Source organism: Platalea leucorodia (genome assembly GCF_965183815.1).
Source record: "Platalea leucorodia genome assembly, chromosome: 4".
NCBI classification, from domain to species: domain Eukaryota; kingdom Metazoa; phylum Chordata; class Aves; order Pelecaniformes; family Threskiornithidae; genus Platalea; species Platalea leucorodia.
The window spans coordinates 62638587-62782765 of record NC_138826.1 but is presented as its reverse complement, the minus strand read 5'-3'; the positions used below and the strand labels follow the sequence as shown (position 1 = coordinate 62782765).

The window sequence follows — 144179 nt, the reverse complement described above, 5'->3', positions numbered from 1 at the left end:
CTGTTGTAAAGGAGTGGGTTGGACTGTGTGACTCTGGGTGACAGCTCCAAAATGGATCATGTGTAGCCTCCATGCAGGTGTGAAATGAATTATTTAAGTGCTATTATTAAAGTGGTTGCAGGCTAAGTATGGATTAAAGGCAATACTTGGATTCAGCAAACACACATGACATTTAGATACTCAGTCAGAGCCACTAAACAGAACATTGTTAAAGCACTCAAAAATTATGAAAGATAAGGATTAAGGTGCAACTTGAATTCAGCTTCCTATTGCATTAGTTTGTAGCTTTGCCTAAAATAATCTGTTTGGAGCACTTGGAGAACCAACAACTCTCTAACACAAAGTCCTGTACTAGGTCAGACAATCACAGCTGCATGGTCTAGTTCAGGGTTGGGTTTTTTTGCTTTTTATGTTTTTTATCTCCTTTTATTTTGCAACAAACTCTTACTTGTAAAGAGGGCTTTAGCCTGAGGAAAGGCCTTCCCTTGAACAGCGTTTTGAATGACACCATTTATTTCTCTAGTGAAGATTTCAGGCAAGTGGAGCACTTTTCTCTTCAAAGACACAGACCCTCTGGCAGCATCCCAGCTCTGCAGGAGCTCTTTCTGGTCACAGGTTCCACACTTTTCATGGCTCTGTGGGTGACAGTGTGTGCCATATCCCAAGTGAATCAGTGATTATAAGGGAAAGCAAGAGGGTGCTTCTCTGCACGCTTTGCATTTGACGTTTGGAAGGTCCGTGGCTGTGGAGCTGATGTACTGGCTGCTGGAGAGCTCTAGTCATTTCATTGTGACTTATAGACCAGGAAAGTGAATCTCATTAAAGACCTGACCTGCAGATGTATACAAATCTTGTCTCTCATTATAAATGACATCTGTAAAATGCAGCTTTGCTTCCTAGCAGGAGGAGGAACACTCCATCTCAATACTAATTCAGCAGCCCCATCCTGTTCTGTGATGCACAGTGATCAATTGCTTGTTGTTCTTCTGCTGTGAATGTAACACATCTCCTTTGAGCAGGGAAAACACTTTAGTCTAATGTGTGGATTTAATTTTCCCATCATTCTTTCTGCTCTGTAGAATATGTGTCTAAGCTATGGCAAAGAAATTTACATTTTTCCAGGAGGCTTTGGCTGGGAGAAACGACTGCGAAGTGGACAGCTGTAAAGAGCTCATAGCATTAATTGCTTCATGTCCTGTTCAAGCGATTCTTTCTGATGTTCTGTGACACATAAGAATTATTTCCATGATACGATGTCAGGGGCTGGGTACAACATGAAACCCCCTTTTTCTCCTGATTCAGAATCTACCTCTGGTGGTGCTGGAAGATTTTAGGCACTGACTGGTATTAGTGGGCATTAGATCAACCTGTGACGGCCTGTTTTCCTGCAGAATAGCTGGTTCCTCCCTAACGTGGATCTGGTAAATTATGAGTCACATTTGCCTGTTACTCTGTCTAGAGAAAGATTTGGTGTTTTTTAGAGAATTCTAGACAAGAATTTATCTTCCATGTGAGTAAAAAACTCAGTGATTTGGTTAGATAGGACCATTTAAAGGAAAGAGAAAAATAGGGGTCAGTTAAAAAGCACAGAAAAGCACAGCTCTACAGGTTGTCTTTTATGAAGACCAGCAGGAGCTAGCTTCTAAACTTAAGTTTCAGTATTACTCAGTAGAGAGTTTGCACAGGTTTTCAGAGGGCAGCTTGACTTTCTGAAAGCTGTCAAAATTATCTTGCATAGCGGAGTGGCGCCTTTTACGAGAAAAAAAGTGTCCTCAGCCTTAGAAGTGAAGCGTGCAGGTGGGGTTTCCTTTGTGGTCACATATCTCGTTCTCTTGATCTAAAAATAACAAGTGACAGCAGTTTTTGTTGTAGTTGCCAACTTATTCTCAAGTTCAGGCAATTTGCTTGTGCTTCAGAAGTGATGGGACACCTTGAACTGGATCACCTGGCATCTGTCTTGCAAACACATTCTCCCTCAGGGCTGGAAACCTGGGCAGAAACTGAAAGCAAGGGTTAATTAGGAAAGAAAGGATAATTATCTGGATTTTTCTTTTTTTTTCTGCTGCAACCTTCACTGACCTATAGCTACTGTTAGTTCATTTCCCATTCTGCACTGATACCTCTCTGCATTTCAAACGGCTTTGCCCATTGTCTCCCTGCTTAAATAAAACCCTGGGGATTCTTCAGCCTTTAAAGAAAATTGCAAAAGCCTTTGCATATTGTGCAGTTACCTCTCCCTTTGTTTTCCTAAAAAATGCATTCAGCACCTCCCTGGCAGGACACCACAATTAGCAAAGTCAATACCACAACATCTCTCTGTGGGAGTAATGTTGTGTATGTAACATCCTGGTCCAAGGTGATATGTTTATAGGCAAAACCACATTAAAATGAGTTGTATGTGCTATTACCTTCAGGGGATGGAAACAGTGAGTAGGTTGTTCGTTCCTGTCCCTACTGCAGAATCTGTTACAGGCATTAAAACAATTGTGATTTAGGTCGAGAGGTTTTAGAATAGGCAACCTCACTGCCTCTCCAACAGCCTACCCATTGCTGCTGCTCCCCAGAGTCCTTTCACGCAAGACACACTCCACCATTAGCATTACCTGGAAACTGATATCCCTCTTCCAGCTTGGCTTTAAGCAGTGGAGCTCTAACAATGACATCCTAATTTTCCACTCATTTTTCAGCACTTACATCTTCACTAATGAATGCTTTTCCTGGCGTATACACAGTGTGTAGATAGTGAACCTCTTCTAAAAAGAAGTGTGTGTGTGTGTATATATGTGTGTGTGTGCGTAACTTCAAAAACACACGTCATTCTGGGAAATATCCTAGGGCAATGATATGACATTGATATAATGGTGGTTTTGAAGGTTAAATGTTCTAATTAAAGCCTGTCTCCCATTCTGAATCAGCTGACATGCACTAGAAGTCAGAAACATGTCTGTATTTTTCAGCTTTCATACTGGAAAAAAAAATTAAGAACACTATTTTTGAAAGCTCTGATCCTGTTTATATATCTACATATACTGCCAGAGTAGATGATAATGGTCTTCTGATAAGAGGTAGGTGAAACCAAACAACAAGTACAATAGAGACCAGCAACACCCAGAATCTGGTGAAAGAACAGTCTGCACCAAGCAGTCCTCTGTCTCTAAGCTCTCCACCTCTAAGCTGTTGGTCTCTAACCTCTAAGCCACAACTCTGCAGGGAGATCAGAACAAGCTTGGGAATTCCTACGTTCATAGCATTGCTGCAGAATAAAACCATGGATTAAATGAAAACACCTTACCTTACATTTCTCTTTGAAATTGTTAAATTAAATATCATAACAAGGCTATCTCTTAGCAGGATTGTACTCTGCCGCTTCTCAGCTCATGTAGAAGCATTAGCCCTGTCTGTTTCTGACCTGGTTGGAAATTTGTATGTCCCAGATCTTATTTTTTTTTCCCTTTCTTAATGCACTCAGTTGATTTTAGAAAACATTTTACCCATCCCTTCAAACCATATCTTTGGAAAAGATTAGCAGTACTGATGACATTGCAGCTTTTGTTCCTGATGAACCAACTAAAGCGAGTTTGGGTTGTGCACGCTTAACGCTGAACAGCATGGTTCTTTTCTTTGTTTGCACAAGAGAATAGAAGCAGCTTGAGTGAGCTTGTAGCTGGATCAGGCTGCATATTTGGCCCAGTCATCCCTCCTCCTTGTGCCTCAGTTTCCTCATCTGTAAAGTGGGAATAATGATACTAACCTCCTCTTCAGAGCGCCTTAAAGAAAAGAATTACAGAGAGCTACTGAGCTCACCAGGGCCTGTACAAGAAGTCTGGGCACCTAGTTCAGAGGTCTGCTCTGGGAGCATCACAAAGTTACTTTTTGGTACCCCAAACTTTTTTCTGGGCCTAGATCTGCTTGTCCTTGGAAGATCTTAGTACCTCATCCACTTCAGTTGCTGTTGATCTGCTTGTTCATTCTTTTTCTTTCCTTCCCCGCTAAGAACTTGTGAAGATGAAAGTTCATTTATCCCTAAATACGTTTTCTCCTCTGATTTGCTATTAACAGCTCCAGAGGATCCTCAGCCTCAGCAACATCCCACTGCCCCGGCTATTGGACTTGCTGCTGCTGCTGCTGCTGCTAAAGGGACCCAGAACATTCAAACCAACATAGTCACTGACTTAATAACAGTAGCTCCTGGGGGCCCTCGTGGAGGCAGAGGGCCCTCGACTGTTGCTAGACATGGTTCACAAGCAGAATGAGAACGTGGGTGTCCCTGCGCCTAAATGTTTACAGCCTAACCAGGCAAATCAAATCACATGATGAAAGAAGTATGCCAGCGGCCATCTCCAGATAGCAGACAGAGACACAGCAAAATAAAGTGATTTGCCAAGGACAGAGCTGGGAGTTACATCGTTGTACTTCCCAGGGGACAGCTGGGTATGTACAGACGGAAGACGATGTACGCTCTTTCTGGATGAACAGACACTTTGGATTTTGAAGTGTTTTTATTCCTCCTCCCACCCCTCCCTTTTGGTCTCTCTAACCTCCTTCATTCTTTCTTTCTCTTTATTTTTTTTAAGGCCTGCTCTTTGTATCTCTATATTTGATTATGTTCTCCAGGGATAACTGCTTCTTCCTTGCTAAACACCTGCTGCTTTTTTGTGACTAAGTGGAGGACAGAAATGCAGCAAGGCAGAAAGGGAGGGAAGCCAGGCCGCAGAGAGCTACAGCCGAGTGCCCGAGGAGGGCTCTGGCGAGCACACAGCTCACAGCCTCCTGGCTTTGCTCTGCTGCTTTCACACCACTGCATTTGGCGTTCTCTGTCTCTCTCTCAGGTCAAGCCACCAGGTGAAATCTGTCACCAGCCGACCCTCGGTTGCCTCAGTGAAGTTCCTGCAGGCTGCTGGTGCCAATTCCTCTTTTCTCCAGTAATAATGGATTGCTACTGTGCTACCGTCTGCCTTAGCTGTAATTTTGGTCTTGCCGGAATAACTTGACACTGCTAGGAGCTGAAAACAAAACTACTTGTTCACATCTTTATGTCTCCTCTCTGTGTCTGCTGCTGTTTACAATTCCACCTGCTCTCCCCCCTCTTGCAGTAATCTGATCATTTCATCAGCTCTCCTGCCCCGTGTCCCAGAGGCTGCGTGTTTACAGGGAGAGAAGGAGCCCTGAGTAAAGAGATACAGAGTGGGGGTCTGGACAATGGTATTGAGTAATTTATCAACAGCAGTATCCCTGCTGGAAACAAGTCATCAGCAATAAGAAAGGTGCATGATCTTCCCCTCTGAACTCCAGAGCAGCAGTAGGGCCCAGCGCTGAACGCTAATGGCTTCGTGTAGGGCTCGTTGTCCTCTGTGTTTGTTCTGAAGTACAAGAAGAAATCTGCTTCCACAGGAAAGCATTTTCAGCAAGGTCCATAGAGGTGTTTGTACAGCCCCACAAAGGGTCTATGTGACTCCTTCAGCATTTTGGAGCTGTTGAGGGTTCCCACCAAAAGGCCTCCAGCCTAAAAACGCCTCCGTGCACAAGAAGGCAGCTGGTGTAATCTTGTTGCATTGTGCAGTATTAGTGCTTGCTTTTGCTGTGGCCAGACGCTCTTTGCTGTTGCAGCACTGAGACCACAGCACTCATGTTTGTGAACCACATCTTTGAGCCTGCATTTGAATCACAGATGTCCAGGTTTTTATTTTGGTCACACAAGAAACAGAATTTTGTTAAAACTTTTTTCCTGCAGAGGGTTTGGGGTGAAAAGCCTGCTCCTGTCCTTTTGCTACAAGTGCATTTCTGCAAAATACTGCTGCTGATAAACTGCCATGACTGTTCTCCTACCCCATGCAATTCGTCTCCTATAAATCCTATACAGATGTGTCAGAGTCCCCCACTCCAATGCAGCATAAGATGTGTATAGCACAGATGTCCAAAGACCTTTCCTATAAGATCTGAATCCTATGCTTTAATGGAGACATTGGCTTTCCATTCCGTCCTACTTGATATTAAAATTTTTTCCACTGATTCCCCAAATCTCTAATCAACTGGACTTGAGCTATCTCATAGACTTGTGCTGCTTCGATAACCAAAACCAGCCTTGTTGACTAGAAGACAGAACAACATTTTTTTTTCTACATTTTTCAGAGAGAGACGTGTGTGGGACTGCAAGTCTTCAAAGCCTGTGGTCTGTAGTCCAAGAGCTAAAAACAGTCACAAACTTCTCCACCATCTGGGTGAAAAATTACAGCTCATCTTGCTACTGTTTCTTCTTCAGTACTAAGAAAAATAGTCACTTTTAATAGGGTTTATCTATTTAAATTTTTCTCTGCCTGTAACAGGGAAGAAGCTAAAAAACCACAGTGGGATCACAGATTTAGACTAGCTACCAGATTTACAGTCCTGAGAAATGTTCACATAACTGAGTGATGTATCACTCAAATATGTAAATAAGTTTTCCACAGGGAGCTCTCAGACTTTGCCTCAGAGGAAGAGTTTTGCTTAAATAAGCACAGAACAGCTTTGTTGTTGCAACTTTATGGAGCTTGTCCCTTTAGGCTGCTAGCACCAAAAGCTGTGCAAGTCCTGGCCAGGCTCACTGATGAGCTAGCAAATGTGTTCAGCTGCAGACGCTACCTTTCTAGCCCTGCCAGTGCTCCTCTCCCAGCTCTGTTAGAGGCTGCTGCCCTTTACTAATAATAGAGCACTTGTATTTTTTCAGGGAAGGGACATAGGACATCTGCGTTGTGCACAGTGAGGGTGATTCTTAAAGGCATTTTTTTGTGGGACTAAATTATAATAATTTAGCGTTCGGCTTGCTTTGAAGTTAGTGCAGTCATGCTATGACAGTTGTGGTTCCTTTTCTTACCAAAAATACAATGCGAGTTTTCTCTTAAAATGGCAATTCCTGCTTCTCTGCAGCAGGCCCCTTCCTGACAGAGAACAGTGGCATTGTTTTGCCATTATTTTTGATAACTCTTCCACCTATCCTTATTTCTTTAAAACGGGGATTTGGAGATGATCTGTGCCAGCATCAAGAACTAGATTCAAGGCTAGAATTCAAAATTCTAGATAAATTGTTTTCAGAATAAATTATTTTTGGAATATTTTAGAAGCAGATTCAGCTCAAGAGATCCAGAGAAAATAGGAAAAACTAGTCTTGTATGGAACAAAAAGGAGGAGGAGGTGGAGGCATAAGAACAAGATAGAAGCAGGAGAGAGGGAACAGAAACTGGATGATATCAGGGTATAAAAGCTTATAAATTTCTTTATTTTAATGTACAAAAAATACCAAGTCCTCAAATATGACACTTTCCTGGCAATGACCACATTGTTAAGAAGTTTGCCTTTTGGAGCAAAAGGAGTGGATGTGCTCAGTGGCATTATTCCAGCCTTATGCTTGAGATATCATTTTTTCTATGCCTGTTTCAAGCAAGTGCTGTTACAAACCACACATAAGCATGCACACAAAACGACTAAGAAAATAGAGCTAGGCATTATCTCAGACAATGAAAACAGAGCAAGTTTTGCATGCAGATGGCCTTCTTTGAAATCTGGCTTTCTTTCAACACATGTCAGCATGGCTATATATCTTTCTGAGTTACTGTGACAAGAGCTGAGAATGGATGGATGGCTGTTTTACTGCAGTTTTTGATAGCAATTTTCAGAGATTAGGACTGTTTTGGAAAGGCAAGTTTTCAAGTCTACTTTCAGAAGGTGCTTGAGATTAGCAAGTAACTTTAGCTACTCTGATATCTCCTTCAAAGATGATAGAGGTTGAAGGAAAATCAGTCATAAAGGAGAACTGAATTTGGTTTCTTATCACATTGTGTTTGTTTAGTGAAGGCTTTTTCAGAGGTTTGTCAGAGCCAACTTCATAGCATGCATTTCAATGATGAGAAAGGGCTGTGATCGAGGGAATAAACATACTCCTGAGTGCAATACCTCTGCACTGGCATAGCTTGTGGCCTCTTGCATTGGTTGGAAAGAAATGGGATCAGCAGGCAATAAAACAGGCAAACTGTCTTTGATTGTGCTTATACTAATTATTTGCTTTTTAACTTTTTTTTTTCTTCTAATTTTTTGTTCCCCTTGTTGGCTTGCTAGTGTCCTAGGCTTACCTTCTCATCTCAGTCATCAGTCTCCCTGCCCCAGTGGGAAGTCACTTTATTCAGCCATGTAGTAAATGCTGTGTGGCTGCTTTTACAGAATAATTATAATGACTGCTGTTAGTATTAATCACTGTATTCTTGAATTAGTTTTGTAAGGCACTGTCTGGAGAAAGAAGAATCATATTCATGTGACAAACTGCCATAACTCTAGCGGCATCCAAAGAGAGGGGCTGCTTAGCTTAGCACTGACTGGGGTCTCTTATTTCATTTAGGAATCCATTTCTCTCCCTTCTGACATTCACGTCTGCTTTTTACTAAGTAAAATTATGCTTTCTTTTAAACTTGGGTCACATCCACTGAATCTGGTGGTAAATGAAGGTGTGAAACCATAAAAGATGTGTTCCTTAAACACTGCTAAGAAGGGAAAAGTTAGTGTGTTACTTTTAGCAGTTATTATCTTTCTCTTGTGCTCTTTACTAGTGGTACGGGAACTTCCCCAGGCCTCACTCTTTTGATAATTTCATTGTGTTGTAACTCCTCGTGGTAGATAACTACAGAACAGTATTTCCAGGAAAGCGAGATCAGTAGGGAGAGGTGGCATCTTTTACTAGCCTTGCTGAAATATTTGGAAAAATCAGATGTGCTGTCAGGTTCTGAGACCCTGCAGGTTACTCTGTGCTTGAAAATGTTTTATATCTACTCTGGTGAATGATGTTAGGTCTGCTCCAAGCCTGACTTTCTCTGGCCATCAAAGCTACAACACCACTGCTATTAAAAAACATACAGAGGATCATTCTTTCCCTCCAGGCTTCCATAGGCCAGAAAAATGATTGTTGTATGTCCCTTAAGATGCTGGCAAGGAAGAAACAATATGTTTTCTGTATCAATGGGTGACACTTTCTCTCCAGCTGTTGTCTGGTGTTGTCCTTTGATTACTCCAATCCCTCCTGCTTCACAGCAGCTGTGATATCTCAGTGCCAAAGTGGGGCACTGAATCCTCCCACTCACTTCTGGATACGGCCTCCACGCAACCCACCATCAGGCCAACAGCTTCTGCTCTGTTTAGACCAACAATTCAGACACACATTTCAGAGCTGTCAACTTCTGGTATCAGTTTTTATAGACAAATAAAATAGCTTTCCATCTCCCAGCATCCATATGCTGAACTGTCAGATTACACAAGATGCCCTTTTTCAAAGTTCTAATTTGCAAAGTCTCATTAAATTAAGAATTAACTGCAAATTGAGAATTAAATCACTTATCTGTCTTAAGCAATGCTATGCTGCTACACAAACTGTTTTCTAGGACTTTGATGAGTCATTTTAAGGCTGGGTTTACCCTAGGCAGTGCCTGGTTGTGAATCTGTGAATCCTTGACCCAGAATTCACTTTTCAGTTCATGGAACTAAATGCTTAAATGGACTTTCAGAGGAATCTTTGTGCTTAACTTCTGCACCTTTGATCATATACCTTACATACTGAAGAGAAACAGAAGACAGGAGAAAACAGAGGCTGGAGAAAGGCCCAAGGTCAAACAGAAAGTGGGAGCCAGGGCAGAGCTGCCCCATCTCAGCTCCAGCTCTGTGCATCAGGTGCTGGTAGTGAGCTGCCCCTCTCCCTCATATTTTCTAACCAGGATTTACCATGGCTTCGCAAACTGGCTGCCTATGCTTCTGCAGGGTGAGGATATTTGAAAAGGAGAATACAGGATTGTGTGTTTCTCTCACTATAAGCTAGAAGAATAGAGTCTGTGCTTGGATTTGTATTTATTCGTGACAATTTTTCCAGGATGATGTAATATATTAAATGCAAATATTTATACTAATGCACTTTCATAATTCCCCTTAGACCAGGAAGATGAAGAATGTTTAACAAAACTGTTAGCTGGCTATAGCTGTTATTTTTCTCTAAGGTTTAGCACAGTGAACTGTAATGTTTACTTAAATACCATCAGCTTCCCATCTAAGACAGGCTGACATCCTGACTTCACTGACCTCCTGTTCGCACAAAAATCAATCACTGTATATAGGTCTTGCTATATTTGCACTTAACCTAGATACAGCTATGCTGCTGGAAGAGAAGAGTGACACAGCTTAAAATGTTTTTGGCCAGTGCTATGCCAAGCTACATCAGCAAGCATATACATATAGCTTCTTGATGTTTTGATCAGTATGGTTATAGCTATTCCAGACCAAAGAAATGGTACAAAAATCACACACAAGCACAAAGTTACCAAAGCTAATATTTGTAATGATGTGGGCCAAATTTGATTGACTTTAAAATGTGTTAATTAACAGCAGATGAGCTAGCACATCTGCTAAATGCTTCATTTTTCTTTAGAAAGTAAGCAATCAAAAATCTCAGTGTTGGATATGTTCGCATTTCTTAGGCTTTGTTAGCTGCCCTGTGTGTGGACCCTGTGAGTTTTACAGTCCGTCACAGTAACAGTAATGCAGGATGGCTTATTCTTAGAAACACGAGCTTGTGTGAGCAGAGACTCTTATTTATTGGGCTTTCTTCAGTTTAAACATGCAAGTTTGTGCCATTTTTGGCTGCATTTGTGTCCTGAAGAAAAAGAAGGTAACATCTGCAAGTGACACATTCTTTTGCTGACCTTGTCTTCATTCCAGGTTGAGGAGCTTTTTGACTGATTGGGCACCATATTTCCACATTTGGATTTGACACATCAAGTTAGGGCAGAGACATAGCCCAGATCAAGACTGTCTCCAGCTAGAGTCATCTGTTTTGAGACTGTAAGATTTCAAAAGTTAAAATGGATTCATCTCTGAGTACTCCTTGAATGCCATTTTGTGGTAGCTTTATAAAAGTATGACTCAGAGCATGTAACTAATCCCTAAAGCATTTCATTCTTTGACAAGTTTTGCAACAAATGGGACTTCACAATAATGGTGAAATCATTTCATTTCCAAAATGGCAGAACGAGTTCAGCTGTAACGTTTCTGCTGGGGCTATAGCAACATGTTTATTTCTGTGTTCAGGAGGAAAAAAAAAAAAAAACAACAATAAAGATGGATGCATTCCACTTTAAAGCAAGGAAAGAATTGTGAGGTCCAAGAATATCTGTGCATATATATAAAGTTTATTATAGGCTTCTGTAGTTAAATTTCTTCATGATTTGTTAAACAGGGAGAAGAGCTGGAAGATCTATTACCTTAATGATTACTTAACAGAAGACTACTGAAGTTCTGGGACAGCATTCACAGAATTAGCTACACTGCTTGAAGGTAGCTATCCATATTGCTTTTAAAGTCTGATTCACTGAATATAAGAATGTCAGTGAAGCATCAGAATAAAGATTAATTTAGGTAATTTGCTGTCCAGGGCCAGTAGCAGATGCTTAGAAATGAGCACCAGCTTATGGTTTCATAATAGAGCTTGAGCCAAAGTAACAGCTCGCTACTGCCAAGAGGAAAAGTTCGTGCTCTTTCTTTCAGCTTCTGTGCCCCCAGCTCCTGGATTCATAAACCCCAGCTTGCCTGTGCGTTTCTTGTGCTTGTCCAGACACACAGTAAGCCAATTCACTGAAATGGCAGAAAACTCACTTAAAAAATAATAAAAAGAAGTGCTTTTGTCTTTGGTGAGTTGAGCTGGCTTGCCTTATGATCAGTCAGGTCGCAGAGCCAGACAGAGGGGTCATGCACTTGGGATCAGTGGATGTGGGAGGAAAGAGCAGGGAAGGCTGGATAGGAGGAGAAATGAAGGAAAGAATTAAGAAAGGGGGGTAGTAGGGAGTGAGGCCTCCCAGTTGTGTCAGCAGTGAGACATTTATTTGGCTAAACCATCTATTTTTGACTGTTTGACACCTACTGGAAAATCCAGCTGATCTTCCCAGAGAAGCATTTATAGTGGGTGGAAGAGCTCTTTCCTGAATGGAAATAACTAATTTACAATCTATCAACAAGTCTGTAAAGGGTTGTGGGGTTTTGGGTTTTTTTCCACATGTACATTACTTTACACTCATTGTCCTTGAGTTTCATTGGCCATTTTATTGCTCGGTCATTCAAGATCATGCAATGTAGGCTGCACTAGATCTTAGTATCCAGAAATTGTTGTATCATCTGAAAACTTTGTCATGTTGCTTTTTAGCCTTTTTCGTGTTATTTATTTATATGTTGAAGAATACAGATCCCAGCACTGAACCTAGGAGGATCATGATAACAGCTGCCTTTCCACTAGGAAAACTGACTGTATATAGTTCAGTGCTCTCTTTCCTACTTTTTTAGCAGTTATCAGTCCTTGAGGGAATCTTTCAATCCGAACTGAGAGCGGTGAAGGGCTTTTGATAAGGAAGACCGTTGCCACAGTTTTTGGAAGGTGACAAACTGACCACTTGAGCATTGATTCTGTCCATATGATGGATGACTTCCCTGAACAAAAGTCATGTTGATGTATATATATCATATTTACTATTCATTCTCTTCTTTGTTTCTACCACTGCCTCTTATGGAGGTATAGGAATTTTTTCTGTGATTTTCACCAGAGGCAGGGAGCCCTTGTTAAAGATTGGTGCCATACTGCCACCTTTCATTCCTCTAGCACTTCATCCATGCAAAGCTATAGATCACCTGTTGTGGCACTTCCACAGCTGAGGCGCTTTGGATAAATACCATCTGTTCTGGGTAGTTTTTCACCATTCGGTTTCTGAATTTATTCCAAGTCATCCAGTATTGATTCGTTAAGTTGAGGCAGTTCTTTCTGGTGAAGAATGTCTCCATTGTAGGAAATTCATGGACATTTTTAGGCCATTAGATACTTCTGAAAAGCTCTGAGGTTCTTTTGTAGCTTAGCAATATGTCCAATCACAAACATTAAATAAATAGTCACTGTAGTAGGCAAAAAAAAACCCCCTGTGAATGCTGGTAGGCAGCAGATAATTATGTGTGTCTGTGTGTGGGGGGGTGAATGTCTGAACATCCCAGCTGGAGGAAGATCTTGGAAATGGGGGAGATCAACAGAGGCAAATGCCAGGGGATGCCCAGAAACCTTGGCTGGTAACACGGGAGACTGACAACTGCAAGTGTCTGCACAGCAGGAACCAGCCTGTCTTGCAGCCTGACCTTCCCAGGCCAGGAGGGATTTCCCATCTGGGGGCGGAAGTGAAGACCTAAGGAAGATAGCGCTGGTGGGACAGCAAGCGAGCATGTGAAATAATCAGGGAGGGTAAAAGATGTAGTCTTGTATGTTCTTAAATAGAAGCCAGTATCCAGATCCACTATGGGTTATTGTTTGCTCCATCTCACCCATGACAGGCATGAGTCAGGCCCACTATATCTTTTCTTTTTTTTTCATTTATTCTATAACAGTAAGTTGAGGCTTCTTTTTGTCCTTTATGTTTTGAGTCTTGAAATGCACTTTGATCATGTTTTCAACTGTTGCTTCTCAACCAGTAATATAAGACATCTACTATCATTTCGGGGAAAGGTTGTATGTTCCCCTATTTACCTGATTCCCATAAGTGGAGAATAAATGAAAAGCTTCATTGCTATTCATCTTGCCATAAAAGTTGAAGAACTATCAATACTGGACAAAGAATACAGCTATATATGCAGTCAGATCTGGCACTATTATTATTTAAGCTGAAAGTGATTTCCTGGGGTAAGAGTACATTTAATTGATCTTCATTTTAAATTAATTATGTTTTATTCTGTGCAGTTAACTCTCAACTTGTAAGCCAAACTTATGTTTATTCTACTGCAAAACTAATCTTTATAGAAACAGTACTGCTTTTTCCTGACCTGAAATACCTAACACAGTATAGATAGAAGTTTAATATAGTGACCTGTTTTTTTATTAAGATTTCACTTTGTGGAATGGTTGTAAGAGATAGTTCATGATCTTTTTCAAGTGCTGCCCATTAGATTACCTACTTAATTTTTTTTTTTTTTTAAAAAGTGCCTCTGAAATTTGGACCCCAAATGCTTCTTTAGATACAGAACGAGGCTACATGACATAGAAAAGTGATGAACATTTACCAGCTTCTGTTGCCTTTCAGCCTTTTTTCTGTAACTCAAAGCCCTTTTCTTGTACTTTAATGGACAGGCAATCTCTTGTTTAACCCAGTCCTGAAAGCAGGACAGAAACTATTTCATTACTACCTCTAACCTAAGTCAGTGCTGTCAGTGCTCAGTTATCCAGCTATTCAGCATGCCAATGAAGGCAGGTCACATTCCCTAGACAGCCGACTCCAGGGCAAGGGGTTTGGTACCCCAGAAGCCTTCACTTTGAGGTGCTGCTCCTGAGGCTGATAGGTGCCTGACTTTCTGCTTAGATTAATGGTGAGTACCCAGAGTCATAGGCAGCCTCAGAGCATTAGTTATTTTGTTCTGATAAAGCTAAACTGGAATTCCACTTTGATTTGTTAGTTAATTACCAGTGTTTTGCTTTTTTTTCCTGGAACATTTTTGGGGTTTGGTTCCTACTGACCTACAGAAACTGCCTTCTCACTCATTTATCTCTTAGTTTTCTTCCAGTCAGGAATATAATGAATAACAGCCAACATCATTGTAACGGTATTACAGATATTTCCAAACTCGATGCTAAGCCATATATTAAGATTTCGCTGTGGAAATCAGAATTTGATAAGAATAGCATTCTTCAGTTTTATGGATTGAGATTTAAAAAGAATCAGTATCTGGGAGTTAAATCTAGGCAAGTTCAGGCTAGTGATAACATACTAATTTTAATAGTGAGAATGATTGGTCATTGAAACAAATTATTTGCTGATTGGAGTGGATACCCTGCAAACTAAAAATATTCAAACCAAGGTTGCAGAGATTTTTGGAAGGATGTACTTGCTTCAACCTCAACAAAAACTGTTACAGGAGAGCGTAATGGTGGGGATCAGATTATATTACCCCAGTTTTCTCTTTTGGTCTTAAAACTCTAATAATTTTATTTCTTGGATTTGAAATCTTTTCCTTCTGAATTATCTACCAGTTTACATTTTTATCATCTTTCTTCACATCTTCACTAGCATAGTAAAAGTATAAGCAAATAAAAGTTTTGGGCTTTTATTTCTGGAGGGCAGAAAAAATCCACAACTTTCAAGTCACAGTCAGCCTCCCCTCTTCTTTCACCTCCTATTAAGCACCGATAAGGACAGATATATATTCCTCTCCCTAAGCATGTGCTGAACTCAGATATTCCATGTCTCATCCCTATCTCTGGAGATGATAACTGTTGTATGCCTAAGTGCACAGTGGAAAGGACTGGATTTTTATTGTATTGGGTATTTTTTCTGTCTAGCAGGATTGGTAGAAAGGGTAGCGAAGCAAACAAAAGTAGTATGAACCTGAAGGTGGAAATAACGTCATCCAGCAGACTGAACATCTTTGCTATAAGAGTTTTCTTCCTCTTCAAGTCTCTTTCAATTATGGGCAGGGATGCTGAAGTCCAAGCAACAGCTCTAGGACTTTTAACATACTCAGTTTTACCTCTGTGTCATTACTTTGAACCTATGGCTAGTTCAGTGATTCACCTAAGGAAATGCTAGTTTCAGTTCAGTTCCTAGTAAAAAGCACATACCCACCTCACACTGCCAGCTATCACAACTGGTTAGCACCCTTACCTTTGATCTCTCCAAAAATACCCAACTCTTTCTGTTCCATGGAAAGCTTTGTTTCATACTGAAAAGTATGGACCCTTATATCTCTATAAGGGTTTCCTTGAATGTACAGGATACTGCTTCCGTACTTGTTCTGTGAGTGGTTTTGGTACCATTAAATGCTTCCTTTCCCACTAATTTTATGTTTACAGTGGTCAGCTCTTTGCCTTCCAGGGGTAAAGGCAGCTCCTGGAAGACAGCACGCAGCAGGGCAAACACACCTTGACATACTAGCTTGGTCCTATCTCAAGCAAAGAGGGCATAAGTTCCTACCAGGATTCTCTGAAGAATTGTGGTTTTCACTGGTCAGTGTTATTTGATTGACTCTAATTAAGGTTATATCCCTAACCTGTTATTGTTTCAACAAGTTTTCCTGGTCAAGATGCAAGATATAATCAATAGGTTCAGTGTTAAGAATGTGCTTCCTCCCTTACCATTTTGGCCCAGGAGACTAATCAAAAGATGTGTCACACTATACTTCCAGTGGCAATGAGTGTTTTTTCACATACCGAATAAAAAATGAGGAAGTGTGCATGTACGCATGTTTTCATGCAGGTGGTTTCTGACAGCCTGGGTCTCTAACCAGCTGTTTTCTCTGTTCCCGTCTCGTGGCTTTTGCAGCAAATGTGTTATTCTGAAGATTAAGATTTTGATCAGGGAAAAAGGGAAGTCCCTAAATCATTGTTTTCCTGCAGTTATAAAGTCAGATATTATAGGCTTGTTATAGGCACAGGTTCATGAGTTACAGAAGATGTATGGTATAAAAGCAGATATAAAACAAGATTATAACTTTAAGGCATTCATTCACTTGAGTGGATCTGATGAAGTACAGTAATGTCAGGGCTTGCACTAAACATGCCTTCACTGTGTGGTTAGCCCCAACACCACCTTAATTTTCTCCTCAGTTCTACTATCTACATAGAAGAATCTTGTACCAATGAGCCAGTACATGCTCCCCAACAAGGCAGTGGGGCAGGGGGTGGCTACCCTCTGGGCTCCAGGTGGAAGCTATATAGAAAACAGTTAGGAAGCAACAAGCACACAATTCTCCAATGCCCTTCCTACAAGTCCCCCAGAAAGACAGATATAGCTTTTCACCCAATGAATAAGCGCTATATCTGTGTGGGGGGTTACAGGAGCTGCTTTCAGAAGCACAAAGGCCAGCAAAGGGTTTTGTAAAGAGTATGTTTCTTGCCTGTATTCTACTACTGAGGGTGCTGGGCATCTGTGCTAACACTGGTTGTAGATTTCTGCTTGAGATACCAGCCCCTTTCTAAAGCTTCTCTACTCTTCTCTAGAAGCATACAACTTAATCCTTTTATTTAGACAATAGTTGAGATATTTTGCAAAGGGAACCTTAAAAATAAAAAAAAGAACTAAATGTATCAGTAAATAAATGAAATTAATAACTCAGAGTGGCAGCCACCCTCTTCTGCTATTCTGTCAGGTAAATTCCTTCCCAAACAAGAAAAAAGGACCATTCAGGAAGCCAGCAGAGCCTCCTGGTATCTCCATGCCCTGCTGAAGTAAAGTTAAAATTTTCCAGAAGTGATAAAAAGGAAATGAAACTATGTTTTCTGAGAATGAGTGGGATTTCTTAACAAAACTGTTTAATTGCACTGAGAAAGATGGTGATAAAGCTTCTGGCAAAATTTATTGCTAAAAAATATTGCTACAAGTATAACAAAATGTGGGAATAATTTGTCTGGTTGTTGTGGTGTGCCCATTACCAGTGGCTTTTAATAATACATTAGAGTTAGCTAGACATCTGTCAGTGTTGCAGTAGTACAGTAAATGCTGCCTTGGGGTAGATGAATAAACCATTTTTTTAGAACTGAGGTCCCTTACAGCCCTAATTTTCTATGATTGCACACCATCCTAAGGAAAAAAGCTGCTGTGCTTGTCACCCATGCTATGAACTGTCAAGGTGCTTGGTGCTGTTCTGTATGTCTGAAGCCTTGTTATGTGCCCACGTAACAAGTGGGAAAGCAGAAAGGTGAATACTGGTTCTGCCTAGCTAGTTGTAGTGGCTGACACTACTTTTACACTGATAAAACCAGTGTAAATCTGCCCTCAGCAACAGGCTGAACCTGGGCTGTGGTGTGGAGTAGAAACTCTTGACAACTCCTCAACAGGCAAGGGAGCTGGGAAGGCAAGCATTTTGTGGGACACCTGTAGCAGCAATTTTGCAATATGTTTGTTCTGTGGAAGAGAACCACAAATTTGAGGGAATACATCTGCAGGTGTTGCATCCTGCTGCACTACTTATTTATCTGGCTGGCAACACAGAAGTGTTCAGAGATTTAATTTATGTTTTGAATTCACTTTGAGGGAGTTGCAAGAAGGTCCAAGAAAACCTGTTCATTTCCTATTTAAAAACTCCATAGTCTGTGGAGTGTAAAACTATTTGAAAGAAAAAAGAAATCCTTTAAATAGTTAAAATGGTAAGTCAGGCTTTCATAGGATGTTATTTTTTTCTCCTATTTTAAATTTGACTGATTTTGTATTCCCTATACATGTTGGATTGGTGTACTAAAAGCTTCTTAAGCATGTGAAATGCTTTACCTACATAATTTCTGAGATGAAGAATGGATAGATGCTGTTAGCAGCTGATAAAGAACATCTTTTTTAAGGTTCATTTGTATTGTTTGTATCATCCCAGCAAATTGCTTGGCATTTGCTTTAAAATTTGTACTGGAAGACAAACTAAGTACAAGTACAGTAGTAATGAAGAATTAGGTTTTACTGTTACGTAAGACCTTACATGACAAGGAATCTGCAGCTGGATGGGCTCAAACTAGAAATTTCTTCATGTAATTCTTTCCAATGGAACTTTTTACTGAAAGAAGTGGAATCAAATGAAAATTCATTTTAAAAGTGGTGGGGTTTTTTTGGTCTTTAAAATAAAATTGTAGGGTCCAAGATGATTTACCACATAAATAACCTGAATTAGCAAAGATTATATTAATTCCTTATATTTACATAGGGCTGGTCATCTGGAAGAACTGCATCCTGTGCTGATTTATGTCCTATTCACTTTGCATATGTACCAAACTTCTAATCTAAGTGGCAGACCAAATGTTTTTTGCCACTGCAGAAAAGCATTAGGAAGCTAAAGAACTGCCAGGAAAGTAATAATAGATACATGAAATCTATCAATGGAAATGTTTTCTTTTGTAGTCACTTAGGGTCTCCTTGTGTCCACTGCTTGAGGAGAGGTTAATCTCCCTTTACTCTGCTTGAGGAGAGCCTAATCTCCCTTTACCCTTGCTGTTTAACACTTGGACAGCTAACCCAGTCAGTCTGGGGCTCTAGGTAGTGCATAGAGGACCAGGGATGCATTTGGGAAGTGATGCACCTCAGCAGTCCGAGCTGCTGTCACAGAATGAAGCATGGTCCACGAGAGCCACTTTTCCCTCCCCACTGGTGGTCGTTTGTGACTAACTGAGACCAGGCCACCTAGGTTTTGGAGAGCTAAGGGGTAGTCAAAATGACCCCTATCCTGACTGGTTCAGGGGTAAATAAGACTTGTCTATTTCTACACTCTTACTCACAACACTATGTATACTGGAAAGGCTTTATCAAAGTAGGGTAAATCAGAGTATGTGGTGTTTAGATTGGTCAAAGTATCTCCTGGAAGCTCATTCCAGGAGAAAACATCAAAAGTTTACTAAAGATGCAGGTATAACTTCCAGTCCCAATGGGCCTATCTTCAAGAGCAGGAAGACTTTAGAGACAAAACTTTCCTCTGTATTTGTCTCGGGTTTAGTCCAAATGTCTCTTATCAGACTCAGTCAGAAAAAGGATAGTGAGGTACATTGCCTGATGTGCTTCCATTTCCTGCTGATGTAGGTGAACCGTGTAACAACCACAACCTTCTATACTGGCTCCTTTTCTGCCTTACAGAAACAGACACTGAAACCAATCATTTGCTAGAATAGAAAAATGAGGAAATGATTGAGCTTTGACGTCTCTGTCTGCTCTGCTTCCCTCTTGCTTTGCCATTCTACTAACTGCACATGGAGCTCTGTGTAGGAGAGTCCATACCACCCACAAAAGAAAGCAGGGAAGTATACTGCTAGCATTGCTGAGATAACATCTCTAGGAGCATGAGGACCAACAGAGGAGCGCAGTCAGCAACAAAACGATGACAGAGAGGACAGTTGTTCTCTCTTTAAATCTTATTTTACTAGGTGCTTTAGCAAATATTGAACTTTAAACATGAAATATCCCGTTGAAACCAATGTAGAATCCTGAAATGGGACCTTTGTCAACAGAACTATTTATGTTAAAAAGCTTTCCAGAGAGTGCAAGTGAGTTACTGCATGCAGTAAAACAGATGAGCTGGTAGCCTCTGGCTCCCAGAGGGGAATAACTTACAGTCACTGCATGAGTCATGGAGACAGGCAGATACAAATACTCTTGTTAACTCAAAGGAAAAAAAGTTCTGCTCTCAGAGATCAGCATTCCCATCAGGCCACCACCCTGCCACATCTTGTACACATTCCTAGCTCAAAGCAGATAAATAGGTCATTTGGGAACAATGGACTCCAAAGAATTACAAAACTGCAGTAAAGGGCATGCACTACCACACTACTCATTTTTCTCATTACTTTCAAAGATAGTGTTCAAAAGTTCGGGTTTAGATTTAAATATACTATGTCTAATTCAAAGTAGAAATTCTAAGTTAATGTAATTGCAACCTAGTGAAGGGTTGCACAGACTTTCACAGGCAGCTGAGTGTAGAGAGCCATTCAGGATAAAAATTGCTTGCTCTTTTTCTCTTGTTCTCTGAAAAGAAGTCTTTTTGACTGCTCAGAGTGAAGACTAAGTTTCCTGCCAGGGTTCAGAGCAGAGCAAAGGAACAGGAAAAGACTGATATTCTTCTGTGAATTTGTCTCATTGTTTCCGTAATCTGCATATACCTTGACCTCCTGAGCTTCCAAAGGCAGAGACTTCTACAATGCAGTATGAGGTTCTTCCTTTTTTGTGTTGCCAAAAAAAAAAAAAATCTCATTTTAAAGCCTGTGGAGATGTGTTTACTTGTGGTAGTGTTCATGCAGGTCTCCTGTTACATAGCTGTTGTTTAACAATGGATGGATTCAGCTATTTGGACGTGGCAAATGATAAATAGTGAATCATTCCAGCTGGATACCTGAGTTATGTGTCCATGAAGACTTGAAATATAACGTACTTTATATCAGTTCCTCTTCTCTGTGTGCAACAGTACAGTCACAGCCAGGGAAACAGGAGAAAGAAATCAGAAAAACAAAAGGAGTTATTTTTCCAGCGTTTTAGTTCCCAGAATCTTTTGTCAGGACCTGATTTCAAAACTTCTCAGAGGTTGTTCTGTGATTCCCGTTTGGGTCATGTCACTTGTCCCTAGAGCTGGTCAAACAGGCTTTGACTGTCAGCAGAAGTAGCCAAATGCTCCTACCTCTGCTCTGTTTGCAGGTTACAAGGAGCACAGGGAAATGCTCCAGGCTAAAATCAGAAATAAGACACCAATAACAATAGTCCCAGCACATACCTTCCAGGTGACTTTTATGGGAACCAATAGTTCATGAATGTGAATAGCAGTCAGCATCTTTCCCTTCACCACTGCCTCTTCTGCCCTAGAGGACACAACTACTTTTTTCTCTCCTAATGAGAGGGAATCACATCAGCAGCTCTTCTAAGATGAGAGATACGGTGGGTACATTGAAGTACCCACCTGGTGTCACCAGAGCTACAGGCTTGTTTGGAAGAAGAGTCTAGCTCAGGTCACTGAAATATCTGTTTCTTACTTGCATTTTGTACATGGTATTCACATGCACATACATCAAATGGCTTGTGAGATATTGCGGCATTACTTCTAAGCCAGGTTAAAAGGTTCATAAGAAATATTTTAGAGTTTATTCTCTGAGGTTTGGTCTGTCTATTTTGCAATTGCTGTAAGTAAAAATGTACAAAATAATTAACAGGTTACAACAGTAGCTTGAACTAAGAGGTTGTCTTGCTCTTTTCAAGTTTCTGGTTTTCTTTGATTGTTCCCATTTGTGGAACCTACAGACAGAAAATGAGATCTCTTTTTAAAAAAAAACAAAACAGAATACTGCCTCTTTTTTTAAGGTCCTCTTCTTCTGGGACAATGAGCTGACTCTGCAATCAGTCAGTACCTCACAAAACTAAGGTACAGAAACATAACAGAAACAGTCTTTTGTGATATGCAATTTACTATGTAATCCCTTGAGTACCGTGCAGAATATCTCAGGCAGCCTGGCTTGCATTCCCACTCTTCCTGTATATCATATTTGCCTTAGAAATTTTGTTCTGAGATTTACTGTTATACCACTGATGATGAGAAATGCAACGTGAGCTTGACTTTTACAGAGTTAACATTGCTCATATTTTTTCCCCCTCTCTATAAACCTTATTTCTTTAAGGAATCTGCTTGACTTTTCACACTCCTCAAAAAATGTGTGGCACTTTCCTGAATGAAATAACCAGTGCTTCTGTCCCTGGTAATGGCAAAATAAAGTTAAATAAAACAAAGCCTGGACTTCTGGCCATCCTCAATGAAAGTTTTCTCTGTACCATTTTCATGTGCTATTCATGGAAGGTAGTCGAGAAGTGGTAGTCAAAAACCACAGCCTCCTTAAGAATACTTGACTGTCATTAAATTCCAGGGAAAAGTTTCTCCTTGACTTTCAGTGGACAAATAAGCTTCCAATCTCATCAATGTTCATTTGTCTTTGCTGAACTGGCTGTAAGGAGAGGTGGATTTTCAACACTTACCTCAGCCTGAGCCAAGCAGAGGTTACTCTCTTTTTGAAATACCTTCTGACAGACATGAATTCTAATCAGGTACAGATGATTTTTCATTCACTGAAGACTTGAACCAAAAAGCAAGAGGTGACAAAGCTCAATCTTGCTAATCTCCTTTCCTCACTTTGCTAAACTTAATCAGCAATTGCTGACACTGATCTTTCTTTCCCTGACATCAGGAAAAGTATGGTCTTACTGAATTCATCCCTTCCAGCCTGATGAGGAGGCCTACACTTCCAGTAATGTGTAGGATGCAGATAAGGACATGCATTCCCTCTCTAATGATCCAACACAGGTGACCCCATTGACACCATTTGTGAGGTGGACAAAACCCAGCAATAGAAATGCTGAAGTAGAAACAAAGTGATCAGACCCTTCCCTGCACCTCTGGGAAAGGGGAAGAAAACTTTGCAGATGAATACAGAATGAAATTACGTTCTGGCCATTATGGGACTTTATTTTCTCAGGCACTTTTTCAAGCCTAAATGGAATGTGTGCATTTTTACAAATTAACTAATACAGAATTCGGCCCGGTCACGTGTGATGTGGTGTGATGATTCCAGAAGAACAGTGTACACTAACGTGTCACATGTTAGCAATATAAAACCCTGCTGACCTGTAACCAGGAACTGCTGGTGAAGGAAGAAAACTCTTGTGACACATGGCTTGCAAAATGTTATAATGTAAGCTTATAATAGGAACTAGTCTGACTTTCTGAAAAAATTAATTAGAACAGCATATAAAACCTGGTATTCTGAGGTCCTCTTTTATTCATAAGAGATTCACTCTCACATAAATATAAAGGTATCTCATTACCCTTCTCTTGGATGCCTGGCAGCTACCTAAAAGACCAAAAGACCTCATAATTAGGGAATGAACAAGGGGAGAGAGGGGGCTGAAACATGCTTTGAAATACATTTTCATTCAAGAGAAAGCTAAATGCCCCTCAAAGATGGAATTGAAGACACCAGGATAAGATCTCACTCTTTAAGGTGGTAACCTGGAGAAACAGTAATTTTGCATGGGAGTTGTATGTGAGTCCAGCACAGCTGCTCTCCCCCTGCTCCTCTTCCCCAAAAGATATAAAAGCAAGCCAAATCAGGAGATTAACCTGTATTCTGAGTATGAGTGTTAGCAGGTTTGTTTTTCTCCTTTAAATGTGTCTTCAGCTTTGTAAATGAGAACATTGAGATTCTGACTTCATAGTGACAACAAATCTAAATAAAGACATGTTGCAGGGAAAAAAAATATGAGCTTAGCAAGCCAAGACAGTTTTTTTTTATTCCAGCGATTGGAAAGCATTGCCCATTACACTCCAACTTGTTTTGGTAGCTGTTGTTGCCAGGATCCAGGAAAAGTCCTCCTGACAAGTACTAATTGTAACCCTTCCACCCAGGAGCAACAGGGACAAGGCTACCAATAACTGCATGAATAACCCTTAGAGATGCATCATGTTTCTGTCAGGTCCAGACAGCTTTTGCGAGATTTCATTTAAGTTAACAGCATAGATACTTATGTCTGAGCTCTTTATCTAACCTCCCGCTGAGGTTGAGAGAGAGAGAAAAAGACAGTGACTAATTCACTTAAACTCAAGGGGACATTTAAGCAGATCAAGACTATTGGCCTACTAAAAATCATAGAATCATAGAATCGTTTAGGTTGGAAAAGACCCTTAAGATCATCGAGTCCAATGTAAACCTAACACTGCCAATTCCACCACTAAACCATGTCCCTAAGCGGCATGCCTACAGTCTTCTAAATAGCTCCAGGGATGGTGACTCAACCACTTCCCTGGGCAGCCTGTTCCAATGCTTGATAACCCTTTCAGTGAAGAAATTTTTCCTAAAATCCAATCTAAACCTCCCCTGGTGCAACCTGAGGCCATTTTCTGTTGTCCTATCACTTGTTACTTGGCAGAAGAGACGGACTTCGCTACAACCTCCTTTCATCCTTTCAGGTAGTTGTAGAGAGTGATAAAGTCTCCCCTCAGCCTCCTTTTCTCCAGGCTAAACAACCCCAGTTCCCTCAGCCCCTCCTCATAAGACTTGTACTCTAGACCCTTCACCAGCTTCGTTGCCCTTCTTTGGACGCACTCCAGCACCTCAATGTCTTTCTTCTAGTGCGGGGTCCAAAACTGAACACAGTATTCGAGGTGCTGCCTCACCAGTGCCAAGTACAGGGGGAGAATCACTTTCCCTAGTCCTGCTGGCCACACTATTTCTGTCCATTTCTGTCCAGCAAATATGAAAAGAGTCCAGGTTGACTATAGGGCAGGCATCTAGACCTATGCAAAATTAATCCCACCCTTCATTTCAGCAGGTGTTGCATAAATTAATAGATCACAGACAGGAATAACCAGATCATGTCCCCCATATGCCCCCACATATGCTTGTGTGGCAGAACAGTGAAAATATTATTCCGTAGTTCCAGTATCTCTCCATATTTATGCTAGAAAGCCCCCATCTGCTGATGCAGCCATAAAACAGCTTACTGCTGCTGCAGAGGAGGAAGTCAACAGTTGCTAGATGTTTGCTGGCTGCTGTGTTCTTTCTTTTGGCAGCAAACCAAATGGAGCACAGACACCCAACAGGACTTTTTGGCTTGGGGTCAAACTATGAAATGGTCCTATAAACTGGGCTGTAGCCAAGTCGTCTTCTCATGTCAGGTATCCAGGGAAGAAACCACTCAGGCCTGCAATTTGTTTCGTCTTGCCTATTCTCACCCTCTTGGACTAAGAAAGACAGGCATTTTTCTTTCGTCACTCTCCTTAGCCACCTTTCCTGCCCTGCTAATGTTTTTTTTCCCCATGTAAATATATATATATATATGTCCTTTCTCAAACATAGCAATCTGAGTAATATTAGCATAGAAATGATACCAAGAAGTATATGAAAAAGCCATTTCCTTTACCCTCTTCCTGCAATTATGGTTTAACTGCTTCAATAAACAACAAAATCATTCCTTGCACACATCATTACCATTGAAAAGATTAAAATAGTCTAGCTATCAGAAAGAAAGAAAAAAAACAACCCACACACAGAGGAGCAACTTCTGCATGCCCCCATCCATCCCAAATTCCAGCATGTGGGCCCTCCTTGCTAAGAAATTCAGGATGCTGCTTCCCTCCCTTTGCCCAAGCAGCCCTGGAAGTGCTGAAGGAAAGAAAGGCAAAAAGGTAATTAAAAAAACAAACAAAAAAACAACGTAGGAAAGCTCTCTGTCAATAACCTGCTTGGAGCCCAGGAAAATCAAGCAGTCTCTAATCTGATTTCCATAACAAGGGAAGAGGCTAGGAAGGGCCAATACCTTAGTGCCTGAACCATTTTTTAGTTCAGCTGTCCCTGTGTTATTGTACATGAGAATGTGTTATGATTTGCACTGGGGAGTGCTAGTTTATTATCCCAAAGAATGTGTCAGACAGTTCATTACACAGACAATAGGTTCATTTAGCTGGTGCCTGCTTTTCGTGAGGCAAGTTTTAAGAGCAGTCTATTGCTTTGATGAAAATACATTTAGACTGTTTTCTCTAAACACAGGTTTATTTGATAGGTTCTATGTCCTAATTATAACATTTCGCTGCACATAAAATTGAACTCAAGGAAGAGCTATTATCCCTGGATTGTTCAGTGCTTGGTACAGTGGGGTCAGTTTCCTGATTGAGGCCTCACCGCTCTATTATGATGCAAATTATGTTGGAATAAAAACAGGAAAAGTATTTCTCATTGATTATGAAGTTTAAGCTATTTTATAAGCAATATATGATAGTTTGCATTGTGTCTTATGTAGCTGTACAGATCACAATTGCAATAGTACCTATCTTATGCATAATGTTATACGAGGCACGCTATTTTTCTTGAGGCTGCTGTGTCTTTTTGTGTACATCTACATTGCATTATAAACACTCATTTGCTAAAATAACCCTAGGTATGTCATCTAGAGCTATGTCCTTGGCAATCTCATGTTACTGCTGAAAGCTCTGAGTCTGTTCTGGCAATCTTTGATTTCTCTCTGTGAGTTCCTCAACTTGCAGAGAGGTTGCTAGCTAGCTGGCAAATTAGCTCCAGCAGCCCTAACCAGAAAACCCAGGCTGCACACAAAGGATGCTTCAGGCCTGCACATCTGACCTTTGCTGGTCCAAGTCAGAGCTGCACAGGCCCCAGTTGTTGGGAACTCTCTACTGTGTCTCACATTCCATCAGCTGCTTTTTCTCTTCTTTTTTTTAAAGTCAGCAAGATAATGCAAAGAGAAGGAAATTTTCCCCTGACCTCATTTGGATATCAAGGCCAGTCCTCATATCCTCAGGGAACAGACAAGTATGTGAGCTGAACATGCTGCTCGACACAATTTGTCTTCATAAAAACACTTGACTTGTCAAAAGTAAACACTTGCAAAAAACTGTTTGTGCCCACTATAATTCCATCACTTGACTGGCCCTATTAAGTACATTATTAAAAAGTTGTCTCCCATTATTGTGTCTTTCTTATGCTGTTGTCCCAGTGTAGTTGCAAAACCTGCAGCGTTAGGAAACCCAACTATTAATATTTGGTCTAGGCTAGGCTAGGCTGGAAGAGGAGTCACAAGGCTGCTTGAATTATTTTGTGGCTTCTTTTGACTTGGAGGTTTGAGGGCTTCTTTTTTTAGCATGTTGGTAACTTGACACCTTTTTCTGTATTTAGAATGGTTTTGGGTAATGAAGATGAGCCACAAAGCTCAAGTTGCAAGCTCAGTTTCTCTGCTTAACCATTTTGATCAGATTTGTTTACTCTCTTATGATTGCAGAGTCTCTTATTATGGGGGAGGCTGTGTACGTCAGAAAGGATGTGATTTAAATTTTATATACCCGGGGTAAATAGGGATTACTTTAGAGACAATAACTGCACAATGCCATGTTTCCATCACTCTGCAGGTTTAGTTATGTCAGACTGGTATGAGAAACAGACACAAAAACTGGATCATTCAGAATTTAAGGTGATTGTTCATCACCAAAGTGATGATAAACACTACTGATTATGATGAAAGAGGTTCAATATTTGTGCTTCCAGAGGAAGTAAAAATATATTCCAAGAAGCTATTTCTGGGGGTATAATATACTTTCCCTGAATAATGCTTTGAATAATGCTTCTATACAGGTGTTTGAGTTAAAGTTGTTTAAATGTCTTACCTTATATTTCTATATGAAAATCTGTTAACTTTTTAAATACAGCTTGCATTCTGAATTTCCTGTGTCTGAGGAGAACTACAACAATAGTACAATGATGTGTTTCTCAGCTTTTAGGTACCAGCCCACACATTCAGTTCTAAAAGAAATATTCTTCCTCTACTTTTTTAAATATAAAATGTTCATATTTGAGCACTTCAAAAAGCCTGGCAAGATGCATTTTACATCTTAAATATGACAGACACTTGTCAGTATTTCTAAGGATTTGCTGATACTTATGTTAATTACTAAATCTTCTTTTAAACTCCCTTCTAAGAGCAGAAGCCCCTGGGTTGGGCAAAGTCAATGGTACACGGCAGCCAGTGAAGGTGAGTTCACAGCAGTATCCCGTCACGTGGGAGTGCAAGGCAGCCAGTGGTGGAGCTGGTATGCAATGTTTAGTTGCTTTATTGTCTGAATAGGGTATGTGGTGGGGTGTGATAACACAGTCATTTCAGGAGTAGCTGCAGCGGTATAAGAAGTGACCCCATCTGTGCTCCTTAGCCTCTCAACATGAAGTTCACTCGTCCTTAACAAAGAAGGTCTGCAAATGTCTCTAATCCAATTCACTGCAAAGTCACCTGGGTTATGACTTGCCCTTGCTAGTAATCTACCTGCTATTACTCTGAAATGGAATAGGAGTTCTTGCATGATCCTTCACAGCACCTCATAATCTCCAGCTTGGTAATGTCTTAAACCATTCTGTCTAGACCCAGAAAAACTCCATTAGGTGAGACTACACTATATAAAGGAGGTCAAAAGAGTCCATATGCCAGAGAACTCCGTGCTTTAAAAACTTCACTGTTTCTACCGTAGCTCTGACAGTTCTACCTTATGCAACCAAATACCAGCTACATGAACATTTGTGATAACGTTGCAAAAGCTGCCAGAGCTCTGAGATGAGCTTTTGTACCAGTAACAATGAATAACTCTGACAATGAACAACACTTTCTTTCTGTTAGGGGAAAAAGAACAATTCAGCATAGGCAACTTTGGAAAGAACAAGCCTCCACTCCTAGCTTGGAGCAATTAAAGGTGCTTATGAACTCTCTCTGTCCTGGCCTAGGAGATGCATGCATCAAAGAAGTTAATGCTCCTCTCCCACTTTTTTCTTAGTGCCTCCCTGGTTCTGTTCCATCTAGAAGACAGAGGGGAGACATGAGTACAAGTGTACTCACATGGTCTCAAAGGTCACCATATAACAGAGTAGTGCCCTGTAGAGGGATGATGAAGTTCTGTTACGGAGAAATCTCAATTTATCAACATATCAGCAACCGATTCACTTCTAAATACTTCGTTGTAGTCTTACCTTCAGCCTCTGGAAGAGCTGAAGACAGGGTAGGATGCACCTGAAGATGATAAGTCATCAGCATGCCTAACACCTGGAGTGGGTGCCTATCACCTGTAAATATTTCTGTTTAATTCTATGGACTTTGAGTAAAAGCTTTTAAGCTGCTCCCAAGATCTAATCTTTTCTCAGTTCCCAGCAGCAATACTTACCTTTAGTTAAAACCACTGCTGTGCTCTGCGATGAAGACTGAGAGACACCAGTAACCACAATAAAAAATATTGCTTTCCTTAGAAGATCAGATTACTTAGACTTGGCATTCTCAAGTGTTAATGTAACACTGCTACAAAGCAAAGCTGGTATATACCCAGTTACTGGCAGAAGAAATGTGTCTTCTTTCTCTTTCTGGCCCCTAAATGGACAAAAGCAACAGGGATGGGAATAAGCATCCTCCTGACATGAGACACAAAAAAATCTCAACTATACCCAAGGTCTTCTTAAGCAATAGGTGCTAGTACCCATACATGGCTTTAAAGTCAACTGCTGCTGCTGTGACAATCGGTGATTGACCCTGGGTCACATGGTGCTGGCTTGCAGTTGGCTCAGGACAGTGACTGGAACTACTGTGTCTTAACGAAGATGGCTGTGGTTCTCAGAGTCACTTGGTCTCTCTCCTGTCTGCTTCTGTGTAACACTCCATACCCATCTTTCTCAACAGCTTTCTCCAAACCCCTGTGTCCCCAGCAACCTGCACCTCCATGAGTGTAAAAGTTCTCACATCCTGCTTTTTGTCCCGAGATCCCTCCCCTTGAAGGTCCAGCAACACTGAATCTGGGTCTCACCACCTGTTTCCTCCTCCCATTGGCCCCACATAAGCATTTTGCTTCTGGGAAGTTGGGTACTTTCAGGGTGGAGACAAGAGTGAGTAAAGGCAAAGGCAAGTTGGAAGTCTCCTAGAGCTTCTCACCTTCCTGCTCTCCAATGCCCAGGATGCATCTTGAGCTGCTCTTCCTTTACATCTCATGTGCGCGCTTGCTGACTTTACCATATTGATCCAGTCATCCAGCCCCTGAATCAAGCACTTCCAATCTCTTTAAAGGTAAACTCTCTCAGGAGGCTGAGTCTCCCTCTAGATTTCCTTCCACCAATGTCTGTAAGATAGGTTTTTCCTGCCTTTATGCTGTCCCACTCCTCTGACGTGCATCTTGTTGGACACTGGGCCCTGCTACGAACTTGAGGTGACAAGGAAAAATGATGAAAGAAGCATTAAAATAATAGAGTTTTGAACTCCTCCTTAAAACTGTTTGACATGCAAAGGCCTTCTATTGTATAACTATCTCACAAGATAAATTCTGCAGAAATCCATTCAAGCTGCATCCCTGCAAAACAACCCAGAGCAGTACAGCACAGGCTACAGCAGGGAGTATCGCTGCACGCACACGGCTGTCTATGGATTTCTCTGCAGCTGCTCACTCCAGCAGACTCTGGTTTTGTTTACCTCAGGGCAGGATGACTGGACAGATTTCTGGACTGAAATGTGTTACTAAGATATGAATTAGCTTATGTAGCATATCCTGACTTCTCTTCTTCAAGGAGCAGGCATTGTACGTAAGAGCGAGATATCACTCTGGTGTGAAAATACACTCATGGTCTTCACCCTTTGTAAAAGAGGGAGTTTCCTTACCCAGGCTTGGAAATGGCAAGTGCAATAAGGCAGTACTCTCTCACCCTCCCTAAAAGTAAGAAAGAGTGAGCTGTGATTGTGTATCCTTCCTTTCTAATTTAAGCCCATTTTGTGAAATTACCATAATGACTTGGGTATGCTGGGCTGTGTCTGCTAATTGTTTTCAATTCTACTGCTTTTAAGTAACTGTACATTGATCTGTGGCTCAGCTGTGTATACCTGTATTGGGAAGCTCACTAGATCTGCAGCACAATTCATACCTACATCAGCCTATTCACAATTTTCTCTGTGTTTCTCATCACTGCTAGTTTCATCTTTAGTTAATATTGGTGCAGTAGTGACTGCTGCAGTTCAAAGTCCTATGTACCTTTTCTCTTCTGTCAGTCAATCTGTCACTCATTTTTTAGGCAGGACAATAGCAGAGGTTAGAATAAAATTATTTTTAATGCTCACTGACAGAGCCAGATTGGATCCTATCTCCTTTTGGAAGTGGAAGCATAAAGGTTATACAGTGAAACAATCTAGAAACAGACAGAAAAAGTTTTCCTTTGCCTTTGTAGCCCTAGTTGTGTGACTTCTCTCTTTCCAGCAGATTCATGACCTAAGTAGATACCCACAAAATCTCAGCTCTGTGGCGTGGGAACCTCTTCTGCTACACTCTCTGAGACCTCACTGAAGTTATTCATTCTCTTTTGTGGAGTTGTAGGGAGACATCACTCTCAGAGAGTCAGAAATCCTTATCATTGTGAAGAACAACACCTCAAATAACTCATATTTGATTTTCCCACTGTTAGTTTGCTGCAGGTACTGAGCCCAGCTTCTGCCTATGCTTGTGCTTCATTGGCAGTTCACTAGTTTGTCTCCATCAGTACAGAGCTGTGTTTTACAGTCAGGCCAGGCTGAAGAGCTCTGAGTAATCATTTCACAGCACTCTTAAATAACGTCAAATCATGTCAAATGATGAAAATAATTTCAAATCATGTCAGACTCTTTTAGTGCTTGCTTTCTGCAAGTAGTCTACCTAGCAAATTTTCCTGTAGGAATATTTCTAGTCTCAACGCATTTTATGCATTCTTAATTTTCAGCAGGGACAAAAAGATATATTTTTCCTATTAAATACTTAATGTGGTAACTGATGTAAAATAAAATCTTTGTAAAGATGGATCTGTCTGCAGATGCCATTTGAGTTAGTAGACACATGTTAATACTTGGTAGGGGAAGGTGTAGTTTAAACCAGCCTATTAATTTCTGCGGTAAGTATACCTTGACTTGTCTTCATCTCAACTTTTATCTCATGTTACTTCTCACAGTCCAGATAAGAAGGTTGTTTGGGTTTTGTTTTCTTCTCTTTCCTCCTGAAAATAAGACCTTATATTCTCCTTCTAGAGTTGTCTGAGGCCATGCAGCAGGTCAACAGCAAAGTTAGAGGTTATTCTTCTTGATTTCTTCTGGAGTATCCACCAGATTTGCTCAAAGCGTACCAAAACAGGAGCTCCCCCTTTAAAGAGATCTTAATGTAATCTGCTGGCATTCAGCAAAGTGTCCTGTTAGCCTACACACTGTGAAGATGGTGAATGTTGAATTCTCCAAATGCAGGGGTTTTTTACCTAAATTAACATTAATGAATAAATAAGTATACTGACCAAGCATCCAGGAGCAGCTAGCAGGATGCGGTGTACTTTTGTTATCTGCTGTGACGATAAGTAAGGGGTGTAATTCAGTTGCCTACACATATGTATCTACAGCCATTTGAGGCTCTATAGGATGCCTCCCTTGGCCTCCAGTGACCTCTCTGTAAGGGCATAGGTTTGTTTGTGCTCCCATGCCATATCTGCCACCCTTGGAAGGATGTCTCCAGTACCCTAGAGCATTGAGAGAATATGTGTAGTCCCAGTGGCCAGATTTGCAATAAGCTTTCTGCGAAGCAGATCAAGAACTGCCAAAAAATTCCATGCTTTCCAAAATCATACAGCAAGTTGTATATGCTAGAGAGTGAGCAAGTCATTGGTTGGCAGTAGATGGCCTCCCTGATTCCTGAAACCACAGTGACTGCTGTTTTATGCAGTGCTCCCAGTCACCATGCTTCCTTCCTTCTCTCTCCCCCTTTTATTTGCTTGCCTGGCACTCTTTCCTGAAGGCTGCTGACTCCAAAACAGCAAACCTCTTATGCGCAGGAGCAGCATGCTTACTTCAGGGAAACAGTGTTCATGCTGGAAGTAATGACTCCACTTGATGATTTTGCCAGATTGAGGGCATAATACTCCACACCTTTGAAATTGTCGTTGTCCTTGTATAATCCATGTAGTTTCTGATTAAATCAAGGGTCTGTTGCAAATATAATAAAGAATCAAATCTCTGATTTTGCACAAGGAAAGGTGAACAAATATATAATAAGTAGTGAGGAGTCAGGAATTTGCCTTGGGACTAATTGCTTGGTTTTAAGTACATCCTTGAAAATTCTGGCTTTCAGTTCCAGGTTATACATCTCCAAGAAGTGTAACTGCTGCCTGTCAACACCACAGAGCCAGGAGAAATCCTGTTTTCCCTAATTAATCTTTGACCATATTGGCAGAGGAAAGCAAGTGGTACAAACTCTCATCAAGGAAACAACAGGAAAAACACAGCCCTGGAGGTCAAACCTTGACTGTTCAAGAAGGGTGTCAGAGGCAAACTGCAGTAGCTAGTCTCTTTGCTCTAGTGTGTGCTCTGCAAGAGAGCACAGAGCTTGACATCAATTCCATTTCAAAACAAAAAAAAATTATTATTTCCCTGGAATTTAAAAGAAATTTCCTTTTCCATAGGAAACATCATAATGTATTTCATTTTGATATGTAACTTTGTTTGCTCAAAATTTTAAAATTACCATGGAACAGAAATATGGAGTTTTTTACCATTGTTATTCATGAAACATAAAGGTGTTCATTGCTGTTTTATTATTAGACACAGAACTGACCTAAGTTTCAGGAATGAGAAAGTTGAAGGCATGACATTGATATATTTTGATACCCTACCTTACAGCAGCAGAGAGAGATAAATTACTGCATTATTTTTTTAATATTTCTAATATAAAAAAGCACAAAGAACAACAATTTCAAAGCCCAGAGCAACCTTACCTCCTTCAGCACATGAGATATTCTCCTTTTCATAAGATTTCCACCATGGTTTCTGTAATATTGCCAAATTTTCCCCACTGGGACAGTAAAAGACTGGATTAGCATTTGGGCTGTGGTCTAGATTACTACATTAGGGATGTTACAATGCAAAGAATTTGCTACCTTTTTTTTTTTTTTTTTTTTCTCTTTGGTTGGCTTGGTTCTAGAAAGATAACTTGAAAAAAACCATATGGGAGATATTCCCAAATGTAAAACTTAATTTAACTCACTATAATCCTAGTTAGAGCAGCCCTCAAACTGAGCATCCGATGGGAACAATAAGAAGCTGTATGGCAATGCATATTCCTCAGCCTACAGAGGGAAAGAGAAGTCAGAAATGTGTACTCTTCAAAGGTAAAATCCACAGAGAAAAGTAGTAGCATTTACATTATTCCAGTGCCCTTTAGTTGAGATCCAAATTTATCTTACTAAATTACCATCTTTAGGCAATCTGTTCTCTCTGCAAGTCTGAAAGTGCTGATTTGTATCCCCAGTACAACATTGTTTAGCCATTAATGTTCACGACAATGTAAAAAAGTGATGACATGGTTATTATTTGACACAATTTTAGTCGTCTTCCCCTCAAAGTTGGAGTCACACTGGAAAAATCAGGATGGCATTTGAGTGTGGTCTGTTTTACTCATCTTCCAAATGCAAAATAATAAACTTCGTATAATGTCAACTTTATGCAACTCAACTCAGCACAACTGGCTTTTGCAAAAATTTCATGAAGGCACATGTCCCTTCCAGATAAACATAGCATTAATAATAATTAACAACTATTAGTGATGTAACATAGTACTCTAAATGTGGAACCACATTTCAGTGCTCCAATGACATTTGATTTGCTTCTGAGGTGCTGCTGTGACAGTGTGGATCTGGAGCTCTTCTCTTGGGACAGGAGGTCTTGTGCTGCCAAGTGGCCCCCCATCCACTACATCCATTCATCTTTTGCTACAGCATTGCCCAAATGTGTCTACAAATAATTTGTCTGAGTGAACGGTGCCTGCACTTGAAAACTCAGATAAAATGAGGCTATCCAGTGGTGTCTTCCCAGTTGTAAAATGAAGTCATTAATTTATTCACCACATTAGATGATGTTTTGCATTCTCTGAATTCAGGTTTCCTAATCCTTTCTGCCTTGGAAGTTAGAATTTACTTTAGTACTCCGGATACCCTACCAAGTTGAAAATGCCAATACATCATTCATGCTCCATGAGCTTCACTTGAGACTGCCTTATTTCCTCAGCTTGGCAGAGTCTAGTTGCTTCATTAAGTGGTCAACACTAGATCTCAGCACGGACCTAACTCTCCACTCTGCAAACTGGCCTGAGGTTAAGGAGCCAATCAGTCTTCTTTGTGTTTAAGCATTTTGTCTCTAAAATTCTATGACAAAGATATTTCCTTCTTATATTAAGTTATTAAAAGCAACAAGGTGGTCTGGAGGTTGGCTTTCCCCAGATGCAGGGAAATTACCAGGTCCAATGTCACAGATACAATTGGTGGCTGCAAGAATTGAAGCCCCTGCTACCCACTATGTTGGATGAAACCCTACAACTCTATGTTTGGCATCCCTGAGGGCAGACAGTTGCTCCTTTCACCCTGCTCCTCCTCTTGACCTCACTGGCTCACTTACCCCATTGTTTCCTCTTCACACTCAAGCTGGCATCAGTGATTCATCAGGAGAGCCCCTAGCCCAGCTCTGCTTCCCTGGCCCTGGTGGGAACCAGCCTGGTGAGCTGATGCAGCCTTTCAGGCAGAGTTGAGGGCCTGCCACTCGCAGTCACCTTGGATGGCCAAGGGTTCACTGGAAAGGTAGGCTGGTAACCAGGGAAAAGGTGCTATGGAAAAATGTTTCTTCACAGCAGCAACTGCTGCCTACTGCAAAGGCCAGTCTTGCTGCTGGCCCTCCTGTAGTATCATCTGTGTCCCACACAGTCTTTCTTTCCTTGGGCTTGGGCAGGTACAGAAGGAAATCAAAAAGGAGACCGCAGTGCAGCAGCATGGGGAAACAACAAGGACTAGTAGTGTGTGCAGAGCTGGAGTCCAGGGGTGACAGGAGCACGGGGCTTTCAGTGTGCCTGACAGGTCCCCCATGCAAGAAAATGAAATCTCTCCCTATCTTTCCCCACCCTGAAAACAATAACCTTGCTCAGGAGGAAGCTTGCTGCTCATGCTTGAGAGACAGGAGACATGATATTACAATCACATTCATTCTTTTATCTCTCCGTGACTTGAATACATTTAAATCCCAAGTGATTAGAATGAAGACGAACAGGAAGGAAAGGTTATTTAAGGCGACTTAAAAAAAACCCCAACAACCTCTCGAATTCAGATACTTTGAAGGAAAGTTGAAAATTATGTCTTATCCTCTCCCCAGCCACTGTTCTCCAGAGCTTGCTGGGAAAAAATATGATCCACATCACCTTGCCACAGATGCAAAGCAGGAGGTCGCAAACTATTTCAATGATGCTTGCATTAAAAGTTTTATCCCACTATTTATTTTCATTTCATTACTCAGAGAAAAAATGGGTGGCCTAGCTTCACATACTCTTTTCTCTGGTTTCCATAACATGTCACTCTTTATTGATATGCTTCTCTGTCCTGGGTCTAGAAAGAGGGTGGGATAGAAACAGTAGGTGAAGGATAAAAGTATTCCTGAAATTACAAGTATAAAAGTCAAAAGCATCTTCTGAATGTCCTTTTTTAAAAACTAATAGCCAAAAGAAGTTTTTCTCTCATCCCCACCTCTCTCCATCTTGCCAATGAAGACTGGAAAAATGTAGCCTGAGGTCTATGAAGAAGACCAAAACAGAGGACCTGTTTTGAATACCTAGCTCGGAATAAGAGTCTCTTGGGATATGTCCACATTGTTTCATCAGAGGATCCTTGTCCTCTGCTTTTCCATATTGCATTCAAGCTTGTTCACTCCCTGGTTGACTAAGTCAATTTGTTTCCTTCAGAAGAAAGGTAGGGTGCAACTGGCAGGATCATTTGCTTCAGGTCCTTTCCTGTTAGAAAGATTAGACATGATCCAGAATAAGTTTGGTTTCCTTCTCCAGCACTCTCCCTGTAGATATGCGTGGTCTCACATATGCCCTTGCCATACATCAGGATACACAACACACCTTTAGCATGCTGTGAAGAGAACCCGTTATTGGCTCTGTCACCATCCTTTTATCACTTTGGACACAGGACTGAAAGCTGACATGCGTACAAGGCCAACAGGGGCACCAAACAGAGGGACAATGTAGACCAAGGCTTAGACAGCATGCACATAGCCAGTGAGCTCTAGAGGCTGTGAGCTGCTAGTCTTCAACAGCTTGGGCATAAGCCAGTCCAGTGTTGCTTTAGGGGCTGTGGTTGTCCTTGCCAATGGAGTGGGTGAGGCAGGGCCCAGTTTGGTGAGACTCCCTTGTCTGTGAAGCTGGGTCAGCTCTCCCAAAGAAAAAAGTCATGGTTGGTCGGTGAGTGAATGCATAAGCCAAAAACCTTGCAACAGAAGAAAAGCTAGAACAAAGACAGACATGGAATTATTTGGTCAGTTATAGTCACCCAAAGACTTAGGACAAAAACACCAACAGGAAAATCTAGAAAACCCCAAGAAAACACAAACAGCGAATCACAAGATGACAATTTAGCAAGACCAAGGATTAGACTGTTCTATGGAGCAATCAATAGAGGTCAACACTTCCCTGTCCCATTGACTTCTGGCTGGCTGGCAGACTTGTGGGGGTGAGGGAGGGATGTTGTATCTGTCTTAGGCTGCCCAACAATTATCATTCACCTTAAAAAATTATTCAGAGGGTTGTATGGTGGTGGCTTATGCCTATATAAGTGCCAGAGACTATTAAAACCTGGACTACTGACATTATCTTATGTGGCATTGTGCACAATCTGTTGGTGGCTTTGATACTCTTCCATATTTGACCCTCAGTAGTGGAGGGCTTTAACAGCAGGACTCTAATATTCCTTCCCTTGATTTTGCTCAGAAGGTCTTTTTCTATCCCATTCACACACTGATACCCTTTGCCTATAGATAGATAGACTAGACTGTGAATCACGATTTCCATTCCAGACGAATTGCTGATATTTTATCTTTTTTTTTGAAATAATATCTTGGAAAGTTGACATGTTTTTGTTTTAACATTTTTGAGTGAAATTAATAGTGTTGATGTTCCCAAATTAGAATGTTTGGTTTGCTGAACTCAGCTGAAACTTTATTTGAAGTCAATTCAAAATAAACATACCTCTGCCAATGGTGCTGCAGGTCCCTGGCTTGCCACTTGCTTTGAGATGAAGCTGCAGTGACCTAGGGGAAATACAGGGTGGGATAAAGGAACTTGGCCTGTAATGGAGCATGAGAAAAAAGTCATGTGAATTCTGACATAATAGGATTTGAAGTGTTCAAGTAGAACATATTTCTGAACAGGTGATTATGCCCTATAGTCATTCTGTTCAGGAGACAGGATCCACTGGCATCACAGAGGCAAAGGAATGGAACGTTCCCACCCAGAGAAGAGTAGCGCTGAATCTCTAACAGCGAAACTTGTTGCAGCAGGTCAGCGTGTGTTTTGTTCCAAAAGGCACCCATAGCAAACTAAGGAAGAAGAGAGAAGTTCATCGTGTGCAAGAAAAAAGAAAAGAAATACAATGCTACAAATAGCACTGAGGGTGAGCCTACTTTTCAGTGTCTGTCATCAGTTCTGAGGGAAAAAGAGACTTGCAGACAGTAGGAGAGTTACTGCTGTAACTGCTGGCTGCTTCTCCCAGGTCCTTCTCCTCCAGCTACTGAACATATTGATTCAATGTACTTATGCACTGGGTAGGGTGCTGAAACATTAACTCCCGCTTTCTCTCTCTCTCTCCTTCCATCTTATTTGGTTACTATAATCCTCTGTAGCAATTGCATAGACTTATTAGTATGTTTGTGATGCTGTAAGCACATGATGATAGAAAATATTTCAGCTAAGTTAATAAGGTAGGCTAGTAGCTTACTTTATGATTATTTCTATTAAATTGCTATCAGTGAGGTCTGTCTTTATTTTCCCTGTACCACAGAATGAAAATGTAGTGCCATATGGCACATATTAAAAACAGAGATATATGCCCAGCATATGAGGAGTGTGTACAGTAGAAGCACACCTTGCATTATGTTTAATTACATAACATAGAGACAGAGCTATGCAGGGAAAAAAGGTTGAGGCATGCTGGTTGGCCACCTTCATTACATAAAAGAACTAAAAAAGCAACCAAACCAACCTTCCACCTAGACATCTTAAGACTTCTTTTTAAGACTTAAGATAGTCTTTAAGACCTAAGATAGTTCTTTCTCACTTGATGTAATTGACTTTTTTTGTCAGGGAACGTTAAGTCTTTCTTGAGACTAGAGGAGGGGAAAAATGGTATAAACTGTTTATGTAAGTAGAGGGGTTGGGGCATTTAACAGCTCTCTCTTGAATACTGACACTATTGCAGGGTTCTGTATTTGCTGTAACAGGGCTACTCAATGTGCATGTCTTAGGTTAACAATTTGTCCCAAACAACGTCAAAGACTCACTATCCCTATGAAACATGTAGACTATTTTTCTCCTATTCCAAAGGGAAAAATAGTTTCTGAAAGTTCCCATAGGCTTTTTCATGTCACTAGCATAATGCTTATTTTTGAAATTTTGAAATTTTTAAAACTAAGCCAAGCCAGGCATTTCACACGGTGAAGGTCCTTCCTTGGCCACAGTCTCTAGGACACCTAAGTTGTCTAGCATCCAGTCCATGGTTTATCTATGACCATATACCACAAGTTTTGTTAATGGGGTGGCTCAAAGTGTATTAAGACAGAAAGAAACAACTCTGATGTATGCTTCATAACAGAAACTAAAAGGCATTGAAAATCTATTTTTGTTTAAAGTAGCACACACCTCAAAAAAAATTCCAATCCTGTCAACCAAACTGTGCAGAGGTCATTGGTAAAAGTATTGGATGACAGCCGCTTCCTGTGCAGATTGTAGTTTGTCAGTAAGCCTGGAGTATGTCAAGTATATTGCCACAGATGGGAAATAAGGGATAACTGGTGGCATGTTTTGCACCAAAAAAACCCAAACCAAAACAAAAAAACCCCAGAAACTTAACCCCAAATTTTCTAAACATATTTTGATGAGAAACACCCTTGTCTCTGTACTTCTCCCTATGCTCAGCATGGAGCTTAAAGTATTTGACGCATTGAACACCAGAAATGGTTTGTCCTTTACCTACAAGATGAAGTGGTCATCAGGCTAAAGGACACAGTTCCCAAAATGTGTTCTTCAGGCATCACACAGTAAAGTTCAAGCCTGTGGGAAGCCTACCTTGTGATGGCATGGACACAGGTCTTCTGAGGGCTGGGAAAGGAAGCGATGGGAGGAGAACAGGAAGTTAAGAGAGAAGGCAAGATTCTCTAAGACAACTAGCCAGGGTAAATCAACTAATTATGAGCAAAATAGAGCAATGGACTTCTACAGAGTAAGTTAATTTGCTATATTACTGTCACACGCAGAAAGTATTCCTCCTGCGTGTTTTAGCGTGCACTGCATGGTTACCATTAGAAAAGTGTGCCATCTTGTGGGAAAATGCGGAAAATATCAAACCATGCCTTCACACACATTTTGCATACATTATGCAAAATCAAGGCAGGTGCCGCCATGAACAAATGTTTGGGGGAATATTCAGGAGGTCACTATCCAAAGAGAAGTCCCTAGCCTGAACAGTGAAGGACCAAAACCTTCAATAGACAGGTTCAGCTTTCTGATCTAAAAACTTGCATGGGCTTCGTAGTTCTTAGATTGAGAAGATAAACTCAACCAGGAGATTATTACTGAAAAATGCCAGACTGGCAGACTTCTCCCAGTCAACTGTGGACTTCCACAGCAGGCTAACTCTAACCCAAAATAAATCAGCATAGCCCAGCTGACTCATACCATCCTAATCTGTGAGCTTTTTAAGAAAAGAATGTGCAGGTAGATCAAAAGAGACAGAAATTAAAATGAAGGGAAAAGAAGAAAATCAGAACTACTTACAGAACAAAACTTGTATCACCAGGGCCTCAGTCTCTGTGATTCTTGGCAAAGAGCAAGCCTGCAAGACTTAATATCCAAGAGAATGCAGTTCTATTAGCAGTACAAGATAAAAACTAGACAATAGCAACAAATGTCTTGGTCAGAGATCAAATGCTATACAGCTAATCCTTGGATTATTTATACAGTTTAGAAAAGTGATGCTTTTCAAACAGACATTTGGATCTGAGTATTACCAGGCTACTGTTGCTCAGGAGTCCTGCTGTGAGAGGCATCATGAGTCAGGGAAGATGAAAGAAGAACAACGTGCATGTGTGGGGTCAGGGCACAGAGGTAGAGAAGAAAGGCGGAGGAAATTGTCCTCTACCAAAAAAAGAATAGGTAGTAGAAATCTGTGAGAGAAAAGGTCTGTGCTGCACCCTTTCCCTCCCCAGTGGCTGGAGTGAGTGCTTTCTCCTCTGGTGGAGCCTGCCTATGGTCCTGCTGTTGTGGAGGGAGCTCAAAGCCACCTCTTAACCCCTCTGTTCACAGTTGGTTCAATAATTGTGGCACACAGCTTCTAAAGTATGAGGTTAACGAGCTCTGTACAGCCCAAGCTGCTCAAGATTCACAGCTGGGCTTATCCTTTGACAGGAAGAAGTGTCAGATGTGTCCATTAGCTGTTCTGTTTTCCCATAGTCATTTAAATAATGCAAAATATGGAAGAAAATTCCACTGACTTGTATACAAAAGAAAAAAAAACCAAACAAAAACACAGGTTAGGACAAGATGCATTGCCATAAGATCATATTTGGGACACACATGCTTTAAATTTAAAAATGACTAAGAGATGCTAGACAGTGGAAGGAAAAAGGATATTAAAAAAAAAAAAAAAAAGACTGTTGGAAGTCTTAATAAGCAACAAAAAGGAAGTCTGAAAACTATTCTTTTTTGCTGATGGAAAGCTTCCTTTGTTATTAACAGTCCCTTCAGATATAACAGTGCCCAATGTACAGGGTGTCCTGGTTTCAGCTGGGATAGAGTTAATTTTCTTCTTAGTAGCTGGTATAGTGCTGTGTTTTGGGTTTAGGATGACAGCAATGTCGATAACACACTGATGTTTTGGTTCTTGCTAAGTAGTGCTAAGTTGTTGCTAAGTTGTTGCTAAGTAGTTGCGAAGTAGTGCTTACGGGGTCAAGGGCTTTTCAGCTTCCCCTGCTCTGCCAGGTGCACAAGAAGCTGGGAGGGGGCACAGCCAGGGCAGCTGACCCAGACTGGCCACAGGGCTATTCCATACCATATGACGTCATGCTCAGTATATAAGCTGGGGGAAGAAGAAGGAAGAGGGGGGGATATTTGGTGGCATTTGTCTTCCCAAGTAACCGTTAGGTGTGATGGAGCCCTGCTTTCCTGGAGATGGCTGAACACCTGCCTGCGGATGGGAAGCAGTGAATGAATTCCTTGCTTTGCTTTGCTTGCATGCGTGGCTTTTGCTTTACCTGTTTAACTGTTCTGTTTTATTTTACTTCAATTATGAAACTGTTCTTATCTCAACCCGTGAGTTTTCTCTTTTACCCTTCCGATTCTCTCCCCCATCCCACCGGTGCGGGGGGAGCGAGCAAGCGGCTGTGTGGTGCTTAGTTGCCAGCTGGGGTTAAACCACGACACAGGGAGATAATTTTTAAACCGGTTTGTTACTTTTACATTGAGAATGTTAGTTACAAAATAAGGATAAAGTCAAGTATCAAAACAAACAGCAAGTTCATGTGATATGTCCAGAGTGTTGGCAGAACCTATTTTGAGTGTGAGTAGGTCTGTGGAGTAGGGCAAGACTCACACCACTGAACTTTAAGCTCAGATGCCGAAGTGTGGAGTTTGGTTGCATTCTGTTCCCTGGAAGTCAATAGAGAGGGGCTTCAGAGAGAGAAGTTAAGGACTTCTGTTCAACGTCTGAAGTTTGGCAGGTTGAATCAGGACTCTGCTGTGGCCGTGTTCACATTAGAGATGTTTGGTTCAGGACACCAGACTATATCTATACCAAAGTAAAACTGCATGTAGTATAGTTAGAGTGTCTCCAGCAACATATTCTTCAACCTATTGATCTGCCCTAATTGTGCCAAACTGTTGCTTGTATAAACATTAGCGTGTTTTTGCTGATGCAGCACTCAACAAAGTCAGCCTGGACAGAGTGCTGAGTAGACACAGTTATACTGTCCCTAGGCTAACTCATGCAGAGATAGCTCAGAAGATATTTTTTTGCAGAGCATCTCCTTTGCCTGGGATTGCTAGGAAGAGCAGGGAATGCCAAACATCAGTCACACTGTCCCCTAAACCTAGCCAAAGCAGTTGTCCCACACCCTGCCTTGTGGCATGCAGGCTTAGCCACTGACTGACATGCAGGAAAAGCAGGGCCAGTGTTGGCAACAAGGCGACCCTCAGCTGCAGCCTTAATACTCAAGGCAACCGTGAATGCTGTTGCTTACTGGTGCAGGAGAATGTCAGCCTCTAGCGGCAACAAGTCCAATACAGCAGAGTGTAGCAGGGCTTTGGTAAAGCAGATGGAAGGGAAAATGAGCCACAAAGGTGGGGTGTGGCCTTGATATTGAGAAGAGAGAGAGAGAAGTAGCAAGGAGTCAACATCAGCACTATGTTCCTGGAGGCTTTTTTGCATATAAAGATGGATTATGTAAACATATGCTGATCACATCATCCATTGGTGAGCTTTACTTGGGAAGGCTCAGGCTTTTAGTTTTATTAATTGGGGCTTCCTATGATGACAGCATCAAGTCCAGTGAAGGAAAGGGGACTGTATTTGAATAAAGGTCTAATCAGGCCAGTAGCAACTTCATATTCCCACTGCTGAATGGCCTCTTTGTCAATTCAGCATGGATGTTTGATTGTATCCTGGTTTCTTGGTTTCTTTTTTAGGCACAGCTGAACGATGTAGTAACAAAAATTGCAATAACATTCTTGCATATTTACTCTAAATTTCTCCCACTTAGTTTTGACCTTTCTAAAAATATAACTTACATGTGAGTTTTGACTAAGGAATGTTTTTAATTGCTGTAGTCCCTGACTAGAACAGGACATGATGATCATTCCCGGAACTTAGGGAGACCGTAACAAGTTCTGGCAGTGCTGGGGAGCAGACAGAAAGCTCTTTGGAGGAAAAAGGATATTTACAGGATGGGAACCCATCCTTCCTTCCATTAGCATAAGCTGTCATGGACCAGTAGGTGATGTGCACAGGCTACACCACATACCTCTTGTTCTTCTTTGTTTCCTGTGGCAATAGACATTCTACTGGCCCCTTTTCCAGTCCAAGCTATTCAACTTGAGACAGCTCCAAACCACAAAATTGGATCCAATTTTAATTTCCCAACTCCACTGATACTTGCCTCCTCTGACTTTCAGCTGCATGTATTGCTTAATTTCCTCAGAAGCCTTGGAAACTCCCAGCCATATGACTTTTAACAGACTCACTTTTAAGGCAGATCATTTCTCCTCCCTGCTCCATCTCTCTAGGAAATGTCCCCTCTACTCTTTCTAGTGAAAAGTTCTGCCTGCATACCAGGTTGCTTAAAAAAAAACCCCAAACAACTGCAGCTGTTTTACATGGGATGTACTGTACTGTCCTCCTTGCACACCCATGCAATGAGGTGGAGGAGGGAGCATAGGAGGCCTTGCTCACAGTGCAGGGGAGCCAATTAAGGTCTCAGAGAGTGGGTAAAGGTGTATTACTAATTGCCTTAGGCCAGTATGAAGGAAAGAAGTTATTGTATGGTTTAAAACCAGTCCCTGGAGGTTTTAGATCAGAACTCCAAAACCCTGGCTGGCAATTTTTCATCATTTTTATTATTTTCCAGAAAGAAAAAGTAGGTGACCTTATTTCAGCTCCTAAAAGTTTTTGCAAGCCACAGCACATTGTATAAGAAAGCTTTTCCCTGCTCTGCACTGGTGACGGCATCTGTTTTCTGAACCTGGATCTAGTTGGTGCTAGGCTGTATTATGGATGAATTGCACAGGCAGTTTTCTGTCTCTGTCCTTTAAACCACATCATTTTTAAGAAGTAGCCCACAGTATTTTTTTTGGCTGGAGTTTGCCAGACTGTCTTGAGATTTTAGTCTTGCCAGATATTGCTGTCATGATCAGTGAAATTTTTCACTGCACTTACTTATTTCCCTCTGTAAAAAAAAAACAAGTTCAGGGCCCGTGCATTTCTAAAGACTGAATGTTATGTAGGATTTGTGCTGAAAAATCTATGCTGGATTTATCATATGGACACTTTTATGATGCCACATACCCACATTTAAACCTTTGTGCTATTTAGTGCTGTTCTATGCCATTCCCCAGACCTCCTCAGACACCATAGATTATAGTATTTCCTTTGTGTTCTCCTATCAAGAGATACACTCCCTGCCAAATTTCTTGCTTGCTGATTAGGCCTTTTTCCTCTGAATCCATGTTTCTTTCACATGCTGGTTCTTTGAGCCATATCCACCTATAGATGAGCAGAGGAAAGAAAAAAGACTGCACAGCAGTGCTGCAACTGTTCCCCTAGAAGGGCCTACGATGATTAAAGCTAGTGGGAGAGCGCTCTTCCCCTTTGCCGCATCACTCCAGTGAATGTGGATGCTCTCAAGTTCCCCCTTTCCATTTCCATAGCCTTTGTTAGAGGCTGAGGTTTGGCCAGGAGCTGGCATCTAAGGTATGGGTGAGCCCTGAGCCTTTTTGAGGGATCCAGCAAAGATAGATGCTGCAAGAGCAACTAAGAAGCAGCTACTAGAGGCATTGCTCTGAAACACACGATGTGAAGCTGTAAGAAACAGGGACACAAACTGGGAAACTCTGTGGCCAGACAATTAGCAAGGTCACTGATGGACAACTGTCCTTTAAAACCAGGCCAATCCCATTATAGTTCCTCATTCGTTACTCTTCCCATGCTTCCTGAGTGTTCAAGTCAGCCTGACTTATAAAAATGAATACATTCAACTGTGCCTTTGGTACCACATACTCAGGAAAGAGAGAAGAAATGTTGTAAAAACCCTCTTGGTAACTCATGACAAGAGTCAGAACCTCAACAGCCAGTCCAGATCAGGAGCTGGGGTAAGGGATGAATCTGAGAGAGAGCTGCAAATAAGCTGCATATTTAAACTGAATTGAGCTCAGTGGGAATCTGGCCCAAGGAAGAGCTTATAGATTTGGCCCAAGCAATTTAAATAATGCAAGACTGCTTGGTCAGTTTCTCAACTTTTAGCTAGACAGTCTCTTTAGATTTAACCCAACTTCATCAAAAAGCGTTTCTGTACTGAGAAGCCTAGTATTGGGAAATGGCATAGTGAAAAAACACTTTGGAGATGTCCTCTTATCAAAATGATCAGTGATTGTGATTCCGATTAGCAAATCTCTAACAGTCACTAGAAGCAGTGTCCATCCTTGGATATATTTGCAACTTGTTTAGACAAGACCCTGAGCCACCTGCTCTTGTAGCTGGCTCTGCTTTGAGCGCGTTGAACTAGGTGATCTCCAAGGAACCTTAATTTTTCTGTAATTCTATGAATCTAGTGTTACAAGAAGGCTCTAGCACACTATTAGTCATTCTTTGAATGTTATTCATGAATTTAAAAGGTGATGACTACACCATTTCAGAACCTGTTCCAGGCTTGAGTACTTATATGACTTCAGGAATTTCTGGTGAATTACTGAGTAAGACGATGCAGGGTATATGCAGAACCTGCTCAAACTTCAGTGAGAGGAAAGAATAGGTCAAGAGTATAGCATAGTAAATACCAGCTTCACCTAACCATTTTTAATTTAGCTAGCATGGCCACATGTACAGCCTGTGGTTTAGAGAATATGGTCACATTTAAAGGCCTTTCTGAGGCTTGCCTGGCTTCAGCTCTTCTATGTACTTTTTTAGTAGTAAGAAACAGATGATAATAATAATAATAATAATTTCCCTGTTGCTTATTGACTTGACTCACTCTCCCTTTCACCAAAAATGAGACAAGCAGTGATAAAAATTATTTTGGTCATGCAGAGATGACATTATATCTTCTCGCCCTAAGACACTCCTAAGCAAGTGTCCTGATCTTATAAATGTTCCTTAATGTTTACACATGTGTAATTCCCCAATTTTAGTTGCAAAGCCAATGTGCTGGATGTTTGCTCTGTGGGATCAAAGACTTGAGACAGTCATGAGTTGTGTGACAAGTGAGAAAGAGTGTCAAAACTTTTTATATGACTTCAGGCTGACCTGACTAAGTTATTTAGTTATCTAAACATGCAGAGGAAGACCAAAGATAATTTTTGAAAGCCTCTCTACTGGGTGGGAACTAGAAGCCAAGTTTTTAAAGGTCCAAGTCTGCAAAAGGATGTTGACATGTAAAGTGAAATTTAGGTACCTAAGTCCAAAACATATGTCCTGATCATCCGCTACCTGTTTGAAGAAGCTCCAACAGAGTTTCCTGACAAGTAGGTGTTAAGGTATATACTGCACAGTAGATTAAGTCAGTTCTTTTTGTTGAAGAAATGCTTTTTCTTGGAGTAACTGAGCTATCCCAGGACTAGGGAAAGACAGCATATGTGATTCCCCCACTGAGTTAAAGGGTGCAAAGTGAATCCACTGAGGAACAAACAGATTTCCTGCCTAAAAGAGTGAATGCTGAACCCTTTTGGTTACTTTATAAAGGAATAACTATCTCATCAAATTTGTCTTGGGACCAGTGCGAAAGTACAAGCACTCAGCTAGAAGAGACGAGGCTCCAGTTCCTAATTCCAGGATTATTTCTGCTTCTTTTAACATGTTAAAATCATGATACCCACCCCTTAGCTTTTGGCTAGGTGAGGCAGGGCAAGGCTCTTCTGCCTGTGTGAGAGAAAGGGCACATACAGTCGATCTTCCTGTATCACTGGACTGCTGTGGTGCCTGGGGCAGGCAGGATGGGCCTTTGCACCCAGGCCTGGAATAAGTGCTCAGACGCAACAGACCCAAGTCTTCTCAGAAGCATTGCTCTTTGGTATTCATGCAATAAATCAGTTGTCCTCACTTTGAGGGTTCATTTATGACAATGTTGACAAGCATATTTTTATTGGGTTTATAGTTAATTATTTATTGGTTTTCTATTTATTTCCTGAGGGGGTGAAGTTGTTTATTTTCTCACAGCTTAGTGTCACTGAGAAAATTTGCTGTTGTTGCAAATCTTATTAAAAGTCTTTTCATATCTTTCTGCCTTTGTTTATAACAATACTAACCGTAGCAGTTACTAAACCAATACCTACTTAATGTTAAGGGCTGCTTTTTATTGTTGCTTTTTAAGCTACAGCTAGGTTAGCAATCCACATTTAATAACCAGTCTCTACTGTCCTCACTTCAGTAGGCAGAGAGAATGAGAAACACCTGCCTTGGAGAACTCAGGTTCTTCACGTTATTTATAGACTTACACAGACTTGGTAATAACCAGTCGTAGCAGTGAGGGGAAGCTGGGGGGGTTTTAACAATTGCTGGTGAGATGCTATAAAGAAAGGAGCAAGAACTTATTATCAGTAAGCATTCGCAAGGCAGGCTGCTGAGAAATGTGTGTGGGTTGGGAATTTTTTGTTTGTTTGTTTCTAAGAGGAAGCAGATGTAAAGTTCAAATATTAATTTCCAGCCTAATCTGTACCTGGCAGAGAGGTTTCAGGCTCCTGGCCTGGCTCATTGCCCTACTTGATGAAGCCCTGCTGTTGCTCCTGTTCCCAGGAGAAGCAGGGAGAGCCACCTTATGTGCTCCCCTGGCAGGGCGGTGCTGCTGTCCTGCACGGCCAACAGCACAGTAACTGGCAGCGAGTGTGGCAGCTTCAGAACGAGGAACTCTTGGGACAGGGGTCCTTGGCACATTAAACCCTATTAATGCTACTTCTTCAGGAGCAGAGCGAGCTAAACTCTCCTGTCCTGCCACAGTTTAGACCAGTAATTGTGTACTGCAGGTGGGAGGGATGCTTTTGTAATCATGTGAAAACCCAATAGTAAGAAGGGAAAATGTGACAAAGAATAATCCTCTGCTAAGGAGCTTGCAGTTTAAATACAAGCACATTGCTTCAGGATTTAAATAGATTAGTGCAATGTAACATGGACACTGGGCTGGCTAACTCTAGCCTTCCCAGCTCACCCTTCCTAGCCATCACCTCCGTTAAATGACTGTGTGTGGAGGGGAGGCATCACAATTTTCTCTTGCTCTCTGACAGGTCTGTCCGTTACGGTCCTCGTATTGTCAGCTGCAGTTATCTCTGCAGGGCCAACACAGGCTAAGCAATGCATTTCTCTTCCCTCCAACAGCACTGAGATTTTGAGTAGACAAACAGCTTCCCCAAACCAAAATGTTTAGAATGAATTCCTTAAAACTAGTCCATCTACATGCTTAGCTGATAGCCGAGGACTTGCAATTTCCTGCTGTTCGGAGGTAGCCTTTAGGCTACCTCTGGATCACAACAGACCACTGCAAATCCTGTGCCCTCCTCACCCTGCTGTCAATGAGACTCCTCCGCTTCGCGGCCTTTTTAATAACTGATCTCAGTACTGGCAGAGCAGATACCTCACTGTGGTTTGGTACCTGAAAATAGACTATGTCCTGGTTTCAGCTGGGATAGAGTTAATTTTCTTCTTGGTAGCTGGTATGGGGCTGTGTTTTGGGTTTAGGATGAGAACAATGTCGAGGATACACTGACGTTTTGTTCTTGCTAAGTAGTTGCTAAGTGGCGCTCACAGTGGTAAAGGACTTTTCAACTGCCCATGCTCTGCCGGGTGCACAAGAAGCTGGGAGGGGGCACAGCCAGGACAGCTGGCCCAGACTGGCCAAGGGGCTATTCCATACCATGTGACGTCATGCTCAGTATATATATAAACTGGGGGAGCTAGCCGGGGGAGGGGGGGCAACGATCGCTGCTTGGGAGACGGGCTGGCCATCGGTCGGAGGGTGGTGAGCAATTGTAGAGTGTATCGTTTGCTTTGTATTACTATTGTACTATTATTACTTGTTATTATTATTATTGTTATTATTATTATTACTACTGTTCTATTTTTATTTTTACTTTAGTTATTAAACTGTTCTTATCTCAACCCACGAGTTTTCTCCCTTTTACCCTTCTGATTCTCTCCCCCATCCCACTGGTGGGGAGTGAGCGAGCGGCTGCGTGGTGCTTAGTTGCTGGCTGGGGTTAAACCACGACAGACTATTATCCTGCAATTACCCACGTACACTCCCTCCACCAAGTTGCTGAGAGAGAACTTTTCTATAGCATAGCATTTTTCCAACTCATGCCTTTCTCATCCTCCATTAAGCCAGAATGGCATATTCACACAAAAGCCTCTCAGTCTTTTATAACTTTATAACCAAAACTGATGCACAGTATTAAAAATTGTCACACTTGGGTTACTCCATAGTGATTCCATGTCTATTATGGTAAGAGTAGACATATTTGCTTTTATAAATACATCACATCAGTAATGACTACAGGTATTATCCTGTTTAGGGGGTGGCTCTGCTTAGGTAAGAGCTTCAGTCACTCATACTATCCAAGAAGCTATTCTTATCTGAATCATCAAGTACCGTTTTTATGTGAAGCGTAGACGTATTCCTTTCAGGATGTGAAAATGAGAGTATTTATGTGTTCGGTTTCATTTACAACTCTATGGAAAAAATCTAATCTTGCAAGAGTCACTCTGTTCTCCATCTCCTCCCTCAATGTACGTGTACATACTATTATTTTGTATCTTTTTATATGAAGCAGTTATGGGTTATGTTTTCTGGATTGATTGGCTCAGCCAAAATAAATAATCTTGTTAAGTTCTTGTTCAAATGTCTTTCCAGGATTTTTTTCCAGATACTGGGCTTTCGGAGTTTGTTTGCTCTGTGACAGGTGGAGTCAGTGCTCTGTAGTTAACTCCCCATGAAATTAGTTAGTTTGAGTTGGAGTGACCACCCAGGAAAATACAGCAAGTTTTATTAACAGTGCTTCAATTAAAAGAGTGACTAGGTTCGCTATTTTATGAGTAACTTAATTACCAGCATGTGTATCAGCAGCACTTGAATGTCAGTCCACATCCTCAAGCAGGTGAGCAAGTGTCACAGATGAGTGGTTAGGTTACTTAAAGAATTACCGTCAAAGATATTTGCAAAAAGTGATTTTTAATAGAAATTTATAAAAGTGTGATTTAACAAGGTTCAATGGCAAGATTCACTCTATTACTTATTGAAAGGATGGAATAGATATGAAGGAAACAAAATCAAGGTAGAAGTGAATTAGAAAATGATTTATACATAGATTCAAAATACAAGGGGTTAAAGGAGGCCCTCCCGTTGCATCATGAGGTTCAGAATGGACCCCCTTGCTTTCTAAACTCCTTCTCAGAGAGGAGCCTAGGTGCAGCTGGATCAGACTTCACCTTAGACTTTATCAACGGTTTATGTCTAAGGACTATATATGTCTAGCAGTTTAAGGTTTATTCACAGTTAAAGAGAGAATCACAGGAATTTAGCAGCAATTAATCATTGGTTAATTCAGTATTTACAAAGTGATTAAATAGGATTTACTACAATATTTGAATCGAATTCACACACACGCATACAATATGCATATAAAGGTACCTGTTAAAAATTCCCCTTGAGCTAAGTGAAGTACTCACTTCAAACGATTGATTGTCTCAATGGGTGAAGGTTGAGCCTTAAGGAGTGAGGGGAGTCCCATGGAGTTTAGACCAAGTCCTGTCACCAGGCCTCTAAACTTTGCAAACTTAAGAGTTCGCAACTCTGAGAGGCGTCCCGCTCAGAGGGAGATACTGGTGCAGCCTGCTGTGGTCCAGGAGAGCTCAAAGCATCTCACTTGGTACTGCTGTTTATAGGGTTGTGAGAAGATTGACTTTAGGCATCAGTAAATTTCCATTCTGGCCACAATCCGGGTCGGTAATTGCTGGCGTTCTGAAAAATTCCAGCAATGCTGGTACTATCCTTCTGTACTGATCCACCTGAGTTACGATCTAACAATGATATGTTCCAAGGCTGTCCGGTGATGACTGATTATTCCAGGTGCAGTCAAGGCACTCTTATTCCCCACCTTGGCCAGGCAACTGGAGTTCCTGGTACAGTCCTTGCTGCTCCCCACCTTACCCATGCAAGAGTTCCTGGTATGGTCAAGCGACACTTAACTGCCAGACTCATTGCACAAAGGCCAAGTCTTGATGGGAATTCCTGAGATAGTAAGGCAGTCCAGGAGAGGGGGGAAAAAATGCACCACCACAGCAAGTCCTAGGAAAAAGCCCCTCTGAGCTCAGGTCCCCACCTGAGGTTCAGTGCAAATTAGTATTGCAGCAAAGACAAGCTCTCTATAAGATACCAGTGCAATGAAACTCGCCCAGCCCATTAATTTCAGTGTATTTTTCTGTGTCATACAACAAGGCACTGATTATGACCTAATAAATGATTACTAAATGACTAAGTACATTTGTCTATAGCCATGCATGCATATATAGCAATATAGCAATTTATGTAACAATTAATACAATGAATTACTTCTATATGTATAAAATAAATTACTAAGTACCAAAAGGTAACAACAGAGATTAGGCTTCAGTTCTTCCATGCACAGAATGGACATATTATATCTAGTTTCATGTACAAGGCTTGTGTTGGACTTCCCAGTGTAAAAGTCAAAAGGTAATTGCAGAGTAGCACTGTGTGTGTTTGCATAATTACTTGAAATCAAGGACCCATAAAGAACACGTTTGTTTCCGGCTTTGTACTGCCCTCATTTTCAGTGCTGTTTGAAGAGGACAGGCATAACATGTAAACATTTTGATAGCCACTTCAACATCACAAGAAAGGGTGCCCGAAATTATCGTTGTAACGGGGCTTCCAGATGCTTGACATCACGTAGCAGATATTATATCTTCTTTCATTTCGTTGCTTCATTTACTGAAACAAGAGTTTTATGAGAATTAAATTCTCATTATTGTCATCATTGACCTTTCCTCCTGAAAACATTTACTACAACATTCATCATCACTATTCCTTCAGTGGCACCTATGTATAAGGAAAAATAAATCTTTTATTTATACTCTTTATATACCAATGTTTTTTTCCTGTTATATTTTGACTTAATAAAAGGCTAAAATGATCAGTAAACCATGCCTGTGAAATGTACCATCTGGGAGCAGAAACAGACCTGGAATGCAGATGAGTCTTAAAAGAGGGAAAAAAAAGGAAGTATTTTACAAAGCAAACCAACCAAGCAAAAAAAGATGTTTTTTCATTCTACTACATCAAATATGAAAACAGCAGGCCTGGGGCAGTTTTCAGCTGCTTTCCATTACATGACAGAAAGGAGGGAGAACTAGAGAAGACAGTAAACTAGTGAAAGAAAAATAGCCACCTCCCTGTCACAGGAACGTCATTTTCAGATTATTTGCCATACTGCATCTCTGTTTTGTTCTAAATTTGTTGTGGAGTTTGTGTCAGCAAAATTTTCCCACTAAGATACTTCTTTAAGACAGCATTGTCTAGGGACTTGAATCACTTCAAAAATCAGTAAGATGTTTTCAACAAATGGTTTACAGTCTAAAATAAGAGTGATTCTGAGGATAAAATTACACTTAAGGTTTAAGCTGATCTAATGACTTTCTACCAGTGAGATGGGAAGCTCTCCTTTCCCTTCCCCTGCCTCCTGAGCTGCAGCCCCCAATCTCAGCTGCATGCTCGCAACCCTATGCCACACCAGGGGGGATTGCATGCCTGCTGGCGATGCAGAGGGCCAGAGATCTCATTTGGCTCAGCAAAGGGTCCAGTAGGCACCAGAAGTGGCAGAAGAAGGGGAGCAAGGTCACTCACTTGGAAGCAATGGTAGTGGGAGTTGGTCCTCCCCCCATTTCAACCTGGAGTGAACTGTTGGACTGACACAGCTATTCATACGGTGTAACTTATGCTCAGGGTTATGATGCAGGAAATACTTAACCCTGCTGTGATCCAAGGTTCATATGAAAACAAGCAAGCCCTCTGATTTAAAAAGAAATACATCACTTTAATCCCAGGCTATGAACGGTGGCAGTGATGGGAACATTCTCTCTTTGTTTCTGCATTTATGATGTTTCTTTTACATCACTATAAAAGAAATGTTAGGCTATCAACATGACAGTATGTGGCAAGCAACAAAAATAATCTTGGAACACAGTAGGACCACAGGGAAAAAATGGCCTCACATGAAACTGGCTATTACATCCTGGGTTTCTGTCCAATTCTGCGGCATCTGAGACACCCCTTAAGAGGGTCCACACTTAATGCTTTATGATAACCTAGTCCTATTACAGTTTGAGTGCTCTGAAAATGCTCTTCACCCCTGTGTGTTCAGCAATTACTGCTATCACGAAAAGGCAACCATCCATGACATGAAACACTAAGGGCATTTTGTGCCATAAAAAAAAGCATCTGTTGAGTGGCTGGAAGGGTTAGTGAAGGTTTACTGTCATGGAATAGTTCTACACAGTGCAGTCAGCCTAGGAATGATTGTAATTAAAAGCAACTGATTTACCCTACGGAAAAATTATTAAAAACTTCTGTGCTTACCATCGGCCTTATGAATGCTGCCAGGTACTGTCATGAGGAGAGTGCCTTTAAATAGCTCATGAGATTTCCTGTGTTTGTGGCTATTTCCCATGTTTCAGAAGGATCCTTCTCAGAAACATAATGTGAATCATTAGCTATTCAAGGTGTATCTTGATAAAAGGGGCATTTCCCATGCAGGAAGTATGTATCTAGGGAGTGTAGTCATTTGTTCTTCTTTGTGTGCATCAATTCCTCTATAATACAAAAGTGTGTACAATAAAAAGATTTACCCACTAAATCAACAGCTAAAAAGTCAGAAAAAATAAATGTGTAACCTGACAGTTTAGGTGCTCTAAGTTGGGTCTCTCCACACCCCTTGCCTAAAAAAATGAGGTCATAGAATCATAGAAAAATTCAGGCTGGAAGGGACATGGGAGATCATCTAGTCCAATCTCTTGCTCAAAACAGGAATACCTTCAAAGTTAACTCCAAAGCCTTGTCTAGTTAAATTTAAATATCACCACAGATGGAGATTGCCCAGCTTTTCTGGGCACCTCTTCCAGTACTGTGCAATCCTTGAAATCTTTTTCCTTGTTTTCTACCAGAATTTCCCTTGCTGCAATTTGTGTCCATGGCTGCTTTGTGGCCTCCCACTGAGCATCTCTAAGAGGTTGGCTCCATCTTCCCCATAGATGGAGGAAGAAGACTGATTTAGGTTTCTCTAGATCCCCATTTAGGTTTCTCTTCTGCAAGCTGAACAAGTCCAGTTTCCTCAGCCTTTCCTCATATCTCATGTCCTTCAGCCTCTTGACCCTCCTTTGGATTCTCTCCAGTTTACTGCTTTCTCTTGTACTGGCATGCCCTCAAACTGGAAACAGATTAGATGTGGCCCCACTGGTACTGAGAAGGAAATAACCACTTCCCTCTACTTGCTATCTTCTGCTAATGCAGACCAATAAATATTTCAGTGTGTATCTCATGTTTTTCTTTCAAACCATTTAAATTGGAGATTTCCTATTTGTGTTGAAGGCTGGTATTTCAGACTTCTTTATACTGCCATGAAGACAGCAGAAATGGTGTGAATGGGTTTTGTTTTATTTTCACATTAAGGGAAGCTGGATTCTCAGGAGAACATTAGACCCTGGCAGCTTGTGGATTAGGGGAAGGCATTAAATATCTCAGATATAACTATTGGAACTGGCACCAAGAAACATCTGCTGCTGTAGACCTTGTAAAAGGGAAAAGCAAAAAGCACCTCAGAAGGAAAGTGAAGTTATATATGTGGTTTGAAAGGTGTCATTCAGCAACTGCGGATGCCATTTGATCCAAAACAATATTCTCCCATACCGTGCTAGCCGCTCAAGCTGTTCCATGCAGGAGTGAGCATGAATTGTTAAAATGTCTCTTCGCCCATTCTTTGGCCCATAAGTGATGTTTCCTTTACTGGGAACTGCATCAAAATGCCAGTACTCACCAGGAAGAATGAACTAACAAATGGAAAGTGTAACGTGAGGCTTGGTCTTCAGCCCCGCATAACAAAAGCTCTTCTCATCAATACAATGTCCCTCTTTCCTAGCTCAGAAGTAAACCATCTCATTTTTTGCACAGGCAGTTTTACCACTTCTTACAAAGTTTTTTGGAGCCTCAAAGGCAGTAATAATGTAGTTTCACAATGACTCTTATGATGTAGATCAATCCTGGAGCATCTATTCAGCTGAGGCACAAAAGGATTAATCCTTGTCCTCCTCTTACCTACCAGTATGCCACCTTTTCCATGCTCTAGCATGCTCTTCCACAGCGGTCGTAGCTCTACCCCGTGGCTGTATTCATCCTGTCTTGCTGAAGAGTCAGAGGGTAATGATGTATTAAAGGCAGGGCCACATGTCTGAAGTCATAGAATCATAGAATCATAGAATGGCTTGGGCTGGAAGGGACCTTAAAGATCATCTAACTCCAACCCCCCTGCCATGGGCAGGGACACCACCCACTAGACCAGGTAGCTCAGGGCCCCGTCCAACCTGGCCTTGAACACTACCAGGGACGGGGCGTCCTCAACCTTTCTGGGCAATCTGTTCCAGTGTCTCACCACCCTCTGAGTAAAGAACTTTTTCCTAATATCTAATGTAAATCTCCCCTCTTTCAGTTTGAAACTGTTACTCCTTGTCCTATCGCTATCTGCCCTTGTAAAGAGTCTCTCCTCCTCTTTTATATAAGTCCCCTTTAAATATTGGAAGGCCACTATAAGGTCTCCCTGGAGCATTCTCTTCTCCAGGCTGAACAACCCCAGCTCTCTCAGCCTGTCTTCATAGCAGAGGTGTTCTAGCCCTCCTCTGGATCCATTCTAAAAAGTCCAGAGGGTTCCAGAGCTGGATGCAGTACTCTAGGTGGGGTCTGACAAGGGCAGAGTAGAGGGGCAGAATCACCTTCCTCGACCTGCTGGCCACGCTTCTTCTGATGCAGCCCAAGATATGGTTGGCTTTCTGGGATGCTAGCGCACATTGCTGGCTCATATCCAGCTTTTTGTCCAGTAGGACCCCCAAGTCCTTCTCTGTGTGGCTGCTCTCAATGAGTTCTTCTCCCAGTCTGTACTCATGTCTGGGATTGCCTTGACCCAGGTGCAGGACCTTACACTTGGACTTGTTGAACCTCATTTGGTTCATATAGGCCCACTTCTCAAGCTTGTCCAGGTCCCCCTGGATGGCATCCTGTCCTTCAGGTGTGTCAGCTGCACCACTCAGCTTCGTGTCATCTGCAAACTTGCTGAGAGGGCACCCTATCTCACTGTCTATATCATTGATAAAGATATTGAAAAGCACCGGTCCCAAGACAGAGCCCTGAGGGACGCCACTCATCACCAGTCTCCACCTGGGCATAGAGCCATTGACTGCAACTCTCTGGAGAAGTCCATCCAGCCAATTTTTTTATCCATCGAATAGTCCACCCTTCAAATCCATATCTCTCTAATTTAGAAGTAAGGATGTCATGTAGGACTGTGTCAAAGGCTTTACAGAAGTCTAGGTAGATGACATTGATTGGTCTTCCCTTATTGACTGTTGCAGTCACTAAGTCATGTCTATGGTCCCAGTCCAGAACCTTGATCACCACAAAATAACTATTCCTCTAACTTGATAGGTAATTTCAGTACAGGTTATCTGTGTTAAATGTACACCTTCTTCACTGAGGACAGATTTCTACTAAGTTTCCTTGGCAAACTTTTTGGCTTTCAGTTAAACTTTTTACTTTTTACTTATTGCAAAACACAAACTAAATTAGCACAGAAGTCTTAGTATACCAGAAATGCGTGCTAAATTATCTCTCCGCTTAAATGTTCTTAGTAATTACAATGCAATAAGTAAAAAGAAAATGCAGGCTTTTTGTTTGTATACTACCCAATTATAAGGGCAGTTAATCAACTTGAGAGATTAAACATAAGGCGTTTACAAATTAAACAGTGTATGTAGAAGGGAGAAAAGCACCAAGTGCAATGCTTGCTGTCATTTCTGTACTGAACCATTTCTAATCTTAACTTGCCTGTATTTGGGTCAGCAATCAAAGCAAACATTAAAATGCTTGACAGTTAAATTATCGAATAAACCAACACGAACTCAGCCTTTTCCTCACCTACAGGAGCTTGTGAGTAAGACAAACCCCATAACAGTTGCTTCCTGGAACAGCCCTGGGAGTCTTCATTTAGATGTCCGTTTTCTAGGAAACCTTAGCAACCTTGGGTTAAAGATAATGGGCAAAACTGAGAATGCTCTTTTTAAAAAAGTATGTGATTGTTTATCATTTTATTCTTTCCTGCATGGCTTCAGATTAAAGCACTTCAGTCTTGATAATGAGACACAGTTTTAAGAGGTGAATTAATCTCAGCTGCACCATCTGAAAGTACAGTAGTGGTTAAGGTGGTTAAGTAGTGGTTAAGGCCTGGCTTGCTTTGCATAGCCATAACAACAGTACAAAGCTGGTATAAGATATTATTCGCATGCAGTGGCACAGCCAAAAGCACAGAGTATGAATTCCTCTGAACTCAGCAGGTTTTGTGGTATTGAGGTCATCCTTTCACTGCACTACTATGAAGGGTACCTTACCTGTGCCCATTTGCTCATATGACTGTGCTCTGCGTCTTGGTGTCACCTGTTTGTCATGTATGAGATTAGATATGGCCAGAGATATTCTGGTAGATGATATGTTCCTGTAATCTTTAGCACTGCTTCATTTTGGCAAGAACTTCTGGTTACCTGGAGGATGTACAGGGTAGCAGCAATAATGAGGACAATTAATTTTGGAACAAATTTAGAAGAGACTTGGCAAATTCACCATAAATTTGCATAATTTTACCAAGATAGGACAGCTTCCCAAAGGTGTAAGTCAACCACATCTTTGCTCCATGAAGCAAACACGGAAATGATTGGATCCAAATTTGTGACTCGTGCTTTGCTACAGCTCAGTTTTTGTGACTTGCACAGTTCCTTTTGATGTTTTGATAGAATGATTAAATCCCAAGCATGAAAATGGCCCTTGTAACACTTTTACTTCTGGTCCCCATCCAAAGATGTCTTCTCCTTCCACTCAGTAGTTTGTCAGCATCTGTGGAGACGTACAGGGAGCAGTGGGGAATACAGCAGTAATGTTGTGTGGCTGTGTCGGCAGTGCTTGCACACTGGCTTTTCATACAGCAGGCTGTACCTAGAACATCCAATTGGATTGCACAACAGTGTGGAGGGCATCCTAGAATACGTAGCGTTGCAGCAATGGATATGTTTGTTCCAACTGCAAAGTGCCATGAGTCAGCTGGAAATGCAATACTAGTCAATTAAGAATGGAAACATTTGAGTATTATTTAAAGTTCCATATTCTTTGTAATTAGTTGCTTTTTAGCTGTTTTTTAGATGATGTTTAATATTTCCTTTTATTTCAGAACACATTAAAGCTTCAAAAGGCTTAACAAATCTCATCTGTAGCCAAATCCACACTTTTTTTTTTCAGTTTTCATCCAGCCACAAGGAATGTAGGGTAATTTCTTGTCTCCTTTAAGTGTTTATACAAGAAATCTGCGCATTTAGCAGAACAGACTTTTTGTGGTCCAAATGCCCAGAATATAGATCATGTTTCATGACAGCAAAAGAATTTCAGATTAAGTCATTTCACATTTTAATTATGGTATTCGTTAGAAATACTTTTTAAAAAGTTTTTTCATGTTTTCAGAAAGCATGTTTATGGTGGTATCCAAAATAATAATTCAAATAGCTTTTCTTCTTTTTTTTTTTTTTCCCCAGGGCTTCAAACTGATGCCTTAAAGCTTACTTGCACTTTGAAATAGGAGAAACACAACTTGTTCCTCCTATTTCAAGAAAAAGCTAGAAAAAATCTTGGTACAAAAACTGAAAAAAACTTTAAGGAAGTCGTAAAGTCTGGCACTATCAGAAGGTGGGGAATGCAGCATTCAAATGAAACGTGAACCTCAGCTCTATCTGTGCTTAAATTTGAAGTCCAACCTCTTTCTTCAATTTCATCAGGCTTTGAAAATTTCAGAAAAAAAGGACAAAATGTTCATGACTTTTTTCTCTATTTTTGGGTAATTGGAGATCAGATCTCTTTCTGGCAGAGCAGAGACTGTTGACCAGACCCAGCTGTGCTGTGCTTCATGGCCCTCAGCCCTGCCCTGGGTTGGTGGAGACAGGAGCAGCCACAGCCTCACAGCCACTGGGCAGCCTCCAGGGCCAGCTGTGAGGTCTGCCCACCTGTGGGCAAGGTCCAGTCCCATGCCCCATATCATTCCTTCGATACAGGCAGCACAAGCCCTAGGAGGGAGGGGAAGAGGTTGCAAAGGATGTGGGTTCCTGTGTGAGGTTTCCTCCTCCTCTAGTGTCATGAGATTCAGGTCTCTACTGACCAAGGTCAGAACTAAAATCTTAGAAGCAGCTACTGAAAGTGGTACTCAGGTAGCAGCACCAGCATTTCACCCTTTTTTGGTAGAAGCCATCTATCCCAGTGAGGCATTTGGGAAATATATTCCTAGTGCAGTGCCTGCTCACTTGAGTTACACTACTTTCTTTCTGCCACACAATTTGAGATTTGCTTTTACAAATTTTTCACAGTGTACATTAATTTCTTATTTCTTAACCTTTTCCAGTGCCTCTCCAAATATTGATCTGTACTCAGCAAATATTTTCTTTCTTCTGATTATATGTAGCCCTCACATACTTACAGATACTGTTAGAAGGGCTTTTACCCTGTAGGCAGAATTTTAGTCTTGCAATCAGTCATACATTGAAATTTTTATTTCAGAAAACAAGAGTTCTTTGCCTGCAATTGTGGGACAAGGCATTTTAAATACAAAGATAGCTCCAGGCCCAGGCTAATGGTTATAAGGTTCTAAAGAATACAACATTAATTTTGTCAAGACAATTTGAACCGAATGCAATTCATATCAAACGGAAACATACCTTCCTACTTATCACAGACGCCGAACATCAATGGTGTCATTTTCTCACCACAAACTACTAATTAAAAAAAAATAAAAATCAATGTAATGCTCCCTTGTTAAGAACAAACAGTTCATTTAAATAGGATTCGTAGCTTTCATGCCAAGTTTGAGAACCTGAAAATTTAATTTCTGTGTGGGAGGAAGAAGTGTGCTTTTTTTCCTTGCCTAAATACAACTTTCCTTGTTATAAAAAAAAGGGCCTCCGAACCACAGTGGAACTTCTTCCTATGGTGTCCCAGATGACCTACCATGGTGACAGCAGGAACATGTGCTGTGTGTTTCCTTTCCAGGTGTTACTGTGGCTGCAGAGCACCTGTGCACAGCTAGCTTCTTCAGAGAGCTTCTGTTTCTCCAGTACAGACTGTTTCTGCCACTGAAGGGTTACACTTCTGCTTCCGCCATTGTATACCCCGGTTGCACCAGCTGAGACGGGCCATGGTGTACCAGCACACGGCAAATGCTTGTTGGGTTTTTTTGACTCCTGGGTGTGCAGTTCTGTATTAGCCCCCTATGGGTGTCAGCCCCCTTAGCAGTACCTGTGGTCCTAACTCCATGTCTCTCACAGGGAGATGGTCTAGAGTGCTTTCCCAGCCGATTGCAGGAAAACTTTTCTGCCCTTTGTGGGGACTGGAGTGGAAAGTGAACTGTTGGGAAAAGGCTTGAGGGACTGCAGATGTCCTTCTGCACTCATATAGGTTGGTCTGTCCCCTCAGCGGAAGGAGAGGGGATGCCAGCCCAAGCCCCAGCAGATCCCAGGGTATGACCACCAGGCATAGAAATCCACTAACCCAGGTCAGAGACTGTTCCATATAGGAGCCTGCTTTAACTGTGAAGAGAAGATTCAGGCTAAGACACAGCCACAAGCTAAATAAAACACATTTTTCCTTTCCCTGTCACAGTGGTGAAAACTAATTTTAAAAGTATGTGCTCATTATGAGCTTGACAAAGAGCCTGTTGGGCGTCTTCCTAATTACTTCAATAGTCTTGGGTGGGATCTTGGACATTTTGGTTACCTTTTTCTGCCAATGGGGTCAGATGCTTCCTCTGTGGTGATGTGTGTGCACGTGGGAGAGAGAGACAGCGTTGGGAAGGCATTGGCACGTACGTCTTCTCTGCTTCTCCTGGAATTCAGTAATGCCTCAGCAGACTATTTAGCAAGCCACAGGGAAACACAGAGAGTAGGCACTTGTGGATATTATAATTAGGAGTAGCTAATGAGAGCATTTGGACAAAGAGGGAGGCAGAGTAAACAACCATGGGTAAACTGCTCAAAGCCACAAACTTGGCATACAGCGCTTGGCTCCCAGCTCTCCTCTGCTCCTGCCATTCCCCCTACCCCAGGGCTGATACCAGGAGGAAGCAAGACACAGGGTCACTATAAGAGGAGACTGTGGCACAATGAGGTAGAGAGAGGTAAGAATGACAGACAGAGCAACTGTAGCAGCTGGAGAGAATGTAAATCCTCCCTGCTTTGTGGCTGCTAGTGGGTCAACACACTGGGGGAAGCAGTCTCTGCTTGACCATCTGAATGTCCTACCACTTTTCTGGCAGTCAAACACCAAACATGAAGTTCCTCCCCATTCAGCTATCCATAAAGACCTAACAGCTTTGTTGCAAATATTATTCTGTGATTAAAATGGGACTCCTGAAATATGTACGGGCCCTCGCCTGAGAGGGTGTGTCAGGACCAAGCCCTAGTTTACTAGGAGAAAATAAGAATAACGTCAGAGCTATTATCTCCCTGGGACACATGCTTGAACCCATTTATCTGTTAAGTTTCTTTCTGCTTTCCAACTAAAGACAGCAGGACATGCACATCCCCAGAGAGAGGGGGTGGAGGGAATAAAAGAGGTTATTGTCACAGAGGCAGTAACCTGCAAAATCTGCAAAGCTGCCTTCATCTTTTTCCTTTGTTGTCCAATGTTTCAGAAACTTAGCTCAGCTGTTGGTGTTTTCCATTAGGCTTACTGTCAAAATAAAAATAAAAAAGGAAGATAGTGGCTGAAAGAGAGAGAGGGAGAAGACAAGGGATCAACCATCTTTATTTTATAATTTCAAAAAGGATTATGTTAAATTCCTTTTATTTCTGTTTCCCCAGTTTGCTAACATTTACATTTAATCTCACTTTGATACTTACCAGCATCTGCTTCAGCATAATCTGTCTCCTTCCCCCATTTCCCATTTTGACTAAAACATGGCATAACCATTAGATAGAGCTCTTAAAGGTACAGGGTCACATTTTGCTTTTCGCTCAGTTATGCTGGAAACGGCCAGCATTATGTGGGGAGACAGAGGGACCTTTTAGAAGGGAAATGTACATAATTTTGGAACACTCCACTCATCTGGTCCCATTGTTTAGTTCAATGATCAAGAAGTTATACAGGTCACAAAAGGAGGTTACCTAATAATGACCTTAATAGTGATATAGACTCTACATTCAGAGACTACTGGGGCATAGAAGTGGTCCTGAGAGGACTGTGTCTGGACACGTTTTCCTACTCTTTTTTTCAAATGCTCTTTGGTTCCTAAATAACCTGCTAGCACACACTATGCACAACACTGTTATCACTGCAGTTGTGCCTACTTGTTTTCAGATAAAATTTGACACATATGCTTTCCGTATCCAACCAGCCCTGCACCCCTTTGTTAGCACAAGGCATGAGATTAGTCCTGGAGGGGAACCAGCTCCAGGCCAGTGAGGCCAAGTAGTTCCCAGCTGCACCAGCCTGACCTGCAAAATGTCAAGGAAGACAGACCAGTTAGGGGCCCAGACTTGTAATGAGGCTACAGGAGTGAATGAAGCCATGCTGGCCAGAGCAGAGGAGCCTGTCCTTGTACCCCAACATGGAGCACAGGCTTCCCCTGGTGTCTAGGAGGGATGAGGCTGTTCATGGACTAATAAACCCCTTGGTAAATCAGCTCCTGTAATAATCAGTGGAAACATCAGGCTAGGAATGCCCAGTATCCTGAGGCTATAAAGCTCCTGAATCATGTTGTGACTAAATCCTCAGAAAATTGTTCTAAGATGGATTTTTCTGTATTTTTTTCTCATCTCCAGCCATGCTCTGCAGCTTGGCTCAAACCTTTGCTTCCATGCTACTACTGCACATGCATTTGTCAGAATGTTACCTCTTCCACATTTCTTCTCCTCTGCTCTCTTCTCTATTTTACTGTCTGCCCTGCAGCACTGCACCGGTGGGGTTATTCCTTGTCTCCCATTACACCTCTGCATGCTCTTCTGACCACCTTATTTCTGCATGAGAGCACTGTAAAAGCTTGCCAGTCTCTGCTGTATCATCAGTTAATCCCACCATGCCAATAGTGTTGCATAGCTGTCCTACTGTGGGCTCCTACAAGTGGGGACCTGGTACAAACAGTGGGGTGGGTCTGGTGTGGTTTTGCCCAGCTCCCATCATACCTTCCTCAACAGACTGTTGATGGCACCTAGCCTCTGCAGCCTATAGACCAGATGCATTTGTCTTTCCTGCACTCTGGATAGTGATACCAATGCACCCTCTTGATGCTGAGCTCTTCCACATTATTAGAGACATAAATTCTGCTTGATGAAACCTAATATCTGAAGCCTGGTTTAAAGACAGGATGTCACAATTGTGTGAACACAGATGTATTGAAGAGAGACAGACAGATAGGCATCTTGTTTTGCATTAGGCATTTGCATGTTTCTCCAAAGAGGATATTCATAAAACCTGTATCTGTAGATAAAAACCTACCACTGCTTTCTGTGGAGCCTGACAATGATTTGGCTCCAAGAGAAGCCAAACTGGAAACATTTCTTCAATAGTTTGCATAATCCTTTTGAGCTTTGTGAGCTCAACTAAAAGAAGTACTAAATCCAAGCCATTCTTGGTTTGGATTTGAGTACCCAAACCTCACTTAATGAGGTTTATTAAGCCTAGTTCTGCTTATTGTATCTCCTGTTACAGGGGCACAATTAATGCTGAGTGGAAACCAGGCTTCCTGCCCTGCAAAAGTTTTCCCATTGTCAAAAATGTTATGTATGTGTTAAGACAAATCCAACACCTTTCAGAGAGAGAGGTTCGACTTCACTCTTCTTTTGTTAAAGTGGTTTCACTTTGTGTAAGTAATTACTTGTTGAGAAGAAGAGTGAGTAAGGCATTAACTAGGGTTATAATGTTCTCATGGGATGTGGAGGAGGCAAGTTGGGATCCCTGCCTCAGTTAATATTGGTTTGCTTGAAGGAAATGGAGTGCCTGCAATAGAGGAGCCTGAAGGACTCTCTTCTCATGTAGTCAATAGACAGATAAGGCTCTTGTATCAGATGTGGGAGTTACAAGGACTTGAATCCGAGTTTTCCATTCCTTGTAGCAATACACTGCAAGATTTCATTCATCCACTGAGGACCCAGTGCTCTCTCAAAATTGACCAACAGTTCCCTCTAGTGCTTAGAAATGTTTCCTCCCAGAAATGTTCTCTCTGGTGTTTAGAAATGTTTCCTCACAGAATCGGTCCATGCATTTTCCAATACCTTGGAAAATTTCAATTTCATTTAACTGATGTTTTCCAAAAAGTAACATGCTCATCATACAGTTCCCTACCATCTCTAGATTACCTGAATCTCATTGATTTTACAGTTTAGAAAAGGGAGACAGTACTTTCTCCCTCTCTTCTGCAGTATGGCTATCATTATGTGTAAACACTTCTTTTGTTTTAGCCACAGGTGACATACAAGAAATGAGGTTGATGTGGCCTCCATTACAGTTTTTGCTATTGTGTACTACAGAAACAGCTGGGAACAACAATGGTTCAAGCTCCATTGAACTAAAGCAACTTAACAATAAGGAGTTGTTTAGCCTACAGATACAAGCTAGGTCTCTCTCAGTGTGGCCAATACCATTAGTTCACTGGAGGTTTGGTGCAAGTCTGGAGCTGATTAGGCTGTTCTCTTGGTCTCTTGGCACATGATAGCACAGCCCAGGATGCAAGGAGCAGCTGATACAGCTTCTGACGAATGACAGCTTCAAACACCAGAGAGGTAAGGTCGCTGCAGTGCAAGCGATTCCGTACTACCATGTTTTGCAGGTATGAAAGACAGCTTTCCCTCTTTCTGAGGGAGCTGCTCTAAGCAGTACACTCTCTCCCTCCATATGCATACACATACACATGCATATATGCTTATATGTATAGTTCTTCAAGGAAAAAAAGGAGGTGAGAATTTGCTGTTTTTTCCATTACATTTGCTTTCAAGCTTTTGTGCCAAGCTGAGGAAGGAAGAAAGTGAGAACACTTCAGAGGGAAACTAGCCCACACCCTTCTCAGCAATGAGAAAGGTAATTTGGTTGTGTTGTCACCCATGCACTGTGCCGCACACAATCAAGAAATCTTGGCAGATAATAAGAACACTACACTGTTAATTTTAGTGGTTTGCAGGTGCTAGGCACAAGAGAGGCAGACTGTTCTGGAAGGGATGAGAGAAATGTAGCAGGCAGCAGCACCACAAGCTAGATTTTCCCCTGCAGCAACATGTCTGACACAATTGGCAGCTCATTTCTCCTGCCCTTGGATGTGAGCTGCTTCTGAATGCCTCCCTTGTGCTAGGGCTGGTACTGAGCTAAATGTGGGCCTGATGCCAATGATTACAATTCCCATTAGCTGGAATATACATTAACTTGAGAGGCTGTGGACCTCTCCAGCGAGGGAATAGCCTGCTGTGTGCACCCATTATTTTTTTGGAGGAGAGGGAACTCTGTTGTGTGCCTATTATTCACTCACACAATGTGTTTGTTTGGTTTTCTTTTTTTTTTTTTAGGAAATTGGCACTATTGAAAACAGTTTTATAAAGGCCCTGGGCCAGTTTCATCACCACACTGTAGCGCTTTAGGTTGTCAAGCAATGTGGCACTGGGCGGCTGCAGCCTGCTGGGGATGAGGACATACCCCAGCAACAGGCGGCTCCTCAAACCTGGCAGGATGGCTGGGAAGTTTGCCTCTACCTCTGTCCTGCCACATAAGTACACACAAGGCAAGAGGATGCCCTACGAGCCTGAGCAGAGAGAGGGATCACAGCTGGGACAAAGGCTCTTGAAAGCTGCAATGGTTTAAAGCAGTTGTGAGAGCTCTTTTGAACCCAGGGCATTACCTGTGGTTTACACTCACCTTTGCTCCTTTACCCTTGAATGAATCTGCCATCCTGGACAGATTTTAGCTATAAGCATGACTTGTTAAATCAATGGACTGTCTCTCCTCCTGAAGCTTAAGATAGCCTAGGGCTTTAAGACGCTATTCACTTTACAGCTGTTTATCAAGAAAAATCCTGGTTCACAAGTGGGAAAAGTGTGTCCTGAACAATCATCCAACACTTCATGTGTTCAGGATATTGATTGCTACTTTAGCCTGGGAGATTTAATTGGTTCTGACCTCCTTTTCCTCTCCAGCCTGTGTGTTATTTTCTGTGCTGTCAGTAAAACTGTGTGTCTCAGCTCTTATCATTACGATCAGGTTGCTGTTTCACAAAAGGGAGCCGAGGAAAGGACTGGAGAAGTGAGGAACTAGTATCTGCTGCCGCTCTTGTGTGTCCTCACATCCTCCCACCACTGAAACAGGTGTCTTGATTTTTACCTTGGAGGAGCTGGTTATTTTTTTGTCCTCTAAGGCTGCTAAACAAATCTGTGTGCTAAATATCTCTGTTGGTTAGGTTATTCGGAAATGAATCAAGATGTGACCTGTTTGAATAAAATAAAGTGAAAATTCCTTTCTCTCTTACTTCGTCTTTGTGGCTGATGACAATCAGAGGCACAGTATGGTGGACTGATTGGACATCTAAAACACCTCAGGGCCTCAGCAGAGGTGAAGGCTCATGTGTGTGTGGTATGGCACAGAGAGTCTCTGGCCAAAAGATTTTGCAGTCTAAAAAGATAAATAGATGAGGAACAAAGGCAGCATTGTCTTCCCTTTTCTGCACAGAGGAAACCAAGGCAGAGAAGCCAATGATTTACTCAAAGTTTGCCTTTTGCCTGAAGCTTGCATCGCACAGACAAAGAAATAGAAGGATCCCTGAATTCCTCTTGAAGACCTTTGCCACAAAGTTGTTCTCATATTTGAAAACTTTGCTGCTTCAGAAAATGATCAATTGGTTCTCTGGAGGTCTGACAGCCAAGCATACTGTTACCATGGAGAAGTATCTCTTGCATCTGTGAAGATCTGTACATTCTCAGTGGATCTGAGGTGTCAGGCACACATCAGGCCTCACATTTTTTGAGGATGTTTTGACTCCCTGCATCCTACCTACATGCAAACTGGTTTAAGGGGCTTATTTAGGCAAGTAGACACTAGAAGATTTCATTTTGCAGCAGAAATACAATTGCTTTGTGATTTCTCAATGTAAAAAAGCTTGATGGGGTGAGGAATACTCATTTTGCAGAAGGGAATGTTCAGTTTACAGACTAGGGTATCTCAAGGTTCAGATTTTGCTTTGCACGTCACCAGTTGCATCTTTCATTGCTTTACCCACATGGCTACTCAAGAAGAAAGGAAGAGTTGTACCACTCTTCTGCTTCCATCTGGAGGGAATGGGTTGAGTTGTCCTCTCATCTCACTCCTGTTTTAAATCACCCACACTCCCCTGAAGAGTTCCACCAGTGCTACACTGGAGTAAACAAGTGGGAATGTCAGCATGTTAACCATCAGGAGTAGTAGGCGGAAGAAGTTTTCAGAGCGGGAACAACTGGGATCTAACTTTCATGTTTCCCATTGACTGAAGTTTTATCTCAGGTCCTTTAAAAAAGAGCCCAACTCTGTTCAGTTCCTGTGCCTGTATGCTAATGCCATAACTTCATCTGCATTTGGCGCTCATTCTTAATCCCACGCCTCTTCTGTCAACCTCTGTGTATGATCCAGACTCATCCCACTCCCGTTTGACTCTTCACATAATGCCACTGCATTACACCCCACCTCTAATACTATCACCACATAATCCATCTTTACCGTGTCTCTAATCTCTTAGTTTCATGATTATTAGCCAGGGCTTTTGCTTCTTTCTTTGCCCCAGGACAATTTCCATCCATAATTTTAACAAACTGATGAATCTAGGGTTGACTAAAACATAAAATCTGTAGAAAGTTCTGGTCTGTTCCCAGTAATGACTTGTGTTAATGAGCTTATGTTTATCATTTGGTGTTTTCTCTGCTCCAGAGATGGCATCAGTTATTCTTGATTTTGTATAGTCTAGCTCTGGTTTTGTTTTGTTTTGGATTTAACATTTCATGGCTATATTTACTGAAGAGATTTTTTTTTTCTGCTGTTCTGAGGATTCAGTCATAAAGCTCCCCCTGTGAATATTCACTGCTGTCATTATTGACTTTCTAGGCTGAAAGGAAGGAAATTCTCTGCATAGCTGACCTTCCTTTATGATATTAGCAGTGATTTGTGACAGAAACTACTTGTCTGCTTCATTTTAGACCTCATCCTACAGTAGCACTGCTAACAGCATTTTCTGTTGCTTAACTGCAAGTCACGGCCTTGGTGTTTGCATTGGCTTTGTGCCACTGGAGCTTACACTGGCGGCCAACAGATTGCAAAAAAGCAGAACTGATGAAACCTTTGAAAAGTTTAATTTTCCAAAAGGGTTATGCTGCATTGCCCAGCAAGGACTACATGCTTATAAGCTGGTATAAATCAACACAGATTCTCTAAGGTAGGTGTAGCTCTAGTGAGTTACATCAGCAGCTTCCCTAGCAGCCACAAGGAAGATTAACAGTCTGTATTTTACAAGGTGAAGAAAGAGAAGGAAGTCAGACTCCCATCAGTGAGTTTCCATGCTAGCTTCTACTGACTACTGTATCTCCATGCTCCTTCTTCTGTGGGCTGGTGTGCGTAGCACCACCTTGACTGATGCTTGAGGAACTGAACAAAAAAACCTTTGCATATTGTCTTGAAAATTTTGAGGGAAAAGGTGGCATCCTTAATTTTTATGTAATGCAACACACATTGGACCAAAGCAGCCTTACTAGCACATCAGTTTTATGAAGTCTGGATGTAGGAGAGACCCTGGCTCAGCATTGCTGGACTTAACTATGTGCATGCTTAGCTTTGCTCTCAGCTGTATTCACAGCCCCAGTATCTGTACAGTGGCTGGGGAGAAAGTCTGATGTCTGAGAATGATTCACATAATCCAGGCTGAAACACAGAGACTATCTAAGCTAGTCAAGAGGAAATACCAAGGAGAAATGGGCATATTAAATTTTGTGTCTCTTTGGCGCTTAAAGCTAGTGGGAGTTATTTGTCTCTGCTCAGGTTTTCATTGTAAACATGAATCCTCTCCTGACGACTTATATCTAAAACAGGAGAGGGATCTCTTCTTAGTTAATTAGTTAGTGTACTCAACTAGGATCCAAGAACCTGGGTTCAAATGCCTCTTCTTCCTGAGGCAACTTGAAGTTTCATCTTTCATATGAACCTGGTGAATAATGAATTATCAATGGAATGTATCCTGCTTCCAAATAAAAAAGATAGGTAGGTAGTAAGACCTGCATCTCATGTGTGAGTGCTGTGATCATGGTGAAAGAGTCATCCTCGCATTCCTTCTCTCTGCCACAATGAATATTTAATTACCTCCCGCAGATAGTAAGAGATTCAACAACAGAGTTGAAAAGCTCCATCCCAGAAGATCTTGTAATTCAGGTCTTAGAGTCATCTCTTATGGTATGTATTCACATCTCCTTAGGAAGAGAAAGGATCTGAGCCAGGACACCTTATAAAACAGGAGACTTCTCAAACAATCAAGTCACAGAGTAAAATATGTGCCTCATCTGCTTCCTGATTATATGGAAAAAAACCTGAAATATGTAACATGGGACTTGAGAAGGGACATTTTCAGTCACATATTTTTGTAAATATTAAGGCAAGTCTCAATATTTTGTTTAAAATATGAAATGATGTGTTTTCAATGTTTTCAAGGTAGATACAGTGATACAAGCATTTAAGGAACCTCACAAGGGAAGCTCAGGCACACAAGGAATTCAGATATCTGCAAAGCTGCATGGGCAGAATTTAAATTTTGGTTATTTAAATGTGGATCTGTGAAGTATCAGCACAGCATCTAAGTGCTCTTGTGAATGTGAGCTCAGAGAGCTCAATCAAGGTAGCAAGGTTGCTCTGGGGCAGAAGGACAACTAAAAGATGCCTCGAAGTCCCTTCCAACTTACAGCTCCATTGCACTATATAACTATGTAAGGTTCATCCTGGCTGCTGTTGCTTTGAGGCTCAGTCAGATTCTGCCATACGAATCATTGCTGCAGGAAGCTGCAACCTCAGCTGAGGGGCCAGCAAGAGTTACTATGGATAATGAGGTTCAAATGCCAGTAGTCCAGTTTTGAAAGAACTTCTTTTCTTCTCCTGGGAGCTTGGGTACAGCTATGGTTTTTTTCTCTCTTTGTGCTCCTAGTTATCAGGGTATTCCTTGGCCTCTCGTGGAAACTACTTTCTCTTTTTGGTAGGTGGCACTAGTGCTGTATGAGTTGCTGCAGTGACAGATCAGGGCCTTATAGTTTGGGCAGAGGCATGGATCAGCCCTTGGTTTCTATCCCCAGCTCTACCATCAATTCATTCAGTGAGTGAGTCACTTTGTGTGCCTGTCTCCATTTATCCATCTCTATGGTGGGAAGGCAACCAATGTCTGTGTCATGCATTAATACTGTTCCACTGTGCTGGCATACTAGCAGGCAGATGCTGCGCTGCCTATGGTGCAGGGCAGGGTTCTGGCTGCAGAGCAGAGTTTCTGGTTCAGAGGAACTTCCTCCGTGCTCACACTCTGTTTTCTAATTGAAACAATGCAAATCTAAAAAATATCTGTGTTTGATAGATTTGCAAGGGACTCTCACAGCGACTGAGGTGTCAGGGCAGACTGCAACCCCGCCTTGGGTTTGGCAGAAGCTCATCAAAGCCAAAGCTCAATTGACTTCATGAGCTGGTATTCTCCAGTGAAAAAGAGTTTATTTTTCTTGAAAGACCCACAGGCTGCTGATCTTGGATTACCCATTGCCTTGTTTACCCTTCTGTTATCTTTTTAGATTATAAGTTATTTCACACAATGAGCTACTAAAAAGACACATAAGGGCACCTCACCTGAAGCACTGGTCACTCCAGAGCATCCCCTGGGAAATACAGGATTTCTACACTCAGCCTGCTGAAGTTGTCCTTTCACCGTGACAGCATCTGTGATGGGAAGGAAGGACAGCTTTGGAGTACTACTACCAGCTCTCTGCTCTCACTGTGTATGGGCTGTAAAAAGGCAGCTGGCAGCTTCCCTGTTTCGTCTTCACCCACTTCTCTCCTCCCTGCCTTATTTCCAGGTTTCTTAAAAAGACTGTGTGGGAGCAGCAGTGTGTACAGACACTCACTGACAGCATCAGGATGGAAAAATCAAATGGAAAAGCTGTTCCTTTGGTATCTAGTCATATCACTGAGAGTTTCATAAATGTCCATTTGCACCTCAAACAGCCTTCCAGAGGCAGCAGTCAGTCACATCTTTCCTGTGCCTGAATGGTCTCGCAGATGCTAGGAGCACTGGAGGACTCACAGCTCCAACACCTTAATTTATGAGAATTAGTAAAACATAAATATTCACCTGAACATGACTGTGACAGTGTCTAGCACTACACTGATTTAAGACCTGGATATTGACCAGCCGGCAGACCAGCTCTCAGCCTTCTGGCTTCAGCAGAATGGTACATGGTACACTCTTCTACCAGACACATCTTCAGGATGAATTCTTCACCGTAAAGCTCCTCTGCTTGATACTTCCAAAGCAATCTAGGAGTGTTTAGTATTTATAAATAGTGAGGATTTCTACCCTGCTTCAGCATTCATTATAGTTGCAGTGATTCAAACCTCCAGCATAGGCAGAAACTGCCTTGAGCTGAAATCAAGAAACTATCTAATAAAATATAGTCATGAGATGAATAGAAGCTGTATAGTTGAAGTGCCCTGAGCGTGCTTGAAAGATTTATTTCCTGGCTTCATCTGCAGGGCTTTTTAATAGGGAAGATATGACTCTCTGTGTATATACATCCATATGGGAGAGAAAAAGTTCTACAGTTTTAAGGGGTGAAAGGAGCATTTACACTTCTTCACGAGATGCCACAAGGAAAGCATTCTTTATTTTACACGGACCTCTTATATTTACAGCTATATTTTCTGTAAAAAAACAGATGTGAGTGCATCATTCACAGTCTTGAAGTCAAATTTGCCCTACAGTTGTGGTACACACAGAGAGGCAGTCAAAGCTGGAATGCCTGAAGACAGCAATGAGGAGTGGGGCCTTGAACCACAGATGGGGAGAGTTTGTATTTGAGCTCAGACAAAGAAAAGGCTGCTAGAGAGGATTCTGTAGCCAGACTCAGATTAAGGAGAAATAAATAATAACAATAAAAAAAAAAATCACATATAATATAGCTTCAGAGCTACAGCTCCAGGGTCTGAAAAAGGAGAGATCAGTAATCATTTCATACTCTCATATGCCTTTCATCTGTATGCCAGTCTTCTCACACATCTCTTCTGTCCCTCTCAGCTGCTCTTTCTGCAACATAGTTCCTATTCTGGTTTAGAGGCAGATGGAGCCTGTCTGACCTCCTTCTTCCTCTCTTATCAGCTGCTATTTCCTTAGATGTAAACAATGAAATGATACAGCATCTCAGAAGACTTTCCAACCCCCTCCCCAAATACTACTGCAAATGTGTTCCTTTGTTACCCCACAGGATTTTAAATTTTCTCATAATGTTCTTTCATTTCTGAAGCCTGCAATGTGCATCCTAAGTGCTGCTTCTCCCTTGTCTACCTGACTTTGAAACATTGTGTTCACAGACCCTGCTGACATTAAGATCACCATGCCAGAGTAGCTAGGCTGATGCAGTTAAGTTAATGAAGCCATCTATACCCACTGTGTTTGCTTGCTAGAGGGCTTTCACTAAGGTGGTTTACTAAATTAAAGTGTACTTCCTCAAGCCCTCCCCACTGGTTGAAGTCTTTCCAGTAGGAGTTATACCACAATGTTTTTTCCTCAGCAGTTGACAGATCATTATCCCCTTACTATGGTGCAACTTGCACCTTCTTGATGCAAATCATCTTGATGCACATCATCTCAGAATTGGCCATGCTGATGACTGGATCCACCTCCTGCAGGGAGCAACTCATCCTGCCCTAACTGACTTATCTGAGCTAAGTAGGAATAATCATCCTCTTGCGGCATGTCTCTTTCTCTCTCCCCCTCTCTAGGGAATGTAAAACTAGTTTACTCTAGCTCCATAATTTCCAGACAGATACATATGAGTGAGCCCACTCCTAGCTTTAACCTTGCATTTAGACCCATCCCTAATATGTTATGGTAACAAGAAGACTATATAGCGAGAGAGTTAGTTAGCCACCCTCTGCATGAATTACACCTTTTGTCATCTGCTTGGCATGTAAAATACTGACTTACATTCATGTGCTGTTCATGTGGGTGTAACCTGAGGCAGTCTGAGTGTAGGAAAATCTGTACGTAGGAAAAGAAGTGGAGTCGCCCTAAGCAAGACAACCTTATTTGACCCTCCTCCTTCCTTTCCAGCTGGTGTTACTTGAAGCTGGGATAGAGAAGAATGAGGGGACTGAGGCTAAGGCCAGACTTTGGCATGAGGCAGACAGGAGCTGAACAGGTTTTCTCCATGTCTTCCTGCCAGTGCCCATTAATCCTGAGCCACAGTGCCCTCTGTCATTCCAGCTCTTGGTCCTTTCCTTTAATTTTTCTATTTATACCTTCTGAGCTGGAGTCTCCTTTCTTACATGCCAATTTTACACCAGTGTAAATTCATGGATGTCTGTGCATTTGTTCCTGGCTTACACTCACCTATAAAAGAAGAGAATTAGACTCATCACTTCTAGGCACCAAATGGAGTATCGCCTATCCCTTGATTCTGCTAAATACTCCTTGTGTTCCTATTTTTCATTGGTCTGCTCCAACACACAGTAACCTGCTGTTATGCCAGTGCTGTATTCCCACAAAGCACCTCCTGATGCTGCTGCTGAAGCTGTGCCGGGGACAGTACATACCTGCAGCTTCCTCCATGCTGGGTCGTTCTGGGATAAACGCTTCTGGCGTGACAACACCACTGGGGCCAGTGTCAGCAAAGAGATGTCTACCAGTAGCCTTTTTGTTCAGCATCACCTCTCCACATTCAGCCTGGCTATTGTAGATTGTCCTTAGGATTGCTTAGTGTTCCCCACAGTACCGTTGAAGAGAGCCAGTTAAGGATTTGGACCTTCCTGTTCTCTGCCCTGGCCAAACGGAGGAAAAGGCCAGGGCTCGTCTTGCAGAACTGAAGTCTAAGCGCAGCATTATATGTTCTTAATAAAGGAGTGATTATATGAATCACAGTAGCAAAATGTTCTTGCAGAGCTCATGCCCCACTCCCTGACTTAAGCATCCAAGGGCAGCTGTACATCATTCCAGAGGAGGCTTTCACCTTAGACGTGGGTTAGTGTATAGCCCCCTGCTTTACAGAGGAGTGGCTATAGAGCTAGGATTCAAGAGTGTCCTTTAATGAAGTTACTTCTGGCTGTTCATTGGACAAAAATAAATTCCAACTGGCCCATATAACAAATGAAACTCAACTACAAAAATGTAATGATATTTATTCGCACAGCTGCCAGCAAACTCACATGCACCATGAGTCATTCCAGATGTGGATAAAAACAAAGTCTGTCTGTGAAAGTAAGTTTCCTGATCCCGAGGAGACTTGGTTTGGGAGAGGAGCTGCACACTGACTTCAGCTGTACTCAGAAGAGCAGACAGGTTCTCCTTCAAAGGGGGAGGGGGAGAGGAAAAGCCATTTATTTATTCCTGAAAAGAAAGGAGGTAGGAAATAAAAAAGCTACTATACTGTAGACATACGTATTTTAAACAGAAGGATGCTCTGGAAGACTTTGTTGCTGCTGCTGTTCTATTACAGTGCTCATGCCACTGTGACCCACAAATGGAGCAGAGGTAAGATTTAAACATGAAAAACTATTTAAGAGAAAACTTTGAGTTTGTAGATTTGGTCTGAAATTATATTCCATTATACATATATATACATATATATACATTTTGTCCCTCCCAACTTTGGAATTCTTTTTCTCCATTAAACAGTTAAGCTAAATAATTATATAGACAAATAGAGAAATACATATGCATAAGTGCATAAAGGTAAAATGATATATGTATTCTATTATAATGCAAATATATATTAAAATATCCCAAGAACCAAAACTACATCCTTTTCTCACTTTTTCCTTTCTCTCTCCTTCTACTTCTTCTCCTGTATTAACAAAAATTATAGGTCATGAAACCTTAAAGCAAAAGGCTTTGCAGTCACAGGTGGCATAATCTTCTGCTCCACCAGGCAGATACCTGGTAATATTAAGCACAACAATGCCTGGATTGTGCAAAGTGCCTAGGAATGCCCACGACCATACCCTGACATACAACACAGAGAAAGCTACATGCAGTGTTATCAGGCTTCAGCTGCCAATAAGACAGTATATAGTTGTGATATTTTTGTATTCAAGTGTGTGACAATAACATATGAAATGGTTTGCAACTATTGGATTGCATAGGGGATGCTTGCCTAAAAGCTAGTGATGATGTCCTTTCCTTTTTTTTGTTTTATTCTCTCCTCTGGTATTTGGCACGGGTTCGGTAGCTGCTGGAAGTGGAGAAAGGAAACACCTCCCAAAAGATTTCTTTGGTTCTGATACTGAAATTCACAGATATTTAAAGGAACCAGAGTCTCTTAAAAAATCAAGCATTCAGATGCCCCCCTCTCCACCCCAGTCTCCCTTGCCTTCCTCGTTATAGCTGGTTCCTTTCTAGTCTGCTCTTTGGGTTTGGTTTTGATTTTGTATGGGAGGCAATGACTGAATGAAGCAATGAAGAGCTACGCAATTCTGCTAAGGCTGTATGAATGCTTAATTGTTCCTTACAGTTAGTGGAGGCTCACTGACAGGGCATTGACCTGGAACTCAGAATGGCAGGTTCTTTCCCCAGCTTTTCCATCAGCCTCTGGGATGATACTGGATGAGTCATTATACCTGCATGTACCTTACTTTTCTCTTACTGTATAATAGAGGTAATGACACCAATTGTCATCATAAAATACCTTAATTCTGTAGATAAGATTTTTTTCTTTTCAGGGATGACACATAAAAAGGTGAGGAAATCAGGACTAGATCTGCATATATGAAAAAAAAACAGCCCTACCTTCTGGATTAATGAGGCCACCTTATATATGAAATGGAAAAAAAGGAAAAAGAAAGGGATTCATTCCCATGGACTAATCACTATGCAATTTAAGGATATTCTTCACTTTTGCTAACACACTTATTTTAATTAAACAACAACAACACAAACCTAAAAGGAATCCATGCAACTATTAAAGTCCAATTTTAATCTCCATGAATATTTAAAGGAAAACATCAGAAATCTATTGTGCCTTTTGGGAAGGCAGATTGTTTTCAAGCTGGAAGCTCTAGAGCTTGTTTCTGGAGACTTCAGAGGGAAGAGAAGATTCATTCCCTGTTGTGATAAGTAGTTCAGTTCTCACAAATATCATATAGAGATATGTGCAGAGGAGGAAAACAGATTTCTTCTCCAGAGCTGCTGGGACTATTCAGCTCCAAATATGTTTTAGAGGCATGACTCCTTCAACAATAGCTACTTCAGAGAACCTCCACTCCCCTAAACTATCTATGTGTCAGTCCAACCAATCCCATCCTAATCTGCAGTATCTAGAGGTCCAAAGCACTGTCCTAATTTTTGAATTGCTTAGAAACCTAAGAGGAAATCTGAGGCACGACACACCCTTCTGCACACTCAGAGCTCTTCTCTCCCTCCACAAATGACAACTGACTCTTGTCTGGGTTAAACCTCAGTCATTTAAGTCTTATCCAGCTCCTGATCTGAGTTTTGCAATGGAAAAGCAAAGACAGACCAGCATCTGGTCTGATGGAAATGAAAGACAGATCTGCATATCATCTCCAAGTTGACTAGTAGTCCAGATTGTTTGCAAAACAGTAGGACAAAGGGTCCTGCTTTAATTACCAGCACTTGTTGTTTGCAATAGAAACGAACAGTCAATATTGGGTAAAACAAGGTCTAGCTTTTACCGTGTTTTCACTAGGGGGCACTGGGGGAGCTTTGGATGCCCACCCCTTGTAACCAAGTATTTAAGCTTTGGCGCAAGAAAGTCAGGTGTGAGGGAAGATGAACATACTTGTGCTAACTGGTGAATGGGAACTCCAGTCTGCCACCTCCCTTTTCCCTTTGCTTTTACAAGCATCAATGAACGGAAAAAAAGCATTTCTGACAGGGAAACTGAGCATTTGTTTTTTACTCCCTCAGCCATTTGCATTACAAATCTCACACACTCCTCAGCCTGCCTAGATCCAGCTGTGGACATTGGTCCAGAAGTCACAGGTAAAGCTTGGTCCCTAGGATGGACATGTTCAGAATAATAAAGAAAAGATCCTGAGCGGTGATGAAATAATTTGCTTGTCATCATCTCAGGTTTCCTTGATCCTCTTGTAGGCTTAGCTGTATGTTATTACCCTCTGAGATTTTGTGAAGCACCTGTCTAGAGAGAAAAGGCAATGTTAGGTTTCTACTGAGTGATATTCTGTATGGGACAGTAGAGGTGAGGTCATATTAATTCCTGAAGGTCCCAAATAAGAATTCCAGATCTTAAGAGATATTTTTGATGGAGAAATCAAAGAACAAATCCTGTTCTTTGACAACAAAAACAAACAAAAACCGCCATGCAGCTGTGGTAACTGGAGACAGCATCACTGCTTGCCACACAGTTGCTTTCATTAAGCTGCTCTAACAAGTACTAACACATTGGAGACCAGAAGTTAGCTTCACATCTGTATTATAAGAATTGCCTGTTCCCTGAGGAGAAACTCTAAGGCAATCCTTATTAGCACGTTTCATCTCAGCTGGCTGTAGTTTATTTGCTGTAAGGGCTTCCTGATTCAAATAAATGGCACACAAACAGTAGCATACTTGCTATGTAGTTGCTCAGGGAGTGAAGATGCAGTACAATTTCTTGTGGTTGTGGCTTCTTGGACATTTTGTACCCAGTCTCTAGTACTCGGTGAAAGTCAAATGGTTGTTCCATAACACCAGGGGAACAGTTTATTCTCCTTAGAGACTTTCTGCAGAAGAACTTACTTGGAAGAACAGAAGGACCATCCTCCTTGATTTCCCCACAACAGTGCAAACTTTTAGCATTTTCTCTAGTGGTGTGGCAACTGAGTTTGTGAGTTTGATGGAGCAGCTGCTACAGGAGCAACTTTTGCAGGCTGCTTCTGCTTGTGGGCTTAGCCACAGCAGGCTGGCAGCTCTCCAGTGCCAGGAGAGGGAGGACTATGTAGAAGAGAAAGAGAGACTGGCTGCTAGAAAGCCAGCCAGTCCTTCTATAAGGAAGCAGTGTTCAACATATTCTATACTTTGGCATCATTTGCTACATACCAGGTTGCTGGTGATCTTGACATGTGGGCAAAGGATGAGTGCCTTGGAGATTAGGGCATGCACTGCATCCCCACACCTTTTGACCTTACTTGCCTCTCTTCCCCCACATCTCATATTGCATCCTTACAGCCAGGCACTCCCTTCTCAAGCAACTTCTGGAATTCCACTGCTGACAGTAACCCTTGTTTCACATTTTTGGCTTGGACAGCATGAGCAGAGGGAATGTGGCCTGAACACAGCATGTAATTACAACACAAACGGTCAAACGCATATACACATATATGCCCAGTGGGCCTTGAGTATATCAGGATATGGTCTTGGCTTATTTAGGACATGCTGAGGTTTCCAAAGGTCTGGTCCAAGGGTAAAAAGAAATTACACCAGCTGGACCGGCTAGAAGAACTTTTTAAAATGGAACCTCCGTTTAACTTCCATAAAGCCATTTTTATCCAATTCTTAAAATATGTAGTGCCCATAAAGCAAAGAAAGATATGAAATGTTATGAAACAGAGCCAACTCTGTCTAAACATGGCTGTGTAAAGAATGTTTCTTCATATGGAGAAAATGCCATGTTTCCCTTTTCTCTGGCTCCCATGTGATCACTTGGAAAATTGCCTCAACTGCCCCAACTTCCCTGCTTGTTGGACCCATTCCAGTGACCTCACTGGAGCTGCAAAAGACTTGATCAATCTGCTGCAGAGGTTTTTCCCCACCTACCCCAAGTCTGTTCCATAAGTCTGTACCAGTTCCTGGGAATGCATGTTTGTAGGCTGGAGTCTCCTGGTCTGGGGGTTTATTTGCCTGATGCAAATTATTACTGCACCAAGTATTGCAACTGTACCTGTAAAGAGAGGGAGGCACTGCCTGACGGGCAGTCTGGGATTGGGAATTAGCTTTGCAGCTGGATGACCTGAAGAAGACAATTTATATACCTACGCTTTTACTTCCTGAATTCCTTTGCAAAGAGCTGTATAAGAGATGAATATAAATGTATGTTATAGACCTAAAAATAGATCCTTAAAAACCAAATTGTCCTACACTGTAAGTAGTAGGAAGGAGGCATTAGAAGAATATTTTCTGCCCTTTAAGAAATTAGAATAAAGCAAAGACAAAAATATGTTTTCAAGCAGGTCTGGAAAATATTTGAGAATTAAGGGACTAAGGAGGCAACTAGGATATCTGCATGGCACAATGGTGTGTGGAGCCGAGATCACAGACCCAGGGCCGAGGCAAGCTGCCTGCCTTGCACGTCACAGGACAGTGCAGCGACTCTAGCTGGTGTCCCAGCAGGGTGATAGTCACATGCATGGCATGTGCCCAAGGGAATGAGCTCTGCCTTTCAAGAGGGATCACCTGCTTAGACCCAGTGCCACACTGATATGGTCATACTGCTTCTGGCTCTGACATCTCCGCGCTATGCTTTGCTGTGCAGCGCAGACGTGGCCCTCCCACTCCTTGTGGCAGATCCCTTGGGCATCAGCTGTGGTGGCAGCATGAAACTATTAAACAAAGTGCTATTGCAGGAAGATTGGGGAGAGGACTGAAGAAGGGGCTGAAAAGGGATTAGTTATCAGTACCTGGGAAAGCTGCTTGGTGTTGTGAAAGGTAGCTAGAATGTAACAGTCTCTGAATGGATTTAATCTGTGTAGGATAAATACCCAGTAGGGTAGGGCTGCTACTGTAATCAAAATCCTTTCTAGCACGTCCTGATTCTCCAAATGCTCCTTTAGGGGCAGACTTAATTAATTTAATCTGCATGGAGGATGATCCCTGAATCAGAATTCACAGTGGATACCTGAAACTGAGAGACATACAAAGGATGCTTAAAAAAACTAAAGTTTATAACCTCTTCTTGGGCAATGATGCTAAACTGTGGTGAGATCAGAGGGAGGATAGATTATAGAAGCTTCCACATTTTAGTTTAGATCACAGACGGATATTGTAGTCTATAAAAGTAGTCATGCTGTTAGCAAGGAAGGATCTAAGTGATTCTGAGGCTCTTTTCACCATAGGAAGCAGCCAAAAAATGGCTAAAGCTTACAGCTCATACAGTCATAAACTGGTTGACAGAATCAAAAGTTAAAAAGAGAAAGGAGCTAGATAATTTTGAGGAAATCTAGGTAAGCAACAAGAGGAAGACACATGAGGTAAAGCCATTTTCTCTTTGATATGTGCTAGACTAAATGAGAACTATGAGCTGAAAGTGGCACCAGTAGAATCTTCTCAGTGATCCCAGTTCCATCCCAATACTGAGGACTGGCAAGTCAGTAAGACATTTCCTGCCACTTTGGTCATTTTTTTAGGATTCCTGCATGCTATAGTGTCCCATCTATTTGCCTCAGTCATGGGATCCAGATCAGTTTGCACAAGGGTCCTCCCATCCCAACCAAAGTCCAGCTCAGAAGCACCTTCTGCCATTCAAATCCCTCCTTACACTTTTACATGGAAATAGCTCCCTTAACCTTACCTTTAACAACCGCCTCACTGCTCTTAATGCATGCTGTTAAGCCAATGTTCCCTTCCATAGGTGAAGCAGCTCTGTTATGACGTAACATGAAAATAATCAGATAACTCATGTACACATGCAAAGACTGTAGAGCACTCTGTGAGTTCCCTCTTGATTATCTTATACTCAACTGCTGGGCCCAGAGACCCCACTGGTACCTGGCATTATGCAAACACACAGAGAAAAAAATAATCTTTCCTTCTCCAAAGAACTTTCAGTGCAATTAAGGAGAGGAAACGTTAACATCCCTTTTCATTGTGAGGCATGGAGTAATTAAGTCACTTGCCCCAGACCTCTTCAGGATGACTAGTGTGCATGTAGTCCTGTATGTTGCTAATAGCGGTGATTTTTTTTATTCTGTTTCTGAAGCATAAAGCGCTTTTCTTGTTTTCTTGGGGTAGATCATGCCAGATTCAGCAGGAGCATAATGACTTCTCAGGCAGAAAGAAATCCTGTCAGAAGCACTGAATAGTACAATGCCATTGAAAGGAAAGTCAGCAGGTCTTAACGAACATCATCAGGCTGCAGAGGCTCTGATTACTCAAATAGTGACAGGCAAGATGTAAATTGCTGAGGTAAAGCACTGAGTGGTGGAGCAATTAACTTTTCATGCAGTGTCTGTGCTCAGGTTCAAGGCAGGTCAGGACCCATAGGGCCAGCCTAGGGTGCTGGAGACAAACACTGGTGCTTGCCTGTGTGCACAGCCTGCACCCACTTTGAACTGGGGCTCTGGAAAACCGTGTACTCTCCCTCTGCACTCCAGTGGCTCTGCTGAAGGAAGCTGAGTCCATCCAAGATGCAGAGAAGCTAGTTGGGTGCATGGACCTGGCTGCACCAAAACAGGGAGCTGTATGAGCATCCTGGTTTGAAGTGGGCAAACCAGTCTGCTCCTTGCTTTAACTTTAAAAGCACTGAAATATGCAAACCAGCACTGTGAGTTTTGGCACTCTCAGGAGCGAGGCCACAATCTCGGTCATTATCTGGACTTTGATTTCCTGTAGTAACCCTGATTGTTAAAAGCTTCCAGCCCAGCTGTGTTATTTGTGGGTTAGAGTGTTTTTCAGCAAAATGGCACTGGCATGGGTGAAGCTCATGCAGGTTAGCTACATGGACAGCTGATGGTGGGAAGCAGAGGAAGAAACGTATCAAAACATCACAAAAAGAAAAAAAAGGCAACTTGAAGATGAGCTGCAGGTAACACTTGTGGGGAGACACATCATAGACAAAAGTTCCCAAGGGGACAGTCATCTATGGGGTTTTCTCTCCCACTGGAAGGAATGAAAGCAGAGGGAGGGATCCTGTGTGCCTCTATTGTCCCTCTGTCTCTCATTACCCTGAAATCCTGTTTTATCTGGCTATTGCTATGGCAGCTTTATGGCATATCCCCCACAGAATACTTGCTAATACAGAGACATTAAACTAGCCTGAGTCTGCACCACAAGTCACAGGGCTCCCTTGCCTGCTCAGTAGCTAACCCTTAGCCGTAACTCTTTTTTCTCCCCTGAGGTGTTCCAGGCTGCAGCAATAACCTGGCTCCTCTTGTCTTGCTATCACAGTGCTTGTGGCAGGACGAGCTCAGTGCTGGGCTTGAAAGTAAGAGGAATGTGAGGAGGAGAGGTTCAGAGTTAAATAAGCTCCACTGTTCCCAGTTTCCACAAACATTCCTTTCCTCTGGTGAAAGCGTATGTGGGGCCCTTCCTGGCCCAGTTTGCTGGTTAGGTTTGGCAGCTCCCCAGTTCCCCTGAGATCGGCACGCATACCACTCGTCCTCTGGAAATTCCTCCCCAGCCACAGGGAAACAGGTCACCAGCCAGGAGCCAGGCTCCAAACTCGCTGAGTCTCTCTCCACTCAGGAGGAGCCAGGTGGGTAGCTGAAAAAAAGTTGCTGAGAAAGGGAAAAATAAGTTATTCAAAGCTCAGAGGTTATTTGGGAGGAAATGGGACAGTGGAAGGGCAATGCTGTGCTGCAGTCTTGTGTTGGATGCCCAAATGCACAAGGCCTTCTGCGATGCCTGCATGACCCCCCCACCCCCTGGCACGGCACTGGGGGAGCAGAACACTTTGGTTAGGTTTTGCCTAATTGTGAAGAGAGTAAACTGGACTGGACTGGATGTGGATATCTGCTGTGAGCCAGAACATCAGGATTTCATTGTCTCCATCTATTTGGTAGGTGGTGGCATGCCCCAAACGGAGCCGATGCTTCTAATCTCTTCTCTGTCGAGGAACGAGTACAGACTTTCCAATCTGGCAGTACTTATTTGAGCCACAGAGAGGGAGACAAGAGAGGCAAAGGCAAAAGGCAGAGATGCAGAGAAAGAATAGAGAAAAAGCTGGAGGTAAAAATGGCAAATGGAAGGAATGAGAGGAAAAGAAGAAGAGAAAGGAAAAGTGTGGAGAGAGAGAAAATGTGATAAATGTGCATGGAAAAGATTAAAGCATACATATGTTTAAGATTAAGGTAGCATTCACCCCCTTGTCAACATGGTACGCATCCCCATTTGAACCTGCCCTTCAGAAGATGCCCAGCTGTCACAGCTGGTCTTCATCTTATCTGTCTGCTTCTCAGACTCATGGGATGGTTGCATTTCTCTGGAGCTGGCACTGCCTTTTTCTCATGTAAGCAGGACTCATGTTTTCTTCTGGTCCCCACCAGCCTCTCAGAACACCAGGATATTGAGATAGACTAGTCTGGGCAATTCAGCACTGGTCACAGTACAAAAGTTAAAGTTACTGCTGCTGACCCAGCAATATGTCAAGGTCTCTGCACAACTCTTTTTTTTTTTTTTTTTTTTGCCTCTCTTTGAGCTTTCTAAACCATGTAGGTATGAAAAAAGACTCTTCCCACTGCCCAAGAACTAGGCTGTTTTATTCCATGGAAGCTGCAAGAAACTTGCTCTTTTACGGGGCTATGGGGCTACAGCATTTCCCATTAATACTACACAAGCTTTCCCATTAACACCAGTCATAGCAACAGTGCCACAGCTGCACAAGTCCCCGTTTCCCCCTATCAGTCCCTGGAGGAATGGATGAAGTTCTGCAAGCTCTCAGTTTCCCCCTGGTTTTCATAATGCTCACAGCCATGACATTATGTTTTTGCTTATGCCTGGCTCTGAAGAAACACAAAACAATTGTTTATTGAATTTGTTTATTACATGCAGATTTTATGTCTGAGGGAAGTGTTAGTGTCTTAAACCCTCTCCTAAAATAAAAGACATTTAAGGCATGCCTCATTTTTATTTACTGCAATTGTTCATGGCTTGGCATTGAACAAACTCCATTTCCAGTTAAACACTACTTGTAGACATCCTAATATAGTACAGCATGTGTTAAGTGAAACCATTCATTTGTCATAGTCTCAGCAACTTCTCATTTTCTGGATTGCCTTGCCGATTTGGCAGAATGTTTTGGAAGGTAATAAGTCTAATGATAAAAACGTATATACTGCTTGTTTTATTGCTTTCTACCACCAGGGTTTTTAATAAACAGAGCTCAAAGGGGCTGACCTACCTTGACTTGTACTTAGCAAATCTAAAGCTCAGTTGGGTCCTCACAAAGATGTAAGGATGGAAAAGTATCCAAAGATTTTTCCACACTGGGGTGTCCCATAACAGGAATCAGACACAATCAACACAAACCAGATACTATCAGGCCCAGTTAGGTTCAAGTGGCAAAGGGCAGCGTTTGACTGCCATGTTGGTGTCTCCAGCAGAAGGAGGATGATGACATGCCCCTGCTTCCACACAGGATGCCTGGAAGAAGCCAGGGTGAAATGAACAGGCAGCATGGTGTCTGAGCTCAGCTCAGAGGATCCCAGTTTTGATGAATGGACTACAGATACCAGGTGTCCTCTGTCAACCACCAAGAACAGCCAAAACCTGCTTTCTGGCCCAGGCTTGGGGTTTTTAGCTGCCTTATCTAATCTTCCTGCCTTCCCGTACCAGGCCCCTGTCTGTCAATGTGCCCCATCTCTCCCTAAAACCAGCCCTGCTGCACAGAGGGAAGACAGCAGCCACTTGGCTGAGGTCTGGGCGATGCTGCATGCTGTCGATGGAGGGAATCCTCCAGGAACACAGAGAGCTGAGAGTGGGATTTAGATGTTTAGCAATGGGACTGAGAAATATGAGGCAGTCACAAGATGACAGTCGCACAGACTGGGGGCTTGTCTTGCCATGGTGCTGTATTTCTCATGTTCACAGCGGGGAAATGCTGTGGGCTCCAGCTGATGAAGAAGTCTGTCTTTAAAGAGTCTGCCTGGTAAATAGCTAAGTGTTAGGGATACCATAAGAAATTGTATTTCCCTAGAAAGACACTCCTTTTCTAGCCAGAAATTGTATTTAGAGAGCAGGCTGTTGGATATTTGCTGGGAATTTCTGGATGCCCTTCAAACCCTGAATGACTAACTGCATGTGCCACAGACCATCAATCCAGCACACGTCTGGTTATGTCAGCCCTAATCTCTGTGCATGCTGCTCACAGCCAGCATGGTCCAGCTGAGGTGAACTCCAAAGCTGAACAACATGTGCACGTGTCCTCCAAAGGAACATATGGGGACTCTTAAGCAAAATATCACCCTCAAGGCAAAGAGCTCAGTTTCTACTTGCACAAATTTGTCAGTGAGGTAAATGTAACCAACTCATCACGTCTTAAATACTCTATACCTCTCCTTCCTTTCTATTTAAATGATCAAAGATGGAAATGTGTATCATATCCAGCTGGCTTTTCAGACCCATCTGTGATGTTCCCCGTCAAAGAAGCAAACGTATCTCCCCTGACACCTCAGTGTATGCATGCTGCTGAACCCAAGGCTGGACCTCAGCACCCTCTGAATGTCTGCCCACTGAGGTGGAAAACAGTGCTAGTCCCTCTCACTGTAATTCAGCTGGGAGCAGCTACTTGAACATATTGTGGTTTACTTATCTGTTTTCAAGACTCAGTACATTTCCTCATGGGTGTTTTTGTTGACAAAGTAGCACATGCATTATTTAAACAAAGTTATACATCACCTTCTGAGTGTCCCTTTAACAACAAACCGGAGCGCTCACGCCAGCCTCTCTCTGTGACCCAATGCAACGGGTAACAGCTACTAATCCAGTGTGTCTGAGGAGCTCAGCCGTGACAAGATAGTTTGCATTCTGCTTCATCCTTAATATCTGCGCACTGCTCAGAGGTCAAAACAGAAATTAAAGATTACTGGGGATAACATTTAGAAGTATAAATAGGGGGACAAGTAGTCCCTGCCTTATTTTGTAGCCATGCTACATGTCAATCTACCCCTATAAATGATTAGTTTGTTGTATTAGTGTGCTCCAGTATCTCAGACAATGATTCCCTCTTATCTATAGACCATAGACCAGTAATAAAAGTCCCCTAATATGACAAAAGAAAGTCATATGAAGATGACGTAAAATGAATACCAATCACATGTTCATAACCAGATGATCTCTATAAGCTTACCTAGGAGACCATCATCTCTACCAAGCTGCGGAAGAACTGTCATGCAGAATTATCACATGATTAAGTCTAGCTTTTGCAAGGAGTGCTTCTCTAGGCACAAGATAACAGATATCAGACTGACCAAAAGATTTTGCATTAGCAGCCTATAATGACAATCCACAGAGTGTATACCTGCTGGCAAAAACTTTTCTAAGCAAGCACATTTCATTATGCAAGCTTCAGTGTTATAATTAGTAAGAAGAAAGCCCAAATCCAGGAAAAGACAGGTTGAAATTTGCAATGTGAGTATCAGAGCAGCTTATCTAAAGTGCTTCTCCACCGTAATAATGTCTTCTTTACCAGTCCTTGTGCACAGAGGAGTTAAAGAATAAACTCCCAGCTGGTTTCAGTCAGCGGCATGCTAGAAGTTTTCACTGGAAATCAAGTCTTCCTCCCTTTCTCCAAATTTATTCTTCCTAAGTTTAGAGCATGAGGTCATTAACATTTTTTCCTTAAACACTTACTTAGACTATTTTCCTGTAAGCCAAAATCTATTTTACAAGTTCAGCTCAAAAGACTCCAGGAGAAGAGAATGTATAGTAAGGAAGAATAGCACTGAATCAAATACATGAGACAAATTGGCAGGGTCATCTTGGACTGGGAGCCATTGAGAGATGGCATCCGGAGGGGCAGGAACTGCAGCAGCAACAGATGTTGAGTTTTGGATTTCCATCAATTTCAGGAGCAACTGTCAGCATTTTGTGCCTTTCAGGTTCCACTCCAGAAAACAAGATATTTGGGTTATTTTGTTGGCTGTAAGATTTCTGTAAGCCTAATCTAACCTTCTCTTCCCTCCAATCCCAAGTATGCGTTTCACAGCACAGGGCTCTCTGTGACCTGGCTGCCCACAGAGCAGCATTACGGGGCTGGTGGTCCCAGCTCAGGTCATCTGAGGACCTCGTCCACAATGTCCAGCTGCCTTTAGCAATTTGCAATACTCAAGGTTCTGGCAGGGCTTTCTGTATTTAGTGGTGAATCCAGTTGTATGTCAGTCTCAGCTTTATTTCAGTAGATTGTGAAACCTGAAAGATCTAGGAATAGTCAGATTTTAGGAGAGCATGAAATAACAAGGAACGGTGGAAAAATGACAGCTTTGTAAACTGGAAATACCATATGTGTGTTTGTGGAGTGGGGAAGGCAGCTATAAAAATAACCCATTTTGCATTCATCCTTCAGATTTCTTTGCTATGTTTCTGGCAATGTCACAGAGATTGTCTTGGTCCACCATTGTATCAGCACTCATTGAGATCCAATGATTAGATTTTGTGGATGATTATATTTGAGTTCTGTTGATTTTTTAATATTATTTTCATGCAGATGCAGAAATTAACAGAAATAACTCATTTCCTCACAAAAAGGACACAATATCCCCCTGCTTTTTGTTTATTGGGCAAGGCTGATTTATACATTTTCTCTATCCAGCACATATTCATGTCATTAAGAAAACCAGCAGCAGGTGCACTGACATTTGGATCTCAGTGAACATCTGGAAAGGCAGCTGGGGTTTCCCTGTTTTTGAAGAACAAGTGAAATCCCAAAGCAGAGGAAGCAGAAAACTGGGATCTATGTATTCTCCTCCTAACAATTTATTTCAACTCGGATGGGGATTTGAAGGAAACGGGAAGACAATTCTTGTTCTTTCTAATCTGAGGGAGAAGAAATGATCAATATAATGTTTATTCCTCCTCAGTTTTGAGCTGTGATATTGATATTTAGTGAGTCTGAGGAATAGCTTGTTGTTTCACATGTGCTACTATATGTGGGTTAAAACACAAATAAAATAATAGTTTGTTAACAGTTCCTAGATCCACCATCAAACACTTGAATTTACTTCCTAGTTGAAACTATTCACAGATGGCTGAAGTGAATAACTCCAGGGTCCCCATAATTTCTTGTTTTTCTTCACCTTCACTAACAGCTCCATTGATCTCAGTGGGACAGTTCCCATAGGATAATTCAGCACAGGACAATTCAATCAGCAGTAACAAGAAACCTTCATTATTTTTCTTAATCTGCAGATCATATGGCCATAGATTTTAAAGTAAAAAATGCCCATGTATTTTTTCAATTTGGCCACATGCACAGAATTTCATGTAGTGTCCCTTTCAACAGATCCCATGCATTGTGTTTCATTAATGCATATTTTCTGAAAAGGCAGACAGTTCGAACTGGAAGACATCATGAGATGGAAACTTGCTAATTCTCTTGTTAGTGTGTAGTAGGGCATTGCCATTCATCCAGATCAAAAGCAAGGTAATTTCAAAGAGACCTCCTAAATCTACATAGTATTGGTTGTTTAGATAAAGCACATCATATTGTTCCTACTCTCTGAATAGACATTTTATGGAACTAGTCAATGACAACAGTTAATACTTGGACTGAAGAATGTGAGCTGTCATTCGTGGTAATGAAATAAAATTCTTACTGCTCCCTGCTAGGTCTGTGGTTCAAACTGGACCTTTGATTCCTTTCTCACCATCCAGTCTTGCAATAAATTTTAGATAGTCTTTGTGCAAGTTGAATTTACTCTGTTAAAAGTTCAGGGGGATGTAAGCATAGAAGGGAAAGAAGTGTTTGGCAGCTAGTGGTCCTGCAGCCAGTCCTCGCCTCTAGCAGATGCAATGACTACATTAGTTGAGGTGGCCGTCCACAGAAAGGAGCCCATGAGCTTGGTAGTTAGATCAAGGGTGTGTAGGCAGGAGGAAGGGCTTCTGCTTTTCCTAACCAGGGCTGATGTCCCTCCTTATGTTATCTGAGAACTCAAATCATCACCAAATGTCCTAAGAGCAGTTGGACCGCACTTGCACTGGAGTTTCTCACATGTAGGAGTGCTGCTGGAGTAGCAGCTGTGTTGGGGAGTGAGACAGCTAAAATCTACCACTCTTTTTTTGGTTTGCTTTTTTCCTTCATTCATGACCAGACAGACCCCTGGCTTGGCTCACTGTGTGGCCACGCAAAGCAGCGTCAGCACAAAAGAAAGGAGGGAGAGCCTGATGGGGGGACAGGCATGCCAGACTGCCCCTTGCAACTGCAGCTGTGATTAGGTCAGCCTCAGCAAAACCCAAGCTGCTCAGTTGCCTTTGCCTGCCAGGAAACCAAGGAAGCCCAACTGAAAAAGAAATTACAATAAAAAGTAAAAAGGCCATTCTTAACTACTGGACACCTCCCCTCTGTGCTAAGTGTCTCAGCTCTGTGTAAATACATACCTGGGAGGCGGTGCAGGGTTCAAGCCCACCCCTTTGGGCTCTGTGATCCTAATATAAAAAGGGCATAGAAATGAAGAATCTCCCTCCTTTGTTGGATGCAGAAGGTAACCTTACCACGAAGGATGAGGAGAAGGCAGAGGTACTTAATGCCTTCTTTGCCTCAGTCTTTAATAGTCAGACTGGTCATCCTCGGGGTTTTCAGGCCCCTGAGCTTGGAGATGGAGATAGGATGCAGAGTGAAGTCCCAGTTGTTGAAGAGGTGGCAGTCACTGACCTGCTTCTCCACCTGGATGCGCACAAGTCCATGGGGCCAGATGGGATCCACCCGAGGATACTGAGGGAGCTGGCAGAGGAGATGGCCAAGCCACTCTCCATTATTTATCAGCAGTCCTGGTCAACCGGGGAGGTCCCAGATGACTGGAAGCTAGCAAATGTGACGCCCCTCTACAAGAAGGGTGGGAAGGAGGATCCGGGGAACTACAGGCCTCCCAGCCTGACCTCGGTGCTGGGGAAGGTCATGGAGCAGATTATCTTGAGTGCCATTATGCAGCAAGTGCGGGACAACCAAGGGATCAAGCCCAGCCAGCATGGGTTTATGAAAGGGAGGTCCTGTTTCACTAACCTGGTTTCCTTCTATGACAAGGTGACCCGCTTAGTGGATGAGGGGAAGGCTGTGGCTGTTGTCTACTTGGACTTTAGTAAGGCCTTTGACACTGTCTCCCACAGCATTCTCCTGGAGAAGCTGGCTGCACATGGCTTGGATGGGTGCACTCTACGCTGGGTTAAAAACTGGCTGGACGGCCGAGCCCAGAGAGTGGTGGTGAATGGAGTCAAATCCAGTTGGCGGCCGGTCATGAGTCGTGTTCCCCAGGGCTCAGTGTTGGGGCCGGTCCTGTTCAACATCTTCATTCATGATCTGGATGAGGGGATCGAGTGCACCCTCAGTAAGTTTGCAGATGACACCAAGTTGGGTGGAAGTGTTGATCTGCTGGAGGGTAGGGAGGCCCTGCAGAGGGACCTGGACAGGCTGGATCGTTGGGCCAGGGCCAACTGCATGAGATTCAACAAGGCTCAGTGCCGGGTCCTGCACTTGGGTCACAACAACCCCATGCAATGCTACAGGCTGGGGAGGAGTGGCTGAAGAGCTGTCTAGCAGAAAAGGACCTGGGGGTGTTGGTTGACAGCCGCCTGAACATGAGCCAGCAGTGTGCTCAGGTGGCCAAGAAGGCCAATGGCACCCTGGCTTGTATCAGGAATAGTGTGGCCAGCAGGACCAGGGAGGGGATCGTGCCCCTGTACTCGGCACTGGTGAGGCCGCACCTCGAGCACTGTGTTCAGTTTTGGGCCCCTCACTAGAAGAAGGACATTGAGGTGCTGGAGTGTGTCCAAAGAAGGGCAACGAAGTTGGTGAAGGGTCTAGAGCACAAGTCTTCTGAGGAGCGGCTGAGGGAACTGGGGTTGTTTAGTTTGGAGAAGAGGAGGCTGAGGGGAGACCTTATTGCTCTCTACAACTACCTGAAAGAAGGTTGTGGCGAGGTGGGGGTCGGTCTCTTCTCCCTAGTAACGAGTGATAGGACGAGAGGAAACGGCCTCAAGCTGCACAAGGGGAGGTTTAGGTTAGATATTAGGAAAAACCTCTTCACCGAGAGGGTGGTCAAGCATTGGAACAGGCTGCCCAGGGAAGTGGTTGAGTCTCCATCCCTAGAGGTATTCAAAGAACAGATAGATGTGGTGCTTGAGGACGTGGTTTAGTGGTGGACTTGGCAGTGCTAGGTCAACGGTTGGACTCGATGATCTTAAGGGTCTTTTCCAACCGTGGCGATTCTATGATTCTGTTTCTATGGAGAGAGAGATTTGGTTTTGAAGGGCTTTCCTTTCAGAACAGCAATAGCATGATGCATAGAGCTCTTGGAGCTGCTGCAGCTCTGTCTTTTCCCGTGAAGGAGAGCTCTTATTTCCATTGATCCATTGTTCAACAGGAGAGGCATCCACTTCGCTCTGCTCCTAGGGTCCTTCCCCATGGCTCAGTACTGAAACACTAAGGCCTGGCTGTAGTTCTTCCCTCCCTCACTCCCTCCCTTCTCTGCTCCTTCCTGGGGGAAATGGAAGTAGATTGGATCATTATGATATCCCTTCACTTGTTCATTTGTAAGAAACATTTTCAAATGTGTTTAACTAAGATTGCTTTGTGTCTTCCCCTTGCATAAGGGCTGTTTTGAGCAACACAGATAGGGAAGGAGAGGTGACCCTGCAATGAAGACAGGGATATAAAGCACTGGTTCATTTCTCAACTCTGCCTAAAATTAAACCTCTGGAACAGCGTTGATATTTCCTTTCTTTATTGCTGTCCTTCACTCATATAGTGTTCACCATAGCCAATCCCCAGTTCCTGGTAATATGGCAACAAACAGAAGGATAACAATATATTTCACTTACTACTTCTTTCCTTCAGTTTCTTTGTGTGCATTTTTTTCTCTCCACACCTTCTGCGGCAGCTTTACTCCAGCACATTAAAGGCCTCTCTTGGCTGACTGCATCTTTTTTGTGAGCATAAATAATTCCAGGTGGGAACCCCCTCCATATGACCAAGGGAAGAATAAATAACACAGCATACATTGCTGCAGGCTGGGAACAGGTGAAAATGCTGCATAATGGAAATTCCATCTGAAGGAATAAATTCTCAGACCATTTTAGTTGGTTGATGCTAGTCATATCTTTGAAATCATTTTACTTAAATCATAAAAGAAAAGAATACCCTCCGCCTCTCACAAACACAGTCTCAGATGCACCATTTCCTTCTCTAGCAATATCCATTTCTGTAAACATAAGGTTTTTTTGGTCTTTCTAATACACCTTTACATTTCTCACTCATTCCAAGTAGCTAGAAAGGCTATTACCACTCTAGTTTTTATATAGAAACTCTGTTGCACGTTAATCTAATCTAACACATCTCAGGACATTTATGAAGCACAGAAGTGTAGGTTGGAGTGGGTTCTGTTTTATGGAACTGAGACACCCTTTCAGAATATATGTGTTTCTTAAAAAGGAGATAAATTAGTAAAAGGTAACTTTGAAAAAACTGATTATGTGATGAACTAAGGAATAGAATACAATCTGTTATTAATTCTAAGGGTTTTAAACAGATTTTTTTTTTTTCTAAAAACAGTGTTGCCTCTTGCCAACTTTTGTAGGGAGATCTTCCTACATCTTTGTTGACAAAACTTAGAATTTCAAGGTGGAGCTTTTCTCTTTTAACCATTCTTTTTATAACTAAAGAAGAAAAAAATGTCTATTCTCACTTTTAGCCAACAGGCAGGAATAAAGAGAGACCATTGCTGCTATTAATTTTAGTCTTAGGAGCTAAGATAGAAAGGATATGGAGCTGAAAGTAAAAAGAGGCAAATTTTCTTGGCAGCTGCTTTTAAAAATGTGCTAGTTCATGGTGGTTTGTAATTAAAATGTCTTCTCCATCTCGCTGCAGTGTTCTCTTCAGGGGCATTGGCATTTAATCTCCCAATAACAGAGATTTAAAGGTATTAAAGTTGGAATGCACAAGCCTTTGCATTACACTTGTTGTCACGGGATCTACTTATGTGAGTAACTGCAATTCTAGATGCAAGTTTCAGAAGCTAACTTGTAGCACTGAAGTGTTTTTTCCTTGTCTTTCTAGGTTTTTGTGTGTGTTTCCCTTATTTTATTCCTCTTATTCTTCCTCCAGCTTCCCACCCTTTCCATTTCTCCTGTGCTAGAGCAAAGTGTTCAATCACTTCTAATACAGCAGGTTTGGTACAGAAAGGCAAAAAGTCAGGAAGCATAGAGGAGCTATGCCTGAGCACGCTCCATTGCAGGGCTGGCCAGCCAAAGCTCAGGTTCTGCCCTAGCAGCAATTGCAGGCCCAAGGCAGTATAAACACCTTGCAGATGGTGAACACACATCCTTGTGGGGATGAGGCAAGTGCAGGACAAGAAGTAAAGAAGGATGGGATTACTAGGCGTAAAACCTGTTCATCACTTATTAACACTGCACTTTTTGTGATTTACATTACTACTTTCACTGCCCACCACACACCTCTCACAGGTCAACACCACTTCACCCTGGAGGAAGCAATGCTTGTGGTGCCAAGATCTGCTGCAGGCACAAAGCAGGTACTTGCTCAGGGCAGCAAAATATTTACTGACTTTGATTGACTGCAGGATGGTAAGGACAGGTATTTCACAGTTAGCCTGAGGTAGCAAACTGGGGACAGTGAATTGTTACTCTAGCAATGGAGCAACTCAGCATAAGGAACAACCAAAGAGTCATCTGACAGAAACAAAATCCTTTATGTATAAAATATACTTCTGGTCTGATTGTAAACCCTCATAAGCAGGGTGATCAAAGAGCAACATGAAACAAAAAGCTTTTATCAACCATATGCAAACTTTGACACTCATGTCCTCTTCTATTCTGCAATGCATGGTCAAGGAGAAATGTAGAGACTGAATTCAAAACGATGCTTCCCATACACTGTTAAAGAAAATTCTCTTGTGAGCATTTCAGGTTTTTGCCCTAAGATCCGAAGCAACAACGACTTCTAGGAACTGCCCAGCAGTCTCTGCAACAAAATAGGTTCAGCCAGGCCAGATCACTCATAATTTTTGCATGGCATTGTAATGGCTGATGCGTCTGGCTATACAATCACCTTGTGGACAGTGCTGAGTTCATTTGCTTTGGCAAATGCTTGAATTAATCTTGAAGAATCATCTTTATCAAAGAAGTCAGTGCTAGTGAGAAAATCTGTTATCACGTTATCAACAAATGTCTCCTCTTGACAGGAGCCTCTGGGTGTCCTGAGATCCATTTAGTGCAAATTCCAGGCAGGTCAGAGAAAAATGTCATGACACAGGGAAAATTTCCAGCTCACTAGTGGAACCAGCATATGGTCCAGACTGGCTAACAGCAAGCTTAAAAAGGTTATGCATCTGCCCCAGGAGATGGCCTTTTTGACTGTTGCAGGAGCTGGCATAAAAAAAAGGCTGAGCATGGTCATGGATTTTTTTATTTGCTTTTCTAGACATGTGATATCTAGGCTAGGGAAAAACTCACGCCACTGGAGTATAATTCAAATGCTCTGTTTCTCTGGGCTTGTTATAGGACAGAACAAAACAACAATAGCCAATTAATTTATAAAAAAATGTTTTACATACTTTACCATGCCTTCATGAACAATAACCTATAAAGTTTTACATTTTCCTTTCCTTTCATTTAGGAGGCAGTATGCATATTTGTTTCCATGCACAAAGGCACTCACAGCACTGAACAACTATTTTGTAGTAAACACTTTTATTCCCTGCTTTACCAATAAGATAAAGCCAAATAGGGAGAAATTGCTGTCATTATAATTTGGGATGCATTAACTTCTTTCTATTGAGGTCTAGGAGTCCTGACTTCACAAGCTTTGAGCAGGAAAGGGAAACTTTTGCTGTGAGGGATCAAGCTGGATGTACTGCTGAGCTCGTAGTAGTTTCTCACTACTAAGGGGTGGTTGTGAGCTTGCAGCAAAAAGATGGTTGTGGTGGTCTGAGAGGATATGGTTTTGCAGAGCCCTATTAATCCCTGTTACAACTGCTGGCAAACACATAAAGGAGTTTCAGAGATCGCTTTTCATTTTTAGGTCCATCACTGAACAGGAACTGCTGCTGCCTCTGTAACCACTCCCTGCTTTGCATTCCCAGAAATAGGGGGCTGGTCCCAGGAAGCCAATGATGCCCAAAGAAATTATTTTCAGGAGTTTCTTTAGAGTCAGGCCATAGTAATCTAAGACAGGAGGACACAACTGGTAGCCTGCTGACTGAATTTGGCTTATAGGACAACTCCAGCTGGGCCACTGCCTTTCCTTATGCCAACAGGCGACTCTCCTTTGCTTTGCTTGCAGGGAGTCAGGAGTTTTGCCCCACAAGTCCTTCTTGTTCCTCTGCTCCTCCTGTACTTCATGAAAGGGGTCCCACTGAAGCAATGAGATAGTCCATTTCTATGCCCCTGAAGTCCATCAAAATAATTCCTACTGAGTCATGACCCCAGTTAAACTGTGTTCATGTCCTGGAGACCCGGGGACCTGTACGTGCTTTGGAGTGATGGCCTGCACAGGGCCTGATTCATGCTCTTGGCTTCGCACCTTTTCGTAGGAGAAGAAAAGGGCATTGATAATGCACAAATAATTGAGCACTCCTGCAGCTATGCTCTGTACTTATTAAGCAAACACATCACAGGCAGCAATTGGGAAATCATGAGGAGTGTGGACTGGAAAGCAAAACCAAACATATATACTCTCACCAGTGAAACTGCATGGAAAACCTGGGAGAGGATCACAAATTTTTATCACGTGGCTAATGAGGTCCAGAAAATTCTGGCACTGTTCTTAAAAAAGATGAAAGCATTTTTAAAATAAAACTATTGTCAGCCTCAGATGTGATGTTATGTTTAAACTGTAAAGAAATTTCTAAGCTGTCATGAGCTAAATAGTTAGAAGCAGGCCAATGAGTTGGCAAATACATCTGCAGCTTTTGTTTAAAAACCCAGATAGTCCTTAAGGAGAAGTGGAGTTGAGTCAACAGAGCCACAGGAGACTGGACAGGCTCCTGCAGTGAGCGGTGCAGAAAACGGGGACTCCTGCACCACATTTTGACAGGCACTTTTAGCCACCCTTAGGACTAGACTTGTTGGCTGCCCACCACCTCCAGGCACAAGCAGTGGTGCACTCCAGGGCACAGGATAAGGCTGTTCAGGGTCAGGCAGGTGGGCTGGCAGTGGGTGGCTGCGCTCAGGCTCACTTCTCCCATCCACCTCCAGCCCTGAGGCCTCAGTGGGCAACAAGGGAGGTCAGATCAGGGAGCACTCCTAAGGCCCCTCTGAACAAGGGATTTGGAAGAGGATGAGCCTGGTAGTACACAGATAAGTTATAGAGAATGTTTTCAGTAAGGATAATCAAAACCTTATTTTTCCTACCTCATCTCTGGGGATCATAAGCTTTTTATTATGTGACTGTTCAGCCCTTAGGACAGAAGCACCCACATCTCCATTGAAGTTGGCTTGACACATTTGTAAGAGAAGTAAAAACAATAAATCAATAGGAGTCTCTCTGCTGACTTCAGAGATCACTGGATTGGGCTTTCTCTGTCAATACTGATTAGGGATCTCTGCTCCTCAAACATTCATGGCTACTGCCATTGAAACAACATCACCATAAAATGACACACATTGCTCTGCATCTTCCTATGAAATAATTGCTTGATAGCTTTACAAGGAACTCACTTGGGGAAAAAAATAGTAAAGAGATGGTAAGTCACAGTAATACTCCTCTGCTGTTCTTTGATACTGTCCAGCCAACTCATGTCAGAGGTGGAAGTAAATGCAGGAAGAAGTAAAGTCAGCAGAAAAGTTTCAAGTGGAATTTGCAATCACTAAATGCAGAAACCGGCTGCAAATCTTTCTCTGTCTCTGCTTTTGTGCTTAACTTACATGTGTGTTGTCAGTGTAATGAAGATCAGAGAGTGCTTGCTCTAAATGCTCACGCAGTCTCAGAGGAACTCGTGAATTCATGGAGAGGACTGTGGAAGGAGTGATGGTAGAAGGATTTGACTACTGTGCAGGAAGAGAGAGAAAGGAAAGGACTGAAATAAAATGTGGATCAAGAAAATCAGATCACCATGACAAATACAAACGAGCTCTGAAAGAGTTTCTGAGTAGAATCTCTAATAACTGTAACAAAGTTTGATATGTTTTGGGAATAAAATAATGAGATCAGGGAGTCAGTGGTAGCCTGGTCCCTACAGAGGATGGCATGCTTCTGATACGCATACAAAGTTCTTTCTCACAATATAGCAGCTCAGGCTCTTGTCCCTTTAAATCTCCTAACCTAATCCCTGTCATTCTGGGAACAGCTGGGTAGGAAAACCCAGCTGCTTTCTGAGGTGTTACCTGTGATTCAGCAAGTGGGTCAGTACCAAACTGATAATGTGGCATTCATTTTTTTGCAAGTCCTTCACTGAGGCTTTTCTGGGTGAGTGGTGATGGGCTAAATCTGATGACTCCTAGGTCAGCTCCATGGTAGGAATCTACACTTGGCCTGAAGGCTAAAAGCGATCAGTGTGATCACAATAAGCATGACAGCACTGCAGCAAGATGCCATAAACACCTTTTCCATGGCTCAGGGAATATTCGAGATGTAAACCATCTGCATATGTAGAGGTACTCTGCACTCTGAGGCTGTTCTGACTGAAAGGGCATCTAAAAGAGATAAAAATGAATCGTCATCATTATGGACTGGATTTCTGCCAGCTGCTTAGTAATTACAGTTTTAATTGCCCCGTAATAAGTTTTAATTACTCAGCAATTAGTGCTTGAAGTTTCAAGTGCTTCACATGTACTCAATTGCATTCTGAAACTGCCAAGAGCAAAAGATGGAATAGCTCCAGTGTGTCTCAGGAAAGCTCTGAGCAAGAGGAATGAACATCAGTGATGGAGCAGCAGCAGCAGAAAATGAGTATAGCCCCAGTTGTCAGCGGTCAGCCAGGCAAATACTCTCGCAGAGCAGAACCTGCAGGCAGCTTGTGACCTTTCCCAAACTCACCACCTCCTCAGCTGGGCCAGAGAAGATGCTCGGGTGGTAAAGGCATCATGCTCGGGAAAGGTTACTGCAGAGACCAAGTCCCTGTCAACACCTTTGTTCTTTTACTTGGTGCATTCATTCCTTCAGGCTTTTAGTCACATACCCTGCAAGTACTATTTCGTTATTTAAACAAGTTTTAATCTAAACTTGCATGGATCCAATAGAAAGCACCTAGCTCTGTAGGTGTCTTACCAAAATGCCTGAAACCCATCCCTGCAAGATGCATTTACAGTTAGTAGTATCCAGCTGCAGTATGTTTATTGCAATTCAACAAAGTACTTTACCTATACTCTATTGCCTAGCTAATTTAAGGCCAAAATACCCTTTGCTAGGTCAAGCGTGAATTACTTCATACCTAGTATTATCCCAATTAATTTTCCTCATGCTAGATAGTAAAGGTCCTAATTAACACAATCTCTGAGGGCTTGGTTTCTTTCTCCTTACATTACTTGAACTTAAATATCATTAACAAGTCAAACTTTAACAAAAAGTCAACAGTTCGCAACAGCCCAGGAAACAGGACTGCATTTAGGCTACAGAGTCTATGCCTTTCAAAAGGTGTTTTTTTCCTTTTTTTTAACTAGTTTCCAAATTTATCTATTGGTAAAGAACAGTTAAAGTTGAGAAGTGACGTTTAGGAGGAAATGCACTGATAGTCACATAAGCATAACTTTAAAAAAAAGCTTCCTGTTCCTGAGTATTAGAAAAAAACCCAACAAATCCAAATTGTGGTTACCTAAACATCAACATCTAAATAATATACACATAACATAAACCAGAGTTTTTCCCCTCTGCTCTGAAAGGAACTGACACCTTTTAATAGTAGCTAGTTACCTGCTTAGTAAGCTAGTTAGTAACTCAAAGCATTTAGGTGGTCTGTAATGAAGTATCAGATATTTTCTATACTCCAGACTCTTCAGGTTATTGATTCCACAAATGCTCTACCTCGCTGCGGTGCTGAGTTCAGGGGCTATACATATGTTTTCTGTCTCATTTCCCTGAGACAATATCTGTAGTACACTTCACAGTGGTGAATAAATACCTGATCATAGCAGACTTTGTTGTTGCTAGCTATAACACTGTGAAGCGTTAAAGTCATAATAAATTGGGATTCACCTTATTGAGTGTAGCTGTCTTGTCTAAGCTGGTAACAGGCTTAAGGAATAGACATAGGCATCTCCAAAGGGTAAGTCACTCCTTCCAGACATATATGCCCAGGACAGGTGAGGTGATCTACTCTCTGGAGGAGCTGTCTCTGTCAACTAAGAAGAGATCAACTTTTAGACCACTGAAACCAAGAGAAATATAGGGCCTTGGACGTGTGTCAGTGGGAGAATAGCCTGAAGAAAGCAGGCTGTGTTGAGGGTCAGTATTGATTTCCCCTTGCAGAGCCAGGAGAAGACCATGTATTTCAGGCAATGTTGATCATAGGATCATAGAATCGTCAAGGTTGGAAAAGACCCTTAAGATCATCGAGTCCAACTGTTAACCTATCACTGCCAAGTCCACCACTAAACCACGTCCTCAAGCACCACATCTATCTGTTCTTTGAATACCTCCAGGGATGGAGACTCAACCACTTCCCTGGGCAGCCTGTTCCAGTGCCCGACTACCCTTTCGGTGAAGAAGTTTTTCCTAATATCCAACCTAAACTTCCCCTGGCTCAGCTTGAGGCCGTTTCCTCTCGTCCTATCACTCGTTACTAGGGAGAAGAGACCGACCCCCACCTCGCCACAACCTCCTTTCAGGTAGTTGTAGAGAGCAATAAGGTCTCCCCTCAGCCTCCTCTTCTCCAAACTAAACAACCCCAGTTCCCTCAGCCGCTCCTCGTAAGACTTGTGCTCTGCACCCTTCACCAGCGTCGTTGCTCTTCTTTGGACACGCTCCAGCACCTCGATGTCCTTCTTCTAGTGAGGGGCCCAAAACTGAACACAGTGCTCGAGGTGCAGCCTCACCAGTGCTGAGTACAGGAGCACGATCACTTCCCTGGTCCTGCTGGCCACACTATTCCTGATACAAATGTTGATTGATGTTGCAGTTATCATTATTATTCCTTATAGCATGGCTGCACCTCAGAGTCCCAGGCCTGGATTACCAACCACTCTGTGTTAGACACTGTACAGATACAGGACAAACAGCTAACCTCCATCCCTAGTAGACTATAGTCAAAGCAGTCCATGTTGCCCATTTTATTTACAGTGAGAAGTCATACTGTACAGTAAGTCTTTGCAACAGGCAGTTCTTTGGTTGAATTTACTATTGAAAAGTGCTTCCTCTTTTCAGTGTTTGCCACCCTATGGAACTCTCTTTCCCATTATTATTTTCCAGCTATGCTTTTCCCAGCTGCTCAACGATTCAAGAGGTCCTCAGCTGCCTTCCTTAACCCAGTGCTACAAAACTCGCTGGAAGACGTGGTCCTGCTTTATGAGGTTCAGTATATGGGAGCAGATGGTACCTTAAGCCCTAATCAAGACTGGAGTTACTATCCACACTGGGGTTATCCATTATCTGTTTTAAGTCATGTTTACTCATCCCAGCAGTAAACCCACTGCTGACTATGTAATAGCTCAGCAGAAGGGAGGGAACAGACATATATATGACAAACTTGGCTCTTTCAGCACTTAAGCAGGCATCGGTTGCCTGCGGTACCTCAAATGTGGGTTCTAGCTCATTAACAGGCAAAGTGAAAACCAGAGCAAATGGCTTTCCACTGAAAGCAACTTTCTTCCAGAACAGTTATGTATTAACAACACAATGCATTTAAATTCTTTGGTCTAAGTCTCAGTCCCAAATTATTTGTTCAAATCATTAAAGCCACGAGTATCAGTCATTGCAAAGTAATCCCAAGGGCATGACTGTTTCACTTAAAAATTATTTGGGTTCCCCCCTTTCATAGCAGTGGAGACTGGAGATGTAATGCACAGTCTGGAACAGTGTCATATGGTTAGCTAAGGGAAAGTGGCCCACCTGAAGAAGGTGCATGGGTCAAATCTATCTATCCCACATTCTGAGAAACTGAGATTGGATGTCCAAACAGGGGAGATGGGCTGGGAAGCCATTGCTGTGCTCTCTTACACAGAGCTAGGCCACCACTGCTATCCCTGGCAGGGTAAACGGCCTCTCCCAGCTGTGCTGTTGTCTCCACCTCTCTAATCCCCATGTGGCACCAGCAGCAACCCATGCCTGTTTTGGACAGCAGAAGCCTACCTGCTTTTTCCTTTTCCTCTCTCCTTTCCCCATAGCCTGTCTCTAATTTTCCCAGGTAGGTAACACAGGAGTCTAATGTTCACACAGAGACTTTCTGTTCTGCTCCACCTCCAGCCAGTGTAATGAGAGTTTTTTCTCCATTTGCCCTAAAGACCCAAGGACATGTTGTTAATTCACATTTACTCTGTGTGGAGTCTCTTGGAGAAGATAAATAGCTTTCTGTGTTCTGATTTTGTACCAGTTTCTTTTAGCTGAGCTTGACATTGACAAAGGTCAGAGGATCTCCATCAAAGATGAGGAGCTCGCTTCACTGAGGAAGGCTGCTGAATTTGACATCATCTGTAATGAGATTATCCCCAAGAGCATCACAGAGATCCGCAGGCTGAGTAGCAGGCTGTCTTCCTACCCAAGGGTCCTCAAGAAAGAAGACTTTGAAAGGACAGTGCTGACCATGGTCTACACGGCCTACAGGGCTGCTCAGTCCCAGGGGCACCAGAAAGATGCTTGGGCTGAATCCTTTGTTGATCTTTACAAAGCCCTGAAACACGACTTGATGTTCCCATACAACAAAGAACCATCATAGTGAGAGACTTGATGGAATGGCAACTCAGCCACCTCTTCTGGTTGATAAGGGACACATCTAGCACATCCTCCACTTTATTCTATAGAGTTTAATAGCCTGCTTCATGAAAGATTATTTGTTTTCTAGCTCCCTCTTGTGGAATCCACTTTATAGTTCCATGTTAAATAGGGAAAAACGTTGTCTTCAGTCCTGGGAATTCAATTTCTGTGCTAGCTTGGAGGCACATTCTGTGACAGGCAAAGAAGGGAGTCTGGTGTACACTCCAGACAGACATGCCCTTGTTTCATCCTGTGGGTTTCCTATAAGCAATACATAAGTATACTATGCTTATGCTCACATACCTATGCGTATCTGGAGAATGCTGTTTTCCTAGCCGGGGAAACAAATTCATATTTTGGCTGGCCAGTAAAAGAATATTTTAAAGAGATGCAAAGGACCTCTGTAAAAGGAAGAGGTTTCATAACTGTCAGCCTTCAGAAATTATGCCAAATATTATTCATTCCAAATATTCTTGTAAATAAGCACTGTCTCATTCACTTCATTTGGCTGAGCCAGTTTTTAATTGCAATGACATTTGCAGAAGACAAAGGGCATTGTGGACACCAGCAGCAAACAATGCTTGTGAACATATTCCCTGCTTCCTAGAGCCGCCCTTCCAAGCAGTCTACAATGATTCCTTCATTATTTGCACATGACTTTGCCTCTGCTCCTTGTTTTTTGAAGGCAACATGGATTTGTCCTCAGTGGAGTAAAAGGCAAGACAAAGGCCCTGTTTAGTTTAATGATGACACATTTTTCCTGGTTCTATCACTTGAACGTAGGTCATCTAAACCCGTGCTTCAGAATCCCCCTGAGGCACGGGAGGAAGGTGCATTAAAATATATATGGTGCTGAATTTAGCAGTGTGGCTCATTTTTGGTGGTAAATTATATATTCACTTGTGTATATGTGTGTGTATGTTCATGCATGTATGTGCACATAAGTGCTGAGTACATTGAAGAATCCTAAATTGTTCAGTCAGGGAACAATTGCATCTGACCTCTTAGCAGAAAAGGCCATTCACTGATCCAGTGGTGGGAATTATGAATTTGGGAGCAGTGGAAAAGCAGTACTTGTTTATAGCAAAAATTGTTTGTAGAAATAGTGCAACTGACGATTATAAACCACAAAAAAAAAATCACGGACAGAAAATGGACAGAAAAAGGAGATATATCTTGTCAGACAGATGACTAGCAATGAAAAATCCAAACTCTTCTAAAGCAAATCCACTAATTTTTGTGAACAAGTTATACAAACTCTGTTTCTCTGTTGATGTTAGAGATGCTTCTACTTCCAGAGCATGGGAAAAGAGCTGAGCATTTATTTCATCCTTTCATACCAGCACTCTCTATCTCTCTATTTGCATCATATCTTAAGGAGACAGGCTCAAATCACAAATCCCTGAGGCTGTAAAAGAGAATTGAGGATTCCAACCCCAGTTCTGAATCACGTTTAACTGCTTTTGCATCACTTGAGCAAAGGAATGAACTCTTCTGTGTCCCTTAACAGGGATATTCCAAGGACTGGAAAAAATCCATCCAGCACCACCTTGTTGCAGCAAACAGCAAAAAGTGCAAGCAGTCAGAGCACACCGGGTTCGGCAATCACCCATGGGAATGTGAAACCACAACAGCCTTAGGGGCAGGCTTGCAATGGCATAAGCAGCTGGACAAAGGGCTTATAAAAGACACAGTCAGTCCTGTTTCTCCCAGCAGTTTCTGTGTGTGTATGCATGAGTGTGCATGTTTGCATTTAGACACACATATGTGTAGGTGCGCTTTTATACCTGAAGATCTTTGTTGGCCATCTTCAAAGCCTAGCTGGCATATGGCAAAGGAAACTGAAAACCTTGACCACAAAGCTATGAGCCACATGTGTCTGTCTCCTCTACTTGCACACACAGCTCAGCACCCACAAAGTAGTCTTGCGCTGCAGCCCACATGCCCTTTAAGCCTTCAGCATAAACACTGATGATCTGTTTGTGTTTTCTTCCCACACTATGCTTTATAAACACATGGAGGGGAAATGCCATGGAGAGCACTCCTGCCTTTCCAGCTCTGCTTCTTGGCTCCCTGAAGCACCACTTGCTGGAAGAGCCTGGAACCAGGGCAATTCATAAATTCCTTACAGATAGTGACTCCAAGTCTGCAAAGATAACAAGCAAGAGCACCGCAGCAAGTATTAATTGCTAGCAGTCACCATCCAGAGAAATACCTCCCAGCCACTCTCTTCACCCCACAGCAGGACTGTCCAGCAGTCAGAGTCTACTCATCAGTAAGTATCCCATAGAAAAGAATTACAGATAATTTTGAATACCCAGTCATTCCCTATGGCATACATATCTTATTGTACCTTACAAATAGGTAATTGAAACCTTTATCTCTGCAACAGAAAATAAAGTTTTTCTGAGTTTCTTTCCCTCCTCCCATTACTGTGCGTAGTGTAGGAAAAAAGATTTATTCCTTGGGAATGTGCTTGGACTGCCCAGGTTAATTTAACAGAGACTGTTAAGGTAATAATAAAAATATTCTACATAAAAATAATTGATTTTGCATTGTCTTTGATTTCAGCAGCAGATTTACTATTTAGCAACTTGCAACTTGAGTAGTTGGTTATCTCGGACTGTGAAACTCTTCATGGGAGCAATGGTATAAGAGAGAAAAGGGAACAGCCCTTCCCTCTGACTGGCAGGAGGAGGTAATAAATAGGAACAAGAGTGCCTGCTTTTTCCAGAGTTCAGGTGGGAAGGAGCACTCTGCCTCAGGGCAGCTCTTCAGGCTTAGGGCAGCTTCTGTCCCTCAATATTGCTTAAGATGCAGGCGTTGGTTGCCTGCTCCCTAGCTCAGTTTGCATCTCATCACTTCACACTGAGTCATGTTTATAGACAGTCCTTCTCTCACAGGGTGAAGAGCCATTGCCTCTAAATGGCACCTTTTATCCACCCTTTGACCTTACAGATCATAAAAAAGTGAAATAAAACATAGATTTTTTTCATTTAGAATAAAACATTTTTAATTTTTCTGATTTAGAGTGCTTTAGACATTCTTTTAGTTCCTCTGAAACAACTGACAAAACACATACAAATTCCCTGGCTGTATTGGACAACCCAAAATCTTCACATTAACTATATTTTTGCTTCCAGAACTAATTGCTAAATTTGCCTGAAGGGTCTCAAGGTTCTGTTGCTTGAGGGAAGTTTCAAGGTATAGAAATGTTACACAGTCTTATATACAATTACTAATTTCAGGAAGAATTCATCCTGCACATCAAACTCCTCTGCAGGTCTGCCTTTGCCAGTTCTCCAGTATTCAGTGCCACAGAGGCATCCCAGTTCAGTCTGGGGAGCTCAGTTTATGTCTGACTAGCAGAGTGTGGGGAGACGATAGGCAAGCAAGGATTGGGAGCATAGAAAGTCCTAGGTGTGTGGCTTCCTATGATACAGGGCAAATGGATGTCCGTCTACAGGTTGTGCATGCAACCAGCCAATGGATTCAGCCCTAAATCTCCAGTACTTCCTGCCCCACAAAAAGCATTAATAATGGCAGGGTTGTAGAAATATTTCTCCACTAGAAGACTAGAGTAGAAAGCCTAAAAATTCTCAATTTGCCTCTGAATCCTACTGTTACTGAGGGCACATGAATCAGTACAGAGATCAGCCCATGCCTCATGAATAAGTGATGTTCATGGATCAGGATGGAAGAAACATGAAAGACAAAAGATACTGTCTAGAAAACAATGATTATTTATTTATCATCAGTACTGGGACCTTGAAACAATAACAGACTGTTCAGCAACTGAAAAAGGTCTTTTTGTCTGTTTGTGTGCATGTCAGAAAAAGAAGGCTGCTGATTTTCTCAAATGTTCTGACTAGGTTTTGGATAATGGGTGGAGCAACTACAGTTTCCACAGTCCTCATTGGTGAATTAGAGTTGCACGAAGCTTTTTAACAAGTTTTTATCTTGAGACCAAGTATAATCTGTATTGGAATTGCTGCCCTGTGAATTCCAAGCTCAAGGCAAAAGTAGGGTAAAGGTAGATACAAAGTTGAAGCTGACTATAGCAAAGAGACAAAATCTGGAGGAGCTGCAGATGGTTTAACTTTTTTTTTTTAAGAAGGAATACCTGCAAGTTTGTTTCTGTGCACTGAACAATAGATTTTTAGTTTTAATAATTTTCCAGCAGAAAAGAAACTTGTATTTGAGACATTCAGACTATCAAATAGGAGGAAAAGAAGCAGCCTGAAACATATTTCGCCCAGTTAACGAAAACAGGAATTACATTGCTGGATGATGGAAGAAAAAAACCTTCCAAAACATGGCGATAAGAATGCAACACAGCTACACCTGTGATTCTGAATTAAAAAGAAAAATTGTCAAAAGACCACTATGTTCCAACTTGCAAATCTCTGCATGTTATGGTGTGGTAATAATTTGGATGTCCTGGTGAGCCCTACTTAAACTGAATGTCTTTTTAATTGAAAAATCATTAAAGTTTCTTTTCAAAACAACTGATTGAAGACTAAAGAAATTAAGAAAGCTATTTTAGGTGACTGCGTGGGTATAGGAAATGAGGCAGTGAGAGGCCTTTCAGGGAAATCAGGCACAGGTGAAGGAAAACGTGGAGTGGAAGTTGGAGTATCTGAGGAACCAGAGAAGAAAGCCACCAGAAAGTAAAAGAGTATGGCAATGATGAAGGAGATTCTCCGATCCAGAAATCTCTTGCTCGTTGTTCTCGTTCCACTTCTACTGCTTCCTCTGCCACTCTTATATCCCAGCAGTGTAAGTACATTTTCATTTTCTTTTTAACAAAGCCTCTGAGTGCAGGAGGTAGTCATGCTGGATAAGTCCATAGTGTGCAAAAAGAAAGGCAAAGACCTAAATAAGCATTGCTCTTAGAAAAATCCAGGACTCAAATTTGAAGGACTGGGAAGGTCACTGAGAAGTCATCACAGTAAGAATGAGATCTACCTTGAGTCATGTCACAAGCAGAGCTGAAGAACCAGGTGAAGCTAGTAAAGCATTACTTTAAAGCAGAAATATTGTATCTCTTCTTTTTCTACAATAATGCCTGTGTGGAAGGGGGAACAGAACAAACATACCCAATAAAATTTTCATTAAGGAGAGGTCTTTAAAAGGAATACTTTCAGTGTTTTTAGTTTTTAATAATAAGTGCGCATGGAGGGATTTTCAATTTAGAGAGGGTTTATAGGACAGCAATTCAAGTGAGGCAGGAGCTAAGACTCAGTGACAGACATGTAGAACCATACATGACATTCATTATTCTAAAGCAGGTGTAGGCACCTCTACTGAAACATTGCAGCTCTGGCAATGGCTAATAAATGATGGCTCAGAGACGTACACAATAATACAAAGGAGGCAATAGTCTGTGCTTAACACACAGACCAGGGAATAGGAGTGGATGCAGCTGCATTCCTGACACTCTGTTGGAGCTACTGAGCACCCTTGGCCATGTAGTTAACTTTTCTCTGTGCATGTCTCTGCAGTTGTAAACCATAAAATAACAATGTTTTGCTACTTTATATAGATGGCGATGTTTAACTTACCAAAATTTGCAATGTATTAAAAATTCTGTAGTTGGTGCTTCCATAGCGCTAGATGTAAATCTGGCCAAATGGTGCAGCAATTTTCATTCCTTCTTCTACCCTGCTAAAGATTAATTCTTCCTTCTAGTACCAGAGGATTTATGAATACTACTACTTTATCAAATAGAAACGCAAAGGATTAGAAATTGTATAACAGTCTTAGAAAATAGAACTGAAGTATTTTGTTTGTAAAGAAAATCAGGATTCATAGAAAGGAAATATTCCTACACCACTGAACTGTATGTTGCACTTTGAATGAGTTTTCCTGCTCTGAACTTCAATGTAAATCTCAGCAGTCCTCTTTCTTACAGTAGTTTTCCATCTCTTCTCTCTCTCTCTCGGGAATGAATGGCAGACAATCATGCTCCTTCAGAGAACAGCAGGGCTCACCATTGCACAGAGGCTTGTTTTAAAAAAGGATTTCATCTCCCCCAATGCCACTGGAAGGGTGACATAAGAACAGATACTCCCTGATATGCCCATATGGCACTGTAACTGCAGCATGCTCTATGTCCCTTAAGAACCTCTCCTAGGAAACATGAGATTCACTGCTCTGAAATTTGTCACTCATATTTGCTCCCTACCAGATTCAGAGGCACGGGATGCAATAAGGAAACCCTTTAATAACCAAGGGAATTGTAATAGTATCGTATGGGTGCTGAAACAGCAATACTGTCAGTGAACTTCTGCAAGAATTGCTATTACCCAGTACAAGCTCCTCTGTGCTATTACTCTGCACATCATGGTGTTGCTTTGCTGCAAAGTGATATGAAAAGCCATCAGATGACGTTTTACATCCACTTTATATATACATGAATGACCACAGATAGTATAGTTGTGAATCTGACACAGAGTTGAAAAAACGTTTATAATGCTATTAAGAAAATATCTACACCAAATAAACTCAGTTGACAATACACTATTCAAGTGGTTTAGTGTAGTATTTACTTTGTTACAACCCATTGACTATGATTATACCTGAAGATTAAATGTCACCTGCTGACTGACTTACATTTTCATTTATCAAACAATTATATTAGTTTTCTGTCTTTCTTATAGAGAATTACCAGCTGGTTTATATTTGCATTTCTGCAGGGAATCAGCTTGCATCTTCTTTGATGATATCGGCACAACTCTGGAAATGTCAAAGGAGCATTACATGTGTAGTGGCAAGAGCAATCAAAGAGAGCACGAGGACTCAGAACTGTTTGTAGATATGGCTTATGGGAATAATGTCCACAGCTTCTTTTCTATTATTTTGTGACAAGAAAGGGTTGGGTAAAAAATAAACTTGAGAAAATTTTCTTGAATTCTTCTTCCCTTTCCAGAGTTTATACCTGAGCTATGACTTGTACAGCAGGTTTGAAACACACGTAAGTGCCTTTCAGGTCATGACACATACAGAAAAAACCACTGTGCTTTACAAACTGTGGGTCTTTTTCATTCTGTCCTTATTTCCTTCATTGTTAACAGTGACATAGGAGCATTTTTGCCTCTTTTTTTTTTTTTTTTTTTTTTTTTCTTTCATCTTTATCCACCTTTTTTCATAAAACCACTGGTGATACCATAAAGCATACCACATGAATTCAGTCAGTTGTGGGCAGGGTCTCCTATGACTACTGATCCTGTGGCCACACTGAACCCAATAAAGGACATGTGGGTGACTCCTCAAAACTCAGCAAGTGTTGCTGTAAGCTGTTAAACCTGCAGCATCAAATGATGTTGACACCTTGACATGCCAAATGAGCAGAATGGACCCTACAGCACAGAACATGCTCTGAAGAGCCATGGATGGTGTACATTCATCTTTGGTTTTATTTACACAAGCTGAAAGGAGGGAATTACAGTGTGATCCCATCAGATCAAAGATGGTAGTCCAGAGGCTAGACTACCTCTTGTTTGCACAGCTTAACCACACACCTGCATGCAAGATATGCAATGCACATCCTTAAGTAGACAAATCTCCAACACAGAGTTTATTCTTCTTTTTACTCACTCTGAGATCCTCAGATGTTTTCATTACAAAAGCTTTATGCATGACCCTTATTGTGGAATTTTTAGCCATGGCTTCCTCTTGGCTCCCCTTTTATTTTCCTCTCAGGGACGGACTGGAGATAGATGGTAGTCACTCCAACCATCATGTTTTGCTATTCCCTGCTTCAAGCTCTGAGGTGGGCTTTACAGTAATTTTCAGCTGTACAACAAGAAGTGAGAAAGGTGAAACAGTTAAACTTATACAGCCATTACTTTAGTCCAGTACTTAGTAGCTCTGGTAACCATTAATTAAATATATAAACTGAGTTCAATTAAATAGAAAAGATTAATATGGTTTCTCTTGGAAATGAGCTGGTTTAAAGCACTGAGAAAATAAATAGAGAAAGCTGCTAGACAAGCAGATTAAGTTTTTAGTAGAGATTATCAAACTTGCCTTTCGTAGTACTTGCTACCTAGTTTTATACCACTTACTTAAAAATGTACTTTATTTTAGTTTTGTTTGTCGATTACAGCCTAGTGTATAGGAAACAGAAAGACTCAGTGCCCATCCCAGCTAGGTTTTGATAGAGATGCAACTTCCCTTTGTCCTGTTCCATTTCCACTATCAGCCTACTTTATTGCTACACACAGAGGAGCAATAGAAAATAACAATCTATGCTCAAAGAAATTAAAGAGAAGTATATTTTTGGAGTGAGAAAATAGTTTGGAATCAGGTTAGGATGAAATTAATTTTATGAATTTTGGCAAAACATATCTCTTGGATCTTACATCTGCACTGCTTTAAAATAAAAATCAATGCTTCTTCATTAAAAGGCATTTTTCTCCTCAGACAACTGCTGGATGTCATACAGAGCCCATGCAACCATAGTAGTTTGTTAGCAGAAACTAATGAGTTAAAAAATTTAAAAATGTGTCAAATAGTCACTAGGTCACAAAAATGACCTAGCTCTGCTCTCTATGGAATATTAGCCATGAAGTAAAATGTAGTTAAAGGTGACTGAGCAGCAAGTTGGCTAATGTTTACGAGCCAATCTATCAGCTCTGTGACTTTCATCTAAAATAGCCTTGTCTTCCTAGTAGAGATTACTAAAAATCTCTAATGCCTGTCGTCTCACTTTTAAATTATTTCCATTTTTAAGTCAAAATTATTTGTTTGGTTTTTTACTGAGTGATCACTTGAAGTTGTTACAAACTGAACACCAGTCTTTGGAGTTTCAAACAGCATAGCAATTCCATTTTATAAAATGCATGCTCTATAATCCATTAAAAAAACCCCTCTGATCTCATCCATTCTAAGCCAACCTTCTCTATCCTCTCTTATCGTTTTTTCTTGGTGGCAATGAAGCTACAACTGCCATACAATCTTTTATTGTAATATTTTCCTGAAGGACCTGATCATAGAGGACCAGTGAAACCTATATTGGAGAGCTTAAAACCTAAAACACTCTTCTATAATAGTAAGGGAAGAGAAACAAATATGCATATTTCTGTACGGTTCAGAAGTTCAAATGTACATGTCCATCCATAAAGGAATTATCCAGAGCGAAATTTCTCCAACAGCTTTTCAGATACTCTTTATAGTCTCTAAAGTCATTGGAGTTTATCTGATTCAAGGAAGTTATTTTTCCTGATAATCTTGTTTCAGTTATTTTGGTGGCCCTGCATACATGAATCAGAACTGTTTAATGTTACACTTTTCTGAAATAGGAGTCAGAGCAAGGTCTGGCAGCTAATTTAAACCCAAGCTTCTGAGTAAGCTTGGCTGCAGTTTTTAAGCAAGTAAAGGAAATGACACATAGCAATCTATTTTAACTTTTTCTCTGGGCTGTGTTCTGCCTGTTACTGTAAGCTGTACTAAAAAAGAGGAACAGCTGAATGTGGCTCTTTGTTAGGGGTAATGTAAAAAGGACATGTATAAACATGAATTTAAATGCAAGATATTGATTCATTCCAGTGAATCCACATCCCTGTATAGTCTTACTTTAGACTTTACCATCACAACACTGCTTCCAAAAAATGAAGTGTCATCCATGCTCATTGATTTGGATGAGAATCTGTGAGGATTGCTTGTGTGACTTCTTGAAAGCTGCTTAATTTGGGAATCATCCAGTCAGGAAACAAAAGTAATGAAATTACATTTTAATGCACTCAAATAACATTTGTGAACAGTGAATTTTCTAAACAATAGCCATTGTAAGCTGTGAATCCATATGGCGTGATAAGTTTATACAGAACATCCAGTGAATAATAAAGAACAGGTAGATTTATAGCTGGTGTAAATCAGTGCAGACTTGCTAGCTTCCATAGAACTGCCAGTTAGACCCAGTACAGGATCTGGCTTCAAATTTGAGAAAAGGAAAAGAAAAACATTTTCCTGAGGGTAATTCTGTAACTCCACTGAATGCCATAAATAAAGACATATCCATCTAAAAAATGGACCAGAATACTTTCTGGACTAGCTGTGTTTTGCTATAAAAATATTCAGGAGATAACACCTTTCTCCATCATATACCAGCTCTCCATGAATGCTCAGCTCGATGTTATTGTGGCTTTCTCTACCAGAACCTTGGATAGCAGCAAATTTGTTTGATTAACTCTGTTGACCCATTGCTTCTAAGCCCTTCGGGTCTGTGGGCTTCTCCCAAGGGTATGTAGAAATCACCTGAGAAAATAAAATCAACTGACAGAAAGTGTAGGTTTGCACACTGTTTAAAAAAACCAGTCATTCAGAGCATTTCCCAAAAGAGCCACAATGTGGCTTTAGCCATGCTATGGCAAATGTGAACGTTCTCATCTGATCCTGAAAACGATGGGTTCCTGTTCTTGTACAATATTGGAGTGACAGCCATGTAGAAATATCAGCTCCACAGGCCTAATCTGAGGAGTTATGGTTGAGCATTTGGTAAATATTGGATTATGAAATTCAAATAAATCTGTAAACGCACTTGGAACTATTATCTTGCTGATAAATACGTTCATTCCAATGTTTTGCCCTAGCTTATGTGCAAAAGCTTTCATTAGCATCATCTTCTGGAACTGATCTTTTCTATGGTAGCCTAGATTCAGACCCAAACAGCTGTGCCTTAGGAGGTCCTTATGTGGTCCTTATTGATTTTTTTAAGTTCAAGCACCCTCAGTGTGATGAGTCCTATGAATGCATTCACAAAGGCTTCCACAGCAGGTGGTGTGGCAGTTAACATGTAACCTCCATGCTTTGTCCCTACAGGAAGCCTCATGTGCCTACGTGCTGATCGTGACAGCTGTATACTGGGTCTCTGAAGCAGTACCTCTTGGTGCAGCAGCCTTAGTTCCTGCTTTCCTATACCCGCTTTTTGGAGTCATGAAGTCCAGTGAGGTCAGACCGGTGTGCACTTTTTTATCATTTAACCTCCTACTCTCGGTTACTTATTTGAATAAAACTAATCTGAGTGGACTAGCAAGACTAAGAGGTGTGGGAGGAAGAAGTGTACAACCTGTAATGTGGAACTTAGACCGACCAGCTCTTTCTTCTACTGAAGATACATATAGTAATGGCTATATTAGCCAAGCGGGGTGTCCATCCTGTCAGCTACTGCATCACCATCAATTCCCAAAACCTATTGCATCAAAGGATCCCACCTTTCCCCTCCTCCAAAACCATGTAAACAGCAGTTATAGGATAAACTGTAAAATTTCCTTCCAATTATATTTATTATAGATGATGTATAAGGCACGAGGCTACATATTCTAAAAACAGTTACCATTTCCTGTATAAGACTAGATAATTTTGTTATCCAGGTGAATGTCTAGTTCTTTTCCCCACTGTAATCTTAGTGCTGCCTTGTAGCCTTGAGTTCTAAGGCAAAGGAGCAGCTGTACAAAAAAGTCTCTTTGATCTGTTCTGAATTTGCTTATTTGAGTTTTTGGTGAATGTTATTTTCTTTCATGATATGCCAAGAATTTATTTTATTTCATCTACAGCTTCTTTTTCTTGTTTTTTTCTCTCTCTTTTTTTTGGGCTGAGAGGGCATCACACTTGATTTATAAAGACTAGAAATACAGATAAGAACAGAAAAGAATATACAGCAACCATAAAATTGTTGAATTTCTAACACAATCTGGCACTGGGCATGCCCATAAATGGATGGGGTCAAGCATGAACCAAGAGTTTTATGACCTGCCTTATTCCTCCCAATGGTATAACAACTGTGTAATATAATCAGGATCATTTCTATATCAACACAGTTAAATATTTTCACGATTTTTTTTTCCTATCATAAAGGTAAGGTAGTTACGCATTTTCATTACAAAATTCTGCAGCATATTGGAGAAGGAAAATTTAAGAGCAGCCTGACAGAAATTCAATGTAATATCAAATTAAATGACAGTGGGACAACTACAGAGAATGTATTATTTGCTTTAGGAACAGAAATAAAACCTTGTATTTTAAAATAAACAACTCTGATGCTGCTGCAGTATTTCCAGTCTGCTGGTCTGGAATGCCATAGAAACCCAGGGCTCTTGCCTAGCAGTTTAAGCTACAAATAACTCACAAGGGCTTAAGAACACGAGCCAGTGTGTCGTATGTGTGTATGCGTGTACTAACAAGAATATTAGTATTCACTTGTTTCTCCAAAATGACTGTGAAAGGAATAAAGGAAAACAACAGATTCTTTGTACTGCTGGCTTGATGGATTCTTTTCATTCAGTTCAGGACCTTTTTTTTTAACAAGGTAGCAGGAAAATAAAAAAAGTTAATGAGAAAGAAACCAGTGGAAGAAAGCCAAAAAAGTGATATTTAAAAGTTCTGGCACACAACTATGATGGCCAAGTCTATTTAGGTCACCATGGGGATTTGTTAAACGAATATAATTAAATACTTAACTTGCTGCAGCTTTCACAAAATAACGTTAGTGTCATTCTTGCACTTTTATGGAGGAGTGTCAGTATAACTGAAGACAATGGAGAAAATACTGCTTCTACTGATTTTAATTGTTTTAAAATGCTGGTGCCTACATTTGGTTAGAGGAATACTTTTAAACTGAAGAAACTATGATTTTGGAAAAATATTCCAGCAACAGCTTGGGAATGGTTGCATCAGAATGAAATGAAAAAATTAACTAGACTCCAAGCATCTGTTTATAACTTTTATTTTCTCCCATTTTGTTTGCTTTCACACGAGAGAGAGAAAGAATGTTTTTGTTTGCTTCATTTGTTATTTTTGCAGTCACTTCACAGAACATCTTCTCATATCTTAGCAAGCCACACATTCAAGAATGCTGCTTTGGAGGCCCATATGTGGTCTCTGAATTTTTTCCTAAGCCAGTCAATGATTTTTGCTCATCCCCTTTAAATTAAAGTTCTCTTTTTTGAAACTTTGTCCTATTTTCCTGATAAAATGGAGATGGATTTCCATTGCGAAAAGTTCTGGCACAGGATTTGTGGATAATCACAGCAATATCCCAGCCTTTCTTTATTGCATGCATAGAGCATGTCCCAAAGGACTTTTCCTGAAGGTGTAGGTTCTAGGGATGCCACATTTTGCCCAACAGTTGAACAAGACATAAGAAATACAAACAAGATAGACAATGACAGCTCCAGAATGAAAAAGCAGATGAAGCATGTGAATTAACTGCTTTCAGTGCAGAGGTTTGTCTGTGGCTGTTTAAGTCTGGGCCTAGCTGAGTATGATTAACTGGAGGCAGTGAACATCCTGCTCAAAGAAGTAAAATTTCTCTTGATCTCCTCAAAGCTGAGAAACCTACTAACAAGTGGGTATAGAGACTTGTTACTTCTAAACACAACATGAAAGAGATTAAAGAGAACATTTTGACTTAAGAATTCTTCATTTTCTCCAGCTCCCTGTCATTCTTTCTCTAGGGGGAAAAAATCCACAATACCATACTTGTCATTCAGCATGCTCTCTGTGTAGGGTAGTCACTGCTTTTTTAACTGACTATTTCCCCCTTGCCCTTAATGCAGGTGGCTGCTGAATATTTCAAGAACACAACTTTGCTCCTCATGGGCGTGATTTGTGTGGCAGCTTCTGTAGAAAAGTGGAATCTCCACAAGCGAATTGCCCTGCGTATGGTCATGATGGCTGGAGCAAAGCCAGGCATGTGAGTGAAACTTTGACTTTGGGGTAGTCTGAGGCTGACAGCAGCAGCTTGAAAGAGCAAATAACAACTCTGACTTTCCCATCCATGGGCAAAAGCTTGCTTGGTTTGGGGCTCTTTTTCCTACCTACCTTTCCTTTCAGAGTTTGAGAGCTTTCAAATTTTCTCATCCTCTCTCTGCCACCTCTTACCCCTTGGCTTCTTGTCCCTTTGCTTTCTATTTTTTACTGACGCTGATTTTAGTCTCTCCATTCCTTCTTTGCCTGTTGTTTATCAAACACAAAAGGATGCTTAAATCCTAGATATGCTGAAAAGCACTTTCTCACATCACATGCTGATTTCCATGTGGGGCAGCAAACGGCTTCCAATGATATATTTTCTTACGATGGTTCTCAGCACAAGGCAGCATTTTATCTGTGATATATATCATGCTATTTTGGCACCCACAAAAAGAAAAAGACCCCACGTAGTTATCAGTTGACTAATGAAAATGTTAGGTAAAGAGGCCTTTAATATTTCTGAAAGTGCCTCAAGAAAGTTTCCCTGTGTTGTAATACAGGTTGCTTCTTTGCTTTATGTGTTGCACCACGGTGCTTTCCATGTGGCTTTCCAACACATCCACCACAGCCATGGTGATGCCCATCGTGGAGGCAGTGCTCCAGGAGCTAGTGAATGCTGAGGAGGAGCACGAGGTCATCAGTACTGCAGGCAGCACCATTATTGAAGAACACGAGCCAATAGGTATTTGCCAACATTGGCTATTCTTTTCTCATTTGTTTATCAGTGACCAGACTTGTTGATACACATTATTCAGGTTCTGTCGAGGTCAGAGCTGTCTGACTTGTACCGCCAATGATGCTGGTGCGAACTCTTTCTTTTTGTACTCTGTTATTTCTTTCAACAAATGAAAAAAAAATTTCAAGATGTGATGGCAGAACTGGAGTTGAGAAACTATTTATGTTGAATTAGGACATGTATTGGAGTTTGTGTGTCATAAATTCTTAGGTCATAGGATTTTACAGGGTTGGAAGGAAATCTCTGAGAAGAAAGTCAAAGAAATGTAGAAGAGGCCCAAAGCGTGCTCTGTGACAATCCCACACTTGCCCATTCTACTCCTGCTCTTCTAGGCTGCCCAGGTCAGAGCAGGTGCCACAAAAAAAAATTTATAAGAGCTCTAAGGTTTGTTTTGTTCATTCTTTTCCAGAAAGAAAGGATTTGGGAAGAAAAGAATCTCTCTTTTCTTTCAATTCACAGATTCCAGGCTGAAAATCATGTCATCTAACCTTGCCTATTATACGTAGGTATGATAGTCTTTTAATTGCCAGAGGCACGTGATCAGGACAATATGACAGAATATAATGCTGCATAAGGGTCATAGAGTACCTGAGAGGGTGAGGACAAGCTTTCGTTTGCAGTAGCTTCTCCATGTTCAGTGGTGTAGCCTAGGGGCTCTGCTCAGTTCTTACCCCAAGGGCTGCTTTCTCTTCCTTCATTGCAGGTCTCAGCGAAAAGCATGGCCAGCCTTCACTGGAGCTTATCTTCATCAATGAGGAGTAAGAATGAACCCTGTACATCACGACTGGAGATTTGAGCCCTACACAGGTTGCAATAAGATGAATCCAGGAATAGAGCCAGGAAGGGCAAGCGGAAGCTTACAAGTGAATGTTTTAGATGTGACTGACAAGGAAGGCTTATATGAGAAATGGGATTAATGTAATGGTCTGGATTTCACTAAAGCTTCCCAGGAATCGTTTATTTTTTAGCATTATGGCCCTTTTAGAGAGAAGGCAAATGTTTCTTAGGGTTTCAAAGATCTTCTTTTGAAGTCTGTGTTCGTGCTGTATAAGAGAGTGCTGTCCACAGATTTTTATTTCTGTTCCCCTGAAGGAACAGTGATGGAGAGGATCCAAGCACAGTGTGGAGTGCCCACAGGACATATCCGGAGGAAAACACTTACAGAGGATTCCTAAGCAAACCCTGAACTGTCAAGAGCATTCAAGAGACACATGAGATTGGGGCGGGGGGGACAACACCAAAAAAACCACCCCTCCTCCCCCCAAAACCTGTAAAATATTTCTTTTACTGTAGACAAAGTTCTTCAGAAGTTTGAAACACTAACAGTTTCAACCAGGTCTCTATTTGGGGTAAAATCTAGTAAGGTGAAAAGGGCAAATCAAGTAAAGGACTAATTTCTTTATTAAATTATCAAATTAAGCAGCATTTCAAGATACTCAGGAGAATATACAAAGTCGTTGTCCTAAAACTATGTTATAGGCTAAATCTTGAGGACCATCTTCTTACAAGGTGTGAGAATAAATTGCACAATCCCTTCTTGAGCTCCTTCTATTTTGTTCACAATTGTTCAAAATAAAATAGAAACAAGTTCTTGTTCTACCTTTAAAAAAATTACTTTAAAACAAACATTATCATTCAAACAGCACATATTGATGACTTTAAGTTAACTTGCAAGATCTAAATAGATTTCTCATTAGTCTGGAGACTATTGGGTTCTCCAATATTCCCTCTGTTGTTATCTCTTTTTATCCCAGCCATATTTTCTGTGCAGTATGGAATCAAATTTTCAGTCTGGCATTGTGCCATTAATCCCTTTAAGCCCTATTGAAGAGTGTGTGTGGGATATTTCATAATAGAACCCTTATTAAAATAGCATTACTTGAAAAAGAGCTTGAAATTTGATGGGAAAAGTAGCACATCTTCTGGAATTAAATCTGTTTTCAATGTCAAACTAAAAGTTCAGTGGATTTTTTGTATGGTCCACATGCCACACAGGACAAATTTTAGTGAAGGCTTTAATGTGGTACAGGTAGGTGCTCAGAAACACCATTGGAGAGGTGGCGGAGGAAGACCTTGAGTAGAACAGGACAGTGGTAGCGTTGGATTGCCCAGTGATTCACTCCACTGTGAATGGAGTTCATTCCTAGAATGGGGTATATACTACCTAGAATACATATTTTTTCTTTCATGGAGGTGGAACCCCATTGCTACACAGCTAGAGATAGACCTGTGACACATAATGACAACTCTTACGTATCTGGCCAAGATACCACATTAAGAGGTACTAATAAATGGCATACTTCACAATTTCAGTAGGCACTAGTTCCCCTGCAGATGTTACCTCTCCTACCCATGATGTGTGACTCTTGAGGGAGCTGGGTGAACAGGCATTTTTAAAGTATATTTTCCTTTCTTTGTTTTTAGTGCTACCACTACTGACTTCAGCTCGTTGATGCACTCAAAGGTATTGTCATAGGTAGTATCTTCTGAGCTACGCTGTCTTCTAATGCAGGAACCATCAGAGCAGAGTCCACACAGCTCTACAACAAACTGCTATTTCCTTTATTTCAAACAAGTAGTGGTTGTTGGCAGAGAGTGCATACTGCAGAATGTCCTGCTTTGTATTTAACCTGTCAGCCCAAGTCAAGTTGGGGAACATTAGCTCTGTTATGTTTGTTGTACTTATTGCTGGAGATCCTGATATCCGCTCAGCAAACTAACAATTCCATACGGTTTCTAGCAAGTTCAGATATGATCTTTTATTGTCTAGGTATTGCCAGCTTCTGCAGCTGAGACACCTCAGTTACTAGAACAACCTACACATATTACAAAGTCATAGTTTCTAGCAAGGGATCTCTTAGAGTCTCCTACATGGCAGAGGGAGAAAACCTAAAATTATTATAATCTGATTTTTAACATCACTTTAAAATAAAATCAGGTGGTTTTGTTTTTTCCAGTGTAAAATTTACAGCTGAAATTTTAGTGTTTTTTTGTTTTGTTTTTTTTTTCCAAAAGCCCACTACCCATGACCTTTACAAAGCATCATCAATTCTAACCTAAGTGCCCCTAGGAACAGAAGAAAGGCTAATCAAAAGGCATTTGCCTCCTTACAGAGTATGAATGGTGTGCACATGATAGCCAACCCTATTGGAACGATGAATTCTAAGAGCAATGGGCAGCACCTACCTCAGGTAAGGAGATGTTAGACCAGGGGGGGTGAGGGAAAAGACAGATGTGAACATCACCTACTCCCCATTGTTTCATATTTGTTCCCTGTAAACTGTGTTACATGGAATCACTCTCCATCATCTTACAGCAGTCATGGCTTGGCCCTTTGCTAATTCTTGCTCCCATTTAGGTGCCCCCAGCACAGGTATTTTCAGAAGACCATTCCCCAATGTCTAGTACAATTCTTTTAGCTTTACATTCAGTAATGTGATTGTAAGTTTCCCTTCTTATTTAGCTGTTCTACCTACTTTATTTTTGCAAAGCCTCCTTGGAAAATAGCTCAGCTCAAAAATAACAATCCCTGACACACGATATCCTACTCAGAACTAAAACAGCAGCAGGCATGGACCATTTAACTGTTCAGCCAGGTCATTAGGTGGTCTTAGTATCCACTTCCTTTTTGTCTTGCCAAATATCCACCCTCAAAATCCTCTATTACATCAGTCCATTCCAGGATTTTTACTTCTCTTAAGTGGAACCCAGAAGTGTTTGCTGTTTGGATGACAATTACGTAATATCTTAATGGTATAACTTGATGTCCAGGAAAGATTAGACTAAAATGAACACATGAATTTGCATTCACAGTTCAAAAGAATCTGAGTGTATGTTTCCAGAAAGGGCTAAGGTGCTGCTCCTGATACTTAATTTCCTCTTATACCCATTTCCCATATACATTCAGTGGTTATTTTGTAACAAATATACTCACTTCACTTTTAACCTGCAGGGATTTTAGCTAGGTTGCCCTCACGGTGATGATGAACCTATAGCATGACTGATTTTACCCAAATTCAAATTAATAAATTTAACGAATCTATCTGAACCACTTGCTGCCTTTTTCCTGATCCTGAATTACAGCTTTGGGTTGCATGTGAAGTGCCTTGAAGTACTGTACCTTTTCTTCCAGTATAAGCACTGGATTTACCAACATGGAGAGTTTCCTGTCACTGCTAAAAAAGCTTCTTTTGGAGCAATATTTTCCCACAGTTTTTTCTTCCATATTCCCATTGCCCAGCCTTTTTCATGCCATTTCTGAGACCCTAGCACTCCATTCCTAATTAGAGGCCCTGAGCCAGTATAAGCGCAAAAAGTCCACGAAGCATTTGCCTGGTTGCTGCTCATAAGCCTCAAGGATTACAGATTCCTACTGCTGCAGTGCTGGCATCCCGCCCCTGCAGCCTGCAAAGGCTTTTGGTATCCCACTGAGATTCCAGTCAGAACTGGAGCTGGCCCAAACCATAGCCAGAAGTCCAATTATGGTTTGTCCTACATTTCTGCCACAAACCAGGCAATTTCAGGTCCCTGGACAGGTTTCTAGTTCTGATCCCAGTTAATCCCTGTGGAGAAAATACTGCCCCCTCTTACGCAAACCTGTTGTTTTTCCTGGACCAGTATCACCATGGCATTAGAGCAACTTGGGCTGCTGTTCTGATCAACTGCTTTGTTTGGTGAATGTATCCCCTCACAGGCTCAGATACTGGTCCTGCCTCCTAAGCCCTCAGAACTGGGCCTGAGCACTAAGTACCGGTATCAGACCAGACATGACCACATGGTCTGTAAATGCCTCTCACTGAGTATCTCCTACGCGGCAACCATTGGAGGACTGACAACCATCATAGGTACCTCCACTAGCCTCATATTCTTAGAGCACTTCAACAAGTAAGTGATATTGTGGTTGTGTGAGAACAGTGGTTGGGTCATTATCATCTCTGTGGCTTTCCCCATGGGTTATTTACTACCTGAAGGAACCCTTGTAAGTCTCTCTGAAGGCAATTTTGTTTCCTCCTCTACTCTAATGCTATTACTAATGGTTAATTGTTGAAAGGGGGAGACTAAGTTAAATACATATCCATGTCTTTCTCCCATGCAAAATAAAAATTCCTCAGTATGTGGTAACATTGAAGTTTCTTCAGCATCTTCTTTTGATTTTACAAACTGGTTATCATGAAGGCAGCAGGTACCCTCGAAAAGTAAAAACTAAAGCCATGAAGGTATAGCAAAGAAGACAAAGAGAAATACTCACAAAAGAAGAAATGTCATAAAATCAGCTTCAAGTTGTTCTATGGGTTCTTAGAAAGTGAGTTCTTATGGTGAACCTAGAGGTATCACTAGTGGTACATGGGATGCTCAATGTTTAGTGAAAAAATAGAGTAATAGAATGACAGAATGGTTTGGGTTGGAAGGGACCTTAAAGATCATCTAGTTCCACCCCCCCTGCCATGGGCAGAGACACCTTCCACTAGATCAGGTTGCTCAAAGCCCCACCCAACCTGGCCTTGAACACTTCCAGGGACAGGGCATCCTCAACTTCTCTGGGCAACCTGTTCCACCCTTACCACCCTTGCAGAGAAGAATTTAATTCCTTTAATCTAAATCTTTTCTTGTTGCCCTTGATTTCCCTGGCCAGATTTAATTCTATCAGGGCTTTAACTTTCCTAACCTTTTCCCTGGCTGCTCAGACAATTTCTCTGTGTTCCTCCCATTCTACCTGTCCTTGCTTCCACCCTCTGTAGGCTTCCTTTTTGTGTTTGAGTTTGTCCAGGAGCTCCTCATTCATCCATGCAGGCCTCTTGGTGTTTTTCCCTGACTACTTCTTTGTTGGGATGCCTCACTCCTGAGCTTAGAGGAGGTGGTCATTGAATATTAACCGGCTTTCTTGGGCCCCTCTTCCCTCCAGGGCTTTATCCCATGGTACTCTACCAAGCAGATCCCTGAAGAGGCCAAAGTCCACTCTCCTGAAGTTCAGGGTGGTGAGCTTGCTGTGCGTCCTCCTCAGTGCCCTAAGGATCTTGAACTCCACCATTTCATGGTCACTACAGCCAAGGCTGCCCTTGAGCTTCACATTCCCCACCAGCCCCTCCTTGTTGGTGAGAACAAGGTCCAGCATATCACCTCTTTTCATTGGCTCCTCTCTCACTTGGAGAAGGAAGTTATCATCAACACATTCCAGGAACCTCCCGGATTGCTTATGTCCTGCTGTGTTGTTCCTCCAACGGATATTGGGGTGGTTGAAGTCCCCCATGAGGACCAGGGCTTGTGAATGTGAAGCTGCTCCTACCTGTCTGTAGAGGGCCTCATTGGCTCGGTCTTCCTGGTCTGGTGGCCTATAGCAGACCCTCAGTATAATGTCACATGTCCCTGCCCTCCCTTTAATCCTGACCCATAAGCTCGCAGTCAGCTACTCATCCATCCCCAGGCAGAGCTCCGTACACTCCAGCTGGTCATTGACATAGAGGGTGACACTCTCTCCTCATCTCCCCTGCCTGTCCTTCCTAAAGAGCCTGTATCCTTCCATTCCAACACTCCAGTCATAGGAGCCATCCCACCATGTCTCTGTGATGGCATCGTCTCTGCGATCATAGCCCTGCAGGTGTGCGCACATCTATAACTCCTCTTGTTTATTCCCCATGCTATGTGCATTTCCGTAGAGGCATTTCAGCTGAGCCCCTCATGAAGATGACTTACTGACTGGAGTGGTTGGAATTCCTTTGTGCTGCTCTTCAGGTGCTCTACTGCTGACCTGTGATCCTTCTCCAAGCTCTGGGCATCTATTGCTGGCACTGGCACCAAACTGGTAGGAATGGGATGGATTGAAGTTCCCCTCCCTGGCAACTTTAGTTTAAAGCCCTCTTCATCAGCTTGGCAAGCCTATGACCAAAGAGGCTCTTCCCCTTCTCTGACAGATGGACCCTTTCAGCCCCTAGCAGACCAGGTTTCTCAAAGTGAGTCCCATGGTCTAAGCAGCTGAACCCCTGGCTGTGGCACCAGTCCTGTAACCATTTGTTGATTCACCAGATTCAACTGGCCCTTTCAAACCCCTTCCCTTTGACCAGGGGGACTGATGAAAAAAACTACCTGCACTCCAGAGTCCTTTACCACCACTCCCAGGGCTCTGTAATCCTTCTTGATATGCCTCAGACTGCTCCTGGCTGTATCACTGGTGCCCACGTGAAACAGCAGCAGTGGATAATAGTCAGTGGACTGTACGAGGCTTGGCAGTCTCTCGGTGACATCCCTGATACCAGCCCCCGGTAAGCAGCACACCTCTCTCCAGAGTGCATCAGGTCGGCAAATGGGTGCCTCTGTACCTCTCAGAAGAGAGTCGCCTACTACTATCACCCATTGCCTTTTCTTAGTTGTACTGGTTGTTATACAGGGAGCAGATTGGGCTGCCTTACTCAGCTCCAGAGTCTCTCCTAGTGTGACGAGTCTTTCCTCTTCAGTCTGCAGAGTGGTGAGGCCATTCTGCAAAGGCTCCTTAGGCTTCGGGGGAAGTGTCTTCCTCCTGTTGGTCCTTGCCATTACAACCATCCATTCTTCTGCATTGTTGACCCCCCCTCCCTCCCCCCCATCCTGTGTGTGCTGGTCGGGGAGTTTTTGGCTATTTGGCCCTGGGCTGTTTGGCCCATGGTCCACTGCAGACCATGCTTGGAAACAGCTGTCTAACTCCTTCTCAGCCTCTCTGATGTTATGCAGCCTTCTCCCCACTTCCTGCAGCTCAGCCACCTGCTGCAGGAGGTCCTCCACCTGGGCACACCTTTTGCAGGCAGGTCTGCCACCTGTCCCTGCCCCAGGAGAAAGGTCTAGGCACTTCCTGCAGACTGAGGTCTGCACTGCAGTCTCTCCCTTCAGCAGCTCTGTCTGGGTGGAGGCATCAGCCACTGCTGGGGTAAATGGTGCAGACCCCCCAGCTGGAGCTGCAGCCTTTGCTCTCACATGAGTGCCCACCATTCTGCCTTGAGGGTCAGGTAGGATGAGTGCTCTTGACCTGTGCAGATGGTCACAGAATGGTGCTCGGTTGCTGGGTTATGTGTACTTCAAGTCTCCTACTCAGCCAGTGGAATGCCCTTCCTTCAAAGACGTGCCCTCCCTGCATGCTCTCCCATGCAAACTGCAGTGCCATGCCCTGGCATTTATTTAAAATAAATAAACTTAGAAATGTGGCTTTACACCTTTGCTTCAGAGAAGATGGGAAGCAGCTCTCTGATTAGCTATTTCATTTATCATACATGCCCAGGGCTCTCAAAGACATGAATGTTACCTCTATCAGAAGACTGGTGGTACTTCTCATGCACAGATATGTGTCCAAGCTCAAACCTGATTCTGATCATCTACTGCTGCCATGGTATCCTTCATTTCTCTCTCTGAAATGGTGGTAGCGAAGAAAACTAATTTCAGAAGCCATCCTTAACCCAAGGATTTGGATTTTATAGAATTTCCAAAGATCTTGCTGGTGTGACAGTTCCATCAAATGCACATATCAGACATCATTGTCAGAGCCCAGCAGACTATAGTCATTATTTGTGTGGTCTACAATAAGACATACAAAGAAATTCTGGGTGAAATCATTCTTAAGTTTCCTGACACTAAAAAGAGCTTTAACAAAAAACACAGGCAGGGCCAGAATTTCACTCCTGGTAACTAAGCGTTTTTGAAGCTGGCTAGACAACCCAGACCATCTGGTCTTAAAGGTCTGAAGTGCTATATGGCTCCTCTCTTAGTCAGGCATGGTCAATGATTGACGTTCTTTGGTAAGTGGTTTCACTATGCACATGTAATGCAGCTGTTGCAAATACATATTGACGCAATTTTTCTATCATGCCATGAAAAATATATATACATATTTATATGTGTGCATCTATACTGGAGGTGCCTGTCCTTTTAGTGTTCTAACTTCTTGTACAGCCTTCTTTTTTTCCTTTACAGCCACTACCCAAATGCTGAAGTGGTGAATTTTGGAACCTGGTTTTTGTTCAGTTTCCCCATCTCCCTCATCATGTTGGTCCTGACTTGGTTCTGGATGCATTGGCTGTTCTTGGGTTGCAAGTGAGTGCAGGTTGTTCAAGATGCATGGATTATGAAAGCAGGGCATCTGTGGCTCCTCTAGAATGTCTTATAAAGATGTTTCCCATTGCAAATGACAAAAACTAAGGCACAACTTCCTTCTTCTTGCTAGAGCCATTACCAGAAGAAATCTTATTGCTTAGTTGCACTGCATAGACAGAAGTGTACAGTATTGCTGCTTGAGAGTGAAGTGCCTAGGTATTGCTGAAGGAAATCCTTACGATGCATTCAACTGATTTTTTGAGTCTCATGACCATGAGGATCCCATTGTGGACCAAAAATCTTGTTAAAAGTCCCTTTCAGAAAGCACAGCTTAAAAGAAGAATAGAAAAATAACAGAAAGTGAACAAGTCACTTTTCAGATCTGCCCCCGGCTCAATTAAATTAATGTAAGACAAGTTAAAATTAAAGGTAAAGAGTCTCTCTATATATTTCTCTTTAAAATGGAAAGGACTCACAGCCTAAGAGATTAATATCTTTTGATACCAGTAGATCCCTTAACCCCAAAATAAGAACAAGGCTCAGTCTCCTAGTACATTTGTACCACGTACTCTCTTTGCAGAGGCACTTAGCAAAGTTAATGAAAATTGACTAAATATGTGCATTTAGAGTGGATTAGTTAATCTGCATTAAATTGTGGTGGTGCAGACACATTTACTCAGAATTAAAGTGGCCTTAATTTGATTTAGTTTACTCTTAAAAGTAAGCGGAACTGAAATCACTAATTTATTTCACCTAAGATGATGAATAAAATGATAATGACTTGTGCTTGCTGCTGACCTTGACTAGATTTGAAGAGGTAATTTAGAGGTGAATAGCTCCATGTCCTTCTCTCAGTCAGTCTCCTGAGCCTTGTAGTTCCAAATTAAAAGGCTAAAATAAGTCCTTTTTTTTTTTTTTTCAATCTTGAGAGGAGACAGGCCCTAACATGACCCTCAATTACTTTCTTTTTTTTTTAAATAAATATAATTGAAATTCCACATTGCATCCAAGACCTCGTGCTGATTAATGTTGTTCTAAACAATACCAGAGACTGAAGCATTATTGACTTTTTGAGAAGTGCTGGTTGATTCCAAGCCTCCTTAATCTCTGACTCCTGTTCATTGCAGTTCATTAAAGAATATATTATGTTAGGAGCTTGGCTACAATACTCTGCCTTCACATCCTCCTAAGCCTAGAAACACTTATAACATGTTGAAATAGCTGCGTAATGCCAGTGCATAAATGTTTACTGAATTCCCGTAATGTTCATGTTCTTTTCTTAGGAAGCCCAGAGTCAACGATCTGTTGGCCAAAAAGTTGGAACAAAATGTCAGACTTGCTTTTCAGGCTCTAGACTTGGTCAAAGGGGAAGGATAATGGACTCACCAAATGATTTCTGTCAGCAAAGCAGAGATAAGGGTAGAATTCTTACTATAGAACTATAGAATTGTTACTATAGAACTGGCCATTATAAGCCATTATAACTGGCCATTATAAACCATATAGCTCTTCTCTTCAGCAGCTGCATTACTGCTAGTGGATTTTACTGGAGTCTAAAAACAAGGTTTGCAAGGAAATCTAAATACTTATAGGTGCAGGGCAGTGCTAAGTGCGCTAAAAACAAGAAGTGTCACATAGGTGCCTATTTACAAGTGAAATGAAAGTCCTGCCTGCATCTTAAGCATCCTTTGAGAATCTGGCCATAACCAGATACACAGAGGGAGATTGTAGACCATGTTTTGGCCAGTACTATGGCATGGATCTCTAGTAGGGTACCAAATGAGATATTTAAATAGCAGGAACTCCAAAAGCAGACAATTGTGTTCCTATGGTACTTCAGTCACTGAAGTCCCTCCTGCTGCACCTATTTTAGACTGGCTTAGCTGCAGAGGTTTCTCAACCCACCCCACACCCCTCTGTGTGACAGAGGGTACAGCTGGAGCAGAATAGCAGAGATCTGTGGCTCAAAGCACAGCAAAGTAGTGCTACTGGAAAGAAGAAAAGGAAAAGGTTAAAGTGAGTTTGCAAGTATCTCAATTTCAATTAGGAATGTCCAGGTTTTGTTATAGTATGAAGGCAATCTGAATAAACTAAGGACTTCACCTAATTTTCATACAAATGTATAGCAGGTTTAAATGTATTCAGCTATGAAATGTGCTTGTGCTTGTATGTTCTTGGCAGAAGTACAGGCATTTTTCACCAGGACAAAACACTAGGCTGATTGCCTTGGCCTTTGTGGCAGAGGCAATTTGGTGCTACACTGATTGTGCCTGGTTTAGAATCAGCCAGTATTAGTAGAAGCAGACAGGTCATGAAAGGTATTGGGATCCTCAGCACAGCTTTTCCCCTTTACTTACAGTGAATTCTGAATATTCAAGTCAAACCTGGGCTCAAAAGCCAGACCAGGCCCCATATATGTGTTGGATACCCCTGATCCAACTAGAAAGCATACAGTTCCCCCATTAAAAAAATCTGTTGATAGCTGGCCTCTGCCACAGTCTTTCCATGTGATGACAGAAATTAGCCATAGCCTTTGGAGGTTTCTGGCACCAGCAAATCTGACCACTGCCAGCTGTTTGAGGAAGCCTACACGAAGGGAGCCCAGTCACAGCTCAGGACGGCTTAGTGATACCAGTCAGTATTAGTCTGAGCAGCCTGGGTACCTTCCTGCTATATCTAGGATTGATTTTCAGAAGATCTGGAAACTAGACTACGCAAAGATTGCAGGCAATGATTTCCCTTCCAATTGCCATCAGGCCTGGCCCCAGTCGCATCTCCCAACAGCCTCTGGAAACTGGAATTTTCAGTTTACCTCATTGCTGTTATTTTTTATGACTTTTTTTTTTCTGTTGATGCCCTTGTCTAATTTTACTGTGCTATCTACCTCAGTTTTAAAGAGACCTGTTCTGTAAGCAAGAAGAAGAAGACCAAACGGGAAGAAATGTCAGAGAGAAGAATTCAAGAAGAATATAAGAAACTGGGAAATGTTAGGTAAAACAGACCTGCCTTCCTCAGGAATTTGCCTCTCTAGGCAAGACCATCCTTTCATATTGCCCTCCATGTTGCCTTTGGCTCGTGTGGATTAAACTGTCAGCTCTTTCTCCTCCTTTCGAGGATAGGAGTAGAACTAAATGCAAAAATGAACTAAAATCAAAGACTTTGCTACAGGTGTGCATTTATTTACTCATTTATTTATTTCTAAAGAAAAAGGAAATAAAAGGAAAGATTCAGGTTTATACCAAGGTCCAAAGGTCATCTGAGTCAAGGTTTGTCTCTACCTTTGAACTATATCATTAAAGGATCCCTCTTCCCGACTCAGGCACATGGTTATTTTGGGGGATAGAAGTTCATTGTTAGCAAAGGCTTTGCAGCAATCTCTCACGTCATGAGATGTCCAGCCGTCCCACTTGCCCATAATCCTTATTCATGGTGGCAAGAAATGTCTCTTGAAAATATTATTTTGCACGATTTTCATTTTTTGAAAGGGATGATACCTCATACAATCCCATTCCTCCCAAAATATTTTTGTGCTGTTTAACTGAAATGTTGACAGATCAATGTGCTGAATACGATCAACTCTGAATCTAGACTGTTGTTCAGACTATGCCTAAATATGAAACCATAATTTTAATTTAAATCTATCCTAAATTAAAACTCAGTATCTTCAAGTCATCTTTTATTTATTCCATGTCTTTAAAATATCTGTGCTAATTTACATTGTCATTTGCTCTTACGCTTTCTACACTTTTAAAAAATGTAATATAAAGTGTTTACAGTGGAATAGTAACATGAGCTTTACCTTATTAACACATTTAATCAGATAATAATGCAAATGCAAAACAAGCATTTATAAACATTTTCCTTCAGGCTTCTACCCATGAATGACTGAATTGCAAATACAGCTGTATATTTTCAGCCTATTTTTTACTGGGTTTAGATGGTTCTCAGCTGGGAGCCAAATGTAGAATTCTTTAATTCAAACTAATCTTCCTTTCTATTTTCCATATATTTTTTATGCTTTTTTTGGAACCAATTTCTACGTTCTTCTTCTGGAATTTGCTCTTGGGTTTTCAGCCAGACCTTGGGTTTAATTCCTAGGGTTTTTTTTTTTGTTTGTTTGTTTTTTTATTTCTAGCTATCCTGAGATGGTGACTGGATTTTTCTTCATTCTGATGACCTTGCTTTGGTTTACTCGTGAACCTGGCTTTGTACCAGGATGGTCATCTTTTTTTGAGAAGTAAGTGAAATTCCCTAAATAACTGCAAAGGAATATGGCCTTGCATCTTCTGACTTTCTGCAATAATTTTTGGTCTTAAAACATCATCAGCCACTTTTAACAAGGTGGTAAAAAATGAAGTCTTTATGCAAAACTTAGGATATTTGCTTTTTAAACTACATCTGTTCACATGGCAGCAAATTGTATTCTTTCTCAGTAAGCAGAGTGAATTAAGTAAAGACAGTAAAATGAACATATTTCAAATGTAAAAAAAAATACGAAGGGCAGATTCTGAAGTTAAAACATTTTAGTGCATTCATAGAGAAGCCATCACGGGAATAGATTGCAACTATAATTCAATTATTTTTTTTTTCATTTTGAAATAATAATTGACAAAAAGTGTATTTTTCTGAACATAAATTTTATCAAGAAAATGTCCATTTCAATTAAATATTACACAGAATGGTGACTGAATAAAATATTTTTTCTTTTATTTTAAATAAGGTTGAAACAAATTATATTAAAAGTAACTATAACACACAATGCATATCAAAGAATAAGTGATTTGAACTTAAATCTTCTTTGCGTTCTTACTGCATAAAATTATTTTAATTTTTCATCTTAATTTTAATAGAAAACCAATTTCTAATATTGGTGCCTGAGGATCTCTGGTGTTTGGCACTCCTCATAATAATTTTTCAGAATGAGTTTTAAACATTTAATTTAAAATCAATCTGCAGTCCATTCTAAAGGATCACTTGGGTTTGGCTTTTCTTCAGAATGTGTTTATTGTTTCATGCTTCTAGTAAACACAGTATTTTTCTGTACCTCTGAGTTAATAAATTTGTAAACCAAAAGGGATTTCTTTTTTTCACTGGAATGTTAAAAACTGTTGAGCAGTGATTGAAGTGGGCTACAGGAGTCAGTTTAATAAACAGGAAAAAAATCCAATTTGTATCCTTGATATGCAGACATATTTTTCTAGTGGACTGTTAGTAAGGCTTCATATGTGGAAATACAACTTCACCTTCAACAATTTGCTTGGAGCCATGTACCTTGTTTGGAAATGTTTCTGTTAGTGTGTTTTTATGATAACCTCACTGTTTCTTTCCTAGGAAAGGGTACCGGACTGATGCCACTGTCTCTGTATTTCTTGGTTTTCTCCTTTTCCTGATTCCAGCAAAAAAGCCATGTTTTGGAAAGAGGGAAAAAGGTGAGGAGGATGCAGCAAGGAGATCTGGCACATTTGTCAGTGCCTTTAATGACATTTTTCTGTTCTCTGTAAAATGTTCCAAGAAGATATTTTTATTGTGGAAGGTCAGGGTTCAGGGTTCAGTTTCTCCTCTGATACCATCCCTTCCTACATCAGTCCCCTTTTTTTATTGTTGCTTTAATTCATATTGTCTTGTCCAGGAGACTATAAACAGATCTTGTATCTGGGGCCACCATCTCTGTGTTAACAGAGTTATCAAAATTTAAGACTGAGTTTTAGGAAAGGTTCAGATGGAGTTCCATATAGAGAACTTTAATGCAGATGTTTGCAAAATCGGCTGAAGATAAGCTCTAGTAAATAATTTGTTCATCACTTATATAGCAGAAATCATTGATAATGTCATAAAATAAACATAAAAGAGGTCAGTGACTGTCAGACAAAGTTCCAATTTTGAGCAATGCTTCTCTCACAGTCTTCTTGATAACAATAATGATTGTTATTTCACGTTCACGTTTGGGTAGCACTCAGTCATATTGATTGGGTTGCTGTGCCAGGCTTTCAGCAGTTCTGTATGAAAATAGAATTGCCTGCATACAATCCTATGTAGAGATTACAAATGTATATAGATATGTTTATTTTTTATACTGACATATATTATGCAGCATTTAGGAAAAACGACACTAACTCCTACGTCAAGAAAATACTCATGCATCTAAAAAAATAATGTCCTCAGATAAAACCTAGGGGCATAAATACACTTTATCAAGCTTCATGGCCTACTGTAGAGAGAAAATGCCCTTCTTTGAGAAAATAATCCCATTGTACCTCCATCTTTGTAGTCTACAGATAATTTGCACACGTGTATGCAAAATAAGAGCACACAGTACCTCAAAAAGCTATAGAATGACACACAGGGGTTTATAACTATTCACATCAACAGAGCAGCCAAGGGGAAGTCAGGATATTTGGAATTATACGTTGCATTTTCTGAGGATGAGCTAACCAAAGAAATAGGCTACACGCTGCTGCTTCACCTCTCTCACAGATAGTTCTCAAGATAACTCTCATGGATATTACATTATTCCTACTAGTGTGAAAAATATGAAGATTTTTGCAAAAAGGCCAATGTAATACTGGTCACACACTTGCTTTATTGTGATATAGGAGATGGAGAAAAGTCAACACACATTAACACACTGGATCCCATCATTACCTGGAAGGACTTCCAGAAGACTATGCCGTGGGAGATTGTAGTGTTGGTTGGAGGAGGTTATGCCTTAGCAGCTGGATGCAAGGTACTTATTTAGATTTTTATCCTCCTTCCTAAAAAAATTATAAACCTGGACTTTTATCCCTTTGTATGCTCCCCAGTTTGGATTTACAATGTGGATACTTTCAAGTTTGTACATAACCTAGTCCCTACTCCCTGCGCTCAATGGACAGCTATCTAGCTAACAAAAAGATGATTAGGGCTCAAGACAATTGTTAGCATCTGCCATTTCAGATGCCTTAGAATACCTAGATATTCCCGCAAAGCTGGCAGACATAACACAGGATCTGAGGGAGACCTCACACTTTCTCAACTAGCAGCTAACCAGACAGAGAGGGAACATCTCAGCTGCCACTGGGTGCTCCTCTTTAGGCAACTGATTCAAGCTCCTAGAGCTGACTGGACAAATCATACTCTAGGCTCTACTGATTCTATCTACATTCAGTATAATTCATGAATACACATCTAGCTCTCCTATAGACTGCTACATATAGACAACTAAACTTGTGTATTTTAATCTCAAAATTAATTCTACCCAGACTGTGCAATCCTTCATCACCAATCTGCAATACTCCAGTTCATACGCTGAAGAAAGAGTTGGTGCCTTTTTAATGTTATTAACTGCCAAACGTATTACTTTGTTACTATGGACAACCATTTATTAGGCACTGCGGTGAAATCCAGTTTACTGAACAAACGGAGAACGCAGAAAGCATTGACCTAAACTTTGTTTATTTGCTGGTGGGATTCTCTGATGCAAACTGCCCCAAAGAGAAGAATCTGTTTTACAAACATCCTAAGCACTTAGTAATTCTTGCGCTTCTGTGCTTTCCCCAGACCTCTGGCCTCTCTACATGGATTGGACGCCAAATGCTCTCCCTGAGCAGCCTTCCCTACTGGGCTGTAACTCTCCTGGCCTGCATTTTGGTGTCCCTGGTAACAGAGTTTGTTAGTAATCCAGCAACCATAACCATCTTTCTGCCTATTTTATGCAGCATGGTGAGTAAAAACAATGACATTTTTAGTCTGTTGTTTCCTGACAGGTTTGTTGGAATGTTTCAGGACATCAGGGTATTGGCACTCTCTTCACATGGAAGCCAGCCTCGGTTCCCAAGCTAATGTTCTGCAGTCTTGGGCTTCGGAAAAATAATAAACTCAGGCAGCCAAAAGCATATTTTAGCACCAAGAAATGTATTTAATACCTCTTAGACAAAGTGAAAACATAGCGCCTGTGTTGAGAGATGCATAGTCTAAGTACAAGAAAAGGTGACGATGCAATCAACAAGCTAGGTGAAGTCCACATTTGAAGTTGGGGAGGACTTTACATAATGGTCTCAGTATCTTCAGCAACTGAAGGAAGTAAGTTCTTCATGCCAACCTGTTGTGACTTCTCTTGGATGAAGACCGAAGTAGCAGTCAGTGTTAAGGTCCAGAAGACACAACACAGAATGACACAGAAAAAGTGGGAGGAAAGAGCAAAGAAGGCCTAATAGTAGCAATCATCTCCACTCTCACCCAGTGTGAAATGGCTCAAGAGAAATCCCTGGAGCATGACCAGCTCCAAATTACAGCACTACCCTACTCTAAAAAAACAAACAAAAAAGACTTCCATGCTTAGGTTTAGGAACCAGGGAGGTGAGATTCACAGAATCTTTTCTTCATGTAAAGCAGAGAGGGTCCTTTCATCCTAGTTATGAGCAGTGGCTTTTATTGGTTAAGTGAAATTTCTCTCTCTCTCTCCTTCCAGTCAGAAACTCTGCTTATCAACCCTTTGTACACCCTGATTCCTGTCACCATGTGTATCTCATTTGCGGTGATGCTGCCAGTGGGTAATCCTCCAAATGCCATTGTCTTCAGTTATGGCCACTGCCAGATTAAAGATATGGTGAGTCTTGAGATTGGGTATATCCTCCCATGCTTCATGCAACCTCAACGCCTTGTCCTGATCACATCCAGCAGCCAATAATAACAATGATGATATCGGTGCTAATATAAAGTCATATTGATCTGCACTGCTGTTACGTGACTGAACTCTCAGGTTAAGAACATCTACACATCTGCTGTAGGACACAGACAATTCTCATCTTTATTTTTTCATGAATGTAACAATCTAAAGAGGTATCAAAGAACAGGAGTACACAATCCTTGGCATTGACCTGTTAAAACAAGCACAGGAGGACATGAGAAATTAGATTTATCGCATAGCTCCACAGTAAGTCATGTAGTCATCAGCCTGCTATGTGTAGTATAACACCCCATTATGACTATCTGATTGAGAAGTTCAAGTGATAAACTGAGCAGTTTTCCAATGAGCTCCATCAGCCTCTGACTATCACTCCTAAGTAGTCCCACAATGTACACTCTGATACATAATACTCACTGTGCTTTTTTTGGCTCTAGAAATCAGTATACATAATTTATGACACTGTATATAGGTCAGTATACATACATACATACACCCTACCGCCTTCTTTTTTCCATGTTAACTGTTTTTGATCAAGTTGTCATTGATCATTTTCTGATGCATTTTGCTTTTGTAGGTGAAAGCTGGCCTGGGTGTAAATCTGATTGGCCTGGCTGTTGTCATGGTGGCAATCAACACTTGGGGAATTAGACTCTTCCAGCTGAATACTTTTCCCGAATGGGCAGTGGTCAGCAACGTCACTAGCCAAACTTAATCTCCAATGAAAAAAAAAAAAAAAAAAAAAGAAAAACAAAAAGAAAAAAGTGCAAGACCAAAGCAAGTTGGGACAAAATACTAAACCTACACTGCACATATGAAAGAAAGGAGAAAACTGTGTATGCATAGAACCAGGATCCATAGCAAACCATGAAGAAAATCCACAGGGAGGTCTTCTGCAAAAGCTTTTCAGTTCTGAAAATCTGTGTGAGTTAAAAGGAGAGATTAGCTTTGCTCTATTGTTGCTTTCCCTGTGATACTGTAATTCTGAAAAAAAACCCTCTCCTCCAAATTCTCTGATTATGGCTTTTTCATGCCCTAGAATAATTATGTAGGACTTGTAAGACAGGGGATATGGGACTCCAGTGACAGAAGTATACATACACTGGTGTACTCAGTAGTAGGATATTCGATCCTACCATTGACTCCTACTGTGAATGAAGAGTGAGTCTTATTCCCAAACCCAGAGTTTTATAAGCCTACTTCTTTTATAGGCAAATCATTATTATTCTTTTGAGGTGAGTCATCACTGTGTTGGAAAAAACCACTTTCCCAGCTAATGAATATCGCCTGGAAAGAAATACAGCAACCAACTACCAGCTACAGCACTTCAAAGGGATAATAGAAACCACCAAACAGACAGGAAGCAGAAGTCTCCTGGGAAGGAGAATGTTTGGTTTGTTTTTTTTTTTCACAGCACTAGTATAAAGTTTCCAATACTGCAGTACTTACAATCTCTGCTTTGGAAGGAAGAGCTTCAGAAACAGATAGAAAGTTTTGGTCAATACCTTCTTTCATTTATCATTGTACTGCAGCGGGAGCGTTTTCAGCAGGGGAAGCTGTGACCAGCAAAACTTTACCAGGCCAACAGACCCATTGCTGTCCTCTCTCTTTGGCTGCTGTTTAGATAGTTAAGCAGTTACAATTCCCCTGACAGAGAAAGTACAGTCTCATCCAAGATGGCACTTAGTACTGCTCCATGAGTAAAGAAGGGAGAGGGCTGAAGTGGAGCGGTGCTGGTGTATCTCCTCATCGTGCGCATTCACTTGAACAACACACCCACCTGCTCTCTAGCAGCCCAGAGAACAGGAACTTCAAATGTAGGAAACTGGACCTAGAGCAGCTAACTACCAAACCAAAAGGCCAATCTCTCTATCATCTGCAAAGTGAATGCCCTGCTTTTCTGACTGGATCCCTGTGATACTCAGTAAACCTTCTCTTGTATTTTGTCCTGATTTTAATCATTTAACATCAATGCATTTAAGCTGTATATTAGGGTGATTGATCTCATGTAACCACACTCTTTATACATATACTTTAATGAATTTTTATGCTTTCCACTTATAACCTAGGCTCTCTAGATGTTAGTGTGAATGCCTATTCTGCATAAATAAAATGTCAATAAAATAAATTATTCACTACTGCATATTCTGGTGCTCTGTGAGAATATAAATGGGATATATTTCACCTCATAACCCACCAAGCCCTTAGGGAAGTAGTCCTGAGGCAGCAGGAGATGTTGTTTTACTGCTTCTGTCAAAACAGAGGGATCCCACAGACTTGTCTTGGAAATAAACAGATACGGTAAGAGGTCATAGGTTGGCAGAGGGGAAGCAAGATGGGCAAATCACAAAAGCATGTCTTAGCCCTTGTACCAAAAGCAGGAGGCAGCATCCTTTAGCAAAGCAATTTCTATTCATAGTACTGCCTGTAAATTTGGTTTTGAAAAACAAAGTGTTTCTGTGAATCAATGGCTCAGTGCATCCCCATGCCGTCCTAATCCATGAAAGAAGATCTCAGCCTCACTTTTTCAGCCCTTCTCACCTCCCCAGTTCCTGTGTTCTCCCTGTCCTGAGCTTTCTGCTCTGCTGCACCCTAGCACACAAAACTCACACCTGCGTCTGGGATCCAGATCCTCCACACCACTCTGGCTCCCCTCCCTGGGTGTCTTCCTGCTCCCCAGCAAGCGACTGCTGCTGGGCACAGACCCTGACATGGTGCTCAAAGCAGAGGTGCCCTGGCCTCCCTCCCAGCACAAGCTGCAGTCCCCCAGCAATCTGCACCCAGCACCAAAACCGCTGAAGCAGGAGAGAGAGTCTGCAATACCTGTCCGCCAACATGGGCGACTTTCTCCAGGAACAAGCACTTCAGTGGGTGGGGGTGCCTGCAGTACCCAACAAGCAGGACATCTCTTTGTTCACAGTCCCCAAAGTTACTTTCAATCATTCTCCCCCTGCCAAGAAACTCTTTCTGGCTTGCTCTCTTCCCAAGGCTTTAGTCCCTCTGTACCCCTTACTGTGCACTCATCTTCTAATCCTTTTCACTTCACACTTCATCCACCACCATCTTCAAATTGCCTAGCTGCTCAGCAACAAATCACTCTCCACCCTCCTAATACTTATTTCTTGGCTCAGCTCAGCTCCCATCAGGCCTCATTATCCCACACCTTTCCCAGGGGATATGAACACAGGATATTCTCATTTGCAAGAGAAACAAGCAGCTGACATGCCAATCAGCTTTAGGGAGAGCTAAGATTACTCACAAATCAAATAGGGTGGCCACCAATAGCACTAGGTAAATGGAAATTGCTTGGTGCTGTGTTGCACTTCTCTAGCAATATTTTTTCAGAAACATTTCTATGAGTCTGGTACAGTTTGTGTCTTACGAGATTGGTGCAGAGAAATTTGGGGTGGACTCGGGCAAGGAGTTTCCCCAGCAGCCTTCCCTGCTGTATCAGTGCTCTCAGTACCCTTCCATGTCCACAGCTGCTGGCACTTGTCACTGCCATGTCCCACCAGGCATTTGCAGGAAGGCAGTGTGCTGTACTGGCCCTTTTTCCATATCAGATCAGTCAGTGCATGCACCACAGCCAGATTCTGCCCTTGGACGTACGTATATGATTGCTTTCATTCCACTGAAGACATAAAAAAGTACGTGAGAAAGTATTTAGTTGCAGAATCTGAATATCACAAATGAAAATAGCAGCAGATGAACAACAAGCTTAGGGTTGGGCAAGCTGCACAGTGCATAGTGTAACAGCAATGGGTGCTGATTGCTGCTTTTTTTTTTTAAGTTAAAATAAATGGCAAGTGGGCAAAGACATGGGAAATTTTCACTGGTAATTTATAGCCTACTGTCACTCAGCTTCAGATTTTTCTCTACCAATAACGAAAGCTGAAGTCTTTTCTTCAGAGGGGAGATAAACCTGATTTCAAATGAAGTGATTTCCAGATGCTTTCAACATTCAGTACATACATCAAGTCTTAAAAACAAAAGTTCTGCTGTCAGCCCAGAATTTAAGATTCGTATCCAAAAAGTATAATCACATTAACTAGTAGCAGTATACTATTTTATCTTACAGTTTTACATTATCTTTTACTAGAATCCCATTAAGGCTACATATATTTTTTTTTCCACAGTGCTGTAAAACCTGAACAATTTCACTGATGTAAACTGAGGTCATTTATAGTGAGCAATTCTTCATTCTGCAGCTGATAGAGTAATGTTTTATTTCTCAGGAAAAAAAGCAGAGCATGACAGCTGTACTTGATACTTGTACACAGGTTGTTCAATTCTCTCTGGTTTGCAGAAAATGTGAATAATAGAATTCAAAACAAGCCCTTGTATTTTTTTTTCATACATTGATTAGTATCTTACTATTTGGGTTGCATCTTTGAACCCAAAGATGCAGTTGTCAGAGAAGGGCTTTAATTAGTGTGATGAAAGGTTGCAGAATCCCTATCTTCACACAGAAAACCAACAGTGTGTTCCACTCCAGCATTTGGGCTCAGAGGGTAGGAAAGTTACTAGTGAAGTTATGGTTTGAGTTGGTGATTTACAGGAATGGGGTATTTAGGTATTTTCCAGATGTATTAAAGACCAAAGCCAGAATCAACTTTGGCGGGAAGAAAATAAATTTGACTGTCTGTGATTAATGTATGTTTCAGATGAAAAAGCAAATAACCTCCACAGCTATTTTGTCGCAGTACAAATTCAACAAAAATGGCCTTGGCTTGGGACTTTGTAAAGTAAGGGTTAGCATATACCACTGAGAAGTGTAAGAAATAGAACTAAGTATCTCTTTCTTGTCTCTCTGAGGCAAAAATAAAAAGACCTGTACAGGAAATTTTTCTATGGAGTTTACCAGTAACATATGCACTCCAATATCCACCATCACTTCCTAATATTCAAAATAATTCTGCATCACATACTGCAGATATTGATTTTTACATTCGAATACCAATTCACAATCATGTTTCTACAAACACAGATGTAATCTAGGCTTATGAAACCAACTGCTTATTAATTTTGAAAATTCCAATTTCAACGTTTCAATTTCACCAGTAATCTAAGGGCCATCTGTAATCTGGGCCAACAGTAGTCTGGGCCCTTCAAAGTACATTTCCAGATGCTCAGTATAACAAATCTCTCCAAGAAAGCATGCATAACAAATCTCTCCAAGAAAGTACGCATAGAGGAGTCGTAACAGCTGGTGGTGCACACAGCTGCCAGAACCACAGGACAAAGGCAAACCACACAGGAGAACCACAGTGGAAAAATTCTGCCTTCACAAAAGCAATAATTTTTTTGAGTGATATCACAGCTCCCCGCAGCATCACCACTGAGAAATGTCCTGTGCTACTAGATCACCACTACATTGCTTTACTCATCAGAAATCACTGTGAAGAGTGATACTCTACATTAACAGCAGTCATGGATTTTTACCTGAATTCATAATAAAAGTTTCTGATGTAGATGATGCTCCCTAATGTAAAAACATAAAGAAAAAGAGTTGGCTTCATTAAACTTTCCCTATCCTTGAGTAATTCCTCTACAGTATAACCCATTTTTACAGAAGGCAGCTGCAGGTACTCGTGATTTAATGAACTCGAATGGTGTTAGGAAAGCCAGTGCCAGGGCCCTGAGTGCCTTAATGACCCTGGCCAGCCTCACCTGGCAGGCCTATAGAGGCCCTTCTTGTTATAAAAACAGGAGCCAAGGTCCTCTATAGGCACATCAGCTGCAAAAGGAAATCTAAAGAAATGCTGAGGGAGCTGGCTGATGTCATTGTGAGGCCATTGTCTCTGAAAGGTTATGGTGACCCAGGGAAGCCCCTGAGGACTGGAAGAAAGCAAATGTCACTCCTATCTTCAAGAAGGAAGATTTGGGGAACTACAGGCTGGTCACTCACACATCAATCCTTGGGAAGGTGATGGAGCAAATCCTCCTGGAAGCTGTTTCCAAACATACGAAGGACAAGAAAGTGATTGGGAGTAATCAGCATAAATTAATGAAGGAGAAATGATGCCTGATCAGCCTGTCACTTGCACAACAAAATGACTAGCTTGGTGGATGAGGAGAGAGCAATGTGTGTTGTTTGGCAAGGCTTTTGACATGGCTTTCCACAACAAAGTCACAGACAAATTGGGGAAGCATGGACCAGAAAGTGAACGGTAAGGTGGATCGAAAACTGGCTTAAGTGCTGGGCTTAAAGGGTTGTGGTCAGCACCACAAAGTACAGCTGGAGGCCAGTCTCTAGTGGTGTACCTCAGAAGAAAATACCAGGGCCAATATTGAATTATTGAACACTGGCATATTTATTAATGGCCTGGACAACAGAACAGATTGCACCATTGGCAAGTTTGTAGCCAATACGAAATTGGGAGGAGTGGTTGATGCACAAGACGTCTGTGCTGTCATTCAGAAGGACCTTCACAGGCCAGAGAAATAGACCAACACGAGTCTCATGAAGTTCAACAAAGGGAGATGCAAAGTCCCATATTTATCCCACACACCAGTACAAGCTGGAGCTGACTAGCTGGAAAGCAGCTTTGTAGAAAAGGACCTGGGGGTCCTGGTAGACAAATTGAACATGAGTCAGCAATGTGCCCTTGAGGCAAAGGCGGCCAATAGCACCCTGAGCTGCATTAGGCAGAGCATCCTCCACAGGTTGAGGGAGGAGGTGATCCTGCCCCTCTTCTTAGCCCTGGTGAAACACATCTGAACTGCTCTGTCCAGTTCTGGGCTTCCCAGTACAAGAGGCATAAAAGTATAATGGAGCAAGTCCTACCCAAGGGCCACAAAGATCAAGGGATGGAGCACACATCATGAGACAAGGGGCTGTGGTTCTGTGACATAAAATGGCACCACTGAGCATTCATGTCAGTGAAGTTCTGTGACTAAATCCACCATCTTTATTTGAGCTCTGGTGCCCAGTAAGCTAATAATTAGCTTTGCTATCTGGCATTTCATATATTTTCAGTATTAGCTCTTTGCTGTATTCAATGGAAGATGGTCTACAAGAGCGTTAGGGGAGCATTTTCCATCACAAGATAACAGTCTCAATCCACAGTAAATATTTTAGAAGTCTGTTAGTAGCTCATGTATTCCTTTCCTCCCCTTTTGCCTCGAACCTTCAGCTCCTAGGACATGTCTGAAAAGAATCAATACATAAAAATGGATACAACTGCATTTATCCTAAGAGCTTTTACCAAAGGAAGGAAGACTGCATATTTTAGCTGGCAATTCCAGTCCAGCTATCCACATAGGCATTCTGAATGTGCAGAAATTCACAGTACCCATGTTAAGTGGGAAACTTACTCCTAGGTATTCGAAAGTGCATTCATCCTATGTGACCTGCTATGGCACCACTGCATCCAAAATCCCTCTGAGCCATCAGATGCAAGATCTGCATCAAGCAATCATTATCCGTGTGGACTTTCTGCCCTCTGAAATATAAGGTTAACCTTTAGTATCATCTAGGATAGCCTCAGGCTGATTTAGTTAGGCAAAATGTGTTACACAGTAGTTGCAAAGTCGACAAGAACTGTGTTATAACATTATCCAGCTCTCCAGCTTATTGTGTGGGACAAAAAAGACAGCTTGAGCTAAAATGGAAAGTGTTGCAAACAGTGTGAAACACTTAAGAAGCCCTGTCTTTCATATTAATGAGCAGATACTGTTTCTACAGCACTACAGCTGTGGCTGGTTCACTTCATAATCTGATAGGAAAAAAAAAAATATCCTAACATCTACTTGGAATACTCAGCTGAAAGTTTCAGCTCCAAATTACACTTTTAGAGCAACACAGGCCTGTTTGGCAAAAATACAGAGATTTTGAATATTATTTCTCCATGTAAAGAAAGGGAAGAACATAAAGCATGCTGGAGGAAAGAAATAACCCAATTTTAAATACTAACATAATTTTATATGACAGGCAAAGAAATATGAGTGGGTTAGAGCCAGTATTTTTCAATACTCTGCTCAAGAATAGGAAAGAAAGAGTGGCTGGGGAACCAAAGGGAAGCTGAGAGAAACTAAGTTAATCCCATTCATGAAAGCACTAGAACAGCTGTGTAGTGCTGTCTCACTTTATGGAAAAGTTTTTGTGTATGGAAGACAGTGCCTTCAGTCTGGTCTGAAGTCTGTGAAAGCCAATGGAAACCCCTTTCAAAGACCAGAGCTTATACTACTACTTCAGTAATACCTAAACATGGCTGTGCTTTGTGAACTCCCTTCACCAAGCACATTCTTGGCATCTTCAACGCATACTGCTACCATAAGGTTTCTGAAAACTAATGTTAGGTGGTCAAAATTATTTCTCCCTCTTTGTGTTTTTTGAGTGTTTACTATAGAAAGAGTTGGTAGTATAGCTACTAAGATTGTCTGACTTGAGGTGGCTTTTAAACTCACCAAATATTAGCAAAGACTGAAAGCTTTTATGTCAGCTACACGTTTCTGGGCAGAAAGGAAGGATGGAAAAATACATGTGAAATATTTCTCGTGTGTGTGTGTATATATATATATTCTTTAAGAATGAGAATATTTAGATAATAAATACTTTCCTCAATTGCAGGACTGCATTGTGGAAGAACTCTGCCATCACCAAACTTTGGAAAAGGAAGCAAAAGTTTGGCGTAAGGTAATCTGTTAATGTGCCTTTGCTGATTCAGTGAAAACTCCCGAGCTTGGAATCCACCCAGATACGTCCAAGTTAAAGGCTCTGGGGTAGAGGGTGAAAATTACAGCTGCTACATGGGGAGTCCTGTACTTAAAAGCTTTCATGCAATGTTTATCTCAAACAGTGCAGTCCACTGGATCTGCAGAGCAAAATAGTTAGTGCCCAAAGCTTA

General features: G+C 41.6%; 2 protein-coding genes across 2 annotated transcripts; both read left to right on the top strand.

Moving 5' to 3' along the window:
• Positions 1-75851: 75851 nt before the first annotated feature.
• FAM180A (family with sequence similarity 180 member A) lies at positions 75852-103091 on the top strand (the record flags this gene model as incomplete). Its single annotated transcript, XM_082308577.1, has 3 exons — positions 75852-75927; positions 101630-101730; positions 102750-103091. 3 exons carry the CDS (start codon positions 75852-75854, stop codon positions 103089-103091), a joined length of 519 nt encoding a protein of 172 aa, XP_082164703.1.
• A 4718-nt stretch (positions 103092-107809) lies between these two features.
• On the top strand, positions 107810-136045 carry SLC13A4 (solute carrier family 13 member 4; the record flags this gene model as incomplete). Its single annotated transcript, XM_082311394.1, has 16 exons — positions 107810-107908; positions 113954-114082; positions 116689-116825; positions 117382-117563; positions 118321-118375; positions 120042-120081; positions 120731-120808; positions 122311-122501; positions 126549-126668; positions 129558-129659; positions 130804-130905; positions 132000-132097; positions 133262-133392; positions 134205-134366; positions 135115-135252; positions 135908-136045. The coding sequence occupies 16 exons, from the start codon at positions 107810-107812 to the stop codon at positions 136043-136045; spliced, it is 1902 nt and encodes a 633-aa protein (XP_082167520.1).
• Positions 136046-144179: the final 8134 nt, after the last annotated feature.